The sequence below is a fragment of the Gambusia affinis genome, linkage group LG22, assembly GCF_019740435.1.
Source record: "Gambusia affinis linkage group LG22, SWU_Gaff_1.0, whole genome shotgun sequence".
Taxonomy (NCBI): Eukaryota; Metazoa; Chordata; class Actinopteri; order Cyprinodontiformes; family Poeciliidae; genus Gambusia; species Gambusia affinis.
In genome coordinates, this window is record NC_057889.1 from 3596614 (window position 1) to 3720550 (window position 123937).

General features: G+C 36.7%; 6 protein-coding genes across 9 annotated transcripts; 5 read left to right on the forward strand and 1 right to left on the reverse strand.

Annotated features, from left to right (window-relative positions):
* Positions 1-10414: 10414 nt before the first annotated feature.
* On the reverse strand, positions 10415-71535 carry tbc1d32 (TBC1 domain family, member 32). Of its 3 annotated transcripts, none has more exons than XM_044106126.1 (34): positions 71449-71535; positions 68941-69103; positions 68138-68299; positions 67555-67732; positions 66321-66392; positions 65937-66056; positions 65209-65287; positions 64974-65077; positions 64841-64902; positions 64615-64759; positions 64040-64099; positions 63316-63415; positions 62091-62228; positions 60330-60419; positions 58987-59129; positions 57505-57632; positions 56352-56553; positions 55162-55241; positions 54333-54471; positions 50847-50934; positions 50523-50641; positions 47125-47244; positions 46893-46981; positions 42299-42421; positions 39781-39889; positions 37214-37304; positions 36973-37098; positions 32741-32824; positions 28025-28094; positions 27037-27152; positions 22805-22959; positions 21290-21430; positions 16316-16504; positions 10415-10878 (listed from the first exon to the last, which is right to left on the reverse strand). In XM_044106126.1, the coding sequence occupies exons 2-34, from the start codon at positions 69093-69095 to the stop codon at positions 10759-10761; spliced, it is 3897 nt and encodes a 1298-aa protein (XP_043962061.1). In that variant the 5' UTR covers positions 69096-69103; positions 71449-71535; the 3' UTR covers positions 10415-10758. The 3 variants fall into 3 exon arrangements, with proteins under 3 accessions (XP_043962061.1, XP_043962063.1, XP_043962060.1); XM_044106128.1 differs by lacking the exon at positions 71449-71535 and adding an exon at positions 70836-71068 and having other exon boundaries at positions 28025-28091; XM_044106125.1 differs by lacking the exon at positions 71449-71535 and adding an exon at positions 70836-71068.
* hsdl1 (hydroxysteroid dehydrogenase like 1) lies at positions 71143-74447 on the forward strand. The gene is made up of 5 exons (XM_044106129.1): positions 71143-71605; positions 72168-72613; positions 72728-72811; positions 73061-73183; positions 73289-74447. The coding sequence occupies exons 1-5, from the start codon at positions 71383-71385 to the stop codon at positions 73352-73354; spliced, it is 942 nt and encodes a 313-aa protein (XP_043962064.1). The 5' UTR covers positions 71143-71382; the 3' UTR covers positions 73355-74447.
* A 1866-nt stretch (positions 74448-76313) lies between these two features.
* gja11 (gap junction protein, alpha 11) lies at positions 76314-80349 on the forward strand. Its single transcript, XM_044106130.1, has 4 exons — positions 76314-76450; positions 77676-77828; positions 77984-78169; positions 79014-80349. The coding sequence occupies exons 2-4, from the start codon at positions 77700-77702 to the stop codon at positions 79599-79601; spliced, it is 903 nt and encodes a 300-aa protein (XP_043962065.1). The 5' UTR covers positions 76314-76450; positions 77676-77699; the 3' UTR covers positions 79602-80349.
* Positions 80350-84040: 3691 nt separating this feature from the next.
* On the forward strand, positions 84041-86660 carry gja13.2 (gap junction protein alpha 13.2). Of its 2 annotated transcripts, none has more exons than XM_044106131.1 (2): positions 84041-84189; positions 85128-86660. In XM_044106131.1, the coding sequence occupies exon 2, from the start codon at positions 85155-85157 to the stop codon at positions 86004-86006; it is 852 nt and encodes a 283-aa protein (XP_043962066.1). In that variant the 5' UTR covers positions 84041-84189; positions 85128-85154; the 3' UTR covers positions 86007-86660. The 2 variants fall into 2 exon arrangements, with proteins under 2 accessions (XP_043962066.1, XP_043962067.1); XM_044106132.1 differs by having other exon boundaries at positions 84044-84181.
* A 1599-nt stretch (positions 86661-88259) lies between these two features.
* LOC122825066 (gap junction Cx32.2 protein-like) lies at positions 88260-92752 on the forward strand. The gene is made up of 3 exons (XM_044106133.1): positions 88260-88346; positions 88919-89052; positions 90498-92752. Exons 2-3 carry the CDS (start codon positions 88924-88926, stop codon positions 91149-91151), a joined length of 783 nt encoding a protein of 260 aa, XP_043962068.1. The 5' UTR covers positions 88260-88346; positions 88919-88923; the 3' UTR covers positions 91152-92752.
* A 2546-nt stretch (positions 92753-95298) lies between these two features.
* LOC122825067 (uncharacterized protein C1orf198 homolog) lies at positions 95299-100174 on the forward strand. Its single transcript, XM_044106134.1, has 5 exons — positions 95299-95633; positions 97450-97500; positions 97592-97717; positions 98743-98910; positions 99698-100174. The coding sequence occupies exons 1-5, from the start codon at positions 95328-95330 to the stop codon at positions 100157-100159; spliced, it is 1113 nt and encodes a 370-aa protein (XP_043962069.1). The 5' UTR covers positions 95299-95327; the 3' UTR covers positions 100160-100174.
* Positions 100175-123937: the final 23763 nt, after the last annotated feature.

The following is a 123937-nucleotide window of genomic DNA, read 5'->3' on the forward strand; positions in this document are numbered from 1 at the left end:
ATGTGGAGGAAACCCGACTGGCTGTTATGGAGCCATTTTGCATAAAGATTATTAGCAGATTTTGTTAGATTGTGGAGGCTGTAAGATTGTAGTAATGTTTTGTACCAAGCCTCCCTTTTCATTCCTTTTTTAAATTTTTTTGCACCACCTTGCAATAAATTAGCACATACACCATGGTCCACTTTGTTTACAAACACAGTGCACTGCAAAAACACAAAATATTTCCAAGTATTTTTGGTCCAGTTTCTAGTGCAAATCAATGAAATAAGACAAAGTAACTTAAAACTTTTCAACAAGACATAGGATCTTCTGTTTAAGGAAAACTAATTCCTTATTACTGAAAATGTTCTAGCTCCATTGGTAAATAATTTCACTGGAAAAATGTTGTAAGTGAAATAATCTGCCAATGGAAAAAGTTCTTTTTTTTCCAATTATTGACTAAAAAAAGCTCCTATATGTAGTTTCTACTGCAAAGATCGAAACTAGACCAAAAATACTTGGTTATATTTTGATTTTGCCGTGTGCATTCTTCTTGTTTGTGCAGGAGGCTCCACTTCTGCTTGTCAAAAATGTACAGGTGTATAACTGCGCATTTGTTTGCAGATATTTTCCAGTGTGAATGTAAATGTTGAGTTGGGGATGGTGGCTGCCAGCAGCTTAGATGTTTGCACTAGAAAACAAACCAAAATGACTTGGTAAGATTTTGTGTTTTTGTAGTGTTGTGTGGGAATCCTATACTTTTGTGATGCAACACTAAAGAAAAAACTCCCCCATGTCCCTTAGGGGCCTCTGTAGTTGTTCAGCAGCTAAAATGTTTGAAGATAGCAGGTGGAAGTGAAGGTACAGAAGGTTTGTTGGTTCATGGTTTGTTCTCAGGACACACATCACTGTTTGGATGAATTATGAAATCATGACAAGAAGAAACAATCTAATACCCAAGACTTGCTCAGGCTTCAGACAAAACCTCACTTCTTTCAGACTTTCTAACATTTTTCAACTGATCAATACTTCTCCAGGATTTCTGAGGGTCTTTAAACTTTCAGCAGCTGCTCTTGCCCTCATTTTTCTGTCGGTTTTTCTACCCGACTCTGACAGGATGTTGTGCAGCTTCATCTCTCACATTCGCCAGCTTCCAGCTAATTTCTCTTTGGGAATCACCTTGTTGGAGACAGAAATCATAACTGGTTTCCTTTGTGATTTGTCATAAATTCAGCGTAACAAATTCTGACTTCATGTGTGTTTTTGGCTTATCCTTTGAGTTTAGGAGCTTTTTAATTGAATGGATGTTGTTGGATTAAGAAGAACAGAGGATTTTAAAAAGTCAAGTTAAATAGAAATATTTCTGCATTCTCTCAAAGATCAGAGACAATTAAAGATCTCAACACAGGAGAGTGGATACAATAATTTTGTTGACATTTAACAAGCTCTATTTTTTCAGCTTTATTCTTGGGTTGTGTTTTTAAATCTCGCCTTTTTCTCTGCTGGATATTGTTTCCTGCGTCCTTTTGTATTTTATTGTAATGGGATTTTTGATGTAAGATCTGTTTTTGAGAGTGAAGCGGTTCAGCAGCAGTGTCACTAATGGATGGCATTTAATTTATTCCTGCTGTCATTTAGAAGAAAAGAAAAATAGTTTAAAACCTTCCTGATGAAAGTTTCGCTCGGCGTTTTTAGCTTTTATTAAACCTGGAGGATTCTCAGTCTGGTGTGAAAAATCTTACATTTATTTGATTTTAATAACGGCTGTTTTATTATCATTATTTTATTTTATTGTTGAATGTTTGACCACTTCACTCATCAGTCAGGCTGCAAAGCCGATCCAAAACACATCAGTGTTAAATAAATTAAGTGCATTTCGACTGTGACTGTTAAACACCTTCATGTTCTGCAGTTTTACTCAGAACTCCTCCTGTTGGTTTTATTCATGTTTCCAGACTGATGTGAACTAATAACTAGTGACGTTTCACTGAATCGCACACAGATGTGTTCAGTGGTGGCACATAAAGCAAATTACTGTGAAACACAGAGGTCCTGGGTTCAAATCCCAACCAGTTCATACTGGTCTAAAACCATGACTGTAAGGATAATTAATCTCTCTAAATTACCCTACTGTGTGTGCGTGTGTGTGTGTGTGTGTGTGTGTGTGTGTGTGTGTGTGTGTGTGTGTGTGTGTGTGTGTGTGTGTGTGTGTGTGTGTGCGTGTGTATGTGTGTGCGTGTGTGTGTGTGTGCGTGTGTGTGTGTGCCCTAATAACTGTTTTAAATCCAAAATGCACCAACGTTTCTCACCTTCTAAGATTGTTTTTCTTTATTATTCTGTTTTTTTAGTGCTCATTTCTGCATAAATCAACTGATTTCAACAATTCAAATATGAAAACATTCAGATTGTGTTGACTATATATTTTGGTAACTTCAGCTTTTATCATTTTTTTTTAGAATATTTTAACTTTTACTCAAATTTCAGGTTCAGGTGTTTTTTAATATCTCATCTCTCCTCTTTACTTTTAAACAACTCATGAAGCATTAAGCAATCTGAAAATGATTCGGCTTTTTCCATGATATGTTATATTTTTTCCTAAAATGATGATTTAGGTTTTTCTATGTAATCCTTTAACTGCCAGAATGCTGCTGTCTGGACATTTTTCCCTCTAGAGAAATAATTTATGCATCAAAACGTAGCCGCAGGCGTCCGGTTTGGGTGAATATAAACATTGTTTTACGGTTTTCTTTAAAACACTCCTGGTTTGCTAGATTTCCATGGTTACGGCTCGTCCTTAAGGAACAGCAAATTAAACGATTTCTCTGTAGTTTTATCTTCCAGACTCATTGGCAAACTCTATTTTTGAGATTATTTTCTTGGCAACCGTTATTCAGCCTCGGCATAATTCTCTGTTGTTGCCAGGAGGAAACTCTAGACTCTGGATAACGTCTGATTTTATGAGATTTAGGAAGCCGGCTACGTAATTTTGCTCCACAAATCTGAAGCGCTGCTGCATTTGGTGGGGAGTTTGTGCGAGCGGCGTGAGCGGGGAATTGTGATTCTCGCCGCCTCTCCCAGACAGCCTGACAGGCAGCAGAGTTGATGGCGGCGGCGTTGAGGCCGACCGGCTCGGGGAAAGCCTGCAGCATGCATCCCAAACAAGAGCGGCGCCGCGTTTTAAATTAAAGACGGACCCGGCAGAGCCCAGCGAGAGCCAGAAGAAAACAAAGAGGTGGAGAGCTCGTCTGGGATCAATAAATGATTCTCAGTTTGCACACGTAAAAAAAAAAAAAAAAAAAGAATGGCTGTAAAATGAAATCCAGCTCTAATGACATCTGTATTAGAGATGCTGTGACCTTTTTCTGCATAAAGTACTCATCAATATGCCTCGTACAGCCCTCCGTATTTCCAAGTACCAGATCCCTGAAGTCATTTACTTCACATGCACACAAAGAACATTCACTCCATTGTGGAGAATATTGACTATAACAAATAGAAATGCTAATGCAAGCCTCCCTTAAGCACAGAGCTGTTAAGAGCATAAACAATGATCAAACTGTGACATCTCTGGCTGCAGAGAATCTGCAACACAAGGCTGGAAACGATGAGAAGACAAAACAGAACCAGAACCTGGAACAACACAAAGATTAGAGGCTGATAACAGAGAGAGAAGCTAAAGATTAGAATCAAGAAAACGGTTCTGGAGTCGGTGACACAAATGGGTTCATCTGGAACTTGTGAGAGATAAAAAGCAGCTAAAGATAGCGGCTCAGACCAGAGGAAGTTCCTCGCCTGATCGACCTAATTACCGCCAGTTATCTGCCTCAAATGACTTGTTGTCGCCTAAAAGTCCGTAATCAGGATCAGCAGCATGTGGTTCGTTATTCTGCAGGAGTTACTGTTAGTCATCGTCCATAACCAGATTGAAAATAATCTCACTGATCAGACAAAAACAACAGGAACAGTTTGGATCAAAGTATCGTCTCCTGACAGCTTCGAGGTTCAGGGTTCTTCCATGTGGAGACGAAACTTTTCACTCTGCCTGCTCGTCTGTGCTGCCGTTATCTTCTGTTTGACTCCGTCTGGTTCGTTTCTATTTTATGACCCGATTATTGTCCAGCGTGAACGCGGCTCGACGTCCAATGAGCTGCAGACGTCAGGAATGTCCCTCCAGTCAGGATTTGGATCGGAGATTTAAAGAAAAGAAAAAAAAAACAGATTAAAAAACTGCAGGAGGTTCACAGCTTCATCTGAATCAGATAAACAAAGCTACAGATGGCTCTGGTTTCTCTCTACAAGCATAGTTTAAGAAAACACAATCGTCTCCCAGTAGTTTTCCTTCTTAAAGGTGACCTCAGATAGTTCCTTCTACAGGTTATAAGATGATTATGGTCTATACAAAACATGTTCATTACATTTCTTTTTGCAGTAAATCATTACAAAAAATGGCTGCATTGTGGCTGCACAACTATGCAATCTCACATCTTTGAAAAGCAGAAGGGGAGCCTCCTGCACAACCAACAAGAAAGCAGCAAGTGGTTTCTGGATGGTAAGTCAACAACAAAACTCTTTTCCAGCATTGGTAAAACCGGCTGACCAATTGTGTTGCAGCTCCTCTGGGGTTGCTAGGTAACAAGCTAGGAGGGTTGCTAGGTAACAGGGTTGCTATTTAATGGCACAGTGACACTCTAATGTGACTTGACAATCCAGAGGTTTTTGATACTGCTTGTTTTCCAGACACCAGAAACTTTAATTTATTGTCAAATAACAGTTGTGTGTTTTTTTTAAGCAGTTGAGACTCAAATGGAAGAATAAAAATGTGAATTTTCCACACATTAAAGGTCTCCTTTAAGGTGACATCACCACCTTTAAGATGTAAATCTGAGTATATTTTTAAAAATTCAAATTTTTAATTCATGTTTTGTGAAAACAAAAAGTGGCAAATGCATGCATGTTGGATAATTAGCATAATATGGTTTTATTTAGTGTAAACTAATGTAGTTTTTAGGTTTCAGATTCAACCTGCACTTTTCAGATTTAAATAACTTTGAAACTGAAAACACAAATCTCTCTTTTCTGACTGGATTCCAGTTAAACTCTCTAAAATAATCAATCAGTGTTTGCAGCTTCCTTAGTTAAAACCTGACTGTTTATGAGTTTATATTTTTCCACAAACTTAAAATATTTCTCAAAGCGTTCACTTAAAAAACTAATTTTGAAAAGGAAAGTGCAGCCTTGTGCTTTTTTAAAATTTTTTTAGCATATCTGCTCTGATAGTTTGTGCACGCAGCTTTAACTTGGTTTTTCTCTCACAAACGAGACGTTTCACTTTGTGTGCATGCAGCTTATCTGCATCTCTATCTCAGCTTGGGCTTAGCCAAAGGTTTATCACACATCACAGAGGCGGACCAAGTCCTCTGAACAGCTGCTGATTACCTTAAGAAGTATGGAGCGAAGTGTCAGCAGCAGTCAGACTGAAGCCGCGTTGGAAGATCGGAGCTCCAATCGATCAGTCAGCAGCTGCTCTGCTGTCTCTCCTCCATCAAAACCTGCTTATCAGATGGAGTCCTGGGGCCCAAAATAAACTAACACAGCTGCAAAATGAAACCGTCCAAACAAAATTCACATTCTGCACGTTTTTATACTTGCATTTGGGTTTCTGCCGCTTGTAGAAACATTCAAAGTGCTTTAAAAAGATAAAAACGTTTAGAAAATGAGCCGTTTCAAAAACCTTCCAAATGTAACGTCACAAATCAGCAGGCGTTTCCCGTTCCCTAGCAACCCCAGCCGAGGACTGTCCGTTACCTAGCAACCGAAGTGGAGTTCCAGCACGTTCAGTCAGCTGTACAATGGGTGCTGGAGAACAAGCGTTTTGTTGTTGACTTACCATTAAGAAGCTGCTTGCTGCACTGCAAAAACGCAAAATCAGAGGATTTCTTACAGTTTCAATGGCAAATTATTTCACTCATAACAAAACATTGTGCCATTGAAACCTTTCTAGTACTTTTTCATGAATATTAAGGAATTGTTGGTTCTGAGCAAGCTCCTGTATCTTGCTGTAAAGTTACTTCTAAGTTAGTTTTGTCTTATTTCAAGTCTATTCAGATATTTACAGTAGAAATCAGACAAAAAAAATACTTTATACTAAATACTTACCATTTGTGCAGAAGGATCTACTTCTGCTTTTCAAAGATGTACACTTGTATAATTGAGCATCTGTTTGCAGTCAATTTCATGTGTGAGTGTAAACATTTGGATTTAAAGTGACAGTCCCTAAAATAGCTCAAAACTAAAACCTCATTATCTAAAATTGATTTTGTGCAAAAACTGTATTGAAAATGTTTGAAATGTATCGTAAACTTATGTTGAAGGAAGCACCTGTCAGACTGCTGTGACGCCTGATAAAAAGTTCTTTTATTTTATTTTTTTTCATGATCAAGATGTGTCTGCTTGATGAAATCTCCTTCTCTTTGTCTTCTGGTAAAATAAAAGGTTAGTCGTCCCCTGAGCTCGTGTTGCTGCTTCACTGCCAGGCGTGTCCAAATGTTACAGAAATGAGGTCAGACGTCCCCTAACTCCACAAAAGTTTCCACGATTTGTTTGATGAGCTGCAAAGTGAGCCAGAAGTGCCATTCATCCAGCAGCTACTAAACATCAATTTCTATTAGCAAAGTCAAGCCTTTATATTCTCCTAAAGGAGGGAAAACCTTCAGACTCTGACGGGCTGCAGCGCCGCAGCTCTTTCTACTCTCCATGCAACAAAACGGCGTCCGCATGGATTCAGCTGATGAAAACGCTGACAGACACGCCTAATACGGGCTGCATCACAGTCCCTTCAGCTCTGACACAGATGTTCATTCTCTCTTCTTGTATCTTCATGCTGTAGCTCTGAAAACTGGAACCAATTGCAGCAGCAGATGGCTGAAATAAAGGCTTGTGCAAAGCCAAACAATCATCAGACAAAACCTAAATGAGCTGGAAGTCGGCTGTTCTGTCAAAACCCATCGAGGCTGAGGAGATTTTACATAATTTAGCAACTGTCTCATTTAATACCCGCAAAATAAAACTCAGAAAAGCCCAATTTGATTTGTTTTCTTAGCTTGTAATGCTAAATGTTTTACTGTGTGAAGAGCTTTGAGACGGTTTCATGTAAACACAAACGCATCAGATTCGACCTTCTGCAAACAAAAACCGGTTTCCTAACAGTCTCTTTAAAATGTGTCAAACTGGAGGCCCGGGGGCCAAATCTGGCCCGCGATAGCTCCTGATGTGGCCCTCTAGGATCCAGAGGAAGAAACTTCAAGATAAGAGGAGCATAAATATTATTTTATCAATGAAATCAAAGCAGTTTCTGTCTGCATTCGGCTAAATTACATCAGTTTGTGGCAAATGTTCCTCAAAAATGTTCAGTTTTGGGTTTAAGAGATGCTAACTCCCACCTGCAGGGGGCAGTGATGCTCAGTTCTACTAGAGTCGTACCTCATTCTTACTTGATGTCAAATTATAGTCTTCGATTGATGTGGCGAGTAACAAAAATATGAAAAACACGATGAACATGACTTCTTAACTATAATGTGTGATCTAATAATTAGAGAACTTTGTGTTTAAATTATGGATCTGGAGTTTAATGAGGTTTAAAAAGGAGATTTAAAAGTTTTTAAAGGTTTTTGTGAGTACTGAAAGTTCAACACAAACATATTAATCACTAAACTTTTAGCCTGTAGAGAGCAGTTTGTAGTTTGTAGAGCAATCAGCCTTTCTTTGTTTTCCATCGTTTTAATTAGTGGAATTATTACAGAATAGGTCTGGGATTGATTAATAATAAAATTACTTCTTGATTATATTAATTATCATCTCTGTAATTTTACCCATAGTCCTGTATTGAAGTATAATTATTTTTGATTGCTGCCGCATAAATAAATGCACAGAAATCTCATTGCTTTTTAAATAGGGACGGATTTTATTCAGTGGGGAACGAAGAGCTTAGTCTGACTTTATCATACTGATTTATTTATGTTCAACAGTTTATCAATGCAAGATCTAAACTAGAATAATTTGCACAAATTTTGAAATTTGATTGAATTTCAAATCAGTTTGAAATTAAGATGTCAAACTGATTTGGGATTTAATGTAGTTAAAACTACATTAAAGTATTTTAATGTTCATAAACTGATCCGTCTCTTTATATCAGTTTAGAGATAATTTTACTTTCCAGTCTGTTCCGTTCATCACTAAAATAAAGTTTCTCCAGATTCTGAATTCAGCAGAAATTTGATCAATTTGAAGACAAATAAAACGTGACACATAAAATCAAGATTTAAATTTATTCCCTGGAACTTGGAGGGTATTTTTCAGAGACTTGGAAGAGACTTTTTGAAATGTTGGAAGCAAATTTTGTGGGACTTGTAGGCTACTTTTCCTCGGACTCGAGGACTATGTCTCAGAGTCTTGGAGGATACCTCTTAGGTACTTTACATGTTACTTTTCTAGGACTTGGAGGCTATTTTTCTGAGATTTGGCAGATATTTTTGTTGGACTTGGAGGCTAAATTTTTAGGGACTTGTCGTCTTCTTTTCCCAGAATATGGAGTTTCATTTTCTGGGACTTGCAGGTTACCTTTATGGAACTCATAAAGTCTTTTTATGAGACTTTAAGGATCCTGTTGTGGAAGTTGGAAGACATTTTTGTCAGACTTCTCCGGAGGTTAGCGGCTACGTTTTCGGGACTTGGATGTTAATTTTGTCGGACTTGGAAGCATTTTTAACTTGCATATAACAGGAGTTTTATCAAGCTGTTTAGACTATAAAAATGCATCAAATTAAAGTCTGAGTAACATTTCTCTCTCAAAAACTGCAGCAATTTTTTCAGCTTATAAAAGTGTAAAATGAGCATTTAGCAGGTCTGCAAGCCGCCTCCCTACCAGCAGGTCATTGGTGCCAAATTAACAGCAGATTGTCTGCTCTGCCTCCAGAAGACTGAAATGTCAGAAGTGGTTTGTGGTGTTTAACATGCCAGTACTTCCTGTCCTCAAACAGCCGGCTGATTGATTAGAGAAGCATCAAAGTTCAGCCCAAATGTTAACCGCCTTCAGAGGTAAAGGCGTTTTTTATGAGGTAAACATTTGATGGGTTCCTGTCGCAGAGAGACGGATGGATGTGATGAATTTGTTTATTATTCAGGCGTCAGAAGGACAGCAGGACTGCAGCAGAGATGAGCCTCTGGTTGCTAATGAGGCCCAATAACGCAACTCATGCATCTTTCATGCAACGACCAGAAACAGGAAGGGCCGAGTGCTGCAACCTGCCGCTAACGATGTGTAAAACAACCAACGCTGGCGTCCAGAAATATAAATCAGAAATACGCTATCTGGCATAATTCAACAGAAATAAAGTAGAAAAAGTCAAATTTTAACTATTAAAAGTGCAAAAGGTTGTTCCTGTCAGTCGATAAAAGTTTGTGTTCAGATTTATACGCTATAAAACAAAATGGATGCCTTGTAAAGAGTTATAGACTCATCTTGGTGTTTATAACAGTTTAACAGGAGAAAAATGTTTACAATGGAGAAACAAAATCTAACCAGGTATCTTTTGGTTTCTCTTGCAAAAATCTTACAAGTAACTTTTCAGTAAGAAGTCAATAATTCCTTATATTGATAAAAAAAAGTCTCGTATTTCACTCATAATATTAAAATATTGTTATAAGTGGAAACAAATCTGCCAATGAAGCTAGAACTTCATGAATATTAAGAAACAATTTACTGATTTTCTGATATTAGGAGGGAAATAATGAGACTTTCATCAACATTAAATAATTATTGATTCCTCCATTTCTTGCTGAAAAGTTCCTTGTAAGTTAGTTTTGTGTTATTTCAACAGCACTAATATAATAGCAAGAGAAACTGTTTTCAGTGTAATCTGAGTCTTTATTTTTACACGGCAAAAAGACAAAATCCTGCCATGTGTCTTTGGGGAAATTTCTAATGGAAACATATTAGTACAAATAAAATGACAAAAACTAACTTACAAATAACTTAAACAAGGCACAGGAAGTTGTTTTAAGTCAATAATTTATAGATCCATTATTGACTTAAAATCATTTCTATACGTTGCTTAAAAAGTTGCTTGTAAATTAGTTTTTCTTATTCAGTGTACTAATATATTTACACTAGAAACTAGACCAACTATACCTGCTAAGACGTTGTTTTTACAGTGTAAACAGTATTTATACCTGATTTCCTGCTGTGTGTGTTGAATGTTGAAGTCGGTTAAATCCACGTTCACAAGTCAAATAAATCATGAAATATTTTCCCACTGTAAGATCAAAGCTTGTTGTGTTTTTTAAAACCAGAGAAACCGTTTTCTCTTCTGTTTGGTGAAAATGTTTGTGTGTTGACTTTAAACTATAAAGCAGGAGATAAAAAGAAAAAGCCCCAACATGAATTGAAAACCTTATTTTAATACTTCAGAACGAGAACATCTTCATACAAAAACTCAGGAATTAATATTTACACAATAGGAATAAATAAACACCAAGTTTTGTGTACAATACTCCCAAAATAAACACATTTTTACAGATATGATCTGGTGGAGATTTTCATGGTGAGGATGGAAGCTGAATGTTGGGATCCAATATAATCTCACTGCAGTTATTCTGTTTATTCACCAGGCAGAAAACACAGTTACACATAAATATTTCAGACATCTAGGCTTAAATTACTCCATTATGCTCAGATATTGTTCGAATATCTCCAACTTAGCGACCAGAATGTGAGTGAAGGTTTTACTCTGGAGGGTTTCTGATGCTTTCCATGTCGGTCAGAACGATTTCCCGGTAGCTGCGCTGAAGTCCCATCATGAACTCCAGGTAGCCGCTGAACTCAAACCCTTTAATCGGCTCCTCCTACAGATGGAAAATAAAATTTCTTTTGTTAAGATGTTTAAAATTAAAGAGGAAGTAGATGGAGATAAGGGTCATTTGTTGTAACGTGTCATAAATTATAATCAGTGTGTTTTAGCTTTCAAGTGCCTGAGCTATAAATGTGAAATATATGCTCTATATACTTTATAGATCAACTTAAGAGCTCATTACAGATTAAACTGAGCTTTTAACCGTTTCATTTGGAGTCGTTTCCTTGAGAACGAAGGGGAAATCTTTCACTTCTTGACACCAAATCAAAGGAACAACTAGGGCTGGACAACAAATCAATAATATGTAATACGTCTGATAGAATATTTATTATAGAGAATAATCACTGAACTCCGATCCAGAACCCCACAGCATTCTGGGGAATGTAGGCAGAGGAATGTAGGCTGCTCAACCTCTCAACCTCTCTTAAGCAACGTGATTGGAATCAACTAACTCACTCGTTCCTTGGTTACCTAGCAACAACTAACTCACTCGTTCCTTGGTTACCTAGCAACAACTAACTCACTCGTTCCTTGGTTACCTAGCAACAACTAACTCACTCGTTCCTTGGTTACCTAGCAACAACTAACTCACTCGTTCCTTGGTTACCTAGCAACAACTAACTCACTCGTTCCTTGGTTACCTAGCAACAACTAACTCACTCCTTCCTTGGTTACCTAGCAACAACTAACTCACTCCTTCCTTGGTTACCTAGCAACAACTAACTCACTCCTTCCTTGGTTACCTAGCAACAACTAACTCACTCCTTCCTTGGTTACCTAGCAACAACTAACTCACTCCTTCCTTGGTTACCTAGCAACAACTAACTCACTCCTTCCTTGGTTACCTAGCAACAACTAACTCACTCCTTCCTTGGTTACCTAGCAACAACTAACTCACTCCTTCCTTGGTTACCTAGCAACAACTAACTCACTCCTTCCTTGGTTACCTAGCAACAACTAACTCACTCCTTCCTTGGTTACCTAGCAACAACTAACTCACTCCTTCCTTGGTTACCTAGCAACAACTAACTCACTCCTTCCTTGGTTACCTAGCAACAACTAACTCACTCCTTCCTTGGTTACCTAGCAACAACTAACTCACTCCTTCCTTGGTTACCTAGCAACAGCCTGTTGAGTAACTTGCCCAGCAGCAGTTTAAAGTTTTGCCTCTGTGCTTCATAACTGCTTAAAAAAACTCAGTGTGGAATAAAAATTGGCTAAAACAGGAAACGTCGAACCATCAGTTTGGCAATACTTCAAACAACTAATCAATAACCATTGATATCGACTGATATGAAATGCTTATATCTTGATATTTTTTCAGTCATATTGTCCAGGCAACAGTTGTTTGGAAAAAGGTTGGAAGATGAAGGAATTGTTGACCTAAATCAAGTCTTATAATTGGCTGAAAAATTACTTCTAAGTTAGTTTGGTCTTGTTTCAAGTGTGCAAAGACGTTTATAACAGAAACCAGGAGAAAAATACTGAGGATTCAATATTTTTGCAGCGTGGTCACTACAGCCAGAAATCTTAGGAAAAGCTTTAAAGAAAAAATTTTATTAAAACACTTAACATATGAAAATAGAAAAGACACCTGTTGAAAACCTTAAGATGTAGAAACGTCTCGGCTAAACAAAAGCGCTGCAGGGTTTTATTTCAGCTGCCACGGTTGTTGCTCGGGTCTAAGTTTGCGTCTGTCATGGCAACCCTCGGCCTTGTGGGTAATGCAGACACTCAAGCAGAGCAGATGAGAGTCACCGCCAAGCTGCAGAGGTTTCTGTGAGTGGCTCCGTCAATTATCAGCCAGACCCTGAGGACAGTTAGCAGTCCGAAGGCGGCGCCCAGCGTGACTCTGCCCTCACTCGTTATCCGTCCCTCGGCCTTCAGCGGACTCAGCCAGTAATGACGTTAGAAAGGGAGGCTCAGTTTATTTTCCACTTTGATGGAGGATTTTCAACACCAGAGCTTCTGAGAAGCTCAGCTTATGATAAAACAAACAAATATTTATTTCACACAACGTCACCAAAGATGACAATATGAACAACAAGCCTTAATCTATTGAATTTATTAACAACCTGAGAGTCGTACACTGCAAAAACACTAAATCTTACCAAGTAATTTTGATCTAGTTTCTAGTGCTGCCATTATTGAAATAAAACAAAAACTTTTCAGTAAGAAATGGGATTATTTGAAATCAGTGATTCCTGAATATCCATGAAAAATCACTAGTTCCAATGTCTTTTCATTTTAGCTGCCGGTGGAAAAAGTTTTGTCTTTATGAACATTAAGAAATTATTTAATTAAAACAAACTCCTATGTCTTCCTGAAAAATTACTTGTAAGTTAGTTTTATCTTATTTTAAGTTAATTTGCGCTTGAAACTAGACCAAAAATACTTTGTAAGATTTAGTTTACAGTGTATAAAACAGTGTTGCTGTGTCTCACATTTCAGTTGAAAACATTTGGACATTTTATATTAGCGTCTCATTGACACCAATTTAATCTCACAAAACAGAAATTAGCTGCTGGGTTTGATATTTCAGTGAGGAAACTTGGTAATTTTTTAAAATGTTTACTGTTGTAAAGCTACATTCATGCAGGTTTCTTTGTTTTCAATAATGAATCCATCATTTAAATCTTTTTATCATCTTTGATGTTTAAATTGGTTTTTGTTCTGAAACACCAAACTGTGACAAATGGAAAAGGAATAACGTTTTTTCCCAGCATTATAAATGTTTTTGTCCTGAAAGGTGACAGGAGCTGCTTAACGTCCCGAAGATCTTCACAATATGTCAAACATTAGCATTTAGGAGATCATTAGGCAGCTTAATTAACCTGCTAATTACTGGAGATTTCTACGATGTTTTAAAGTTGACAGCACATGATGAACGAGTTATGCTAAAACTGAAGAAATTAATTAAAAATATTAACATTGACAGAAGTTTACCAGTTTAATTATTGAAAGAAATAACTTATTAAAACCAGAAAGGTAAAATAAATGAAATAGACAAAAACAACTAAAGGATTGTAAATTATTTTTATCTCGTTGATAAACAGCATCTTCACAATAAATAAAATTGAACCGAATCTATTCAAATAAACACAAAACGAAACTTTTAACGACTAAAGTCTTTATTATTGAACCGTTTCTTGACAAACATCTTAGATTAAATGGAGCTGCTTTTTTCACTGGTTGCAAATTAATATTTTCAGATTAAATAATTTTGAGACTGAAAGGATTTAAACTTTTGTTGTACGATTAATTTTGCCATTATGATAAATATATAGTGTGGGTCGAACAAAACTCCTAAAACTTTTGCTTAAGATAAATAAAACAAAAAAATTTTTTATACATTATTTAGAAAATAATTTGGAATTTTAGGGGAGGAACTGCAGCCTCAGGAGAAACGTCAACACAGAGTAAATGTATTTCTGTTCCATCGTCTGTTTAAAAGTTTCATTTATGAAGCTTTTTGCATGAAATATACTGGAAAAATAAATTACAATTCATACATTAGCTTAGTGATGATTTTTGCACCATTAAAAATTTTATTTCTGAAAATCTTACTAATACGAAGTAAATTTCTGTCAAAACTTTTTATATTAATTTCAGACGTTTTCTGGGAATTATCTCAAAATGTAAGATTTGTTTAGTAGAAATGGCCCAAACACGCCGTCGCACATTAATATATAAAAATCAGGGTTTTGTTTTACAAAGTTGAGTAAAATGAACCTTCAAATATAACAAAACCAACTTACAAGTAACTTTTCAGCTACATGTAAGAGCTTGTTGTAAGTTAATAATTCCTTAATATTTACTGGCAGATTATTTCAGTTATCACACGGAAAAATGTTTTGTAAGTGAAATAATCTGAGTAGAACCAGATTATTGTGTGAAATCAGAGTTTTCACAGATCTGACATTAATTAACTTAGATGTTAAATGTTTTCACTCCTTTTGCAGCCATTTTGTAAACACTATCCATGTCCTGTTGTAAATAAAATATCATCTAAAAACTAATTTTATTGAGCTTTTAGATGAATAAAAGATGGCGGCTCCATGTAGCCTGTGGGTCGGTGGGAAACAGAACCAACTCTTTCAGCTTTGCTGAAGTTAAACCCCAACTGGACTCGACTGGAACGAGACTTTTCCCTTTTCAAATTTTAATTTAGATGAAATATAGATATATAGCCCCAGTGAGACAGGAAGAGAGAACACCTTAATGTCCTAAAACCACATCTGTCTGGGTAAAATACTCTCTTCACATTATTCCCACAGAGACGGACGGCAGGAAGATTGGATGCAAAGAGGCATGACAAAAACTTTCTCAGTTCAACTCAGGACAGAGGGTGTGGAAGTTTCTCTTTCTGTTTCTGCAGCTCATTAGATGAACTTCCTCAGATAAAGTCTGATGTTTTATTCACAGAAATGGTCCATGGCAGCTTGTCTGATGGCTACTGAGGGTTTCATACCTTAATCAGAACAAGTTTAGATAAAACCGTTGAGTCCATTCATCAGTTGGAGATGCTGCAATAGCTGATTATCTTCATTCATAATTCATGTGAATCAGTGAGGAAAGCTAAAACTGAAGACGCAGCAGCAGCAGCGACAAATCATTGGTAGCAGAAAACTTTGAAAAACCAAGATCAATGCTACACACAGAAACATGTAACAAAGTTACAATTAATATAATTGAATAGATTTGTATGGCAGTTAAAACTAAGCAGTTTCTATTGGCTTAAAAGATAATTAAGTTGTACTTAGAAATTAAAGCTGATTGATTTTATAAAATTGTACTGTTTAAATACTGACTATTTTTTGAGTATAAAGTTGGGTGGGAAAATATTATGTATTTTATAACTGTTACCTTTATGAACACTGACTTCGTTTGGGGGCGTCTGACTGAAGAAATGTTGTTGGATCATCTTTGCACAAAAACATTTGTATCAAAAAACGTCAGTTCTTATTCCATAATTTGCGTGTTTCTGCTCAGCAAATTAATTTCCGTAATTCCAATACGTCCTATTTTCAGACGTCCGGATTTATAAGGCATTTCTCACATCAGTGAGAGAAGTTGGATGAAACATGACGCTGACTGCAGTGAAAAAGAGGGATATAATGTAGCCAGTGGAGTGAGAGTCTCCAGACCTGAACCCAACGGAAAATCTTTGGAAAAAGAGTTACATTTCTGTAAACTAGCAGCAGCCCTGAAACCTGCAAGACCTGTAAGGAGGAATGGGCCAAAATCCATCCAGCGCTTATTCCATGCATTAAAATGGAAATTACTGAAGAACCATACATTGATTGCCAGACTGTCTTTCAGCTGAGGTAAACCTAGGATGAAAATCGCAGGCCTCCATGTTGTCTCTAAGGGTGGAAATCAAATACTTCTGAACTCCAGATGCATGTTAGCATCAGACTGTGGTTTACCTTCAGGAAGATCTGCAGCTCTTGGGACTGCGTGCGCTCCAGGATCTCAGGCTCCAGGTGTTTGAAAACAGCCACGCACAGGTAGACTTGGTAATCTGGACCCATCAGCACACAGGTGCAGATGTACTGGCAGATCTCGGTCCAGTCCAGATAATTCCAAAAACACTGAGTGAGCCAGTGGAGGCACACCTGCCGATCAATAAAATCACAAGATAATTTAGCATCACTCTTTCCACATTGTTCCAGGAAATAAATATGCCTTTACTTTAAAAATTAAGGCTATGGAAGATACACCATTGGTTTTTGTCTTAACTGCTTTTCAAAACAAGAAATAAATCGCTAAAAATGTTCGCACATTTTTGTTCTGTTTGCGTTTACGGCTGAATTGATTAACTAGAGTATACAGACTCAAAAAATGCTAAAGAAACAACATATTCAGTGCAGTAATTAAGCTAAAACTGCATATATTTTACATTTAATATAAAAAAAAAACAGATCAATTCTGCACTGCACTTAGAAATATGTTTTTAGCTACAGATAGTGTTACTGGATTTTAGGCAATAAAATGCTCATTTAAAAAAGGAACAAAATAATTTTTTTATGCATCTTTAACATATTTCTGTTATTGTGTAAAATGGCTTAACAGACTGAATGAAACATTTACAGAATGCCAGTTTTTTAATTGATTAATCGTTAGATGCAGACTGGCTGCTCTTGTGTTTTCATATCCGTTTACCTTTTTTTAACGTTTTAGTTTAGTTTACTTGCTGCTGTTTCATCAATTGGTATTTTTTTAGCCTGTATATTCCAGTTAACGATTAATCAGTTCATCATAATTAATCGTTTCATCCATAAAAGCAAATATATTGAGTAAGCAAAACACAAACGTGCTAACATTTTTATGATTTGTTTTGTTTCAGCTGTAAAGACAAAAATAACGGTGTAGCCTCTGTTGGGATGAAGGCATATAAAGATAAACTCTAGTGATTAATCACGATTAATCATTTCATCCCCAATTACAGAAAAATCGTTTGATATGATTTAGCAGCAAAATGGGGCAGATCACTTGAAACTCAACCCAATTCAGTCTCAATTTGCTTAGAGACTTTTGGCATGAGAATAAATCCCAGACTGCACTTCTGACAAATGTTTGGTTTTAGACTTGCAAATTGAAGGAGCCTCTAGAGGGCTCTCTGAGCAACTTGATTTCATTTTCAGACCTCTAGGTGGTTAACACCATAAACTGGCCACAGAATAATTTTTTGTTCCTTCCCAGAAAAAGAGAGAAAATGTGTGAAGTGTACCACACAGTTTATCTGTTGAAACCTGTAATAAGAACCACAGGAGCCTTTAACAACCCAGGAGTTCAATCCAAGCAGAACTAAACAGAACCAACAATGTTTCTGCACCGCAGGGTTCAGTTACCCACTGGGAGGAGGTTCTGTAGCCGAACGTTAAACTCACAGCAGGAAGGGAGAGACGGCCTGTGCTAGTCAGCTCTACCGCTACACTAATATCCACGTTTACAACAGAAGACACAAAACGATTAATCACGATTAATCAATTATTTGTATAATCAATTCATTGTTAACTGAAGAGTACAAAGTAAAAAGGCCATTTGCTGAAAGAGCAGCATACTCAGAGCAGTAATAAAGTCCAAACTGTACAAAAGTTAAAAATAAGCTTTTAAGATCAATCTTTTCTCTGTAGATGTTTTACTCCAACATGGTTGAAATTCTGTAAATCAAAATTAATAAATATACTTTTTACTACACAGTTAATTGATAAAATAATCAGCAGATCAGTCCTATTGAGGTGTATATTTACGCTACAGATGCATTCTTTGCTATGAGCAGCGTTCACTAAAGGAATGTATTGCATTTTAGGCAATAAAATGTTTATTTTCTTATTTAAAAAAGAAATTTAACTATTCATTTGCATTTTTGATGTAATTCTAACATTGTATAAAAAAGGTAAATGAAAAATATGCAAAATGCGCCTTTTTTTAACCGATTAATCGTTGTGATAATCGATTAATCAATTACTAACATAATGTTTAGTTGCGGCACTTTTTTCAAAATAAAGAATAATGTGTTACATAAAAAGGTGCCTGAATTCTGCCTGCCTCTCTTCAAACAAATGGTTCTCAATATGATGAAATGAACTAAACTTATATTGGCATGTAAAATGTACTTATAATGTAATAGTTTTTACACCCTGAGCACTAACGTGTTTATCAAAAAAGAAAAAGAGAATAAAGCTTCAAAGATCCGGTGTGACTGAAAACCTGCCTCCATGCACACAACCTCCTGAACAAATATCAGAGCATTAAGATGCATTATTTCTGAGCTACAACTTCCAATAAAAGACCGAATAAGTCTGCCCATTATCGTCTAAACAGAGATGAGAACATGTGGAGGTTAACATATTCGTCAGCCCAGAGATGGGGAGTTCAGATCTTTGAAGCGAATGTGAAGAATCTTATTGACGGCCCTCCTGCTGATCATGAGACGAACCGAGACGGCCGGCCACCGAGATGCCAAAAACAGGATCAAAAACAGAAAAACGATCAAGCTGAAAAAAGCTTTTTCTGCAACGTTATCATGAAACTCAGGCAAAGATGAAAAGGGGTCCGACTTTTTAAGCTATTTTACTATTTCAAAAAGCAAAAAGATTCAATGTCAAAGCTTTCAAAATGTAATGAAGTCAGAAAACAGAGATTGAGCTCAGAAGACGACAAATAGAAGCTCCTTCTCCTCCTGCTGAAGACTTTCCCCTCTACCGTAAAGCCCTTCATGAATCCTACATTAATTCAACAGGATAAAATGCTAAAATTAGTAAGGATCAACGTTTTGAGTTGTTAAGACGGGCAGAACCAAATTTTAATTTAACAAATGAAGATGTTAAATTAACGTGTTACAATCAAGTTGTAATATTTTTCAGATCAATACATAAATTCTGTGGCGTATTAAGATAAACTAGAGAAAAAAGGATGAATTTTTTTAGTCATTTACTAATTTCGAGAAAAAGTCAAATTAAGAGAAAAAAGGCAACACATTATTTGACGGGTTGTGAATAAGACTGACATGACATCATCATAAACATGACAACAAAAAACTTTAAAAATTATGTAGCTTTATGTTATTAATCTTAAGGTTTAATCAGTAATACTTTTATAACAAATTTATGTCAGATCATGATTTCTTAGTTAATGTCAAAGTGACATGACAAAGACATTTTGAATAATGTCAACTTTGTATTAAAAGTGTCATGATTTACCGAATGACACTTTATGACAACAGTCATAAATATTCATGAAGACTTACTGACGTTTATGACGGTGTCACTTCACGTTTATGACGGTGTTATGTCACGTTTATGACGGTGTCACTTCACGTTTATGACGGTGTTATGTCACGTTCATGACGGTGTTACGTCACGTTTATGACGGTGTTACGTCACGTTTATGACGGTGTTATGTCACGTTTATGACGGTGTTGTCACGTTTATGACGGTGTTATGTCACGTTTATGACGGTGTTATGTCACGTTTATGACGGTGTCACGTCACGTTTATGACGGTGTCACGTGACGTTTATGACGGTGTTACGTCACGTTTATGACGGTGTCACGTGACGTTTATGACGGTGTTACGTCACGTTTATGACGGTGTCACGTGACGTTTATGACGGTGTCACGTGACGTTTATGACGGTGTTACGTCACGTTTATGACGGTGTCACGTGACGTTTATGACGGTGTTACGTCACGTTTATGACGGTGTTATGTCACGTTTATGACGGTGTCACGTGACGTTTATGACGGTGTTACGTCACGTTTATGACGGTGTTATGTCACGTTTATGACGGTGTCACGTGACGTTTATGACGGTGTTACGTCACGTTTATGACGGTGTTATGTCACGTTTATGACGGTGTTATGTCACGTTTATGACGGTGTTATGTCACGTTTATGACGGTGTCACGTGACGTTTATGACGGTGTTATGTCACGTTTATGACGGTGTCACGTGACGTTTGACGGTGTTACGTCACGTTTATGACGGTGTCACGTGACGTTTATGACGGTGTTACGTCACGTTTATGACGGTGTTATGTCACGTTTATGACGGTGTTATGTCACGTTTATGACGGTGTCACGTCACGTTTATGACGGTGTTATGTCACGTTTATGACGGTGTCACGTGACGTTTATGACGGTGTTACGTCATGTTTATGACGGTGTCACGTGACGTTTATGACGGTGTTACGTCACGTTTATGACGGTGTTATGTCACGTTTATGACGGTGTCACGTGACGTTTATGACGGTGTTACGTCACGTTTATGACGGTGTTATGTCACGTTTATGACGGTGTCACGTGACGTTTATGACGGTGTTATGTCACGTTTATGACGGTGTTATGTCACGTTTATGACGGTGTCACGTGAAGTTTATGACGGTGTCACGTCACGTTTATGACGGTGTCACGTGACGTTTATGACGGTGTGACGTCACGTTTATGACGGTGTTATGTCACGTTTATGACGGTGTCACGTGACGTTTATGACGGTGTTACGTCACGTTTATGACGGTGTTATGTCACGTTTATGACGGTGTCACGTGACGTTTATGACGGGGTTATGTCACGTTCATGACGGTGTTACGTCACGTTTATGACGGTGTTATGTCACGTTTATGACGGTGTCACGTGACGTTTATGACGATGTTATGTCACGTTTATGACGGTGTCACGTGACGTTTATGACGGTGTTATGACAGTCTTATTCACAACCCGTCAAAGTGTTACCGAAAAAGATTAAAGTTGAAATGTCAATAAAACCTGTCAAACGGACTTTGAAATAATTGGATCAATACTAAAGAAACGTTCCTTTATAATCTCTATACAAACCAACCAACTGTTCATTTAAGAACCGAAGCAAACGAATCTTCACGTCAAATCATCTGCAGATTTTACCTGTGAAGGAGTGAAGCCAGACATCCTGAAGGCAGAATGGACCAGAGGGACCTCAGCTTTCAGCAGCATCTCCACATAATGAGCCGTGCACCAGTAGACTGGAGAGATTCCCGATTCGGCTACTTCCTGAGGGACGTGAACCTGCCGCGGTAAAATCAAATGAAGCTCATCAACTGACGTTTTACTTCAGCACCGATACAAACATGTGGAGGGAAAGATGTAGAGACAGCGCTGAAGATTGAGTGCTTTCATGTTTTCTGATACAATTTCTTCTTCATTTGTCAAGTTTAACCTGTTAATGACAGAAAGAGTCCAACATTCTGTAAAAACTGAGAAAATAGACTATTGTGTTTCCAAAGTGGCAATGGAGCATCACAGTGGTGGACAGGATGAAGAGTTGGAATGATATAAGCAAATTTTCCACCATTATTTAAAACTGTATAATTATTCCTCTGAGGGAATATTTTCCTTTTAATATTCGATTTGTTTTGTCATTTTTCCATTCACAACTTTCAGGCACTTTTCTCTGTTTGGCATTTTCTGCTATAAACATGTTAAAAAATCAAAAGGGAAATTCTTTTCTGTAGCAACTTATTGGTTTAAAAACTATATTACAAAGTACGTAATGCACCAGATATTACTGTAAGGATCTTTCAAGTGTGAAAACGAGCACAAAAAAAATTGCAACCCACTTGAATTTCAGGATGGTGGCCATTTTTCAAGATGGCTGCCGTTTTTGAGCCTTTTAAAGCAATTATTGCCATGGGATTCATTTGTCACATCATACATTTTTGACTTTGGTCACCTTATTTATACAATTTTAAGGCAATAAAATGTACAAAGATTATCAAAATGGAAACTTCCAGTTTGAGTCTCACATCATTAGCCCTAATGGTTAGCATTAGCTTCTGCTAATTTCTTTATGAGTTTAGTGGTTTAGTGTTAGCGTAACTAAGATTCTTGTTTAATGAATTATTGGTTAGTGAACCAAACCTTTTGGTTAGCTTTGCTCACCACTGGCAATAACTACTGCCGATTTTAGTGCAAACATATATTCTCTATTTCAACCATGGCAGCCATTTTGAAAAAAAAAAAAAGTTCAACAAAATATATCAAATGATATGTAGGTTATGATCTGACACCAAATACAATCACCTAATTGGTCACTTTAGTGCAAAAATGATTTTTCTATTACAACTATGGTGGCCATCTTGAAAAATGGCCACCATCTTGCATTTTTCTTTTTTTATAAGTTATCTGTTTTTTAGGGATTAAACGTCATAACTGGTGTTTAAATACATATTTATTATAATTACTGAGTTTAAGTGTTATGTTTCATTAAATTCAGATTAAAGGTGGGATTAAATAAGTGTTCTTATTTTTTTAAACAGAAAGGTAGTGCCATTTGTTCCTGGTTATGTATGGAGATGTTTTCTCTTGTCCTGCTGGTTACTTGTTTTTAAAGTCTGTTTGAAATAAGTAATTTAGATTAAAAGCATCATTCTTTCTCCGTACAGATGCGTGAATCCTTGCAGGCCAGATGAACGCAGAGGAAAGCTGGCAGGAGAGGTTGAGCAGCAGATGCAAAGATCGCTCCACGTTTCCTGCCATGATGAGGAAAACTGTGGAGGCCAGCCAGTCGTGGCCCGGATACCCGTCCTGCAGACTCTCTGCAGAACCAAGTCAAGGCTGGAAAACCAACAAAATGATCCAGACTGCATCTTTAAAACAGCAGGAAAATACAAACAGGTAGCTTACAAATAAACCCGCTCCATAAATCCATGCTTATGTTACAGCAAAGTATTAATTAATTGTGTTAAAAATACCTTTTTTGCCGTCACTTTATGGGTTCTAAACACACTTTCCAGAAAAATGATCTTTAGTTTTTGATTCTTAATAACCAGACAAAATAACAAAATGTAATGTTTAGTTTAAATTAATTCATTAATGTATGATGTTTTTATGCTGCAAACACTTTCAACTGCTGAAATGGGCTGAAAAATAATCTTTACTTGAATATTACCATGTATACTGAGAGAAAAGACTTTTAAAAAATATTACTCTTATTAGGAATTTGAATTCAGAAAAGTCCTTCAATAATTTCTACACTGCAAAAACATAAAACCTTACCAAGTAATTTTGTCTAGTTTCTAATGCAAATATCCTTAAAACAAGTGACTTTTCAGCAAGATGTAAAGGTTTGTTTTAAACAAATATTTCCTTAATATTAATGAAAACAGACTAATCCCACTGGCAGATTATTTCACTTATTATGAAACATTTTTCCCAGGTTATAAGTGAAATAATCTGCCAACTGAACCAGTAATTTTTGAACCAATATTAAGAAATTATTTATTTAAAACAAGCTCTGATATCTTGCTGAAAAGTCACTTGTAAGTTGGTTTGTCTCATTACAACTGAACTGAGATAATTACACTAGACACTGGACCAAAAATATTTGGTAAGGAATTGTTTTGGGGTTTTTTTTTTTAGCAAAATAAAGAGAAAAATTGCCAAAAATATCTATTTTTTTACATTTAAAAACAACAATACGAGTACTTTCAACCTGCCGATTCTAAATGTTTGGACGCTAGTTTAGAAAAATCAAAATAAAGGGTAAAAAATGTCAAACCCGTAAACTAATACACTGAATTTTAATCATATTTATGATAATTACATTCCTAGAACAAAAACTCAAGGCGGTTTTATACAACAACAATCCGATTGTCTCATATTTACTGAGGAAATTCCTTAAAATTCATTTTTCCAGCTGCACATTTACATGAATGCGAGCGCCTGCTGAGAGCGCCATCTGTTCTGATGGCTGGTTAAAATGTCAGATACATGGGAGGATAGATTTTGGTTGCTTAAATGTGAAGAGTCGCCATGACTCAGAGCTATGCCTCATGTTTTATGCATCTGGCATTTATTAACATGCAGGTTTTGTTTTTTTAAGATGACAGAAAATCACCGTGGCATTGTTTTAAATGAATAGGATGGAATATATTTCATTTAAAGCCTGGTTCATCATGCAATGCGGTTTGACATCTAGTTGAAGAGAAAACTTTAACAACTTGTGCAGAAATGCATCTTCCTTCTCTTGTTAATTAAAATCTCTCTGGTGAAACGATTCTTTTCTTTGATGAACTAAGAGAAAGATTTGTTTTCTATAAAAACAAATCTGGTGTTAAGAGATAATACCTGAATTTAAACAGAAATGAGCCGTTTGTTGGTCCAGTCCTGCAACAAATGAATGCTCTTTGAATCTCATTGACAGACAACCGTTATAAATTTGTAATGAACTCTGTCAAGACATCATTTTTAAATAAGGAATCATAAATAAAGCATCGTCCCAGAGGGGAGAAAACCCATTTTGATCCACTGTCAGGCAGCAACAGAGAAAATTCATTAAGCTACTTTTTTACTGCTAATTTACAGAGTTACTTTTTATTTCCTCATTTCAAACTCCTGCTGAAGTCATTTGAGTTTGTGGAGATTTTAAAAATGTTGCTTCGTTTCAATTCATAAAACACATAACATTCTAAAACCATATTTTATTTTTCATTTATTTTTTAAACTTTTTTCTTTTTTTTTCCCATCAGGGGGTCTTTTTGTGGCTCTAGTGTCCCTTATATGACAGCAGGCTGACAGGAAAGGGGGAAGACATGCAACAAATGTCACCGGGTCCAGGAATCGAACCCATGACGGCCACGTCGAGGACTGAAGGCCTCCAAAAGTGGGTCACACTATCCCCTACGCCACCACAGCACGCCCACACATATTTAAAGTAAATTAAAAATGTATTTTAGGGGTTTTTAAATGAGTAAAAGCTCAAATTTCAGCCTGGTTTTTCAGTACTTCTCCCTTTATAGTCGGTTTTAGTTCCCAAAAATTGTCCTCAAAAGTACAAAGTCCAAGAAATAATAGTAAGAAAGTTACACAAGTACCGAGTAACTGATCAATTAATGTTTAAAAATATTTTAAAAATGCATCATCAAACAGAGCAAAATATCACGTTCTGTGGAAATGTTTGTATTTTAAAAATAATTCATGTAAATAACTAAATAATTACAAAAGAAACCTTTTTGATTTTTTTTTCTACAAAAAATTTAAACATTAATTAAAAACTGCAGGTGTGTGTTTGTGTCTGGTGAATTTCTGTTTTTCACTCAGTGGGAAAATCCAAAAATCTTTCCCACTGAAAAATTGGAAAATTTTCTCTGTTTTTTTGGGAAAAATTCAATCAGTCTAATGGTGTGGGGGGTTTTTGTGTCTATAAATCTATTTAATAGCCTTCTGAACTGATTTTTTCCCCTAAAACAAGCTGTTTGTCAACTGTCAGCAAATTACGACAGTCAGTTGTTCATTTTTACAGAATCTTCTGTTGAGTATTTATTACCTAATCAATGTAAACAAAATCACAATACTTTAACCTAAAAATTAACCAAAGTATGAAAAAACTAAACAATATTAAACCAATAACTAATAAAAACTAAGAAACACACTGTAAAAACTAATTAAAACTAAGAAACACACTGTAAAAACTAATTAAAACTAACTGAATTAGACAAACAAAACGTCACAACAAAATAAAAATAAAACTAATATAAACTCTGGTTTCTAGTCAGGATTCTTTATCTCCTTTTTGTAAAGGAGACTAGAGGAGAGATGTGGCTACCGGATGTCATTTGGGACAAAAAGGAGGCTGAGCTCCTGGAGACACAGATGGAAGATCAAGTGTATTGTGTTGATCAGACAGAAGCTGATTTAATCTCTGTCAACAGGGACGTCGGTGGCTTATCAGCACCACAGGAACATCACTCTCTGGTTTTCAGTATGAGATGTTTAATGTGGAGATTTCAAGGTTAACGCGGTTAATGGACGGTCTAGTTCAAGGGTGTTCATATTCTATAGCTCTAATGGCAACAAAAGACTAAACAGGGACGGTTTGTTTGGACGGGTTGAAGGTGAAAAACTCTTTTTCTCGAATAAAGGAGCACAGATAATGTTCATAAAGATACATCTAAATGAACCTGAAGACTTTTGGACTTCTTTAATCAGATGAGTAGAGATATTTCAGCAACCATCCAGCACAGTGGTGGAGGTGTGGTGATGTGGGCAAAATTTATTGACTCAACCATGAGCTTGATTTTTCAGGAGTCCCAAACCATCAGAATGGCTAAAAAATAGAAGAAAGAAACTATTTAAGGGGATCTAAAATGGAAGACTCAGTTTTTTCATTTCTTTGTACGTCAATTTGGGTCTCAACTGTTTCCAAAAACAGTCCAACCGCTAAAAAAACCCACCAAGCTGTTTTTTTCGGTAATAAGTTAAAGTTTAATGAGCCGTTTAAAAAAATCTCCTGATTGTTAAGTCACATTCCAAGGTAGAGCCTTGGAACAAAAATGTTGGTTGTGCAGGACGCTCCACTTCTGCTTTTCAAAGACATACGATTGTGTACTTGCGCACCTGTTTGCAGCCATTTTCATGTGTGAGTTGAGTTGGGGGCGTGACCAGCAGCAGCTTATTTGGATTTAAAGTGACAAGACGCCCTAAAACAGCTCAAATCTTATTATCCAATAATGATTTTGTGTTAAAAAAAAATTAACAATCATGCTTTGTTTAGACCACAGATCTATGCTAACCTGTTCAAAGAAGCGGTTAAACAAACTGGCAACAGAGACATTTTTCTTTCCAGAAAAGCCTAGAACATTAATAATTTGTACACAGGCAGTTTTAAAGGATACCAAGAGCCGATGAGGTCGTCACTCTCTGTGTCGACAGGAAGTTCTTCATGTGTTTCATCAACAGCTCCAAGCCGCTCTCTGCGTCTTCCTGTAGTACTTGGAGGTAGCAGCCATACCTGGCAACAAAAACATCATGGTAGTGAAATCCTCTGGTGAATTTTTGCTACTCCGCTTCTCCAGCTTTTCATCAGAATCGCATTTTTATTTCCCCACTTTATTTCCCCGTAAGAATAAAGATCAAACTGAATTACTGTGAAAGTCTCAACAGTTCTCAGAGCTTTTATTTTATTTCAGCCTCCATAATCCCTGGTGCCAGGTAGTATAAAAGTCACCTGGCAGAGAAAAACATTTTCTAACAGCTACACCCAGAAAGACTCCTTAAAACCACTCCACAGTTTAATTAATGATGGTAAATTTAGAGTACAATAAATCCTGCTTTGTTCTGAAAAATAAAGACATTTTGTTGAATTTTTTTTCTTTAGTTAAATCATTTGAACCTCCAACCGGTGTGACTAAATCAACAGTAATTTCTCTTCAAACTAGGAAAAACATTCAATAATATGAGATGAGGTGTGTGTCAGGAAACGGCTACAAAAAAAGAAAAACAAAGCTGCTCCCTGATATTCAAATCTACAGTTTAAGAACAACAAATGTGACAAAAACTGGAAGAGGATGAAACGTCTTCAGTAAAATATTTAGCAAAATGCAGTAAAGTCTTTTTAACAGCTGTTAAATAATTCATAAATATTTCTTGTAAATTTGCTGAATATTGTTTACAGATGATGAAAATTGGTGTTCGAGAAAACTAGAATATTGTGAAAAAAATCAACCATGAAGCGACATTTTGATTAATTTATTAGTCCCGATTAATCGCTTCAGCCCAACTCAAAACTCAGTAAAATCCATCAGTTTCGTTAGAATAATTAAACCATTATTTATTTATTATAATTATTGGTTTCATAATTAAACCAATAATTATTCCACGTACCTGAAGCATGTTTGGATTCCCAGCTGCTCCACAGACGATAAGGCAACATTTTTTACGTTTTTCTCCTCTGCTGCAACAAGAAAACAATTCAAATACAAATCAAAGTCAAACCCAGTACAACAGGAACATTCAGAAGAAAACTTTTCCTCCTAGCAGGGAGCATTTTGACTGTGATGAACGACAGAGTTGGCTATGCAGATGATGCCCAGCTCTACATTATGATGTCACCAGGTGACCCTGAATCATCCAATCACTGAACAGATAAATGTGTGGATGTGATAAAACTTTCTCCTGCTGAACAGAAACAAAGCTGAAGTTATTATTGTTGTCCTAAAGAAGAGCGATGTAGAGTCAGCGCTGGGCTTCAGCCAGTACAGCTGGAGAACAGAGACCAGACCTGAACCTTCAGAGTCACATAAAGACGGTTACAAAGTTCATCGGTAACCTTCTGTCAGCTGACCAACATTTCCAGGATTACAGGACTAATGTCTGTAGAGAAACTCAGCCATGCGTTTATCTTTAGTCGCATTGATTACTGCAACAGTGTCCTCACAAAAAATAAAAAATGAAAATCAACTGTCCAGCTGCAGCTGATCCAGAACGCTGCTGCTCGGGTTCTGACTAAAACCAGGCTGATAGAGCACCTCACCCCGTTCTAAAGCCCCTACACTGACAGAGAGTAGACTTTAAGACACTGTTGTTAGTTTATAAATTACTGAACAGCTTAAAGATCTGCTGCTGTTGTATCAACCTTCCAGAACCTCTCAGGTCTGCTGGTTCTGGTTCTGCTCTGCATCCCCAGAACCGGACCAAACGAGGAGAAGCTGCATTCAGCATCTATGGACCATAAATCTGGAACAAACTTCCAGAAAACTACAAAACACCAAAACACTGAGTTCCTTAAATCCAGATTTTAAACCAGTTTAGAGTTGATTTTGTACCATAATCAATCAATATGTTTGATGTGTATTGATTATCTTGGTGGTGACATTCATCATCTGTTTAATTCTTGACTGTTTGGTGTTATTTTATAGGTTTGTAGTTTCCTGTTTTTAGAAGATGAAGCACCTGGAACCATCTTAGCTGTGATGTTAGCGACGTAGCTTAGCATCGGGTAATTTCACAGCAGCACTCTGGGGTTTCTGTGTAGCGTTGAGTTCAGAGACGAGGAGAAAAAATGTAATTACTAATTCCTCCTCCACATGAATCGTTTTTATCACAAGATTCCTTTTTTCCAGGTGTAATAGTTTCTAACAGAGCAACACAACAAGCACTAAAGTCTCCTGCAGAGTCTGAATGTAAAAACAAAACTGTTCTTATTAAGAGGTATAATCATTGGAGCAAATTAGATTTTGGAAATTCAGGTTTAATGTTCTGACAACTTCAATAATCAGGCAATAAACGGGGAAAAAAGTTACAACCACATCCTGGCTTTTGGGAAATTTGATGATATGAGCGCAAATGAATCATCTGCAGACAGTTTATAGTCGGATGATGAGGAGATTTTTAGCAATTAATATGGAAAACAATCATCCAGACGACGGCAACAGCAGCGCAAGCCTCAAATCCAATTTTTCAGAGGAAAAACAGCAATAAAAAGAAAAAATGTTGGCTGGAATTTACATCTCAAAGCGATCATTCAACGCCGTTTCCATCAGGAAGCAGAGCATTAATCACACGCTATCAAATCTGGTATTAATTTGGAGAATTTTTTGTTTTATTTCTCACATATTAACATCTCTGAGAACCTCACACTGATAGCAATTACCATCTAATGGAGATAAATCTTCTCGTCGTTTCCATTCCCGCTCAGCGCTTTGCCCCCAGAGTCTACTTTACCATTTGTAATAACCCAAATAACAGATATTAAACTTTTGTTTAAAGGCGCCACCATAAAAGGTGTTGCAGGGAATTCATCTCTTATATTAGTTGTGACAAACATTTCTAGTTGTTCACTGCAGAACTCATGAAGAGAAATATCAGCAGCCTGCAGCTTCAGGACGTCCCCAGACTTTATCTGTGTTCTTCAGATAAATTAAGAAAGTAATATTGAAAATAATGAATCCTGCAGAATTTAAGGGCTCGGAGGAAAATGTATTCATGCATTATGCACAACAATAAACTCCCTTAAAATTCATTTGAAGACGACCGAGCTGGAGGAAACTGCAAGGATTTTCCCCCTGCAATCGGACCAAGAAAACCCAAAGTGCAGCGAAGAATTAATAATTTTAAATAATTAAAATACGGGATTAGTTCAGATTTGTAGGTTTTGTTCATGATTTTTTTTTTAAGTTGAGGCTTTTCTTTTTGAACAGTTATTCCCTCTGGTCTATTACTTTCAGACAGTTACCGTGGCAACAATGTGGTTTATTTAAGGTTGTTTTTTTTGGTTTTTTACAACTATTAGCTGCTGATTAGCATCTCAAAAACTCAAATAGTATTTTACCAAGAGCTGGTTGTATCGCATAACTATATTTATTCTAATTAGGAACAACACCCGTTTAAACAGTTGTACCATCATTAATTCACTAAAGTTACAATCTTTTTCTGCCACACTTTTTCCTTCCATTTAACTTTCTATGCTAATGCCTTTACTTTTTCACAGTCTGCTAATTTCCAGACACATACATTTTGGATTTTCAAAATACAGGCTTAGAATATTTCACTCTTTAACAAATCTATATAATAAAATTCCCTTTCTGTTATAAGAAAATATAAAAACTTCACATTTCTTTTTTTTTGCCATACAGCTCGATTATATTTAGTCTTATTAGGAATATATTTGCATAATCGTTCATTTATTCACACTCGTGTTTCCAACCACACTTTTTCCTTCCACTTAACCTTCTATGAATGTGCTTTAATACAGAACTCTGCGACATTCAGCTTCTTTAGCAATGACGTTTTGTGTTTTAAATTTATAAGTTGATTAAAGTGCAACACCAGGAGGTTTTTTTTTTTTTTTTGCAATATTGTATTTTCTGAGAGACAAAATCAAGAAATAAAGGCTTGAAATATTTCCTTTCGTATGTAATGGGTTTAGAAAATAAACAAGTCTAATTTTTGAAATGAGTGAAATAATATTAAACATTATAATTGTTTATAATGTACCTGTAAACAACATGTATGTAACTTACGGTAAATATTTAGCTTAAAACTGTGACATTTATAAATGAATGAATAACATGATGAAAATATGACTTTGGGATTTAATTTTTGACTGTGTGGTTTTACAAAATTACTTTATTTCATTTTTCATTTATTTCAAACAAGTTTTTAAAAATAAGAAAACAATCAATAGGTCGAGAGAAAACATGCACACATAACCAAGAACAAAATAATTAGCGCTTCTAGACATTTACCTCAGTTTAATTAAATATATTAATTACTAACTCAGTAATTATCAAATAAAAATTTGTAATTAAAACCATATTATGATAGTCATATGCAACACTTTTGCAAAATTTACCAATTCTTAGAGTTTTACGTAAAACTTGAAAAGCTTCATTACCAACTTGACACAGTTTTTAATATTATTTAGAATATTTGTGACACATAATGTTGTTCCAGAAAAGTGACACATAATGTTTCCAAGTTGAAGCTGACAGGATACTGTTACTACATGTAGTTAAAAACATTTTAATTAGGACGAATACGTAAGCAATTAGCGCTTTACCTTCAGGAAAAAATACAGTCTCCAACATTTTCTGGGTATTCACTAATTAGCTTCGTATCTTTCTGTCTAGCATCAGTCGGAGGAGCTTGTTTAGCCCTCTGGCTACCAAACACGCCAACCTGCTGACACAGTTCGCTTGTTAGACTTGTGAAACCGAACATATTTTGACCTGCGGAAGGAAAACGCTCTCAAAGTGTGAAGGATTTTTTTCTCCATGTCTGTGAATCCACAGGGACAGCTCACATCATTCAGATGACACTGAAAAACATATCATTTCCCAGCTTTTAGGTTATTTCACTGTTACTGCAGGGACGTTTTTTTACAGCAGAGGAAAAACTACTAATATAACAAAACTATTTGTGGACATAAAAAGGAACAAGAATCAATTAGAGCCAGAAAAGAGCTTCAGTTATCGCAGCTTGAAACCAGCGATCAGGTCTGAAGTCTGGATGTAGTGATGAACTTTGACCTGAACTTTCAGAGCAACATAAAGACAGTTACCAAGTCGGCCTTTCATCACCTGAAGAACATTTCCAGACTTACAGAAAAAATTGTCCCAACAAGATCTACAGAAACTCATAAATGCATTTACCTTTAGTTGAATTGATTACTGCAACAGTGTCAATTATTTCAATAATCGATTAATCACGATTAATTCGATTAATCGTTCAGCCCTGTGTGCCGCATTTTTCAGACTTGAATGTGTAAAAAAAAAAAAATGCTTAAAAACCAATTACCATTTTCCACCCACTTCACAGTTATTCACCACTTGTGTTGATGGAGGTTTGCAACATACTAAAAGTTTTGCCAGGCTACATTTTATTACGTTACTGCTCCAAACACTCCAAACACTGCATAATACGAACAAACATAAATAATATGCATAGTTGGTGTCAGGTTATGTATATTTTCAAGTTTTTCAATCTTTGAGATCGCAAGACAAATTACTTTACTGGTTTACGTAACAGTTTGCACCAAAAGACCTTCACTGATTTTCATTTGACAACAAGAAGAAGAAAATGAGTCTGTTCCTCTCTGACCTTTGTACTGAGCTGCAGAGAAGAAGCTTCCGGAGGCAGAGCTGGATAAATGGACCACAACTTTCTCCAGAAGGTCAGCCAGCACTGTAGAGAAAAATTAGATTCATAAATAATTGTTCAAGCAAAGATAAATTTATTACATATCAGATTAGAAGTAAAACGTATAATTCAGACTAAAATATCCCTGTTTTATTTTCATAAAAGCCAACTCCTGAGTAGGAGACTGAATTGAATTAGGACTGAAATGATTAATCAGATTCATCGTGATGAATAGTCAACTAATTTAGTAATCAATACATTTCTTCCGCTTATTAATAATCGATTACTAAAATTATTGTTAGTCACAGCACAGGCTGTAAATATCTTTTTACCCAAATAATCAATCATCAGAGTAATTGATTGAAAAATCACTTACTAAAATAATCACTGGTTCTACCACAGAATGTATAAATAATAATCAATAGAATAGTGAATTACTAAAATAATTGTTAATTATACCACAAAATGTGTCACATTTTAGGTGATTAATCATGAGAATAATCAATTACTAAAATAATGTTAGTTGCATCACAAAATTATAAATTTCTTAGCTGATTAATCAACAAATTAATCAATTCCTAAAACAATCGCTAGTTGTTCCCCAGAATCTGTTAACGTTTTCAGCCGATTCAACGATTAATTGTCAGAATAATTGATTACTAAAACAATGTCATCTGCAGCCCAGAATGTCTTTTTTCTTTTAATCGATCATTCAATTAATCAACAGAATAATCAATCACTAAAATAATTCTCAGTTGCAGCTCCAGTCTGAGTAAAATATTGGCTTTTGGACAACACAAACAAAACATTTTGTGAATGTTCAGCTTACAAATGAATCTGGAAATTAGGGCTCATCTGCAAAAACCAATTTTTCGCAACGTGCTCAGTCGGCTTTGCAGTCGGCCACTCACATCAATTTACGGCTCTGATGCCCCCAACTGTCCCTGACTAAACCCCGTCGACTTCACAGTCGGAGATCCCAGAGCTGCGTGACAAAGACACCCGCAGTTACTGAGGATCTGACAAGGAAAATGAAATGGGGAGACGTACTTATGGCAAAAACAAAGAAAAGTACAACAAGCCGGTGCCAAAAATGCATTTATACAATTATTACCCCGACTACATGAGGGCACATTAAGATGAGAAGCTGTTTTTACAGACAGTTCCTCATAAATATCAATTTTTGTAGCATCTTCTGGTGCATATATCTTAGTTCATGTAAACTAAGATGAATCTAACTTACAAGGAACTTTTCTGCAAGAAATAGCAGCTTGGTTTAAGTAAATAAATTCTAGTTCCACTGGCAGATTATTTAACTTATAATAAGATATTTTTGTGAGAATTATATTATGAATATTAAGCAACTATTTACTCAAAACAAGCTCTTACTTCTTGCTGAAAAGTAACTTTTTTGTCTTAGCTCAAGTGTACTAAGATATTTCCAATAGAAATAGAGAAAAATATCTGGTAAGATTTTGTGTTTTTGCAGTGCATCTGCCTTGCTTATAAAGCATGTTTTCTTCTATTTCCTATTTTGAAGAGTGGCAAAAAGAAGTGAACCTCTGTGTCTTTATTTTACTTTTATAATATTACAATCTTTATGGTTCTAATGCAGGGAAATCGGTCATTTATGCTGCGACGATAAAACGATTTTAAGGCTTTTATCAAATACAACCAAATACAATATTAGTATCTTTGTATATAAAAGTCAAAATAACAGCTTTGGTCAAAGAAAAAGACAAAAACCTCAGAAACTTCTGGGTTGAAGTTCAGATATTCCATGATGTCAAAAAGTTCTGCTTTTTTCAAGAATAAGGACATTAAAAAGTTTGAAATTTCTAATAAAAACAACAGGTTTCCTAAAATATTACGTAATACTTTTGTAATATTTGAAATCTCAGTTTTTCAACTTCTTTTATTTTCAGACATTACAATATTAGAGAATTATGTTTTTTATTGCAGATTTATGCCTTTCATCACGAAAAGTTTATGTTTTTGTCTTGTGATTTTTCAACAAAAAAACAGTATAACATTTTTTTACAATACAAAACAATCAATCCAAAATATTTAGAAACTGTGGGCCTAAAATAATTTACCGATCCAGACTATAATTTTATGAAATTCTTTTTTGTTTATTAGTGAGCAGATAAAATAAAACAGTTCAAAATGTTTGCTTTAAAAAACTAATTTTGGCCAAATGTTTGCACATCATGTTTTGCTTAGTTTGCTACATTATTAATAATCAAGTTATTGATTAAAAACCAATCAGTCACCACGAAGTAGAAAACAAAAGTAGAATAGTTTCATTCCTTCAGCAGGTAGCAGGTGGACCTTTATTCCTGCGCTGCTAAATAAACATGTAGAGAATCGCAGGATATTTTGTAAACACAGAAGAGTGTAATTACGATTATTTCCCAGCTGTCAGCTGAGGAGACAGCGGTTGATGATCATAACCGCCAGCAGAGTTCAGTCAGCGAATCCAGGCATGACTGAATGCTTCTTATTGAGACGCTGTTGCAGGAGACCAATTAAGAAATCAATAAGCTGACAAGAGAGAAAGCTGCTGAGCATGAAATGGATAAAGCAGTTTTGATGAAAGCTGCTTTAGTGAGTCATTTTTGTCTCCCAAAAGAAAAAAAAAAGACAGGAAGAAATTCTATTTTTAAAAGTATATTCTTTAAGATATCTAGCTGAAACGCTAAATGTAACAATTTCCCTTTCTTGGGCTTTTCTTGAAAAGAAAGTATCAGTTTTTGTGTGGTTATTGACAAGTCAAAAAACCTCCTCTCTGCAGCTGAGGGAAGCTTAAAAGATAATAAATCATCATCATAATTTATTTTTTTCCTCTGAAAAGCCGCAAATGAGCCCCACAGCGGATGATTTTGTAGGCAATTTCCACCGTGTTCTGATGAAAGGGAGTAATCAGGTTCCCCTGATGCTTCATCTGAATATATTTTTGTCTTTCGTCAATCACAGCTATTTACTCCTATATGAGGAAAGTAAGCGTAGGTGCAATTTAAAAAGCGTCAGTCAATGACAGCGATGATGAGTTATTAAAGACAAAAGCGGCGCTTCAGATTTCTGTAATATTTGAGAAGAGAGAAAGACGCAAACGCTTTAAAATGAAAACCACCAGCAGGTCACGTATAACAGGCATTATGATTCAGCACGTTTAGGATGAAAAATAAACATTTATTTAACTTATCTGACTGGATTCTTTTAAAAGTGACCTATTATGCTTCCTTAAACTGGCTAGCATAGATCTATGGGCAGTGCAGGATATATTTATTACATTTTACATAAAATAATCTTTAGAGAATAAAACTGTTGTCACTTAAATCCAAATAAGCTGCTGCTGGTCACACCCCCAACTCAACATTTACACTCTCACATGAAAATGCCAAAACAAATGCGCAATAATACAACTGTACATCTTTGAAAAGCATTAGTAGAGCCGCCTGCACAACCAACAATAACGCAGCAAGTGGTTCCTGGATGGCAAGTTAACTAGAAAACACTTTGTACAGTACAGTACAGGGGTAAAACCAGCTGACCAAATGTGCTGGAGCTCAGCTTGAGTTGCTAGGTAACAGGGCTGCACTTCCCTGGGGTTGCTAGGTAACAGTGCAGCCTTTGGTAGGTGACTTAAGAATCAGGACATTTTTGAAATGGCTCATAAAACATTAACTTTAGGGTTGTTGCAAACAAATATTTTAGTAATTCAGTATTCTATCGATTATTCTGACAATTAATCAAGTAATCGAATAATACATTTATAAAATGATGTATTGGCAAAATCTACCATAACAGCAGTGTCATTGTTGGATATCATCTCAAATTTTCATATTTTTACATCCCAACAATTTAATTTTTGTACTTTAGAAAACTAATAATAGTCTCTAGACAACCAACGAGAATGCAGCACTTATCATTTATGGATGATAAGTCAACAACAAAACACTTGTCTTTTCCAGCAGCCATTGTACAGCTGGATCTCAGCTTGGGTTGCTAGGTAACAAGGCAGTGTGACTTAATCCTATATCTTGTTGGAAAGTTACTTGTACGCTAGTTTTGTCTTATTTCAAGTGAATTAATTTATTTGCACCAGAAACTAGACAATTTTCCCTAAAACTAAACGCCATGATAGAAACTACTGAACAGACAACAAACACCAAATTGATCCAGTAACTCACCTTTCCCAGTTAAAGTGTTGGGTTTTGATTTTATGGCTTTGCAGAAATGTCTTTGGCAGATCTCCAACCAACTCTCCTCATCTCTTGGTTCTTTGGATGAAGCCAGAAATGTACTAATCTCACATTCTGAGGACAAATACAAGTACGCAGAAAATATGATTAAATGCAAGAAAAACAGAAGTAAAATCCTTAAAGTAATTTAAAAACTTTTAATTGCAGAAACTGATGATGTTTCTCTTACCTTGTGTGTCGTTTTTGACCTGTAACGTTGGAACATAGCAGGATGGAGGAGGATAGCTTAGAAACATCGGCCAAGAGTAAGGAAGTTCTCCCTGGACCAAAGAAAGAGAAAAATACACATTTCTAATGTCACAAAGATATTAAAATGATTTAAATATTTCACCTATTTTCACCTTTTGCCCACCAGGACATAATGTCTTTCTTTATTCTGATTTAAAAAAAAGTTTTTCTGGACAAAGCCTGTTTAATATCAGAGCTTAGAGACAATAGGTTTTAAATTTCTTTTTGCTGAGGCTTTTCGCTAGTGCTGACATCTGGTAAAAGTGCAAAAAATTGTTTATTTATTTTTCAATACTTTTAATCATTTCTGATTCAGTGCAGAAGTTATATTTAGTTTTTGACTGAGCTCAGTGGGTGACTTACCAACACAATATGCTCCTGATGTTAATGAGGTTCAGAAAGTCAATTCATTCATTTTCCTGTCAGATGACGCAATCTTTTGAGAAAGTTTGGAAACGATGTTTTTCAGGAAGGTGCTGATGATTGCAGACATTCAATATGTTGCTTTTGGACTAGTAATGATCTGAATTGGAGACTTGGTGAAGTTTTGTGTCTGAAGTGACTCGTGTTTCAAGCTTCTGTTTACGTCTAAACAAATGTGGACAACATTATCGTTTTTCTGTTAATAAAAGCCCATAATTGTCACTGAAATAATTTGAAGCGGACAACAAATATCTTATCCAGTAAAAATCAGACATTGCTTTTGAATTGTGGTTCAACGTGTTGCAAAAAACACAAAATCTTACTAAGTATTTCTGTCTAGTTTTCCATTTTTTACACTTGAAATAATAAAAAACTTAGAAAAAACTTTTTATCAAGAAATAGTTGCTTGTTTTATGTCAATAATTCTCGAATATTAATAAAAATGTTCTAGTTCCACTGATACACTTTGTCAACAACAAAGGCTGAAAGAATTAATCAAATTAATCGTGATTAATCAATTACTGAAATAATGCCAAATCGTTAACTGGAGTACAGAAGCTAGATAAAAAGATCATTTGCTGAAAGAACAAAACAGTTGGAAAGAAATATTTTCAAAACTATACAAAAAATATACAAATTTAGCCTTTCAAACCCTTATTATTTTGGAAATCTCCTCTAGGGACGTTTTTAGCTTCACCTGATTCAAATTCGATACAAAAATATACATTAAGCACTTTGTCCAATAATTAATCCAAAAAATAAACAGATTAGTGGGCAGTACTTTTTTTAGCTAGCGTTGCATCCTTTGCATCCGTCCACCAAAGTAATATTGTGTTATTACATTTCAGGCAATCGTCTTTTTATTTCTGTATTAACAAAAAATAATTGAATTGTTTTTCCATTAACATTTTTTTTTTAATTCTAGTAAAGTAAAAAATGCTCAACTTGTTAAATAAATAATCTGCAGAATAAGCCAATTTTTTATCTGATTAATCAATTAATCGTTGAGACAAATTAAGACCTCAATTAATCATTAGTTGCACATAGATGTGTATAGTTTTTGTTTTCTTGTTCACTCATGGATGGATTTTTCTCATTTGCTTTGGAGGTTTTAAGCAGACAAACATAACAGTCTCTAAACTAATTTCCACTCTCTCCTTTGGAAATAATTTTTTTTATATATATAATTTCCTTGACCTCAGCATAAATGAGTTCCTGTTTGGGCTCAGCATAAACAACACCTGAATAATTGATATCAATCCCGGAGCATGCTGAATAAATAAGGCTGCATGCTTCAAAGGACGACGGCGGTCGCCTGGTTATCAGTTCGCTCTTTTCATTTGTAGCAGCAGCAGCACATGGGCAGAATGGAAATACAGAGGAAGGTTAAGAATCAAAAATTAAATACTTTTGTTGATCATTATTAATGAAAGTATAATTAATAATGTTCACAGAAACGTTTTTACAGTTTATGTACCATCAGCCTTCAGAAACTTCTCTCAATGTTTTTAGAGACTCTTAAAAACTTTATGGAATAGAGTAGAACAAAACTATGAGGAAGTAAAATGATTCTTGCTTTTTAATCAGTTTTTTACAAGCAGGGTTGAAAAATTGAGCTTTTTATTCTGATATCCCTAAATAAAATCCAGTGTTGCTAATTATCTAATCAATAGAGTTTTTCTGTTTGTAATTTAGTAAAAGAATAAATCCAGCTGTTCAGTGAAGCTGCCAGAGGTTCGTTAAAGTCATTACAAAGAATTTTAAGGCCAATATTAGGATATAAAATTAGGGGAGAAACGATTAATCGTGATGAACTGATTATTCAAATAATTGTCAACTAATTTAGTCACAGATTAATCGCTAACCTGAGTATACAGACCCAAAAAAAGTTGATTTTTTTCCCCCAATATTAGGGAATTAGACTTTAAAGCAAGCTCCTATATCTTGCTTCTAAGTTGCTTCTAAGTTGGTTTACTAAGATATTTTCACATATTAATGCTTATCAGCCAAACAGTAAAATCAAACGTTGGAAATCAGGCCAAACTTTTCATGTTGGTGTGAAAAAAGATAATGTAGGAAGCTGACCTCTTCCAGGGCTCGAGAGGGGAGCCGCCTCTCAGATGGACCTCCGACCACATGAACACGAACCAAGACGTGATTCCTCTCCACCGACAGGCTGTCGATGATGATCGCCCTGAGAGGCAGAGAGAGAGAGAAGCAGGAATCACAAATTTAATGTTTTAGAATACTTAACGAGTAACATTCACTGAACAAAAAAAGTCTCCAGAAACCAACTTTTTTAATATAGTAGGTAGTTACTTTTTTAATAACTTTATAATATAGTTAAATCCAAATACGCTGTTGCTGGCCATGCCCCACAACTCAATGTTTACATTCAGACATGAAAATGGCTGCAAACAGACATGCAATTATTCAACCGTACATCTTTGAAAAGCCAAAGTACCGCCTCCTGCACAAGCAACAAGAATGCAGAAAGTGGTTTCTGAACAGTAAGTCACCAATAAAACACTTGTCTTTTCCAGCAGCCATTGTACAGCGGTAAAACCAGCTGTCCAAACGTGCTGGAGCTCGGGTTAGGTTGCTAGGTAACAAGGGGAGTTCCAGTGTGGTTGCTAGGTAACGGTGAGGGGCATTGCCTACTGATTTGTGTTGTGACATTCGGAAGGTTTCTGAAACAGATCATAAAATTATTGTGTTTTTGAAGCGCTTGGTGTGTTTTTAGAACCAATGAGGATCAAAATGGAAGAACAAACTGTGGAAAATATGAATTTTTCATAATAGATCCCCTTTAAAAAACACAGCAGTATTTATAGAGGACAAAATCAACATGATGAAAACTTTACAATCATTCCTATCCTCCATTTTATTGGCAATGAGTGGTATGAAAGCCTTTCTGTAACATCTGAAGCCATAAATTATTGCAACCATATCATTTTGAAAATAAAAGGGTAGGTTGTTTAAATCTCAGCGAAGGTCAGAACATTTCCAATTATCTGTGGACGGTTCTTATAGTTGAAGCAATTTGGAATCCAGAAACCAATCAAAAAGACTATTTTGTTTTACGGTTCTCTTTCCAAAGGCCAGATTGCTCCAAAATGTTGCATGCTTATGCTTTATTGGTAAAAAATATGTCTTAGATGTGAGTTCTGGTGTCATCGATGTTAAAAAGGTCAGAGACAAAACGAGGGGATGTGGAGGGAAACGGGTTAACTCAAAGGTTAAACACCAAAACACAAAGTCAGGATGACACCGAGCTGAAAACACAAAGAGAGCTGAAAAGAATAAACAGGAAAGTTGATGCCAACCATTACAGAAATGTACAAAATAGATTAAAAAAAGAGGAAGAAATGAGCGGGCCATCATTCTGTGAAGCTGAGCGAGTTTTCAAACCTGGCATGTGAGCGTCTCTTCAGGGCCTTTTCCATTTGTAACCAGCAGCAATAGCAGCGTCTCCACTGGAAGGACTCTCAAAGAAACACTTTGGGAAATGGTCTTTGTATTTATCCTTCCTTCCATCTTATTTATTTATTATTCTGACACATCTAAAGCTTACATTTTTTTATTAGATCTGAAAGTTTTCTGTCAAATCAAGATGATGCACAAAGAGAATAAAAATGGGGCTAATTTACTGAAGTTTCTGATTGTTGGCTTTTAGAAAAGCTGAAACAGTCAGTTTGATGTTTTCAATGCAACAAATGCGAGTCCAGATTTCAACATGCAGCTAAAGCAAGAAAAGTCTAAAGTAAAACATTTAGAAATTAAATCTTTTATCTTGTCATCATTGTTTTAAAGGGTAGCACCAACATTTTATTAACGTTGGTGCTTAATTACGTAATTTAAGTTGGTTTGTGCATGAAGAAAGAAAAAAAAGATTGTAAGTAGATTTTGAATTCTTAGCAATATTTTTGGTCTGAAAAGCCTCTAGATATTTTTTTTTACTTGTTTATTTACCACAGTAGAGGCTGTTAATCCTGGGGTCCACACCACAAACATTATAAAATATAGCAGCAAACTCAGCCTGGCTCCTTCAGACTAGCCAGGAGCAATTAGCAACACCTGGTGAAACTGCAGATCAACTGCGCTCATTATAGGAGACACTTCTCAGTGAAACGCTGGTAAAAATGTTGATAAAGAGTTAATAGAGAAGCCATGTTGTAATGACTTACTGAAGGTGGAGTTTCAGAAAGAGCAGAAGTTTCTTAAAGAGACAGAGGCCCAATTTCAAGGCATTAAATTACAAAGTCTAATTTCTTTTGAGTCATATTTGATATGCAGCATGTTGTGCTATATAATTATTCTATGTGCCTGAAAAATACATAATATGTAAAATAGGTAAAACTGCGTCTTTATTCTGCTAATATTATGATTTTATTATTGTAATAAAACTTCTTGTAGCATTATTTCAATGACGATTATTCTTGAAAACATTTAATCATTTGTAATTGTCTGAGCTGTTTTGTAAAATATGATTTTATTTACAAGCCTCATTTTTAATTAAAACAGAATTTAAGCTGCCAACATGAACGGACCCGGCTCTGTGTGAACCGAGTTTTCCTCTGACTCTGCCTTTCTGGCTTCGTACCCGTCTGTGGCGTCTTGGTCAGCGACGTTTTCCCTCTGACTCTGCAGCAGCGTGCAGCAGATGTTGTACTGGCTCTCCAGCAGCAGGAAGGAGTCCAAGCAGCAGCAGAGCACACTGAGCAGTCTGCAGCGAGGCACACGAACCCAAAACAAAGACACGAAATTACAGACATGCCTGGCAGACCGAGATACTGCAACAGAACGGCACTACAGAGAATTACAAACTTTAATTTAGTACATACTGCACTGCAGGGCAGAAACACATGGGCAAAGACTCAGTTTGGACTTTTTCTTTTTGTCCCCTGGCCTTTTGTCTGCTTGTATTAGGTCAGCCAGCACAGCTTGTTAAAGCCAATTGAGAGCTTTGTCAAGTGGGAGCCTTCGGGAAAACATTCACGGTTCATTTTCAGCTGCTGGTAATGACAGCAGGCTCAGACAGGCTGATAAGGTCCAGCAACATTTTGAGATATTGAGAGAGCTGGAAAACAAAGCAAGTGCTCGGATTTAAACCAACGTGTCTGTCCCGGTGAGAGAAAAAATATTACAAAATATTCAGAAAATCGGCTCCGTTTTATTCATCTGACTGATTTCAGCCCAAACCTGTCACGATAGGACGATAAAATGTCCCAGAAGTTATTGGGACATTTTGTTATTGTTATTGTTTTGAGACCATTATCAACAGTAACATAGTGGTAATAATGCAGGAACACATTCGTAAAAATCAATACACTTTAAATCCTAGCAAAAATGTGACACAAAAACCGGAAGAAATTTTAAATATCAAAAATAAATAAATAAAACAACAAATAAAATAAATAAATTATGAAGTCAATGAAATTGTCCTTCAAAAGAAAAACATCTGAGACTAAAACACCAGATTGAAGACTTTTACCATCCAGTTTCTGGTAGAAAAAGAGAAAAGACAAAAACAATAAATTACACAAATGGACATTATTGAGCTCGTTTTAATTTATCTTATAGCGACCGGCCTTTAATTTCCGTCTCATCCTCTGCAGGTTTGTGGTAATGTAGCCATAAGCTGATAGTTTAGCATGTTGTGTGATGAGAGTCGGAGTGTTTGTGGATCTTTGGACGGTTTCTTTGTGACTGTCGGCTCGGCTCACTCTTTCTGACAGCTGAACATCAGGAAGCGAAAAGCTTGTCAGGAACTTCTCACCTTCAGTTTGAAACAATGAGGCAAACCTGCAGCTCTCCGTTGGAGGCGGATGCTTTAAACCCCCCAGGACTGTGAGTTTAACAGAGGAAAAGCCTGATTAACATCTGTTTCTTTTCTTTACAGCTGACCTTTTAGGATTCCTTTAACATTTTAAGACGGGTGAAACAAAAGATCACACTTTTTTGCAGAAAATCATTCTTAGATAATGAGATTTTAGTTTTGTTTTAGGGTGTCTTGTCACCTTAAATCCAAATAATTCAACATTTACACTCACACGTGAAAATGGCTGCATACAGAGGTGCAATTATACAATCTTACATCTTTGGAAAGCAGAAGTGGTGCCTCCTGCACAACCATCAAGAATGCACCAAGAAATTTCTTTATGGAAAGTAAAGACTTTGTACAGTGCAAACTACGGTTTTTTAAGCCTTTTTCTGAGTTTGTATGCTGCAGTTAACCATTAATCGATAATTTCATGATTAATCGTTTCAGGTCTGCAGGGTGCGATAGATGATAAAGTAGTACTGAAACCTTTTAATTTACATTCAGGTATATTCTGAATGTAAATAAAACCGTTTTTAGAGCAAATCTTAAGTATTAGCAGCGTTTAGCTTTTCTGTCGACTCGAATCTCCACAAATAAAAAATTGTGAACAGTTCATTTTATAATCATGTTTCCATGGCATCAATAATGAGATTAATTCAATAATTCACTTTTGTGAGGTTGAAATATTGTCACTCAAGGTGAACTGGACAAATTATTTTATTAAACATTGAAAGATGTGCATGAAACAACAAACCATTTATTAATTTATTAAAGAAACAAACTAAATGACAGGACCTTAAGCCATCAGACAGCGAAAAGTAAAGCAAAGATTTTCACATTCACAGATGTTCACTTATCTGTTCATTGACGTTAAAAATCATCATTAACTTTGTTTCCAGTCCAGCTTTTTGAAAAATCTTTCCTCATCTGTTTATATTAATAACGTAGCAAATTATAATGAAATCGAGCTGAACAGAGTTTAGTTCTCCAACCGCATCAACTAGATTAGTTTAGAGCGGAATAAAATCATCAAAACAACTTAAGCTGAGGCTGAGATCTGGTTGCTATGACAACAAAGAGGCTTCCAGTACAAAGGAAGCTCAAGGATTTTAGTCCTCATTAGTTTTTATGAACATCAAGAGATTTTGAGGTTTTGTTTTGTTTCCAGCACTTGAGCAAAGATACAATTACATGAAAGTGACTGTTGGTTATTAAACCTGGAATGAGCACAATAAATGTAAGATTATGATTTGAGGATTAATAAAACTGAATAACCAAAGTTTTAACAGATGGAGTTAGATGGAGACGGGACGGGACTTAGGAAAAGAATGTGGAAATTAACTTCTACATGTTTGATTGGCTAGAAAACTGATCAGAACCTGATACAGAATCTATAAGGTCAAGATTAAGATGAGTACAAGATGAGGAATAAACAAAGAAATTTATGAGTTTGAAAACTTGAAAATTTGCTAGAAAAAAACTTCAAAATTTTGAGATTAATCTAAAAGATTTTCAACGAAAAAAATGGAAATTTCTCAATCTAAAAGTAAAAAAATCTTCAACTTCTGAAACTCAAACATTTCCAAGATTTTTCTCAAAACTTTTAGAAGTCGTCATTGATATGAGACGGAAGAGCCACTAACTGAGTTTGAAAAGATTAAAATTTTAAACTTTTCACACTCAGAAATTCCCAAGTTTTTTTAAGAAAAATTCTACGATAAATCTCAAAACTTTGGATGTCGTTGAAGATCCAAAACTCAAAAACTGAGTTCCAAAAGACAAAGATTTCACTGAAATTTTCACTTTTTTGTCTGAAAAATGATTAAAATTAATGTCAAAATTTCTGAGTTTTTCCAACAAATTTTTTCATTTTCAAACTCAAAAATCTCCAAGTTGTTTCTAGAAAATTTCTAAGAATCTTAAATCTTCTTTTCTTGCATTTTCATCTCAGAAATTTCCTTGTTGAATCAAATAAATCTTGATTTATGTTTGTACGTGGAAAACAAATTTTTAATAAAGTGTGTATTTGTAAAGAAATTACTTATGAGCACAGATGTGCCACCAAAATTAATCTAAAAAACTTTACAGAAAAAAACTTTTAAAAGTTGAAAATTTTTGACTTTTCAAACTCAAAAATGTCCTTGTTTACTTTTTTTTTTATCTCAAAATTTCTGAGTTTTTTTCAACAAATTTTTGACTTTTCAAAGTCAGAAATTTTCAATTCTTTCTAGAAAATTCCCAAGATTAATCTTTTTTTTTTTTTCCATTAGATCCAGATCAAGAATCCAAGGACAAGAACAAAAATCTATTATCTGCAGAAAACCTCTTTCACAAATTGCTAAATTCTGTATTTGAATTATTTCAAATAATCAACTGGGGAAAAGGGAAGTGTACAGATAAATTTAGAAAAGAAGCAATCTAAGAAATAAATTCCCCCAAGTTCCTCTAAAGGAAGCCGACAGAATAAAATAGAATAAAACTTATTACTACAACTAAACAACCTGAAGCTGTAATCTATTATTCATTACCTGACATACATGATACATGATCAGCTGAGCGCATTACGAGGCCGGGTCTCACATTCCCGTCTACGGTGGGCAGATAATCACAAAAGGTGATCATCTATCCGAGTTGGATCTCAAAGTCATTTAAACGGCTGCACAGACCAGAACCATTAGTGGAAGACATGAAGGATTTCACCTGAAGCCCAAAGAGAGCGCTCAGGAATAAAACCAGCAGGTCAGGAAAACGGTGGTTTTCTGCATTCATTACTGTTACTGCATTTTCTGCTGCTTTCACTGCAGTTTGGGTTGGAAAATAAAGTTGGAAAAATCTGAGAAAAAATTCAGAGATTTTGAAATTAGTCTCAGAAATTTTCTTGAAAAAAAAAAAATAAATAAGAAATTTCCACAAAGTGGAAACTTTTTTACTTTTGGAAGTTTTTTCTAGAAGTTAAAATTTTTGAGGTTTTTTTCTGTACAGTAGCTCTAATGCGCTGTGATACAAATCAGAGTTAAAACGTTTTTTTAAAAAAAATCACAATATATTTGGTGATTTTATTAAAAATGACATTTTTTTGGACACCCCTGATGAAAAATGCAAGAAATTATTTATTTATTCATTCATTTTAAGTGTATTTTCTTTCATTGTAACCAGCGCTCTCACTGAAGGAGCGAGTTACTCATAAATACCCACAGAGCCGGGCTTATTTCGATCTTATCCAGAAAAATCCTTTCATCACCCTCCCAAAGCCGGTAATCAAAGTGGAAGGCTGCTAATGCCACAGACTGAGGGGAGTGAGTGTGTGCTAATCCCATATCATGCGCTTCCCCCCTCCGATGTCAAGCTATATGGGAAAAAACACTCATCTCACCTCAGGCCGAAGGTGTGCGACTGCTCGTACTGGAACAGCGAGTGGATCTTCACATCCGAATCCACGGCAACCAGCCTGTCAATCAAATCCTGAAACGAGAAGCGAAACAAAAACAGAGCAGAGGAAGGTTTAATGGAAGGCCTTTGTGCTTTCCACTCATGTGTGGGTGTGGGTGGAAGGATGAATCGAAGCTCAAAGACGCCCTCTGTTGGTTGGGAAGGGAACTGCTCACAGGTATGGAGGATGGGATTTCTCTCAGGCTGTATTCGCTCTTGTTCGCCAACGGCTGTCGGCACAGAAGCTCCCAAACGGAGGAGGAGGAGGACAGGAGGTTGACCAGGGACAGGAAGGACTGGGGACACAGAAACAACAAGCTGATGAAAAATACAAATAAAGTAATAGAAATTAGGAATGCACCGATCCACTTTTTTCACTTCCGATACAGATATCCGAGGTTCCTTCATGAATTTAAGCAAAAATACTTCAGCTAATTCTGGATGTCACTTACAAGAACAATTAGAAGTTATTTAAAAATTTCAAACTGATAAATTTTCTTAAGAACGATGTCAATTTTAAAAGACTTCACGGTGGAACAATTTGAATTAGGGATGCACCGATCCACTTTTTCACTTCTTATACCGATATCTGAGGCTTAGCATCAGCCGATACAGAAAAACAATGACGAATTGACTTAAAACTTAATTTCTTTCTAAAACAGACATTTATATGGTAACTTTGCACCAGTACAGCACATTTAAATAGCGTCACAATCTTGGTCAAACAGGTAAAAACAACTTTAATTTGTTCAGTCAGTGCAATTATAGTTATAACAGCCAATTTAAAGTAAATAATGAAGAAACATGTAAACAAACATATAAAAAAAAAAACCTTTAAAATGATGAGAAAGTGCAAGGAATTCTAAATATAATGTAAAATAAACAATAAAACATGATTTAGCTCAAAGTATAGAGTTAGACTGAATAGATCGGCCCTTATTGATCAGTGGCATCGTCACTGATATCCGATCACATGCAACTGCAGTGATTTTAATTTAAAATAAATAAAAATCAAGGCGCAAATTTGAATTTATCGTGGATTTGCTTCAATTTTTCTATTTTTCATTCTTGCTTGCAAAGGATTGACAGGAAGTTTTATGTAAAGAATTTGTTTTATTTAATGTTAATATTATTATCAAAGTATATCAGGCTTTCATAAATAAAAAAATTATAATTAAAATTCAAAAAAAGAAAATATACAGAATGAATCGTAAGTTAAACATGTTTTATTACGATAAATTAACAGATTAAGTAGATATTTCAGATAATATTCTTAAAGTAAAGATGCTGTGAAACCAGAACTTGTTTTATTTGGTGTTTCCTGTGGATCCTGGTGAAAATCAGAAACTTTGCAACATGGTCTGTTGTGCTTTGAGGATTTCCTGAATACAACCTGGCAGCTGACACGCTGACAAGGCCGGCTTTAACGCCGCCAGTGGCAGGGTTGGGGGTCAAAGTTCACAGTTCACTGACGGTCTGGATTCAGTCGGCCAGTTTCACAACTCGGCCGCACGCAACCTGATGCTTCAAGTTGAATTTGTTTAGACTCTTCTAGGCGAGAAAAGAGAGAAACATTCAAACTAAAACGTTTCCACCCACATTTCCAAATTTGCAGAAATTAATTTCTACATTTTTTTCTTATAGCTGAGGACATTTCAGTCCAAAAAAGTTAGTGGTTGGGTTGTTATCTGTACATTTAAACATCAGGAATAAAACTGCAGTAAAAGGGTTTGTTACACTGAAAAAACAAAATATTACCAAGTACTTTTAATCTAATTTCTACTGCATTTCAAGTGTACTAATTTACAAGAGGTAGGAGATTGTTTGAAGTCATTAATCTTTAATATTGATGAAAAACTACCAGTTTAACTGGCAGATTGTTTCACTTGTAACATATTGAGATAAGTGGAATAATCCTCCAGTTGAACTAATGCTACTTTTAATCAACATTAAGGAATAATTTACTTAAAACAAGTTTAAATAACCAGTTGAAAAGCTTCCTGCAAGTTTTGTTTTATTTCAAGTGAACTGATATATTTACAGAAGAATATGTCATTTACTGAGTAACTGATCAAAACATTAATAATCTATTATTTAAAAAAAGAAGCTATGTGGCAATGTTGTTGTTTTAGATTAATGAAAATTTTTATTAATTAATAAAAATAGCGTAAGTACATGATACAATAAGGCAAAATAAATTTTCAGAATCAGTTTCTTTCAGTTTAAAACTTTGACAAAAACTGCAAGTTTGTTTTACTTTAAAAAAAATTTTATCTTATTGAAGTTACTCTCAGTGGAGAAAGTATCCATAAATTTACTCAAGAGTCGCAATACTTAATAGTAAAGTTACTGAATTAAAAGTAACAAATACAATTTAATAAAGTAATTTTTTTTCCAAAAGAAGTAAATGTAACTGTTTGCTGTCCAACTCTAGTCACAACGCTAAAAAAAACTTTTATATTTAAATTTATCTTTGGGATTATTAAAGTATTTATGAATTAATTTATGGAGGAAACAACAAGTAACGCAATGTAATTTGATTTATTCCACATTTCTCCACCATGGTTTGTAAAACATTCTTGAAACAGCAAAAAAAATCAGTTGTTTGCAGTTCATAAATTTGCCACTAGATGTCACCGTGTCATATAGAATATTAGGTGAATTCTCCAACAAATATCACAAAAATTAAGTGATTATTTTGTTGTGGTTTTTAATAAATAAATACACTGAACTATTAATGTGTTACTAAGCAGTTGTAATAATTTTAAGAATTGATGCACCGATACAAACATTTTGGCCAATATTGGTATTTGACAATAACGTTGCTGAAACTTTTTTTTTATTTCAGATTTGAAGTCCAACTAAAAAAAAAAAAAGAACAAACAACCAAACCAATATTTAGATTTTTCACTTATGGGATCGATACCAATATTTCAAACATTGACACCGGCCGACGCCGATGTTGATGCAGAAGTCATTCATCCCTAGTTTAACTTAATTTATTTCTGAGCTAAATTACAGAGAAACCATATGCTGCCATATGTAGCTTTACACAAACTTTCATGTAGGGAAGTCGATCAAATGAACAAAATATGAGCTTTAATACTTAAAAAACAAATTAGAATGTAGAAACTTCTGGAAATATAGACAGTTTGAAAGACAATATGACCTTCAAATGTGGCTTAAATTTCTCCTGTTATGCAGGGCCGGCCAAAGCCATTTTGGCTCCCTAACCTGATTTTAATCCCCCCCCAGCTCATCCCAACATGTCAACAGATGTTTCACCATTGTGTGTAACGTACCTATTATTTTTAAGTAGCTTAAAAATGCTCCAATTATTTAGCATTTTGAAAAACAGAATGATGTTAAAGTGTAGCAATTTAATTATTTGACAGTAATAATGAATTTAAATTTATGTAAAATGTGTCTATTACTACTAAATAAACAAAATGAGATTCACATAATCTTCTTATATAAAAATAAACATTCGTAATAAAAAGTACAGCTATTGAAGCGACTATAAGCAGCCGCTCAACATGCATATGCTTTGGGCCGGCTCTGTCCATGCGCTTACCTTGAGGCAGCTTCTGTCTATGGAGTCCATGGGGGTCGGTTTGGGTCGGACGACTCTGGCATCATCACTTCCACATTCGAGAGCCGACCACAGATCCACAATCAGCAATCTGACAAAACCTAGAGATAAAAAAAATATAAACAAATTCAATAAATTCACAATATTTCCTCTTTTTATACCAAAATGTGCCCAAATTTGACAGTGAACAACTCCTGAGATGGACAACAACAGAATTCTTCACAGTAGCTGCACAGAAATTTCCAATTCAAGCCTCAAGCATCCCAGCTGACAAGTGTTTGTTTATACAAATGAGCACTTTGTTACCTGAGCTGTGCAGAGCTGCAACCCCTGGAGCGGTCGCCGCTACCTGTGTCACCATCACTCCGTATCCAAACTTCTCACAGCGACTCACCTTCAGCAAAAACACGAGCAAGAAGACGCAGAACTGTTCAACTTTACAGCTGTGTGCATTAGAAACAAGCAATTAAAGGAGCAGAAATAAAACACATTCAAGGAATTTCATTAATTTCAACATAATTTTAAAAAAATAGCCAAAATAAAACAAAATCACGTGCTGTAATTAAAGTGCAATGCCCAACAGAAACAGTAATTACAAAACCGTGCAGAGAATGTCAGTAAATTGGGTCCAAAGGGAGTTGGCTGAGATTTGCATGTAAGACTGGGCATATGCGTGTCTACAATATAAATCTTACAAATCCTGCTTCAGTATCCGAGCAGCAGCTGAATACTAAACAGATAAACAGACTTTAGTAAACAACACTGCGTCCTTCAGGAGGAGGAGGTTCAACAAAACAAATTCATTCTTCAGGAAAAACAAATATGTGAGAAACAGTTCAGGAGCAAATGTTTTAAAGATGAAGCAGAAGAAAGAGCAGGTTCTGCATGTTTGTACTGCTTAACTACTAAAAGATACAATTCAAATGTGTTTTTTCTTCTTTGGTTAAGACAAAACCTTTGATTTACAGGGATTTGTAAAAGTTTGAAGTATTTAATTTAGGAGATTTTCAATGGATTTTACAACTACACATCTGAAAAGTGCGGCATGCATTTAACCACAATGGACTCTCCTGTTTTAAAGGTCTTCACCATTAGTTGTACCAATAAACTTTGTCTGAGAAACATTTATTTGAAATTTAAAAACACTGCAGCAGGCTGTTTGGTTTTCATAAATTTAAATAAATATGCTACAGCGCTAACTAGCTAGCTAGCTCCGTGCAGCCAGAACAGTGATTTTTATGCAATAAGTAACATTCAGCTGTTTAAATTTGAACCAAAGCACATTGCGAAAAAAAGCCAATGCAGAAATGACAACAGGAAAATGAAGATGAGGAGATAGTCTGCCAAAGAAATCATCTGTTTATGTTGCTGCAGCTTGGAAATGCTGCTAAAAAGAAGAATACATGCTGCAGGTAGCTCCAGTTTCAGACTCAAACTGTTGATGTTGAGCATTAAATTTCCTCAAATATATTAGAAAGGTGCATTACTAAGACTTAAAGGTGCTTCATTCACTCGTTAAACATACATTATCTTCCGATTTATTTTGATTTTGTGCCAGCTACTGATAATGATGTAAAACATAATGAAGTAATTACATGTCACAAAGAACAACTTTTATGTTAATTTTAAAACATAAAATTTTAATGTTAATGGAACATTTTAACATATTTAGGCCAACATGTTGAACTAGTCCCTTTAAAACTCTGAAGAAAGTATTTTTAGGAGTATACAGCATACACCAGTCTAAAAACTAAAAATATATCCTGATTAATTCATTCAGATTCTCAGATAAAAGTTTGGATTTGACATTTACGGTCACAGTTAAAGGAGAAAATCCCTCCTAGCATGATTTATTTTGTCGTTCCTAAGAAGTTCTCTAATACTCAAAACATATATCCCATAAACTTTGACCTGTAATTAATTCCCACCACTACTTTTTGTATTTCTATTTATAAAAACTACATACAGTACATAGTTCTACGTAGCATGTGTGCAACTCTGTGTGGCTTTATCACATAAAATCCAAATTAAACTTCCTTAAGTTTGTGGTTGAAGTATTGGACAAAATGTATGTGAATACTTTTGCTAAACTCTGTAACAGTTTTAGTTATCCATTTATCCATTGAAAGTTAATAATTTCAAGAACAGAGACATAATTTCTGCATATCGATGCCAATTCTTATCACTAAAAACTCGATGGTTGTTCCAGGGAAGGCAGGATAATATACCTGGCTTACATATTAAGGGAGGTACTGAATAAAACTTTTATTCCAGGTCAATAATGTGTCTGAATTATCATTGGATGAGTCAAACATTCAAAAATAGCTGTTCACTCCCATGCCACGTTTAATTTCTTACATGGAAGTCAAAATTACAAGACTGCGTCTGTAAAAATCAAACAACACAAACAGATGTTGGGAAGGAAGGTCAAAGGTCCTGAGTCACGTCTACTACTAAACTTTATCTGCAGTTTTGATGGATTTCTTCACCATTTAACCAATTCATCATAACTTATAGAAATCACATTATGAGTAAAATTATCAAAGAGTCATGAAAACAGAGGAGAATTTAGCTAACGTTAGCCTCCTATTTCAGTCTTTTGGAGCAGAGGTCATGAGCAGAAATGGACATTTAATGCAGATTTTGTACAGTCGTTTTGGAAAAAATATGAAAGACTGATCTGCCCATCTAATCTAAAACACTTTTTAAAACAAGGTTTGCAACAACATGCTTTTTGTAATCTGATAGAGCAAAAAGACAAATAAAAATCTGCATTTCGGTCTTATTTTCATTGATGTTTAAAAAGCTAAAGGCCATCTAAGCTTTTAATTCGTCAAGACATTTATTTAAACCTTGGATATAGTTGTCATTTTTCCGTTTTAGGGAAACATAAATCTGAGTATCATCTGCATAACAATAAAAAGCAATATTTTACTTTCTGAAAATGGAGCCAAATGGCAGGAAATACAGATAAAATAGCAGAGGACTAAGAATAGAGCCCTGTGGGACCCCTGTTAATCACAGTTAAACTGAAAAGGTTCTCCAAGAAAAGTACGGTTTGAAACACAAGAATGTATCAGAATGGATTAATAAACATTTTTTAAAAATCACAGATTTTTCATTTAACACATAAGTACTTCTTAAATTAAGAAAATAATTTTTTTTATTGCCTACAATGCAACAACAAAGCACTTCTTTAGTAAACACTAAAGTTCTTTGTTTCTCTAGCATCAAAGTTTGAAAGGCTCAGATCTTTCTGTTCGACTAATCAATACAGTGTTGGACTGATCCGTTGATTGAGTCATAATTGATAGAAAACGGCACTTAGTGGGAGATTCTTATTTATAAAATTTGAACCAAGTGAATCTAAAACTTTACCACTTTAGGAATTTTAGGTATTTTTTTATCTTAAATGCAAATTTATATATGTAATGCACAGTTTTGGCTTAATTACTGCTTTGAATAACTTGGTTTTTCAAGAAGATGACATTTTTTCAGTGTATACTCCACTTAACAATTAATCGACTACTATTTTAAATCAATTAATCATTTCAGCTCTATAGTCTAGTGTCTAATACAGATATTAAATATATAAAAAATATAATCGCTTTGATTCGGGGAATGTTTTTAAGAGGTTTTTTTTTTATGTAAAGCCCTTTGATGCTGAAATATGCATTACAATTAAACTTGAATAAACCCAACAAGTAAACAGATGAGGCATAGGAGTGAGGATTACATCAGGTTTGGGAGAAATGTTAAAAAAGGTTCAGATTTTATTAATTCACCGTTTACCTGCAGCTTTTTGGTGAAGCGAGAGAACATGTGGGAGACGCATTCGTTGATGGCACCTGTCTGCTGTAGCAGCAAAAGGCCTCTAGGGGTCGCAGCAAAGTTCAGCAGACTGCCCAACAAAGTTTCCTCCCAGACAAGCCTGCTCCAAATCCACAAAGAGAAACAAAAAAACTTTTGTACTGAGAAATGTCCACATTTAGGCTGTTCAAGACAATTTATGACCCATCTTAAAAACTTGTTTATTACATATTTATTAGTCTTATAAAGGGATTCTTATAATAAAGGCAAAAACATTTTATCTTTTGACACTTTAAGCAGTTCAGAACAAAATAAAACAAACAATCACCAATTAATTATTATAAACAATTATCCAAAATAACATCACATTTTTTGATGGAAAAAATATCGGATGGCTCTAAAAGAAATATTTTAAAACATTGTGTTATTTAGTTCAATACGAATAAGAATAAACTGTAGGAGATTATCTGAGATCAACTGATAAATTAAGTTTGTTTTTATGATCTTTTGTCAATTGTTAATACTTCTGGGCCACACATCACATCAACAGTTTTCCACAGTAATGGATCCAAAGGTCTGTTATCAGCCGCCGTTATTTTTGGGGTTTTGAGTCCAGCAGTTCTGAGCTTTTACTGTTATTAATAACAGAAGCTACATGACTTTTTTATTTTATTTTTTTGACATGAGAACAATTGTTAAAGGCAGTAAAGGTTAAATTCTTTGCTGTGATTGGTCAAGTGAATATTAAATAATGAGTAAAGCATTGTTTAATTGTAATTTTGTGATTGAAATCATGTGTGTGTGATCTCACATGTTTGCCGTTTCCTGGGTAGATGGTCCAGTGCAGGATCCAGAAACTGGAGTTGGGATCCTTTCTGATAAAGAACTCGTCTTTAAAACAAAAACAAGTGAAAAGTTCAGACCAGAAGAAATCACTTAAGTCATCATATCAAAATAATAATAAAATTACTTTGAGTGTTTTTCCGTAACTAAATATCGGCAGAGAATCACGGCGATATCATCACAGTTTTGCAGTAATTTGGATGGATGTTTTATAAACGCTTTTAGTTTGCGTCACATTTTATAAACTTCAGTCCTTCAGCCTTGATGTTCTGCAACATCCAGCGCTCTATTTTAAAGTTTTTTTAACTATGAGAGTCGATATTATCGTCACAAAGTCATAGCAAGACGAAGGAAGCAAATAAAAAGAAATGATCGACTAACTTTTTGGCTTTTTGTGGAGCATTGATTAAAACATCTGCAGAGGAATCTGCTTGCATGTTCAGTCACAGCTGAGTGGTGGGATTGTGACGAGATGCATCAATAAATTAATATCTGTATCAGTCTTTATATGGAATAAAGTTCTTGACGACAATGTTCCTAATCCATCTACTCAGTCTAATTCTATGCTTTATTATTTATCTTACATTATATTTAGAATCTAATCTCACTTTCTAACCCATTTGAAAGAACAGCTGCAGTTTATTTTTTACATGTTTGACAAGAAAGTCAACCTATTGTTTTTGTAAGTTCTTTATCATTTCTTTTAAATTGAGCTGATGGAACAAATTAAATTTGTTTTTGTGTGTTTGACCAAGCCTGTAAAGCTACTTCTATATTTAAATGTGCTGCATTTGTGCAGAGTTATCAAATAAATTAGTAATTCAGTATATTTATGTCTTTTCAAAGATGTACAGTTATATAATTGTGCATCTACTTGAAGCCATTTTCACATGTGAGTGTAAAATTGAGTTAGGGGACGTGGAAGAAGCAGCTTATTTGGATTTAAAGTGACAGAGAACCTAAAACAGCTCATTCTGAAATTTTTTGATTTTGTGCAAAAAATGTCACAAACATGTTTTGTATCACCTATGAACCAATCCTAACCCGTTCAAGGAAGCATAATATGTCACCCTTAAATAAATATTTTTTACAAAAACACCAATTTAGTTGTCTGTAGGACTGAGATGGAGCATGAACCATGGGATGCTGCAGTTGTACCTTCTTCCAGGCAGCAGCGATGGCTTTGTGCAGGCCATATGTTTGCAGGACCTGCAGACCCTCACAGGTGTTGTACATCTGTCTACAAACAAAGATGAAAGCTCCGCATAACGTCTGAGATGTGTCTGATTCACTTAGAGACGGCAGGGCTTTATTCAGCAGCCTCAAGGTGAACTGGACGACGATGTGAGCAGCGAAGGTTCTGCACAGGAAACAGGAAACACCCAGTAAGAGATAAAGACCAATATCTGTGTGGGTGGGTGGATGGATGGATGGATGACTTTCTGTTTATAGGTAACAAAAAGACATTTAAGTTGCTTCATTAAAATGTTCTGTTGCTAAAATACAGCAAACAGCTGTATGTTTTCTTTTTTTTTTCTACTCAATAAAATAAGCACAAAATATTTTAGTCCAACAAATAAAATAGTCAGATTTGTTGAAGGAAAGGAATATCTAATCATTATAGACCCAAAACATCAACAGGGTTTTGCAAATTTTCCTTATTGATAGTACAGCAACCACTTTAATAATTTATTTTAAATCGAAGAAAACTGAAAAAGATGTAATCTAATGAACATGATTTAGGTCAGCCTTTATTTGAAAGAGGTGTAATAGTGTAAATAAAAGCAGATTTGGGATCAGAAATGTTTGCTTTAGTGTACAAAGCAGTGGATTATGACGACATATTAAAGGCATTACAGACAGACAAAAAGATTAAAGTGAATTTCTGCCAAGAAACTCAGAAATTTTTCTGAGTTTGAAAAGTAAAAAATTTTCAACTTCTGAAAATCAAAGTTTTATTTTTTTTTCCTCAAAAAACAGATTAATCTCCAGATTTACTCCTTTTTTTCTCTCTACAACATCCCCAATACTTGGTGGTGGGTAGATGTGGTCTTTATTGATCATGAAATCAAAGAGAAAGCAGAAAGCTTGGTTATAAAAGATCAACACGTTGTATTGCATCCGACAGTTTTGTGAGTTTTTAATTAGTGGGTTATAGTTTTGTCTTAATAAATTTTTTTAAAGCCTCCATCTGCATCAATCACCAACGCTGGTGGGACAAATTTGCAGATTCATAAAGCACCTTTAAGGGTCAAATAATAATAAACATAAAGTAGATTTTTTTAATCCTGATATGTAAGGAGTGTCTCACTTTTCACTGTGGGCAACGACAAGGTTCTTCTCGTACAGGAAAAGCGCTAATCCTCTGTCGGTGTTCGCGATGCGAGCCAAAACGTCGGCGATGAGAATCAGAGTGGCTGCAGGATTCTTCAAGTTAGTCTGGAAATAAACAGATATGAACACAAATGATAAAATTTATCTAAGAGCTTTCAGAAACACAGCGGTACTAGTGAAACAAAGGTTTGTCTATCATTGTTTTACAAAAATTATTTTTCCAGATTTCTTAAATGCAGCAGTTTAAGTGAGAAATATTAAATTTAAAGTTTTACATATGTAATACTAGAGGTGTGCAGTACAACATAGTTTGGTTCCGACCCGATACCAAGTTAATACAGGGTCAGTATCGTAGATACCGATGCTTTTTATTACTTAAGTTTGATATCATTAAACTTTAGACCGTATGCGTTTTAAACACAATACTTTATCATATTGTTTTGTTATGAGACAAAAAATATACATTTAAAATAAACAAAGCAAATCTGTGTGCAAAACAACAACAAAAAATTTATATGATCGATATTTAGGATCGCCTCCAAAAATGTATACATTTTACATAAAAGATAAAAACATGTAAAAATGTTTCAGCAAACGCAAAAATAATGGTTCTGTATTGTATTTTTCTTATTTCAAAAAGAACTGAGTAATTTGTTTATTTGCATTTTCAATGTATTTCTAATGTATAAAAACTGGCTTACGTGGTTTAATAAAAAATCTTCATTTGTTTGCATTTTTTATTCGATTAATCGATTACTGAAATAATTGTTAGTTACAGTCCTACTTCAAATTAGTCCACTCAACACAATAATGTAATAAAATCTACTAACGGGGAAGCAACAGGGCTGAAAAAGAGAATTATCTAACTTTAAAGATGCAGTTTGGACTGTAGATCAATAAATACCAGCAGCTCTAAATGGACTGAACCAACATTATAAATTGAAGTGGGTTGAAGTTTCTCTGCAATAATCTGAGACACTGCATGAATTTAAGATATTGATGCAAAATGTGGTTTAATCTGCTGTTACATTATACGGTACACCTGATTTCCCCTACAGCGTTGATGCTTTTCCATTAGGTTTTCATCAAATACCCAACGTCCCATGCAGCTCTTTTGGTGAAATAGTAAAAAGAAAAGGGATGATTTCTTTCGTCTCGACACAGCAGCATTAAACCGTGACTTTGACTTTATGAGCTATAATTTTGTTTTATGACAGCGCTGCTCAAGTCTAGTCCTGGAGAGCTACTATAGTTTGAGATTAATCTCTTCTCCAACACACCTGAATCAAATTAATGGATCTTTACTGGGTTTCTGCAGAACTGAAGGACTGAATGTGGATGAGGGAACTGAGGAGTTCTGTTGCAGGAATGTAAGTAAAAGTTGCAGGACTGGACTTGGGCCCCCAGTTTGGTTTCTATCAGCTCATAAAGTGTGTTAGGGTGTGTTGGAGAGACGGACCTGTTGTGCATTGAGGAGAGCAACAACAGGTGTGAGCAGAGTCTCAATAACAGGAGTCTGGAGAAGACAATCAGCAGCACATTCTGTTCGTTCACATAACATCCACAGCACCTCCATCACCAGACAGCTGGGCGACAGCGAGCCTGAAGGCATGAAGCAAAACACAAACTGGTTAAATACGTTACATAATGTCCACATGGTCTGCTGTGAAACAGCAGCTGCGTTTCTGTTAACCATAGATCTGCGCTAATTGAAATTATGTCAATAAATTCAAAATATGTTTTCCGATTAAATGTTTTTGGTGGTTTTTACGACGGCGTATTTCGTCTTTGGTACATTTCCACCAAAGGAAAAAAAAAACAACTTATATCTGGAGAATAATTTCAAAAACAAGAAAATTTCTCAGTTTGAAAAGTTGAGATTTTCCAAAAAATAAAAAAATAAAAAAATAAGAATTTTTTGAGCATCTCAGAAATTTTCTACAAAAAGAATCCAGCAGTTTCAAAAGTCATACATTTTCAAGACAAAAATGGAGATTTTGAGATTAATCTCTGAAATTTCAGGAAATTTTTGAGTTTGAAAAGTTGAGACTTTCCCAAATAAAAGAAATTCCCTACAAAAAAGTTGGAAAAACTTTGAGAAATGTTCTAAAAAACAAACAAAAAAACAAAACAAAGACATTTGAAGAGTTTCAAAAATTTAAAATTTGGAAGAAAAAAACTGGAAATTTTGAGATTAATCTGAAATTCTCTAGAAAGACAGATGGAAACTTCTGACTTTCAAAAGTGGAAAATTTTTGACGTTCGGAAATTTTGAGTTTGAAAACTCAAAAGTTTTCACTTATAACATGGAAAAATGTCTTTTTGTAATTGAAATAATCTACCAGTAGAACTAATACTTTTTTACCAAAATTAAGGAATTGTTGACTTAAAACAAGTTCATATTCCTTTCTGAAGTTATTTTAAGGCCACCAAGATGTTTGCACTAGAAACTTGACCAAAATGACTTAATGAGAGTTTGTGTTTTTGCAGTGTACTCGTTATCTTTCGATACCACAGATGAAGCAAAAGACTTGCTCAGCATGACTATCTGCAGCAGCCAAAGGGAATGATAATCAACAGGGAGAACATTATCGATTATACTCAGCAAAACTGCAGTTGTGAAATTCCTGAGTCTACAACATTACAGACCATAAAAACCCCAGAGAACTATTACAGAAGTAACTGAGTCAGTACAAGGTTAGCTGATAAAATCTTTGTTCTGAGGAGTGTTTTTCTGTCTCATCAGGGAGGATCGGAGACTCATGGACAAACCTTCTGCGTCTGGGAACGCATGTGACACACCTGTCAGTGACGAGTCGCCGTTCGAAGGTCGGGGGTGTCGATACATGATGTTAATCAGGATGACAAGCAGGTCTGTCAGACTAACCGGGTCTGAAACACAAACAGCAGCAATCAGCCAGGCTTCTTCTGTGTCTACACTGTAAAATAAAAAGGTTGCTCACTCAAATTTGCCCAACGTTTATTGAGCAGAACGAGATTCAAAGATATTAGATTTGGAAATTGTCCAAATAAGACAGAACCAATTGTCAAATATGGTGTTTTCTCCCTTCTGAAATACTTTAGCTAACTTCAGGAATTGGAGATACAATATTTAGATTTTTCTTAAATAGTCGCATTTCTCCATAATTATATGAGAGAAAATGAGAAAATGTTTTGCATTAGTGAAATTAATTCAGGTTTTTTCTGTTGAGTCTTTTGTCCTACTCTGCTTCAAACATTGCTCCTGCACTGCAAAAAATACAAAATCTTACCAAGTGTTTCTGGTCTAGTTTCCAGTGCAAACATCTTAGTGCACTTGAACTTTGACAAGGCAACTTTTCAGTGAGATTTAGGAACTTGTTTTAGGTCAATAATTCATTAATATTGATCAAATAAAATTATGGTTTCATTGGCAGATTGTTTCACAAATAAGACATTTTTCACATGTTATTTACAGAGAAATAATCTGTCAGTAAAATTCAAACTGGGTTGCTAGGTGACAGGCTGGGCTTGCCTGGCGTTGCTAGGTGACGGGCTGGGCTTGCCTGGCGTTGCTAGGTGACGGCGCCAGTGGGACTAGAACTTTTTTTTGGAATTACTGACTTAAAACAAACTCAAATATCTTGTTTACTTGTAGGTTTTATGTTATTTCAAGTGCACTATTTGTACTAGAAGCTACACCAAAAATATTTTTGTAAGATTCTGTGTTTTTGCAGTGTAATACTGTGTATTTTGAAAAGGGAGTGGGTGCTACAAAAAAGAGGAAGCAGATACTCTCAAACATCGATTAGTTGGGATAAACAAGATTTAAATTAAGGCCTGAAGGCAAGGATGAAATGTGCAAACCAGATAATGCATAATTAATTCACTTTTTATTGGAAAATGTTGGTTTCCACTATCTCCTGTGGTATTATTTTTGTTTTTTTGGTCTAGTTTCTAGAGCAAATATCTTAATATAAAAACTAACTTACAAGTAACTTTCCACAAAGAAACAGGAGCTTGTTCTAAATTAGTAATTGCTTAATATTGATAAAATAAAGTACTAGTTCCAGATTATTCAGTATTATTAACATAAATCAGGCTCATACATCTGTTAAACGTAAGTTAGTCTACTCCTATTTTCACTGTAATAAGATTTGCACAAGAAACTAGACAAAAAAAAAGATTTTGTAATTTTGCAATCTACATAATTTCTCAACTCCTTTAATTCATTAACTTGATTACATAACAACAACTTGGGAACAGAGTGAACAGCAGTTAAGTCTCAGACCGTTAAAGTTTAAGATGCGTCTGTCGCATTTCCTTCCATTAACAGGATTATGTAACTTTATTTGTGATAAAGGTGGGATGGAGAGGAATAAAGTTCCTGCATCAGAGGAGTGAAGGGAGTGGCTCATATCAGTGCTGACTACAAGCATTCCTGAGTCACAATCTGATTGCAATAATCGCCCCTAGAACAATAGAAAACTAAAGAGCTAGAGCCCTCAACTCCAACTTTACCACTTATTTGTACCTTAACTACACAATCGATGTTTTAAATATGTAGAAAGCCAAAAGTCACACCTTTGTGTTTCCTAATTTTGATAGGAAAGAGTTTTCGTCCGTTGGTGTAGATGATGAGTTTACCCAGGATGCATAAAGAGTGAACAAAGAACGAATACTCAAGATCCCTCCTGGTAAAAACGCCTCTCTGTAGCAAACCTGAAAGCAAAATGAGAACAATATGAATAATTAATGAATTTATATCTTTGTACTCAGACCAAAACATTGCAGTTCCACTTTACATGGACCAAACTGAAGGATATAAATGTGGGAAGGAAGCGTGCGTCCACTTTAACTTGCATATGAAGCAAAACAGAAGAACATTTTATTAATAAAATTAACAAATGCAGCAGATTAGGAGATAAAGAAACTGATTTCTTTCCCATCTATAATCAATGACTCAAAAACAATTGAGCTTAAAAATCAGTGGCATGTCCAAAATTATTAAGTTGAGAAAACTTGAGGGCCACGTTGTTTTAAAATCAAAACTGAAAAGTTTTATTTCTGAAGACATTCGTTGTTTTTATCTCTTCGATATCATACTAAATATACAATATTATAATAAATATTTTACTTTAGCAAGATATTTTGAAGTTTAATATCTTTGATTTTTCTCTTTGTTTTGGCATCAAAGGTTGGGCAGCACTTGCTGCACGAAAAAAACTCAAGAAATTACAGAACTAACAGCAAATCTATGATAGAATACAAGAAATTCACCAGAAAACTGTTTTTGAATGAACTACCCAGTATGATTCTGTATTAGTTAAATAGTAAGTTTCCACCAGAAAACACAAACATTTTTAGATTACACTGACATTTTCTAGAAAAAAAACAAGGAAACATCTGAGCTCCAAAAGTCCAAACTTTGGTAGTAAAAATTTAAATTCTTAGATTAATCTAAAAACTGTTAAAGTAAAGAAGTTTAACTTTTGGAAATTTGGAAAAAAACTTGGAAATTCTGAAATTTCCAAGTTTTTTTCTAAATATTTTTTGGAGATTTATCAAGAGGTCTTTTTTTGTTTTCCATTTACAATTTTCCAAACTCAGAAATTTCAGTTTTCTGGTAAATTTTTTACTCTTGGAGGCCAGAAATGTTCTTGTTTTTTTTTAAATACAGTGGCCCTAATAGGCTGTTGTAGTTTGATGGTTTGTTTGTGCATTGTGGACCTGCACAAGTTAAGGTTTGATCACATGAACACTTGCGTTAATTTGAAGAAATTCTCGGTTTACACTCTGTTTTTCTCACCAGGGTCACTGGAGTCCTCCGCATGAGAATCAGCAGCCTCACCTGAACTACGTTCAAAGGACTCACTGAAATGTAAACACTGCTGAAGAGCCGATACAATCTGGAAAAAAAGTTTAAAAAAAATTATTTTTTAAATATAAAGGCCATAGACAAGATGCAGTCCACTTTCAGCAATAGAAGCTGGTAAGGATTATTACGCAACGATACATCTTTGAAAAGCTAAAGTAGAGCCTCCTGCACAGCAAACAAAAACGCAGAAAGTTTTTCCTGACAGTAAGTCAACAGCTAATGGCTCCTGTCTTTTCCAGCAGCCATTGTACAGCGCATACAGCAGTAAAACCAGCTGACCGAATGTGATGGAACTCAGCTTGGGTTGCTAGGCAACGTGCGGAATTCCCGCTGTGGTTGCTAGGTAACGGGACAGTGTGACTGAACATTATGAAGGTTTTTGAAACGGCTCACTTTTCAGACAGTGAAAACGTTAACTTGTCACCAAAAAAAACAGGCAGGTGGTTTTATTAAGCATTGGCAGAAGCAGTAGAGACCCAAATGTAAGAATAAAAATGTGTAAAATAACAAGTCCCTTTCATGTTTTTCACATTAAATACATTTCCATGGATGATGCCTGTTGCTAAAGTGCAGCAAACACAAACAAAGTCATTAATTTATTCCACCATAGTGTGATTGTGAAACAGCTTGAGATGTGAATGACTGAATCACTCACCAGAGTCTTATATTTTCTCTCAAGGAGCCTGAGAACCACCGTCCTGCTGTAGTAACCATGCTGAGAGAAGGAAGAAGAATACGAGGTAAAAATATGCAGAAGTGGGTAGAGAAGTCAGAAAATGTGCTAAAGTAAGCACATTTTTACTTGAGTAAAAGCAAAAAGTACAAGAAATCACTCAAGTAGGAATAAATATGTATTTGGTCAAATGCTGAGTAACTGAAAAAAACAATCATTTATTATTTACAAATTACATCAGACAGATCAAAGTGTAAATTCATGTGGACATTTTCATATTTTAAGGACGAAAATTAAAATATTTGATATAAACAACAAAATTAGGCAAAATGATTGTTTCTTTCCTTTACAAGTCTAGGAACGTTTTGGTAAAAACGAGGTTGTTCAACGTAAAATTACTCAGATAAAAGTAAAAGTACAGCACAGTTAACGTACTCCTTCAAGTAAAATTTTTCCAAAAAGTTACTCAAGTAAATGTAATTAGTTACTAGCTAGCAGTGAATCTATGTGCAGAAAAAACCATTTATCAGATTGGACAGAAGGTATTTCCTACACACCATCCACTTATTAAACCAGGTGGCTTTAATGTCCAGTAAGGACAGCAAATGGATCGGTTCCAATGTTTTCTCTGTTCCAGCTGAGCCATGGTCATGATGGAAGGACAAAAGACAGAAAGTGCTCTCTATAATCTCCTCCATGTATCTGAAGGAAGATAGAAAAAACATTTAAAAACTTCACAGTTTGAGTATTTAAAGAGAAAATTAACCCTGAAAGAAACCTCACTTCTCCGGGTGACGGATCCAGAAGGTCGTCACCTCCTTCTGGAAATCATTCATCAGTCGAATCTGAGATGGGAAGTTAAACATGAAACAAATGTTCCTTCAAGTTAGGAGGTCGCTAAAGATGTTGGCAGCACCTGTTTGAGAAGACGACTGATGTGAGGACTGTTGATGTCGACAGCAGCTGATCTGGTTGGGAAGCTTAACCTCTGAGACAGAAAAGCCGATTCCACACTCTTTGCTGCTCACACAAAGATAAAAAAAGTGATAACATTAACCTGCGAGTCTAAGAACAGTCATTTTACTAACACCTCATAGTATTTGAGTTTAATTTAAAACATTTCTATTTAAGGTGAGAGAAAAGAGGCCGACCCAAGCAGGTGTAAATCTCTCTGGTCACATTTAGCGGCGATGAAGAAAAGCTTTTAGCGAAAAACTGCAGGACTTTCTCCTGATGGAGTGGAAACAACAGAAAAGTGTCAGAAACATAAATAAAAAAAATAATCCTTGCAAAAGTTGTAACATTTTATCACTTTACAACCACAAACCTCAATGTGTATATTTATATAAAGTTTTTTTCCAACATGATATGATTTTAAAATGGGAATCAAGAGATATCTGATTTTTATTTATTTACTTTAATAAAGCTCAATTTGCTAGAAAAAACTTTGAAATTTCTGAGATTAACCTCAAAATTTGAAAAAAATTTTTTTTTTTTACAAATTCTCAACTTTTCAAACTTGGAAATTTTCTAGAAAAAACATTGAAATTCTGAGATTAATCTCAGAGATTTCCAAGTTATTTTTGACTTTTCAAACTCAAATTTTAAAGTTTTTTCTAGAACACTTCAGAGATTAATCTCAAAATGTTTGAGTTTTTTTTTCTATTTATGCTGGCCCGAATGCACCATTGTGCTTTGATGACTTCTTTGCACTTGAGGATCTGAAGAATTTCAGGTAAAAAAAGGTGCAGAATGTGTTTTCTATTTAACATACAGTAGTACTGCCCCTTTAATATCGGATCAGTGCATCTCTAATTGAGCCTACCAGACACTCAGGTGTAAAAAGTTGCATGAACATTTTGCCTCGTCTGGGACTCACGCTGAGGTCGGGTTCGGTGAGAGCAGAGCAGAGGTTCGTGCGTAGCGTGCTCCAGCTCTCGCAGCTCAGCACGTCGGACGGAGTAGCGCAGCAGAGAGCCTGCAGAGCCTCACGTCGCACCTGAACAGATTCACATCACTCAGCCAAAACAACACAAACTGTTCGTCACGCCGACACCGGACGCTGTAAACGATGGCCCCATCGATCCAGCTAAACACAAGCAATTCACTCTGGAGAGCTGAGACATAAACCAAACTCAATTAGGTGTGTAAATTTTGTTGGAGTATATTTCTTAGTGATCTCATTGAACTTTAGATTTACGGAGCAAACGATCTGTTTGGTTTACGAGTCAAACTGTGGAGCTTTCTAGAGCATTTTCTCTACCTCTTTGGGCTTGCTGGAGTCAAGTTTTTCAGCCAGAAGCTGCAGCTGCTCCTGTCTGATGAAGGCGTAGCTCTGGAAACATAAAACAATAATCATTCAAACACATTCAGTTATGGATTACAGGAAAAAGCAGCATGAGATAGTGAGAACTTTCACTCCTGTTGATATTGGAGTGTAAATGTTTTCAAAAACTTAATTCAGGGGTGTCCCCAAGTGATAGAAATTTGTCTCACTAGCGTGGGTAGTGGGTGCAGATGGGCCTGATGATATCATACATTTTTCTTTACGATAAATTGTCCCAAAAGTTATTTCTATAAACTATGAAATTGCTGTTCTTTCCAAGTAACATAATGGTGTAATAATCCAAGAGCACATTGTCAAAGATCAATAAACGTTAAATTCTAACAAACATTTAACACTGGGACTGGAAGACAGTTTAAATATTCAAAATAAATAAACAAAACAACAAATAAAATTAATTATGAAGTCTGTAAACAAAACTGAGATTTTTTAAAAAGGCCAGTTGAGACCAAAGTGCCAGACAGAAGACTTTTATCATCTCGTTTCTGTAGAAAGAGAGAAAATAGAAAAACAATAAATCATGCAAATGGAAATTATTGATTTTATTTCAATTTATTATGTGATTAATTGATTTACTGCGACAGGCCTAGAAGCACATGGAGACTTTTTTCTTTTTAAAGCAGGACAAAATGAAAATCTTCTCACAAAAATGTCAGAAACAACACAAATCGTTTATCTTTTAATAAGACACTTTCTGCTTTCTATTTAATTTAATTTAATAGTAAATAAGACCACATTTGTTTATTAACTTATACACTGAAGTAGACTTTTAAAGCACCTAAATCTGCTGTTGTTTTTACATTATTTTTAAAAAAGCATGTTTTTGCTGTTAAGAAAAGACTAAGTATTTAAGGTTTTTTTTCAGTTGAGTCCAAAATAAATGAGTAAAGTGGTTTCCGCATTGCAATAAAGAAAACATGCAAAAAAAAAAGGATCTATAATGATTTACATTTTCATTTCCTGCAAAAAAAATCTGACTATTTTGTTTCTTTGATAAAATAATTTCATGCTTATTTTTAAAATTCAATAAAACATTTTGTGGTTTTAGTTTTTTACATGAAGTTTGGACACCCATGACTTAGTGAATCATAACAATAAAGGAAAAACACAAACCAAGATCACTAACTTAGAATTTTTTTTTCTTGCGTCTGACCTGGTTGAAGGAGGAGTCGCTGTCTGAGCAGTTATCAGCGAACTGACTGTTGGACTGGCAGCGTTCAATCTCTCGGTGCATCTCCTCTTTTCTCAGCTGGTCCTCGTCAAATTTGTTGATCAGAGACTCTACGACCACCATCATGGTGGCTTTTAACGTCTGCAGCATCTGATGGTACCTGACGCAGAAAGTGGAAGCCTTTCGATAAATAACTCAATATTAATCAACTCCAAACATTCAAAATAATGTTTAAATTCAGGAGATTAAATTAAACTGTGTTCCAACATAATTACATTTTATGTTTTGGTTTATAACAAAATAATGCAAATAAAGTTTAGAGCAAAATTAAGTTTACCGGCTGGTGTGCAAAGATTTGTTTTTACTATACTATATATATTTTTTTTACATCTATGACAACAATGGAGTGTTAGGATCAAAATAAAAATAATTTATTTAAAGTCATAAAAACATGTAAAACAATAAAGTTGCAAAAACACCAAATAAAGTTATATTACAAGAAGCAAGGAGATCGTTCATCGTTTAACTCTTGAACAGTAAACAGAATATTGTGATTTGTACTCACTGAGCCGAGTATCTAGTTCTCCGAGTCACGGCGTGAATTGAGGTGTCCTGTCCGGGTTCGACTACATGTTGTCCTCCTCTGGTCAGGTTCTGTAACTCATCCTCCACCACCGGACCCAGAGAGCTCTCCACATGCTGGCGGAGGTATCTGACGAACTCATAGCTGAAAAACAAACAAATAAAAAAAAAATTTAAAAATCACCCCTTATATATTAATTTAAATCCAAAAACAGCAACCAGCGCAGCAAATGTGCGCAAATCTTTGTCTATATTCTGCAAATGCTAAAATTTTATAACTGCGGTGTTTGAAATGAAATCAAAACCAAGCGTGAATAAGATTGTTCACACGGTAAATCATTAAGATTATATTCATAATTCAGCCATGGCGCTAGCGATAGTCGTCTATCAACCATCAGAGGCTAGTCGCTCTGTAGGCGGCGGCTTGGGGAAAATGTGGTCGGCCATTTTACAGAACAGCTATGGATTCAACACGTTATAATGACGTGTTGAATCCGTCATTTTTTATGAATTAAAAAAAAAAGCAAAACAAAAACAAACCACCAACCTCCTACTATTTACTTCTTGTAGTAGGCTACTCCTACGTCTTCTTCGTTGTTTTCGCCAGTTGTAACGTCCGGCTGTTGATCACGTGACGCGAACACAAATATTGCCATATGTCCGAAAACCCACCGTATCGAACAACACGAGTTTGTTTTTTTTCTTTCCGAAATTAGCGTGTTTCCATTAAACAAACTTATTTCTGTTATTACAGTTTGCGTAGTTCAATGGTTATTGAGAACTTACTTGTGGAAATTCTTATCGGTCTCCTCCAGGTGAAGGAGAATCTCCTCGGCACATTCAGTGGACGGCGCTCCAGAGATCTTGTCGCTGATGCTTCTCAGCAGCTGCTTGAGGAGAGACTGTAGTTGCACCTCATCGCCAGCAGAAAGCTGTGACATTGTTGGAGCTGATGGATGAAAAAAATATTTAAGAAAGACTCGTTTTGAGATCCCATCTCTATGACGTTTGTCTGTAGGACAAAACTGTGGGAAACCTACAGACTTAAAAGTCTTCCATAAAATATTCTGTATTTTCCAGGCACATATCATTTTATAGCACAATCAAATAAATTGTATTATTTATTATATCCATTTTGGTTTTTTAAAATAAAAAAATGTCCACATAATCTTATGCTCTGGTCCATCTAATGATGTAATGTTTAAATATTAAATGATATTTTGATTGACATTTTTACCAAATGCTTTTTTAACTCTTGAGTACGTAATTTCTTGGATGGCTACTTTTTACTTTTACTTGAGAAAAAGTATGTTGAAGTAGTACTACCCTTACTTGAGTATAATTTCTGAACTCTACCCATCTATGAGCATAATATAACAAACAATAAAATAATTCAGATTAGAAAAAAAATCTCTAAACATAAAGTAAACAAAGTGTGAATTCTGATCCACTGGAACAGGGATTCAGGAAAACATTATTTTAACCACAGATTTGTCTGAAGTTGTATTTAATTACAGATTGTTGAAAAATAATAATTACTGAATGGAGATTTCCAGGTTCTTCAAAAGATATACTGTTAGAACATTACAAAACTGGCAGTGTATCAGACCATCATTTTGACGGGAGAATACGATTCAGATATATTTGGATATTGCAAAATCTGCTAATGAAAGAGTCTTTTTCTATTTCTTATTTTAGCATTTTGTCTTAAACAAGCAGGGAAACACAGCGTTGTTACCAGCAGCACAAATCAGATAGAGTATAAATTTACTTATCAATTTCTTTACTCTCCCACAAAATAAAGTAATTTTACTTTATTCAAAGGTGGTGCAGCTGGCAGCCCTGTTACATTGTTACAGGTCCTGGGTTTGAATCCTGGCCTGGATCAGACCAAAGTTCATCAATTCAATGAACAAATAAAGCATTAAATAAAAACATGTGATAACTTCAATATTTTCTTCTTGTAATAAATACATGTTTAAACTTCTGAATGATGCAATTGATAATTTAATCATTACATTGCAAAACAAAAAAGTGTATTCATATTTTGAAAATAAATGTGATGTATTCAAATACAAAATGCAAGAATAAGAATGTATAACTAAAAAGTATAAACAATATCAAAATATCTTAATGATGAAGACATTGTTAAGCTGATGTTTGTCTAACATCAACTAATATTATATCTGTACTCGTACAGAAATATTGTGCTACACCTCTTCTTTGTTGTGATTACTGGGACATTAATTGCTTAATTGAGTCACTAATTTATTTCTGTGTTCATATAATTTTGGATGTTCTGGACGTCACATTAGCGCATCTGTTTCCTACCGCTGCCAAACAGACTAATTAGTTCATCTTCAACAGGTGTGGGACCTGCTTCCTTTTACAGCACGAAACGGATTTTAAATGATATCCAAGCTCATGTATCACCGAGAAGACTAATAAATGTTTCAAGGCCCGATATGTTTGCTTATATTATTAATAAACTATGAAGCTAAAGCTACAAAATTTGACATTTCTTCATCAACTAAATGATGCTAATTGCTACAATGCGGCTAACCGAGGACGAAATTGGCTATATTTTGCTAAATTAACAGTTAAACACTGTAAACCTTAAGGCAGCGTTGCACTACAGAACGAAATATATCACTGACCTGTGAAACATAAGGTGCATTTACCTTTTAAAGAGCCAGAAATCGCCTTCTAGCATCGCTTGCCATAGACAGCCATGTCTCTATGGAAACGGCTACTCCCGTTTGGAAGGAGCGTTGAGTTTTGTTTAGAAACCGCCGGAAAACACAAATATTTGCCAATGAAATATGACTGGAATGATTCATTAAGTACTCTAATGTAGTTGAGACTCAAACGTAAAAATAAAATCGTCTCCATTTTAATTGCTGTTAAAAAACGTGTACTTTTATTTTACTAAAGTAACTCGCTCACCATTTGGGTATAATCTGGCGGATTTTCTGAGGGCTTTGAAAGCAGCACGGCTGATGTATGTTGACACGTGACCCAATGTTTTGTTTCTGTTCCGGTTGGCTTACATGAGATTTTTCTACTTGTTACAGCGTGTGTAAAAACACTACTTTGGTGTAAAATTGACTCGATACGAATTTATGTTTTATTCTTCTTTCTCGTGTACCTCTTAGCTTTACATCCAACCGTCTCCTCGTTGAGTTTTAACTCACTACAAGGTGTAAATAATAATATAGCGTGTGTAGCATGGCGGCGGGTGTGGACAGCTTTCACCTTTTGTACAGAGAAATTTCTCGGTCTTGCAGCTCTTACTTCGAAGCTCTGGCCCTGATCGGAGCTCTGTACGCGGCCAGCAGAGGAGTTGTCCTGTTGAGGGACTGCTGCATGGTGGCTAGGGTCCATTTCCTGCCGCGGATGATGCCCAGCGGGAGGCTGACCCAGAGATACGGGGACTGGGCTGTTATTTATGGTGAGAGAAGATAACAGCAGGTTGGCAATGCAAATATACCAAAAGATATTTCAGCATGAAGAAAAATTTAAGCTGTTAAAAAAAATGTGTAATAATTATAGAAAAGTATCAAAACTGCAGTATGTAACTTTTATAAAGAATATGTATTTATTTATTTACATATTTGTTAAAACTGTCGTAACAGTTTATGAGACTGAAAATCTGTGAAAGGATCCTTCCTCCCTGTCTGAAGAAATCCACCAATCTGACCAAAAACAACCAATCAGAGCCAGTGCTGTCAATCATCCTCATGTACTCATTGCTAAATGTACTAAGGGAAATTTAATGTTGTTAATTCATAATTCATCAAACAATATCTCCTGTAGCAGAACTTGTCAAAGAACTAAAAATATGATCTCTTGCTGTGAAATCAGTTTTTTTCCAAATCCAAAGCAGGAATATAAACGTTTTCCATTAATAAGTAATATTATGGCCTGACTTTGATTTTATTTTATCGCTAAAGTATATCTGCTGGTTTTATTTAGGAAGGTAAACAAGGTTTTTATTTTTTCTCTGCTGATAGGTGCAGCTGAGCCTGTAGCCGGTGCTTATGCAGAGGAGCTGGCTCGAAGCGGCATCAGCATCATCTTCATCACTCAGGACGGCTCCTCAGTAAGAAACACCGCTTCTTTCCTCTCCCAAACCTACGGGGTGGAGACCACCATCGTCACCGCCGACTTCTCTCTGGGCCAAGCGGCGGCCAAACTTGTCACAGAGGCCTTGAGGGGTAAAGACATCGGCTTCCTGGTGAACTGTATGGACGAAATGTCAGCTTCGCCCCGGAGCCTGATTAAAATTCCCGAGCAGGGCGTGTTGGATCGGGTGAACAGGAACGTCGGCGCCGCCACTCTGATGGTGCGACTGGTGCTGCCGGGGATGGTGGAGCGCAGCAGGGGGGCGGTGGTCAACATATCCTCAGGCGCCTGCTGCAGACCCCGCCGTGGAAGAGTGACGCTCTCTGCCTTCACTGTAAGATAAACACCTGTGAGATGCATCGATTTGACAACAAACAACTAATCCAACCATTAACTTTATCTTCACTTTCACATATTTGCACCACTGTCACCTTTGCCTCCCTTCCAGGGTTACCTGGATAATTTCTCAAGAGCTCTTCACTTTGAGTACAGCAACAAAGGGATCTTCATTCAAAGTCTGATTCCTTTCCAGGTAATCCACTGATAGGCAGTAATTTCTTTTTAATTTAATTTATTTTTAACATGTTCTGTATTTAACTACCTTTAATATATATATAATATGCTTTTTTTTCCTTTATATGGCTTTGTGTCAGTTATACTTATCCACTTTTTCTATGTTTGCTCCACTTCTGTGTATTATTTCAATGTAAAAAAGCTTTTTAAACAGAAATAAAACCTATTTATTAATGTCTAAAGTTTTATTTTGCTGTTTGTGTTTCAGATATCTTCTTCATCCTCAGGACAGGGATGGTTTGCTCCGAGCCCGGCGGTTTACGCTCGGCATGCCGTTTCCACGCTGGGCGTCTCCAACAGAACCACGGGTTACTGGCCTCATACACTCCAGGTTTGCCTTTCACATCTTTGTTATTCTGTTATTATTTGAGTCATGACTCAACAATAACTAAATCTAAAGAGTAAAGCGGGTCTTTTGTTTTCTGTTTTTTTACAGTACGGACTCATGAAGTGCATTCCTGAGTGGATCTGGGTCCTCGGGTTCTGGGTTTTACTCGGCTAAGCTAAGAGCTGAAAAGCCTCTTACTGGATCATCTTACACAAGAATTTAGTTTCAGTTTCTTCTGACGTTATTTATTGATATTGTCCTGAAATAAACAAATAAAACTTAGTCATTTAAAGCAATAAGTAGGGATAATAGATGAAAATTATTCTATTTAAAATTATAAGTTAATGTAAAATTCTGAGTTCATAAGAATTCAAAATAGTTTAAAGACGGAGCCAACAGCACTACGGCAGCCCTGTGTGGCCAAAACATGCCGGTACTGAGTTTATGAGGCGAACAAGTGTTTACTTTTTGATTTGCTTTCTGCGTTATTTCAACAGATTAAATAGATTTTGAAGTGTTGCAGAGCGACGCTTCCATTGATTCAGATTAAACCAGGATTTGGTTCATGAGAAAAAGATGCGAAAATCCAGGATTGAACCAGCAGAGATCAGAAAAACGGGCGTCCATTTTAAATAAAAAAGAAATACAGCCTGGATTAGAGTAAATATTACTGCAGGGTGGCGTAAAGCTATAGATCAATCTGGACTGATGGATGTTTACAGTATTTATACAATAGAACATGGTTTAAAGTCTGTAAACATAAATATTTTCATATTTTGTTTTATCTATCCAGACATTAAATTCCTCATTTTTCCCGTCTGCTTTGTTATTCTGTCAAATTCATCCTGAAGAAACAGATAGAGACAATATTAAAATTATAAAACGAAGCTGCAAACACAAAGCAATAATAATAATAATTATTTGTTATATATCACTGGGTAAAGCCACTTACTGTTGCTCCTTTATGAAAACATTTCTTCCTAATTAAAGCTGATCCTCCTGCAGAATGCTGTGTCAGTAATAGAAACGCCCCACGCTCTGTTATTGTGTCTTTAGCTTATCTGCCCAGTGAGAAGAGAGGCCAGAGAGAGAGAGCTGCTTTTTTATCAGTTCTGCAGTGAGCTTCAACTAACTCCTGAAGGAACAGAAAAATGAGTTTCTACATTTAACATAAAAATAAGTTTCTACATTTAATATTTGTAGGTTTTGATTTTCAGCCGGTGTGATTGAATTTGACCAATAAATCTTTTTCCAGTCAAACATCAAAGTCAGAGTCATTGCTGTGTTTCATCTTACTGCTGCCAACTCCAGTTTTATTTTTAGCATCTACAGATTTAAACCAATCAATATATTGTTGGCCAGAATGACATTTTTCTGTGTTTAAAGCGGCAGGTTCGTGTCAATGATTCACATTGAGGAAGCAGAGTTCAGGTTTCTCTGACCCGAGACCAGCCAGAGCGGTTCCTAACCCTTGTAAACAAACCTGAGCTGCACATAAACATGCAGCTGCAGGACCGACCTCAGAGATCTGTGATGTCACAATCTGCGTCAGAATCCTTCAGTTTAATCTGTCAAACATTAAAGAATTAGTCTGGATATCAATAGAACTGCTGTCTGCATTTTAAACTTGATCAAATCTAATAAATGTTTCAATAAACTTCCAGATTTCAGTTTAAATGCAAAAACAGTTGAAACCAGAAGTTTACATAGAGTGAATAAATCTCATACATATTTTCTTCTCACTCTGTAATGTTAAAACAGACCAAACTTTTCTTGTTTTAGGTCAGATATAATCACCAAAATTATTTCTTTTTGATTATTTCTAGAAAAATTAGGGTTAGGGTTAGAGTTTTTCTTTTAATTCATACAGTTAAAAAACAATTATGCATGTAAACGTCTGACTTCTGAGCCCAGACACCTTAAGGACAAAACCCATTTTGGCCGCTTGTGTCCGTGATCTCGTTCTTTTGGTCATGACCCAAAGCTCATGACCATAGATGAGGGTGGGAACTATTCCTCTCAGAACTATTTCTGAGGTTCCAGTCTCGCCAGACCTCGACCCGTGGCTCTGGTTCTGGAACCAGTCTTCTTGAGAGGGGCTGGACATGCTATCAGTCTGGAGCTGCAAACAGAAATAACTTTGTTAATTCTAATTAAGCTCAAACAAGAAATGTTTGGCCTGATTTAACATCAGACAGTAAGAAAGAAAAATATTATTTTTATTCACTGTAAATATCTGGTTTCATCCATACAAGGTAAGAACTAATCATTGAATATGATCATTTTAATAGAAGAGCAACTGTAGATAAAAAGCTTCAGAATAAATATTAGTATAAATAATCAGTTTTATTGGGGAAAATAAATTATTTTTATGTGTGAATCTTTTCGTTTCATTACCCGTTCCAATAGATTCATAGATTTGGTTTTGTTCTTACATTATAAATATTCTTCCTATTCAGTTTTATTTTGCATATCTGCCAGTTTCATCTACATATCAAGACTTTACACAAGTTAAACAAAAAACATTGTGGTGGTGGCAGCATCATGCTGTGGGGATGAAAACTGGCTGATTTAAACTGCTTGTAGGCCACAAAATTCTTTAAATTAAAAATTCAAAAAAAATTATTGTGATTTTTTTTTTTTACTTTTGCAACATTTATGAAATTTGTGAATCATTAAAGATCCAAAATATAAAAACAGTTTCAAACTGTTGCCTTATTCAAAGAAAAACACAATTTCCACATTCATGGGGTCATCCATTGTTTTCTATTTTGTTTGCCAAATTTTTACCATCCTTGACTTGTGGTCATTTCACACTTTGGACACCCAAGGAATTTTTTAGATCAAAGTGACTCACAGGTCATCCAATATGATTGAGATATTTTTGCAATATTTCAGCCTCCAGATATTAAAACCTGTTAGAAGATCATTCTATAAAATTTTTAGACAGAATACAAATGCAAACAGCACTTTTTAGTTCATTTTTAAATTGAAGAACATGTATAGTATCACAATTATACTACAGTTTGTGACAAAAATAATAAAAAAGGTGGTACGAGTAGTTTTACAAGGAAAAGTTGAATAAGTGAGAAAAGCTTCATGTTTCTGTTGCTCCAGTGTTTCCAGTGTTGTGGTTTGGACGACGTCCTTCCAGATAAGCCAGTAAATTAACAGCGACGCAGTTTCTTCTTCACTCTCTCTTCTCATCCTTTACTGCAGCATTCGCTCTTTTCTTCCACATTTCCTCCATTTTTACAGTTTCTTCACCAGGTGAGTTGCTTTTCCCTCTTTACAAAAAAATTTATTAAGTTCTTAATAATCTCTATCTGGATTTTCTATGATATGTTAAGGCTTTAAATTCATTTTTATGTGCACACTTCATTCTACACATCCAAAATAAAACAATAAAATCTAATTAAATGAAAACCGACTTTATAAAAGGAAAAGTATTATATGAAACTATATGCATGGTATTTTAAGTTTCTGCAATTTAAGGTTTGCTTCAGGTTTGAGAGTTCAGCAGATTAGTGTGTTTATATCTGAAGCCTGCAGCTGTGGATTTATCTGCAGCGAGAAATGATAGAAGCTTGACCTTCTGAGAGATTCACTTTTTACCTCCTTACAGAAACCACAGCAAGGCTAAAAAACAAATATAACTTAACAAGCATGTCCTGAAATTAAATCTTTTCCACAATTTGTGGGGTTTATTTTGTAATACTGTAAAATAATAGTTGTATAAAATTTATTCCAGAGGTCTGCAACTTTTACGCTCCACATTTGCCTTTGAGTAAAACTGTTACAAAACCTTTTAAAATCACACAAAGCTTGACATTTTTTGATATTTCTGGAAATTTGTTTTTTTTTTTTTATTTTGAAATAAAGTAAAACACACAACGTTGCAGAAAAGAAGAGGGGCATGTTTCTGTGAAGCGAAATTGGGGCCATAAAATTTGTTTGTAAAAAATCTGAAACTGGAAAAGTTTTGAAAATGAAAAAAACATTGGATCAGAAAAGTAGTTTAAAATATTTTTTCTAAACTACAAAGATTTTAGTTTCGAATCTTTATTTTCAACTTTACATTTTCTTGGCTTTTGAACAAACTTCACGACCCTAATTTAGCTCCATACATTTTTTCTGTGGGATGTTAAAATTTAGGGAATATTAAAAGACATAAAAAAAACATAATTTCTAACTTAAAGACAGAAAAAATAGATCAAATTTTTTCTGCGGTGAAGAAAATGCATCTAAAAACCTGCATTTTTAGATGGTTTTGTTATGGACAATCAATTTATAACATAAAATTACCTTAAACCAGCATTTGTTAGTAAGTTTATATAAAATATATTTATATTACTTAACTAAATCACAGTTATTAAGAGCCACTGCAGAACATCCAAAGAGCCACTTGTGGCTCCGGAGCCACAGGTTGAACACCCTTGGTACAGAAGATGAATGGATTAGTGAGTGAAAGGTGTTTCTTGTGTCTCTGATACAGAAGGCGGTTTAGCTGCCAGCTGAAATGGGAGAATGGGACCTACTGGGCCGGCTGCTGGAGAAGGTGCAGAGCCACTCCACCGTGATCGGGAAAGTCTGGCTCATCGTTCTGTTTATTTTCCGGATCATGGTCCTGCAAACCGCCGCTGAAAAGGTCTGGTCAGACACAGAACATGAAAATTAAAAAAAAGTACATACTTTCCAACTCAATAAATCAATTTATTACATGAAAAGACAGCTTGAAAGAGTCTATCAGTTCCAGAATAATTAAAAACACGATGACTTGGTTCTTCCTCTGATCCTACTCAGGTTTGGGGCGACGAACAGTCCGACTTCATCTGTAACACTCAGCAGCCGGGATGCGAGAACGTCTGCTACGATGTCGCCTTTCCCATCTCACACGTCCGCTTCTGGGTCCTTCAGATCATCGCCTTGGCAACCCCAAAGCTGCTGTACCTCGGCCATGTCCTCCACGTGATTCACATTGAAAAGAAGGTGAGCTTCTGCTAAACCGGCTAGCGCTAATTGGGGGGAACAATAGTGGGCAATGCTAACTAAAGCATTGATGATAAATATTAGTTCCGCTAACGCTAAACCCACATGGTGTTTAGTAGAGGCTAATGTTAAAGTACTAAATTAAACAATGTTGATACTCACAATATAGATATATTCACAACATCTTCGCCCTCAACAGGCTCAGATTCGTCACTACCTGCCTGTACGTTACAGGAAGTAATTCTTTGGAATAAACCTGGTTTCAGTTTTATAATTGTTGAGTATTGCTAACTTTGTTGTTAATTTGTTTATTGCGATACATTCTGGGTACAGAATAAATGTCTTTTGCTGGGTGGAGAAAATAAGGAAAGAAAACGAAACTGCTCAGTAAACAGTCTTTACCCCTTCAAAATAAGAGCATGAATAGTTATGGCTAATTACTTGAATATAATAATAATAATAACCAAATTATTGGTTTTGGTTTTGATATCCAAAACTTTCCCGCAGAAGTCAAACTGTATACACCTGAAGTTTTACTAAACAGTCAATAGTATTGGCGTTTTGAATTTATGTGTAAAAAAATTTATTTAGGGGGGAAGCTAAGTACGTAAACTTTTTTAAGATTAGCAAGTCGTAAAACAAAAAATTAGTTCCACTGCTTTCCTTTTGGCTCCCCTACTCCTAGGTTCCACTTGTTGTTCCAGCAACAAGGGGAGGCTCAACTTATCCTAATATCTCCCAATTCTTGAAAGAACCTAATTTGATCAGATGTTAATAATAAACTATTTCTGGAGGCTTTTGCCTCCAGAATATGTCTGACTTTGACTCATTCTTCTAACATTAGATGAAGGAAAGGATGGAGAACCAGGCAGAGCTGAACGACAAAGTGAGTCTCTTCCTCAGGAGGAGCTTCAAGGTTCCCAAGTACACAAAAAGCAGTGGGAAGATCAGCATCCGTGGTCGCCTCCTCCGCAGTTATGTCCTGCATCTCATTGCCAAGATTGTTCTGGAAGCCCTGTTCATTGTGGGTCAGTACTTTCTGTATGGTTTCACCCTTGAGCCGCGGTACGTGTGCTCCCGCTCCCCATGCCCTCACAAGGTGGACTGCTTCCTGTCCCGACCGACGGAGAAATCCGTCATCATCTGGTTCATGCTGGTGGCGGCCGTCGTCTCGCTCGCCCTCAGCGTCGCCGAGCTGCTCTACCTGCTCGTGAAGGCGGTGAAGGAATGCGCGGCCAGGCGGCAGGACTACACCGTCACCCCGGTGACGCCCCCGAGGTCGAAGAAGAAGGCTTTTCAGAAGCACGGCGAGGTGATCCAGAATTGTGTCAACCTGGATTTGGAGCTGCAGGGGAGGAAGTCAGGGATGAACGGGACAGTAGGCGCCATAGACGTGGCGACGGAGAGCAGCATTGGGGAGGTCCACATCTGAGTCGTGAATCTGCGTTTTGTTTGCATCGGCAGAAAGGGAAGTCTTGGTGAAGTAAATAAAGTGGGGATGGAGATCACCATCTTCCGTTCACAGAACAAAGTTACACAGAATAACTTAAATGAGTAAAAATGAAACTAAAAGCTTCATTATTTTAAAGGGGACCTATTATGCTTCCTTGAACAAGTTGGAATGGGTCTCTGGGTTGTAACAAACATGTTTGTTTTCAAACACAAATTCTTAGATAATAATATTTTAGCTTGGTCACTTCTGCCTATTTTTAGCTCCTTTCAGAATGAGCTGGTTTAGGGTTCTGTCTCTTTAAATCCAGACAATCTGCTGCTGGCCACGCCCCCATCTCAACTTTGACACTCACATGTGAAAATGGCTGCAAATAGAGGCGCAACTATACATCTTCAATCTTGAGTCCAAACTAAACACTTGTCTTTTCCAAACATGCTGGAGTTCTACTTGGTTGCTAGGTAACGGGGCTGGGCTCAGCTGGGGTTGCTAGGTAACGGCAAAATGACTCAAGGTTGTGACTTAATAATTGTAGAGCTTTTGAAATGGCTCATTTTCCATACATCAAAAAACGTATTGCCAGAAAATGGCTGTGATTTTAAATAATTTTGTTTTTAGAAGCAGTGGAGACCCAAACGGAAGTGAATTTTTCATAATAGGTCCCTTGTAATACAAAGATTGTTTTTGTATATATTAATAATTTTTATATTAGAAGTCTACAATTTTACAATACATAGGGTTTTAAAAAGATTTTTAGTTATATATATATATATATATATATATATATATATATATATATATATATAATAAGATATATATATATATATATAAATATATATATATATAAAATGATATATATATATATATATATATATATATATATATATATATATATATATATATATATATATAACATATTACATTATATATATATATATATATATACACACACACATATATATATATATAACATATTACATTTGAGATAAAAACACCTTTCTCTGTCAAAATGTTTTATCCAAAACTCTTCACATGGCCTAGTTTTAGCTTCACCTGTTCAAATTCATTAAAGAAAAGCTAGATTGTTGCATTTTAGGCAATAAAGTGTTTATTGTATTCTTTTAAAAGAGAAGTGAACTATTGTTGGATATTTTAGATGTTTGCCTTTCAATAAGTTTGTCTCTTTCTTAAAACATTTTCTGTGATGATTTAAAGTTGCCTGGGTTTGTCATACTTCCAAGAAAATTTTCCAGTTTTGAATAAAAACAGTTTTTCTTAGTCTGTATCTTGTTTCTGTTCTGTTTCCCCAGTAATGTGTGCCTGTACATTTCATCACCGCACATTAGTCATTCCTCGCCCTGCAGTCATGCGGTTCCTCTCTTCATCCTGGGTCAGCGGTTTTTCTTTGCCAGTCAGTTTGGGTGCACAGTTAGTTCTGGATTCTGTTGTATTTATGGTTGTTTCATAAAGACTTTTACTTCTCTAATCCTCTTGCCTCCAATAATATAGTTTTTATTGCTTCTTACTACTAGAAGAAGTTATTTTTTCTGGACAGGAGGGCATAGAAACCACACCCTCGTATATTTAAAATTTTCTTCCACATAACAAATATTACAACCTGTGATTAGTAGATAATCACAGTGTTGCCACTCAGTAACTCGTAGCAACGTAGAAACTCATACTTGTTGTTTTCTGTTTGACTTTAACATGAATTTTGGTCCAGTTTTCTGCACAGGGCTGCTTTCATGGCCCGTTTCGGCCGGGTTTTGGCCTTTGTCTTAGTTTAGAGACAAGTTTATGGACAACATAGGCCGTCCAAATCACCACCCCTCCACCACCGTGCTTCATGCTGTGAGTCATTTGTCGTCATTTTGTGCCCTATCTTGTCCAGAAACAGCACTTTTCCTCTGGTTTAAAACTCACTCCGTCCACATTGGCCCAGAAGTTTTGGAGATGATTCTGGAGTGTTTTTCATGGCTACTCATTTTTTAAATTTATTTATTTGTTGTTGTTTTTTTAAGTTTTGAGATTGGCAGCTGGTTGAAAATCAATATTTTTGTGGAAATATGTTTAGACATAACTTTATTTCTTGAACAATAGTATTTGATTCTCTGAGCTCATTGCTGATGCCGTTCCACCTCGGCGGTGTAAAAACTGGTCAAACTGTTGAAGGGTTTTGAATTATGGGGTCTGCTTAGTTTTGTTTTTTCCCCATATAGATTTTATAGGTTAATTTTTTTTATTGTTTAAATCAAGGGTTTCCAAACTGTGTCAAATGGGCCAAAATTGTCAAATCAAAACTACATTTATTGTTAAAAGTGGATGTTATTCATATTACATCAAACACTTATGCATCCAGTTTTCAAATTCTTTTGGGCTCAGTTGAACAAATGTATTTTCAGTTATTAATAATAAGATTTGAGTTAAAACACTTGCTATATGTAGCTGAGTTTAATAAATAAAATAAAGTTTTACTTTTAGTAAAAGTCTATGAATATTATAAACGTTTGGTTGTAAAAAGACAAATACTTTGTTTTATATTTACCATTTTCAACTATCAGTAATAATTTTATTAATAAACTAATTGCAGTGTGGGGCCACAGAAAATCAGTCCACAACTTGGCCCCGCGCCACACTTTGGACACCCAGGGTTTAAACCATTTATTTTGGCTTAAACCAGAATAAATAAATAAATGTTTTTGATAAATTTAGAAGATTTGTAAGCCTTGCAAAGACCAGATTGACCACAATAAGTTAAAATGCATAAATTTGCACAAATCAATGAGGGTCTTTTTACTGTTTTACCAACAGTAAGAACAGTAAGACGTTAAGAGACTATATTATTGTCTCTTAAAAAGGACACAAATACTAATTCCACCTGCTTAACTCATCTACTTGAGTCCTGATCTGAAACAGAGAGATTACATAGCAACGATTATTAGACCTAAAAATGATTTCTTTTTTTTACTCGTAAATTTGTTTTAAAATTGATGACTGGACCGATGACTGTATGGTCGTAAATGTATAAGTGTCCAAATCTTACAGATTATGAAAGCAAGACTCCAGAAGGGGAGGAGGAAGAATGTGACTGTAAGCAACACGAGTCACTGTAAGGAGTGAATAACCAAAATGATGAATTTTGTTCAAAGTTTATCTATTTCCAATCTTAAAAAAGAACATTTTCGAGTACAATCTGATCTAAACATTTTAACTTTAAAAACACGATGTGTCTTTAAGGTTTCTTGTGTTTTTTGTTTTTCATCACAAATGCTTCAGACCATCAATGTGGAAAAGTAATTTCATCCTAATGATCAATAAATGTAAAATCAACCTGTTACATCTCTGTGGGAAAATGCTGACCCTATCTTCTTACTGCCTATGAGTCCAGACTTTGACTAGGCCACTCCAAACCATTTTTTTGTTTTGCTTTCAAGGCATTAAAAGGCATACCTGCTGGCGCAGAGCAGCTCCTGAGGGGTGGGGATGAGGGGGCCAGGGCCCTGTCTTCAAAAACACTATCCACCCCATCAGCCCTCCAAAACAATTGTCTTCAATGAAGACATAAATATAAACCCCAATAAATTCATACACACACACACACACACACACACACACACACACACACACACACACACATATATATATATATATATATATGAAGTTGTTTTCTTTGCATTATTTGAGGTCTGAAAGCACAGCATCTTTTTCCTTATTTTGACTATTTCTTATTTTCTGTGATTAAGTACTAAATTTTTGCTTGGAATTTCAGAGACATGTTGTCAGAAGCTGATAGAATAATTATTTTTATTTTTTATCCTTGTTGAATTATTGTACTGTCCTTAAGTGGAGTAAATGATCCCTGCTTTAGATGTTGTTCTGGGCTATTTTGTGACGTCCTGGAGACGTCTTAAATGGGATTTGTTTGTTTTTCATCTTTTCATTATATGTATATATATTTTAGATTCTGGCATTATGTGTTGTTTTTTGAGATCTTTTAGCCTACTTCATGTTGTCAGACAGATGACACTTAAGTGATTTTTTGATTCCAACCAGGCTTTGGGTGTAACATGTGAAATTGACCCAAAAATGGGATTAGTCATAGTTATTCATAATTTAACACAACTGAACTTTTGCATTGGGTCGGGCTGAGCTTTTTGCCCTACAGTAAATTTAATAAAAACAGCTTTTGGTATTAATGAAGTGAAGCAAATCCAGAGGAAATAAAAATAGTTAATTAAATAATTATTCTGGAATTTTAAAATAAAAGCATTTTCTTACATCATAATAGTTTAAAAGATTACCACAGCAAACCTCCAGTCTTTCCAGCAAACGTAAATTTGGGCTTCAGTTGTCAATCATTAGTCGCTCCTACACCCGGTTTAGTCTCACTTCATTTTTTTTTTTTTCTATCTTTGCCCGCTGACGTTACGTGACATAAAGGCCAGATGTATGTTGCGTAAGTTGATTCCTCATGAGTGCTGCTGTCCTCACGCAGCACAAAACTCCAAGGTCCAAACATAGTTAGTGATTCTTGTCCGGCAGAGACAGTCCTTCCTGACCAGGTCAGCAGGTAAGATGGTTGTTTTCACCTTTCTGCTGCAGATCTCTGATCACTTTAGAAAGCAACGGTGCTTATTTCTGCTGAGATCTTTCAAATTTAAGGTGTTTTAATTTTTTAAGCGTGATTGATGAAAGGTTTTTTTGCAATAGCTTATTTAACCATATCTCAGATTGCCTCTAGTTGTTTGACTAGATTAGATTTAAGGTGTTTTTTGTAATATAATTTAGCCTTTTTTCTCTTTGACTCAGTTTTAGTTTCCATAAGGAGTGACAGTTTGGTGAAATATTGATCGAAAAGCTCAAGGTTCAGCTGGCACGTGTGTTTTTCTTCTTATGCTTAAATCCAAATCTGTTCAATCCAGTTTATTCTTAGAGTCTAATTTCCTAAAACATATTTCAATTCAGTCCTAGACAGATTAAAACAACAATCTTTCTTTTAGGAAGATAATAAAATATAATATACTATCAAGTGGATTGATTCGGTAGATTGCTGTATCATTGCACATATAATATAATTTCTTTTTTCGTCGTTTGTTTGGGTTTTTCTAATATACATTGCCTGTTTTGTGTTTAATATATCCTATATTGCCACCTACCTAAAAGTCTTTTTTTTACCAAAAGTATTTTTTTTTATTTTCCCTAAATCATGACTGGGGTCATTATTTAGGACAGTAACGATACAGTATAGCAAAATGACTTTTTCTCCTTTTCATTCAAAACTTTTGTTCATATCAACATGTTGAATTTTAAACTGTAAATGAATGAAATAAATAATCATTCGTCTATTAAACAGTAAGTAGTTTTCTTTCCGCACGAGTGCATTGATTAGATAAAATGTTGGGGTTAATAATTCAGCAGCAAGGTGTGGTTCAGGGTCGCTGAGACCAAGAAGAGGAGTTTGTTCAATCGATTAAGTCCTGACGCGTTTCTTCCTTTGCTTTGCTACAGATTAGAGCCTGAACAGCCTCAGTAAAGATGGGAGACTGGGGGATTTTGTCCACCTTGCTGGAGCAAGTCCAGTCCCACTCCACTGTGATCGGGAAGATCTGGATGAGCGTCCTCTTCCTGTTCCGGATCATGGTGCTGGGAGCGGGCGCCGAGAGCGTCTGGGGCGACGAGCAGTCAGACTTCGTCTGCAACACCCTGCAGCCCGGTTGTGAGAACGTCTGCTACGACTGGACCTTCCCCATTTCGCACATCCGATTCTGGGTCCTGCAGATCCTCTTCGTGTCCACGCCGACGCTCATCTACCTGGGCCACGCCATGCACGTCATCCAGCAGGAGAAGAAGCTGAGGGAGGCGCTGGCGAGTCCGGACGGGCCGCGGAAACTCAAGCAGCCCAAATACAGCGACGAGAAGGGACACGTAAAGATCAAGGGGAACCTGCTGGGCAGCTACCTGACCCAACTCATCTTCAAGATCATCATCGAGGCCGGCTTCATTGTGGGACAGTACTACCTGTACGGCTTCTACATGGTCCCCATGTTCCCCTGCCAGAAGAAGCCGTGTCCCTTCACCGTGGAGTGTTACATGTCCCGGCCCACCGAGAAGACCATCTTCATCCTCTTCATGCTGGTGGTGGCCTGCGTCTCCCTCCTCCTAAACGTCATCGAGTTGTTCTACCTGATGGTCACCAGGTGTGGGTCCAAGCGCCGCACCCAAAGGGTCACGTCGGCAGAGAACCCCGCCAGCCTGTCGGGCCCCAGGTGGCCGACGACGGAGGACACGTTGAGGCAGAACAAGGGGAACATGGAGCTGGAGAACCACAGCGTGGGAGGCAGCCTGGACGGAGCCAAAGAGGAGAAACGGCTCCTGAGCGGACATTAGCTTGTTTTCCATACCTTCAAGAGACTCGAACCAGAGTGTTCGTTCAAAGAAAGTCATTGTGTGATCGTGCATATTGTATACTAACAAAAATCACCATAAATATCCAACGAGAAGAGTCACACTAGCTGTATTTCCATTACAAGTGAGCGCAAAACTTTGTTGATATTCCGCTTGATTTTGCAATTAAAATCACACAAATAAGTCATTAAAAAACATGCTGCTCCATTATCCACCTGCCACTTCCTGTTGTCTTCTTCATTGTTTCTGGCAGTAGTAACATTTAGTTTATGATCACATGATTTCTGTGATGCAAAACAAATGTTTCCGATACAGTTTTGCTAAACACAATATTTTTTAAATTGACAAATTTATTTTAGTAATTCCAATTCACTCTGTCATATGGTCAATGGAAATGCAGCTATTGATGAATTTTTCTTCTTGTTTTAACTTGAAATCTACGAATAGAAGTGTGCAATACTGATTTTATTTATACTAGTGACTGAAAGCGTGAGAAGTTTGTTTAGTGTGTTCTTTGTGTGTTTGTGACACAGATCTTTTCCATTAAAAGATGCTTCCTGTACTATGATTACGATGATTGTAGCAGAGATATTTTTGTATGGCTTTATCTCTTTCTAATAAATGATTGAAACTGAACAAACTTGTTTTTTTTTAACTACAGAAAATGAAGTAAGAAATAAAATTCTGAAGAATCTGAATAATAGTTGATCTATAAAATACTTCACTTACATATTAGTGTGAGTTATTTATTAATACTACACCAACATATTAGCATTTTCTCGTTCTCTGACTATAAATAATACTAAATATTTCCTGATTTAGCATGTTTTTAGCAGTTGGTATGGCTTGGGTCAAATGTTTTAGATCTTTTTGAGATCAGAGTTTTGACCTCATAAACATCAACTTTGTTGTCTTTAATGCCTTTTTAAATAATTCTGCAGTTTGCTAAGAGAATGATCGATTGGCTTTCTGTCTTTAGATTTAGTTATCCCACATAATGCTTTATCATTGTGACGTCATCCATTACATCATGTGGACCAATCCCTCCTACAACAAGACACCCACGCACCATGATGCTGCCACCCCCATACTTTCTAATTGTGGCTTTTCTGTAAAATGTAACGATGGTCAGTATGGCAAAATTAAATCATATATCCTTAAAAATTAAGGTCTTCAAACTGTATTCTGGCTTTTTTGTTGCTTTTTGAGTAATGGCCTCTGCCTTCCTGAGCAGCCTTTCAGCCTATGTGAGCAGAAAACTTATTTCTCTATGAAAATTAAAACTTTTAACAAAGTATTTTCAGATCTGAGATTTGCTTCTGGAGTGTCTCTCATTGACTAAAATCTTGTGAATTCTGGTTGTTATAGAAAAACATTGTATCTTTAGTCAGAGGCTTCTTCAAATTTGATGTAATACTGACTTAAATTTATATATTTATATATATATATATATATATATATATATATATATATATATATATATATATATATATATATATATATATATATATATATATATATATATATATATATATATATATATATATATATATATATATATATATATATATATATATATATATATATATATATATATATATATATATATATATATATATATATATATATATATATATATATATATATATATATATATATATATATAAATATAATTATAGTTTTTACTACAATAGAACCACCCATGACAGTTTGATTTATTTGGAATAAAATTATTGCAGTCACTGACATTTGCAAGTCAAAGGCTATAATTTTTATGCTATAATTCGGCAGATGAAGAACGAATAAAAGTGTAAAATGTCACTCTGACTGCGAATGAGACGGGGTTGATTATGTTAGCGAGACAAAGCACCTCAATAACCGCTGAATATTCTCTAAAAACGTCCATCTGTACTTAGTTTTTCATGTTAAATATGTTATAATGGACCATTTTTGTGAGAATAATGTGGTTTTTGGCTTTTACATCCTAACTCTGTTATCAATTTACAAAAAAACTCCTAATTTTTTAGATCTTATCTCACATATTTGTCCTTAAACAGAACTATTCAGACAGTTGAAGCAGAAACATGTTTTTTTTTTAACTGCTGCCAATCATTAACTTTCACAATCTTGTCAGAGCTCAGCCCAAATGTATCATTTCCAGATGTCACGACAACGTGACGGCTCAAGCTGTTGTGCAACAGCATCTAATCTAAAGTTCAAGGTATCGTCCACGAGTTGGACTCGGAGCAGTGGACGCTGTCATTCAGCTTCAGCGCCGGTGGACAGTCAGTTTGTCTCATAGAAGACCGTTTTAAATCTGAGGTAAGGGAGAAACAGATTTTTATATTATATTTAACATTTCCATACAAGGAAATAGGATAAAATGTAAAACATGTTTATTTTTGGAAGGATGTAGAAATATGTATCTAAGCTAAGCAGATGTCATAACCTCATGTTAATATTTATTTATATAAATAAAGTGCTTTAAGCATGTCTGTGTGCATGTTTGTTAAAAGTAGGACTAACTAAGCGAAATATAAAATCTGTGAGTTTTGCAGTTTTTAACACAGCAAACATTAAATAACTTTCTTATGATTTAATACAGCAGTAAATGACAACATTAAACACTAAAAAAATGCTTTTTGATGCCAAACGTGATCAAATATTTCTTCACAATCAGGTCAGTGAGATCATATTAGAGATAAAACTGGTACAATTTTGTATAATTTTATCAAATAAATACTTGATAGGTAACAAATAATGCATTATTCTTCACTATAAAACTTAATAAACTGTTTTTCCTCTGTTTGTTTGCTTAATTGTCGACTGAAATAAAAAATAAATGAGACTTGATTATGTCTGATTTTCCACACTGCTGTGTGAATTGTGTGCAGAAGCCATGGGAGAGTGGGGATTCCTGTCCAATCTGCTTCATAAGGTGCAGAGCCACTCCACTGTGGTGGGAAAAGTCTGGCTTAGCGTGCTCTTCATCTTCAGGATCATGGTGCTGGGAGCGGGAGCCGAGAAGGTCAGACTATGATATTTAAGCTTAGAATTTTTTAAATATCAAATTTTTCCCCCCCATCTTTTGTGTGTAAAGTATAATGTATCTATGACAGTAACTTGTACATCATTTAAGTACGTAAATAGCTCTCTCTGGTGGCTAACTGTATTCTGAAACTAACTCACAGCAGACGTGTGAACAATAGTGTAAAAGCTGCAAATTAATCATTAAATAGAAGCTTATTGTAACTGTAATAATCTTTTCTTATGAGCTTAAGAGCTTAAAATTAACCAGTTTTACTCATTAATGATTTATTTTATTCTAAAACCAATTATTCAAACATCTTTCATAGTTTTGTCACATTACGAAACAAATTTAAAAGCAATAATTTGAATTTGAAGTTACAGAACAACATAATTATTAAAGTGGAAATAAAATCCTGTTTTTCCCCAAATACAGATGTAAAAAACTCTGAAGTTTGGCTCCCTTTCAAACATAGTAGTGGCAGAATCATGCTGAGGGGATTCTTTTGTTCAGCAACAGCAAAGATAACTGTGACAAATAAAAAGTAAAAATCTGAAATTGTACATTTTACGTATCCTTACTTTATTTCTCGATACTTTGAAGGTAATTGGGTGCAATCGATTTTCTTTATTGGTATCAAATGAAAAGGGACTTAATACATATGGATGTCACATTTTTTATGTTTTTATGTGCAAAATTATAAAAAAAACACATTTTTATTAATTTTTTTTGTATTGCTCTACTCAGTCGTAAATAAAATCCAACTTAAATAAATCAAAGTTTATGGTTGTCAAAGTGACAAAATGTGGAATTTCAAGGTTTGTGATTGATTGTTGGCGACTTTTTGTTAATGTGATTCTGATTCATGCATCATAATAACAGAGTTGTGTAGTAACCAGTTACATTTACTCGATTACATTTACCTGAGAAACTTTTAGGGAAAAAAAAATACTTTCAGGAGTAAGTTTATTATGCTGTACTTTTTACTTTTACTTGAATAATTTTGTTATGTCTCTACTCCTACTTGAGTGAAATTTCTGAGACCCACTGAAAGAAAAACAAACATGTTTTACGCAAAAATTCACCAGAAACAGACACACACCTTCAGTTTTTGTTAAAGTTTCACCTGTTTTTTACTGAAAGAAACTGATTTGGAAACGTTTTCTTTTGACTGATTTTGTTATTTTTTGTTACCAATAAGAATTATTGTCAATTTGGTCTATAAAATACCAAAGTTTCCACTTAAATGTATATTTTGATCCATCTGATGATGTAATTTTTAAATATTAAATGATTGATAATTTGATCAGTTACTCAGTACTTTTTACCAAATACATTTTTACTTTAACTTGAGTAATTGATGCATTGCGACTCTTACTTGAGTATAATTTTAGTTACTCTGCCACCTCTGATAACAATAATAAAACCCAGTTTTAACGTTGCAGGTTTGGGGGGATGAACAGTCTAAAATGGTTTGCAACACCAAGCAACCCGGTTGTAAGAACGTCTGCTATGACCACGCCTTCCCCATCTCGCACATTCGGTTCTGGGTTCTCCAGATCATCTTCGTCTCCACGCCAACCCTGGTCTACCTCGGCCACGTCATCCATATCAACCACAAAGAGAAAAAGCTGAGAGAATACATGGAAGCCCACCCCAGCCGGGGGATTGTGAAGGGACCAAAGTACTCTGACGAAAAGGGGAAAGTCCAGCTGAAGGGCAACCTGCTGGGAAACTACATGACCTCCATCTTCTTCAGAATCCTGCTGGAGATAGGCTTCATAGTGGGGCAGTACTACCTGTACGGGTTCGTCATGGAGCCGCAGATCGTCTGCTCCCGGGTGCCGTGTCCCTTCACCGTCGAGTGCTTCATGTCCAGGCCCACGGAGAAAACCATCTTCATCATCTTCATGCTGGTCATGTCCTGCGTGTCGGTGGTGCTCAACGTGGTGGAGATCTTCTACCTGGCGTGCAGCAGGTCATCCAGGCGGAAGTCCAAATCGGTGCCGACAACAGCCATCGCCATCCACCCGCGTTTCACCACCGACAGCATGATGAAGAACGAGAAGCACGGCCTCCATGACTCCAGCACGGCTTGAGGGACGACGTTCGGTAGATCCACTGTTGGCAGCAAGGCGGGAGAAACGGTGACTGCGCTGCAAAAACACAAAGTATTACCCAGCGTTTTTGTTTGTTTTTTAGTGCAAATATCTTAGAGCACTTGAAATAAGAAAAACTAACAAGTAGGTTTTCAGCAAGATATAAGAGCTTGTTTTATGTTGCTGTATGACTTTTGATTTTTGTGTTTTTATAATGTAAAGCACTTTGAAATGCTTTGTTGCAGAAATGTGCAATAGAAATAAACTTTATTAATTGATTATTTTAAGTAAATTATTCCTTAAAGCTGCAGTGTGTAACCTTTATAAAAAATATTATTTTTACTTATTTGTTGAAACTGTCAAATCAAGCTCGTTGGCCTTCTCCCAGTTCTAACTAGGAACAACCAATCAGAGCCAGGAGGCGGGTTTTAGCGCTGTCAATCACCTTCCTTGCTCTGTGCTTGTGCTGCAGCTAGCAGAGCTTGTTGTGAATGCTAAGGCTAGTTAGCAGGGCTACCAATGATGGCGGATAAACTGTTTTTTCATTAACAGAAAGCTGTTTTTCTGCTATTACCACATGAGCACCAAGTACACATGGTTGATTGACAGCACTAAGACGCCCCTGCTCTCTCTGGTTGTTTTTGGTCGGTGCATTTCTTCAGACATTTTAATAAAAGTTACATACTGCAGGTTTGGTATTGATGAAACGTTCTGGTTCCACTGGCAGATTTTTTCACTTATTTCAAAATTTTTCCGATGCTACAGGTGAAATAATCTGCCATTGTGACTATTACGGTTTCATCAATTTTAATTAATAATTAACTTAAAATAAGATCTTATATCTTGCTGAAAAGTTACTAAGATATTTCCATTAGAGCCTAAATAAAAACAGTTGGTCAGATTTTGTGTTTTTGAAGTGTACGAAGGTTAAATTTGTGAGAAGAAATGGCCCGTTTGTACGACTACAGTTACAGAATACAGTGCTGTTATTTATGCTGATATTAAATTACTGCAAATTTGGAGTTCTGCCTTGTTCCTGTTTAATTAGTGACAAACTTGAATCTCTTGTAGCATTGATGTCAATGAGATTGTGAAGAAAAATTTGTTTTATTAGATGTTTGCTTTGTGTTTTGTACATATTTGTATCACAGCTCTTCTACAGGAAGCTGCACCTGTTTGTTTTTTAAATCTATTTGTTTGCTCTTCAAGGCCTGATTATAATTTCTTAGTAGATCATCTTGGTTGGCTTTTTTTTTATCAACAAGTTTTTTTTCCTTTTAACATAATTAAATTCATGCAATACAAAATGTATAATTTTATGTCCCATTTTGTAAAATAAAATTATATTTTCTGAAAGGTTAATTGACCTCATTAATTTGACATGTGAATATGATGGGATGCATCTGCAAAATGAAACTTTATTCTGAATTTACAGCACATACAGCGGATATAAAGACACAGCACACCATGCCAGAGAGGCAGCGAGTAATAAATGAAACTGAGATCAATTATTTTCAAACTTTGTTTGTCTTGGGCTTTCCAGAACATTTTAATTGTCCAGTGATTCTGTTGTTAATTTGGATGTATGTTGGGCCTCATTGTGATGCTGAAAAATAAAAATCTCCCTAACTTTTAGCTTTCCATAAACCTGGACGTTTTGGGTCAAAGTTATCATTTACAACTATTAATAATAGTCCACTGACCTTTTGGTTTTTAAGACTTTTTCTCCACAATTTCTTTGGACAAACTCAAGAGGTTTAACAAAAATATATAAACAAAACACTAAAGAAATTACAGGACAGTGGTGGTCACCGCTAGCTAAAAAGTTACCTAACCTTGCTGCATTAATTATAAAACTTAATTCCGCTAATACTGAAGCACTGAAAGAAGGCGGTATTTAGTGGAAGCTAATGCTAAAGCGCTAATCTCAACCATACTGATACAAAATGACAAAAAGTCTTAGCCTGAATTAAAATTAGCCTACTATATTTAATATTAGCATATTGACAGATTAGCGGCCACTGCTGGTACAGAACATGAGATGATTACAAAAGCAAGTAGGGCCCAAATAAAACCTTAACAAACTGTTACATGTGAGTTTTTTCTGCTCAAACTCTGCAGCTAACACTTCCCTAGCTAGCCTGATTGAACACACTAAATCCCAATCACCTTCACCTCTTTTTGTGTTTTTGTTCACTGTGTTCACTTCTCTCCATACCAGTTTGTTTATGTCTGCCATTTTTCAAATCTTTTCCCTCTCGTATTTTTGTTCCCCTCGTATTTTTTGACTCTTTCTGCCTCTCTTGTAGTGACCGTGGCTTTTCTTTGAGCTCTGCATTTAACTCCAGCCTGCTTAGTGCTTTATTTAAAAAATAATCTGATTCTTTGGAAGAAACACATTAAGAAATGAATGATGATTCAAGACATTTCTGCAGTTCTTGAAATCCCCTCTATTTGCCAGAACATGAATCACTTAACAATAATTTCACTCCTTAAATGTTGCATTGGTCAAGAGTTTGCTGACATCTCAAACACCAAACTGAAAAGTTATGTGCAGTGTGTTACACTTTTACAGAACATCTTTGTCTTTAGCTGAGTTGTCAGTATGCTGTAAATGTGTTTATTTTATTAATTCACACTGACTGCACTGTGGAAAGGTTTGGACTCTTACCTTATTTTGGCATTTTTGTTTGACATTTAGACATTTTAGACATTTTATTACATTGACCCTTACATTGACAAATATAACTCATCCCCATATTTCAGTTAAATCTGTAAATAATAGAATAGAGACCACATTTTTACTAACAGAAAATATGATTTTGGGACCAACAAGGTTGTGACTACGGAGCAATTGGCCTAGAAATTTAGCATATGGTAGACAATAAACAATTATAAAGGATGATGCCTTCTTCAGCTGTCTTCCTGTACACTTTCCAAACTGTTATGTTTTAATTTCCTCTGGAAGTTAGAACATGAAGGAACCACGGAACGAACTGCTAACCTGGTTTTGCATAGCTGGTCATCCAATATCAGAAAATTTGAAATATAAAAAACTAGAAATTTGTGGTGTTTAGACAATGCTCTAGTAAACGTAGAGTGTCAGGGGGGCGGAGGGTTCCTACAAGGCAGTCATTGCCTTTATGAGTCCAATTCAGCAAAACAAGTGCGCCTTTACAAACGTGCACAAAATCATGCACTGATTGGGAGTCAAAATCAAGATGTGGGAGGGAGAAACTTCCCTTTTCCAAAACAATCACTTGTTCCATTGAGTCACAGTCAACTGACGCAACCATAGATAGAGCAAATAAAAAAGGAAGAAGTTATTAATCCCTATTTATTTACCAGTTTCATAGAACCTGGTGAATCATGAATCAATTGAACAAGTGGATAGTTTCATTTACTGTTTCTCATTGGAGCCCCTGCTGGCATTCAGTGTGTCCTTTTGTTGCCAAGCAGGTTCAACCGAAGTCACGTCAGCATAGAAAATCTTTCAGTCAGAGGGGTGGAGCACCAACAGGTGCCATTGGTGACATTTTAGACTTTTGGAAATGTTTTGAGTTTTCTGTGTTTTATTTCTAGAAAGTTTCTTTGTTTTTTCTAGCACATTTTTGACTTTTCAAACTCATAAACTTCCTTGTTTTTCTATCAATTTTCTGAGATCCATCTCAAAATTTCCTTTTTTCTTGCTAAAGTTTTGACCTTCAAAACTCAGAAACTTCATTTTTGTTGTTGTTCTTTTCTATATATAAAATTTATGCAACTAATCTCAAAATTTCATATTGTTTAGTGAAATTTTTGACTTTTCAAATGGAGAAATTCCCGTGCTTTTTCTAGAAAAATTTAGACTTTTCAAAGTCAAACTCTTGTTTTTCCTAGAAATCTTCTGAGAATTTTTTTAGGAAATGTAATCCTTTTCGTTCTATCTACAATGGCCCTACTACGGCCTCGTAGGTACAGATGCAGTCTAAGTGTGAATAGCATTTACACTCCGCCCATGTTTTAGCAATAAAATATGTCAAAGCAAATGGAATGCTACTTTTTTATTTATTTTGTTCCAGTACATCCAAAACACCAGTAGATGGCGTCAATAACACGCACAACGGGCTTGTCCCACCTCTTCTTCCCAGCTTCCGTTTCCTCTCAAAATACAACAACAGCTGTTAGAAGTTAAAGATGGCCGCCGCTACCATGGCGGGGCTCGACGCCCATAGGATGGAGAAGAAGACGTTTGAGTACTTTTCCTCCATCAACTCTATGGCCAAGAAGATCATGCAGGAACGGGAGAAAATCAAATCCGATTACGGCTCGTCCTGGGAGAAAATGACCCCGGAGGAGCAAGACAACGCCATTGATAACAGCTTGATGGACCCTCATATCAGAGCCAGATATGCTATGCATAAAGTGGACCGAGAGGAGGTGGTCTGTTACCCCAGACTGCTCCTCCAGACGGGTCAGAAGACAGTCCACTTCGGTGATGAGGTATTTAACAACATTTCAGTTTGTATTTGAAGGTTTTTGTGGTTTCGTTGGTGTGGCTGCTAACAATAGCCACGTAGACGTAAAGCACGTCTTTGACGTCACAACAGATGATTTCTCGTAACACCTCAAAGAGTGAATAATGGCATAAATATTTTGTGCTTTGATTAGTATGTTTTCCAATTATTTCTTCTTTTTGTAAGAAATAAATCATTACTATATCGTTAAATTTGTGAAATAGTTTGTTTCGATTTAAAACTGGTAGATGAAACTTATAAACAGGGCCGGATTTACAATGATGTGGGCCCTGGGCTGTAAACCATTTGGTGCCTGATCCACAAAAAAATAATTATTTTGCAAATAGAAATTACAGTGCATTAATAGATAATTCTATACATAATTAGGTATCAGATAATGGTGGTAGGCGTAATAGATCCCTTGGCCAGTAACTACCCCCCAAAATTACTATAAATATATAATTTTCAAATACATGAGTATTGTTTATATTAATAAAACTCCTAAAATATTACCACAACTAACTGGATATGGGCATATGACTCTTATATAAAGTACAATTACTGCAAACATTCATTCATAAAAAATTAAATAAAATGTGGAGCCTACATGAAAATCGGGGCCCTGGGCAACTGCCATCAGCCCTTTCTAAAGCATGGCTCAGTGTAAAACTATAAAAAAATAAATAAATGAAAACACCATAATATCAGTATCTGGACTTCCCTACACTGAATGTAATGTGTTGAGTAAAAGCTTTGTAAATGGCTTATAAAAGTAAAGTAAAATGGCTGAAATATTACTTGAACTATGACCCCAAATCCCAGAGGAGTTGGGAGGAAGATATGAGTTGCAACATCAAATTTTTCTGCGATAAAGAATATGTGAATTTTGTGTTGACTCAACAAAATATTAACATGGGAGACATGTTTGCAGCAGGTTTCTGCTAACAAAGCATCTAAACGTATAATTATGACCAAAGTTGTTTTGGTAGACGCAGCCCTGATTCATCTGCTGTGTCAGTGATTTTGTTCTTTTTCTTAAGTTTGAGTCATTCATATGTCTATGTAACAGTTGGAAGTAAAAATACCTATTTAAAAACTAAAGTTTCGACTCACAACAAGTAATTCAGCTAAATAAGTTTTACCAATGTAAGTATATTTAGCTCCAATTCATTCCAATTGTATATTATATTAATTAGAGCTATGTAGTTCTAATTATACAACCCAATAGTCAAATTCAGTTAATCTTGTATTGCCTAGGGCTGCAACTTACTACTATATTAGTTATTGGTTATTCTGGCAATTTTGGTTAATCAGATTTTAAAAATTGGCACATTCTGCAGATTTTTCATTTAACCACTTGAACCTTTTATATACAGTATTAGAAATAGATTAAAATATGCAAATAAACAACTAAATTTCATTTTAAAGGAGAAAACAAACATGTTATTGCCTAAAATGCAAAAAGATAGCATTACGTTACTGAGTTTGAACTGGGTGAAGTTAAAACTATCCCCCTTGAGGAATCTTGGGTGAAACATATTTACAGACAAACTTGTTTTTATCTTAAATGCAAAATCTATTTATATATTTTTTTATACTCTCTTGGCTCAACTGTTGCTCTGTTTGTGTTGTTTGTTCAGCAAATGTCCTTTTATGAGTCTGTTTACTCCAGTTAACAATTTACCTATTACTAAATTAGTTGACAATTATTTGAATAATCGATAAAACATGATGAATCTGATTAATCGTTTCAGCCCTAACATTGCCGGTTGGTAAAAACCTTTGTTTTCTATTCTTTATAGGACATTACATGGCAGGATGAGCACTCTGCCCCTTTCTCATGGGAGACAAAGGTAAAACCTGATTAGCCGGAAGCAGCCATCTTCATTGTGCAGACATGTTTGTGTATGTACCAGAGTGTTTAAAATCTGATGTGCGTTTCAGAGTCAGATGGAGTTCAGTTTGACGTCAGGTTCTGCAGATCAGGTGACCTCTGCTTCTCAAGGCGACTCCAAAAGTGCAAAAGCTCCTCATTCCAACCAGCTTGGGAAGAGTACAGCAGGAGGCAAGGTATGGATCACACTGCAAAAACTCAAAATCCTACCAAGTATTTCTGTTTAGTATTGAGTGCAGGTATCTTGCTACGCTTGAAATGGGGAAAACTAACTCACAAGTAACTTTTCAGTAAGATTTAGGAGCTTGCTTTAAGTCAGTAATTCTTGAATATTGATTTCAATAACGTACTTGTTCCTCTAGTTTTACTTATAACATGGGAAAATGTCTATAAGTGAAATAATCTGCCAGTGTATCTTGTACTTTTTCATTAATTAAAACAAGCTGGTATATCTTGTGAGTTAGTATGAGTTAGTACTAATATGTTTGCACCTAGAAAGTAGACATTGCAGTTCATTTCACTGTTGACAAAACTGAAGCTGCCTAATAATACCTGAGCCAAAGTGAGGGGCCATATGTGGCCCCTGGCCCCCAACTGCAATTCAAAAATTACACAAGCTTGGCCTGGTTGATGCAGGTGGAGAGTTTTTGTTTTTAATTAGGGTAATATTATTACACACAAATTAAATTATTGTTACAGTGGAAAATGCAGTAGAAAGTATAAATTTTTTTATAGCCACACTTTTTGTATTTTCTTTCTTTATAGTAAACAGGAACACGTATATTTAGTGACTTTCACTCAAAAGCACCAAAATATGCTTTTAATTAATTTATTAAACATGGCTAAATACACCAAAATTTGATCCAGAATGTGACAAAAATCCTGCTTTTATAGCTGAGACAAAAAAAATATCATTTTCTTTTTCTACCCAAAAACGCCCCCAAAAATTTACAAATTTTAAAGAGGCAAATGTGAGAAACGCTTTTTTATTTTGGGGATATAATGATTTATACACCTATTCTTACAAAATGTCTGACTAATTTGTTTATGTTATTTACTGCATGCTTAGTTTATTGTTCAGTTGGTAAAATTATATTTTTCTTGGCTATGACTTTACAACTTTTGCCCATGAGACTCAAAAGTTTGGACACCCCTGGCCTCAGCATCGTGGGCATTTCAAGACTTTGTGTGACCCGTGTAGGTTTCTGTCAGTGAGGGCCGGAGGCCGGAGGAGGAGTCGTCCTTCTGGAAGATCAGCGCTGAGAGGTCACGGCTGGAAGGGGAGAAGGCTGATTTCCAGTCCCTGACCCCGAGTCAGATCAAATCCCTGGAGAAAGGAGAGAAGCCCCTCCCCTCCTACCTCAGACAGGTAAACTCTAATTCTACTGACCGAAGAGTTACGCAAATTGAAATGTAAAAAAAGAAAATAAACTTGCTTAATAAAAACACGGCAACTTTGAATGAACACGTTTTTCTATTAAATGTTTTTGCGCTGAGATGTGGTGGCTTTTTGTCTGAATCAAAATAGATGTATTTCGCAAAACTGCCATGGAAATATTTTTTTCATATCATACAATTTGTGATGAACCAGCTGAATTACGAATGCAATCACACGTAGCTGTTTACATGCATCGTCGCCATGATTTTTAATGATTGGTGTGAAAGAACTTATTCACGCGATTTTAACTGTTTCTTATCTAATGGAAACACCACAATTGTGAATTTTTTATTTTTATTTTTAACAGTAGCAGAATAGAAAAAATGATTTGTGCAAATTTGTAAAGGAAACAAAGATATAGAGAATTATGCCTGTGGCCAATTTATCGGCACTGATTTCCTTAGTTTTGGGAAATGATTGGTGATCGACCAAAACTTAAAAGTGAAGCTGATCTTATCTGCTTTAGTAAAAATTAGTCGCTGTCCTCTTCGCCTCTGCAGTGAGAGAAGTTTGACTGACAGACCGGCCCACCAGTTCATGTCTGCTGTTAACAATAGTCGCCCCACTGTTTCCAACTCAGCAACATTATTGCTACATTTAGCAACATTGACAAAAACAATTTTGATATCAGCCAAAGTCTGAGTCAGCAATGGAATATAGATGGATAGATACATCCATCTATATTCCATATTTAATGCTAAACTAAATCTTTCTTCAGGAGAGTTCTGTCATCTCCAAGGAGCCTGAAGCTGCAGAGTCTCACCCTCCGGCTCCTACCAAGTCCATAAAGCCCAGAGCCCCCAAGCCTCCAGCCCCGCAGCTCCCAGCCCCCGTGGCTGTCAGTGCAACGCCTGCGTCCATCTCCATCACGCCCACACCGGCGCCGCCCATCGCCGCCTCATCTTCGGTCGGAGGCTGGGAGAGATCTCAGAGCACCCTGCCGTCTGTCAGCAACACCCTGGATGAAATGTTTCCATCCAATCTGATATCGAAACCTTCGAAGCCCATCAGCGCCGCAGAGAAGGAGAAAGCGGAGGAAGGTTCACCCCCCTTGGACGTGAGCCCCACCTTTTCCCAGGTGAGTTCTGAAACCGATCCGCGTTTCTGCGCAGGTTTTGGTAAGTTTTATATTTTTAACATCAAAGAGACATTATGTCTTAAACTCGGTAGCAGTTTTTGATATGTGCTGCCACACTAATAAACAGTTGTAGCCTATTTCTTTATTTGTATAGCAATTATTTAACGAAGGGTAGGACTTTATACCGCAGTTGGAGTCGTGTAAGCTAATTTGCTTTTCTTGAAGTGTAAAAGTGTAAACTGGTTTTATTTTAAAGAAAGTTTAAACATTTCTTGTCAGTTGAAATTTTTGTATTGGTCAAAATGCAAATAAACATTTTAGGTCATAAAAATATTATATTTTGCAGGAAAAAATTCACCTGCAGCAAAAAGAAAAAAAATCCGACTTAACATCAAATTTTAGGGCTGATTTGCTTATTAGGCCCGAGCAGCAAAGCGCTGCGAAGGCCTATTGTATCTGTACTGTTTCTTATTAGGCCCGAGCAGCAAAGCGCTGCGAAGGCCTATTGTTTTTGTACTGTTTATTATTATTATTATTTTCCCTCCAAATGAATTGCCTTTTTGGAGGCTTTATCATATTCAAAAACTCACCAAATTTGGCAGACACATAGAGACTGTTTAAAATTTACGTATTTTAAGGTCGACGCAAAAATCTAAAAAAAAATGGCTCAACAGCGCCAACTAGCAATTTTCAAAGGACCCTTTGCTATTCACTTACTTTGTCGTAGAGACTTGAAATTTGGTACAGTTGTAGAGCTCCCCAAGATGCTCAGAATTTACAATTAATGTCATACTGCAAGTATCACAGGAAGTCGGCCATTTTTGATTGAAGGTCACGTTTTGACCCCATTTTGGCCATTTACAGCATTGGTATTTGATCGAACTCCTCCTAGGGATTTTGATTGATCGGCTTCAAACTTGGTGAGTCTGATCAGAAGGCATGGGCGATTCAAAGTTATCAAAATGGTGAGTTTTTGAGCATGCTGAAGGGGGGATAGCAGGGGTCAAAGTTCACCGACTCGCCACGAAACTCAAAACAGTTATAACTCCTACACTAAAACTCTCAGAGGAACCAAACTTTCAGTGATTGATCATCGTGGGTTGACCTAAAAGACCCTGTGGTGAAATGATGACATTACTAAGGCCACGCCCCCTGAGAACAGGAAGTGTCATGTTTTACTCTGAGCGGTCGCTATCTTACACCTTTGAACTAATCAACTGGAAACTTTTTCCAGAGAAAGAAGACATGTGGGTGTATTTTGGATTCCAGCCCCGACCGGCTTCGATGGCGCAGGTGGGCGTGGCAGCGTGGCGAAGTGACCTCTAATGCGTTTGGCTCTGAATTCCACAGTTTTGGGCCAAACTTCTCCAAACTCACTAGGATGGATCTTTATCCACCCCCCGACAGGAATCCATAATAAAATTTGATGGGCGTGGCTTAATTTCTCTATGGCGCCCCCTAGAAAATTTTAAATGACCAGCCCCAAGCCATGCTATAACCTATAATTACGAAACTTCTTACACATCTGTATATTCTCCTGATGTACAAAAAAGTCTCTTGGAGCCATGGTCTCAACCCAACAGGAAGTCGGCCATTTTGGAATGAAGTTCCAAAATTGACCCCATTTTGATGTTTACAGCCTTGTATTTGGTCGAACTCCTCCTACAGTTTTTCAGATACAGACTTCAAAATCACTCAGCACACACTTGAGGCATCAAAGGTGAAAAGTTATCAAAGGAATTTTCGTACTTCAAAGTATGTGGGCGTGGCTATGTGTCAAACTTTGACTATTCGCCATGAAACATAAAACTCTTATAACTCCTACACTAAAACTCTCAGAGGAACCAAACTTTCAGTGATTGATCATCATAGTTTGACATAAAAGACCCTGTGGTCAAATGATGACATCACTCAGGCCACGCCCCCTGAGAACAGGAAGTGTCATGTTTTACTGGGAACGGTCGCTATCTTACACCTTTGACCTAATCAACTTGAAAGTTTTTCCAGAAACAGAAGACATGCTGGTGTATTTTGGATTCCAGCCCCGACCGGCTTTGATGGAGCAGGTGGGCGTGGCGTGTCAAGTGACCTCTAACGCCGCTGTCATTCGTTTGGCTCTGAATTCCACAGTTTTGGGCAAAGCTGTTCCAAACTCACTAGGATGGATCCTTATCCACTCCCCGAAAGAAATCCATAATAAAATTTGGTGGGCGTGGCCTAATGTATTTATGGCGCCGGCTAGAAAATTTTAAATGATCAGCCCAGAGCCATGCTTTAACCTAGAATTACCAAACTTGGTACATATGTGTATCTTTTCAGGACGAACAAAAATGTCTCTTGGAGCCATATTCTAAATTCAACGGATTTTCTGTAATTTTAGATTTTTTAGAAAAAAAAAAAATTTATTCCCATTAAGTCCTCTTGGTGTCACTGTTACTCCACACATGAATAAGGCGAGAATTACACAGTATGAGAGAGGTGCTGTAATGGCGATATTAACCACTTGGTGTCACTATCACGCCATACATGACTATGTGTACATTTTTACCACTGCAATTCCCAAAGATGCATCTGTGTATTTTGTAGTTCCACAGTTACTTTGTTTTCGATACTTCTGCTGGCTCGTTGGGATAAAAATAGCCTCCACGGATAACATTAACGATCAATCCTTCCTTAATCCCGTCTGCATGTGCGTTTTTATTATGTAAGTATACATTTCCATCTCTTATATTTGCGTTTATATCACTTATTAGCACTAGAGAACAGAATATGAATATGACGGTTCACAGTCAAGCTAACGCAGCTAAGCTATCTACGTGCACAGAAGCATGCAAGATTTTATCGGAGAGAGCAGCGCCTGCAGCTGCACTCTGCTTATTAATTTTCCCTGAAGTAAGAAAAGAAGAATTTCTGATATTTTTATTATTAATCATCTTTATAATTAACAAAATTGTGGAGAAAAAAAAAGATTCTCTGTCAAAACATCTTGTACGTAGCGCACGCCAAAGCTTAAATCTTATTTCTCAATTCGCTTTTTTTATTTGAACCTCCGGTACTTCTAAGAGCGGTTTGCATCCCAGCGAAAACATCTTGTACGTAGCGCACGCCAAAGCTTAAATCTTATTTCTCAGTTCGGTTTTGTTTATTTGGTGCTTTTTCTGTAAGCTAAAAATGAATAAGCAGAATTTGAACCTCCGGTAGTTCTAAGAGCGGTTTGGATCCCAGCAGAGATTTTTTACTGTGCGGTTCTGGCTCGATCTTTAGCACTACACGCGACGCACGCACGCCTCCATCCCCCCACCCTCGAAGGCTTGAATATGACGGTTGACAGTCAAGCTAACGCAGCTCCCTTGTTTTGACTTATGATGTTTTTTTCAAAAATTGCATAGAAACGAATGAAGAATTGCCTTAATTTTCATGCTAATAATGTTGTAAAACTGTTGTTTGCAATATTTTTACATCAGTTTAAAAAATTTACAGTATATATTGTAATTCTAAATTATAAAAAATATTTTTGTAAATATTTGACATTTTCACAGTGAATTTTTAATTTATTTTTTCAAATCGGATTTTGTTTGAAATCAAAACAAAATTTGTTTTGATTTTGATCAAATCAAATAAAAATCAATGATTTGATTGAACTTTAAACTCATTCTTAGAGTTTAAATTAGAGTTTAAATTAATTTTAATTTTAATGCCATGGCTCTTCAGCATTTATGTGAGCTTTAAGGGATTAATTTTTGCTTTGAGATCTGTTTACTTTCTTCCTAGTTAAAGAAAGCACATTTCAGCAGCAAGGCATTTAAAAGTGCTTTACACCAAATCAAAGACAAAAACACAATGCAACATAGAATCAACAATCAAAACAAAACATCAAGTCAGGTTTTGTCAATACATTTGCAATTTATTACATTTCAAATACAACTCTAAACAAGTGGGTTTTAATTTAGATTTAAAGGAAGTCAGTGTTTCAGCTCTTTTACAATTTTCTTGAAGTTTGTTCCAGATTTGTGGTGCATAGATGCTAAATGCTGCTTCTCCTCATTTGGTTCTGGGGATGCAGAGCAGACCAGAACCAGAAGACCTGAGAGGTCTGGAAGGTTGATACAACAGCAGCAAATCTTTAATGTATTGTGGTGCTAAACCATTCAGTGATTTATAAACTAACAACAGTATTTTAAAGTCTATTGTTTGAGCTACAGGAGCCAGTGGAGGGACTTTAAAACTGGTGTTATGTGCTCTATCTTCCTGGTTTTAGTGAGAACACGAGCAGCAGCATTATGGATCAGCTGCAGCTGTTTGATTGGTTGGACAGACCTGTGAAGACGCAGTTGTAATAATCAATGTGGCTGAAGATAAACGCATGGATGAGTTTCTCTAGATCTGGCTGAGACATTAGTCCTTTAATCCTGGAAATGTTCTTCAGGTTATAGTAGGCCATCTTTGTGACTGTCTTTATGTGGCTGTGAAGGTTCAGGTCAGTGTCCATCACTACTCCCAGGATTCGGGCCTGATTGCTGAGTTTTAGTTGTAATAACTGAAGCTTTGCACTGACTCTAGATTGTTCCTCTTTAGGTCCAAAGATAATAACTTCAGTTTTGTTTCTGTTCAGCTGGAGAAAGTTTGGCACATTATCTGTTCTAAGCATCTGTTCTGTGTTTGGATGGGTTCTGAGTAACCTGGTGACTTTAGATGTGCCGCTGCTGCACCACCTGGATAGAATGATTAGTTCATTAGCCCCACCCACTACCCACAGAAAGTCACCATTTTTTCCTGCAGTATGTCTAACTTTTCTCTGTTTTTTATATGGATTTAATCCAGTGCAAACCCACTTAAAATGATAAGGTGATGACATCTGTCAATGCTGGCTGAACAGTGTGGGCGTGGCCAGATGGCGAATGTCAGACCCTCGCCATATTCATACGATTGTCTTTAAATCACACATGGATGATCCGATTGGAACCAAACTTGAAATGTAAGACCTGTGGTAACCTTTAAAGAGCTCAAATGTTTTGAAATGTAATTTGACTCCACTGCGCCCCTAGGTCAATCCATCCGCTATATCTCCGCCGTAAATGGACCGATCTCGCCAGATTTTTTGTGAGTCGTGGAAGCTGCCGAACGCATTCGCGCGTGTGTCGGTGGTGGCGATCGGGCGGGAAAGGTTCTGACGGCTCCGCTGCGGCGGGCGCCGGCTCTGGAACGGCGCGAGCTTCCGGCTGCTGTAACTCGGTGGTGGCAGCGAGCAGCGCTGCTAGGGGGCATTTAGGCTGCTTGCAGCTTTAATTATTATTATTCTTTATTATTCTTCCACCCAAATGAATTGCCTTTTTGGAGGCTTTAACATATTCAAAAACTCACCAAATTTGGACGACAGATAGAGACTGTTTAAAATTTACGATTTTAAGGTCGTTAAAAATCGAACAAAAAATGGCTCAACAGCGCCACCTAGAAATTTTCAAAAGACCCTTTTCTATTCACTTACTTTGTCGAGAGACTTGAAATTTGGTACAGTTGTAGAGCTCCCCAAGACGCTCAGAATTTACAATTATTGTCATAGTCCAAGTATCACAGGAAGTCGGCCATTTTGGATCGAAGGTCACATTTTGACCCGATTTTTGCGCTTACCCTTCGATTTGATCGAACTCCTCCTAGGGATTTCGATTGATCGCTTCAAACTCGGTCAGTCTGATCATAAGGCATGGCCGATTAAAAGTTATCAAACGGTGACTTTTTGAGTATGCTGAAGGGGGGCTAGCGGGGTCAAAGTTCACCAACTCGCCACGAAACTCTAAACAGTTATAACTCCTACACTAAAACTCTCAGAGGAACAAAACTTTCAGTGATTGAGCATCATGGGTTGACCTAAAATACCCTGGGGTCAAATGATGACATCACTAAGGCCACGCCCTGAGAACAGGAAGTGTCATGTTTTACTGGGAACGGTCCCTATATTACACCTTTGAACTAATCAACATGAAACTGTGTTAACAGACAGGAAACATGTGGCTCTATAAGGGATTCCAGCCCGACCGGCTTTGATGGAGCAGGTGGGCGTGGCGGCGTGTAAGTGACCTCTAACGCCGCTGTCATACGCTTGGCTCTGAATTCCACAGTTTTGGGCCAAACTTCTCCAAACTCACTAGGATGGATCTTTATCCACCCCAAGACAGGAATCCATAATTAAATTTGGTGGGCGTGGCCTAATTTCTCTATAGCGCCCTAGAAAATTTAAAATGATCAGCCCGAGCTATGGTTTAACCTAGAATTATGAAACTTCTTGCACATTTGTATCTTGTCAGGACGTAAAAAGTCTCTGGAGCCATGGTCTCAACCCAACAGGAAGTCGGCCATTTTGGAATAAAGTTCCAAAATTGACCCCATTTTGATGTTTACAGCCTTTGTATTTGATCGAACTCCTCCTACAGTTTTTCAGATACAGACTTCAAAATCGCTCAGCACACACTTGAGGCATGAAAGGTGAAAGCGTTATCAAAGGAATTGTCGTACTTCAAAGTATGTGGGCGTGGCTATGTGTCAAACTTTGACTATTCGCCATGAAACATAAAACTCTTATAACTCCTACAGTAAAACTCTCAGAGGAACCAAACTTTCAGTGATTGATCATCATGGGTTGACCCAAAAGAACCTGTGGTCAAATGGTGACATCACTCAGGCCACGCCCTGAGAACAGGAAGTGTCATGTTTTACTGGGAACAGTCGCTATCTTTCACCTTTGACCTAATCAACTTGAAAGTTTTTCCAGACACAGAAGACTTTCTGGTGTATTTTGATTCCAGCCCGACCGGCTTTGATGGAGCAGGTGGGCGTGGCGGCATGCCGAAGTGACCTCTAACGCCGCTCGGGTCTGATAAAATACAATATCAGACCCGAGCATATGGATTTAATCCAGTGCAAACTCACTTAAAATGATAAGGTGATGACATCTGTCAATGCTGGTTGAACAGTGTTGGCGTGGCCAAATGGCGAATATCAGACCCTCGCCATATTCATACGATTGTCTTTAAATCACACATGGATGAGCCGATTGGAACCAAACTTGAAATGTAAGACCTGTGGTAACCTTTAAAGAGCTCAAAAGTTTTGAAATGTAATTTGACTCCACTGCGCCCCCTAGGTTAATCCATCAGCTATATCTCCGCCGTAAATGGACCGATCTGCGCCAGATTTTTTGTGAGTTGTCGGGGAGCGCTGCCGAACGCTTTCATGTGTGTCGCCCTGGGCGATCGGGCGGGAAGGTTCGTGACAGCTCCTGCTGGCGCAAGCGGGCGCCGAGAGAGCTTTCGCGGCTGGAACTCCGCGGTGGCCAGTGAGCCGGAGCGGCGCTTGCTGCGAGGGCCGCACGACGCTGCTCCGCAGCTTTAATTAGGCCCGAGCAGCAAAGCGCTGCGAAGGCCTATTGTATCTGTACTGTTTCTTATTAGGCCCGAGCAGCAAAGCGCTGCGAAGGCCTATTGTATCTGTACTGTTTCTTATTAGGCCCGAGCAGCAAAGCGCTGCGAAGGCCTATTGTTTTTGTACTGTTTATTATTATTATTTTCCCTCCAAATGAATTGCCTTTTTGGAGGCTTTATCATACTCAAAAACTCACCAAATTTGGCAGACACATAGAGAATGTTTAAAATTTACGTATTTTAAGGTCGTTAAAAAATCTAAAAAAATGGCTCAACAGCGCCAACTAGCAATTTTCAAAGGACCCTTTGCTATTCACTTACTTTGTCGTAGAGACTTCAAATTTGGTACAGTTGTAGAGCTCCCCAAGATGCTCAGAATTTACAATTAATGTCATACTGCAAGTATCACAGGAAGTCGGCCATTTTTGATTGAAGGTCACGTTTTGACCCCATTTTGGCCATTTACAGCATTGGTATTTGATCGAACTCCTCCTAGGGATTTTGATTGATCGGCTTCAAACTTGGTGAGTCTGATCAGAAGGCATGGGCGATTCAAAGTTATCAAAATGGTGAGTTTTTGAGCATGCTGAAGGGGGGATAGCAGGGTCAAAGTTCACCGACTCGCCACGAAACTCAAAACAGTTATAACTCCTACACTAAAACTATCAGAGGAACCAAACTTTCAGTGATTGATCATCGTGGGTTGACCTAAAAGACCCTGTGGTGAAATGATGACATTACTAAGGCCACGCCCCCTGAGAACAGGAAGTGTCATGTTTTACTCTGAGCGGTCGCTATCTTACACCTTTGAACTAATCAACTTGAAACTGTGTTAACAGACAGTAAACATGTGGCTGTATTTTGGATTCCAGCCACGACCGGCTTCGATGGCGCAGGTGGGCGTGGCGGCGTGGCGAAGTGACCTCTAATGCGTTTGGCTCTGAATTCCACAGTTTTGGGCCAAACCTCTCCAAACTCACTAGGATGGATCTTTATCCACCCCCTGACAGGAATCCATAATAAAATTTGATGGGCGTGGCTTAATTTCTCTATGGCGCCCCCTAGAAAATTTTAAATGACCAGCCCCAAGCCATGCTATAACCTATAATTACGAAACTTCTTACACATCTGTATATTGTCCTGATGTACAAAAAAGTCTCTTGGAGCCATGGTGTCAACCCAACAGGAAGTCGGCCATTTTGGAATGAAGTTCCAAAATTGACCCCATTTTTGATGTTTACAGCCTTCGTATTTGATCGAACTCCTCCTACAGTTTTTCAGATACAGACTTCAAAATCACTCAGCACACACTTGAGGCATCAAAGGTGAAAAGTTATCAAAGGAATTTTCGTACTTCAAAGTATGTGGGCGTGGCTATGTGTCAAACTTTGACTATTCGCCATGAAACATAAAACTCTTATAACTCCTACACTAAAACTCTCAGAGGAACCAAACTTTCAGTGATTGATCATCATAGTTTGACATAAAAGACCCTGTGGTCAAATGATGACATCACTCAGGCCACGCCCCCTGAGAACAGGAAGTGTCATGTTTTACTGGGAACGGTCGCTATCTTACACCTTTGACCTAATCAACTTGAAAGTTTTTCCAGAAACAGAAGACATGCTGGTGTATTTTGGATTCCAGCCCCGACCGGCTTTGATGGAGCAGGTGGGCGTGGCGTCAAGTGACCTCTAACGCCGCTGTCATTCGTTTGGCTCTGAATTCCACAGTTTTGGGCAAAGCTGTTCCAAACTCACTAGGATGGATCCTTATCCACTCCCCGAAAGAAATCCATAATAAAATTTGGTGGGCGTGGCCTAATGTATTTATGGCGCCGGCTAGAAAATTTTAAATGATCAGCCCAGAGCCATGCTTTAACCTAGAATTACCAAACTTGGTACATATGTGTATCTTTTCAGGACGAACAAAAATGTCTCTTGGAGCCATATTCTAAATTCAACGGATTTTCTGTAATTTTAGATTTTTTAGAAAAAAAAATATGTTATTCCCATTAAGTCCTCTTGGTGTCACTGTTACTCCACACATGAATAAGGCGAGAATTACACAGTATGAGAGAGGTGCTGTAATGGCGATATTAACCACTTGGTGTCACTATCACGCCATACATGACTATGTGTACATTTTTACCACTGCAATTCCCAAAGATGCATCTGTGTATTTTGTAGTTCCACAGTTACGTTGTTTTCGATACTTCTGCTGGCTCGTTGGGATAAAAATAGCCTCCACGGATAACATTAACGATCAATCCTTCCTTAATCCCGTCTGCATGTTTTTATTATGTAAGTATACATTTCCATCTCCTATATTTGCGTTTATATCACTTATTAGCACTAGAGAACAGAATATGAATATGACGGTTCACAGTCAAGCTAACGCAGCTAAGCTATCTACGTGCACAGAAGCATGCAGGATTTTATCGGAGAGCAGCGCCTGCAGCTGCACTCTGCTTATTAATTTTCCCTGAAGTAAGAAAAGAAGAATTTCTGATATTTTTATTATTGAATCATCTTTATAATTAACAAAATTGTGGAGAAAAAAAAAAGATTCTCTGTCAAAACATCTTGTACGTAGCGCACGCCAAAGCTTAAATCTTATTTCTCAGTTCGCTTTTTTATTTGAACCTCCGGTACTTCTAAGAGCGGTTTGCATCCCAGCGAAAACATCTTGTAATGAAGCACGCCAAAGCTTAAATCTTATTTCTCAGTTCGGTTTTGTTTATTTGGTGCTTTTTCTGTAAGCTAAAAATGAATAAGCAGAATTTGAACCTCCGGTAGTTCTAAGAGCGGTTTGGATCCCAGCAGAGATTTTTACTGTGTGCGGTTCTGGCTCGATCTTTAGCACACACGCACGCACGCACGCACGCACGCCTCCATCCCCCCACCCTCGAAGGGTTGAATATGACGGTTGACAGTCAAGCTAACGCAGCTCCCTTGTTTTGACTTATGATGTTTTTTCAAAATTGCATAGAAACGAATGAAGAATTGCCTTAATTTTCATGCTAATAATGTTGTAAAACTGTTGTTTGCAATATTTTTACATCAGTTTAAGAAATTTACAGTATATATTGTAATTCTAAATTATAAAAATATTTTTGTAAATATTTGACATTTTCACAGTGAATTTTTATTTATTTTTTCAAATCGGATTTTGTTTGAAATCAAAACAAAATTTGTTTTGATTTTGATCAAATCAAATAAAAATCAATGATTTGAATGAACTTTAAACTCATTCTTAGAGTAAATTATTTTAATTAATTTTAATATTTGATTGTTTGAGATTAATTTGTTTGAGATCTGTTTATTTTAGAAGAAAAAATTTCAGCATATTTGATTTTACACCAAATCAAATAAAAATCAATGATTTGAATCAACAATCAAAACAAACATCAAGTCAGGTTTAAATTAATTTAATTTTAAATACATTAAGTGGGTTTTAGTTGAGATTTTAAAGAGTCCATGTTTCAGCTTTTTACAATTTTCTGAAGTTTGTTTAGATTTTAATAGATTAAATGCTTTCTCCCAAGTTAATGCAGAGCAACACAAGAACTGACAAAATCAAAATTGATACAACAGCAGCAAATCAATGTATTGCAATGCAAACCATTCAGTGATTTCAAAATAACAACAGTATTTTAACAAGTCTATTCTTTGAGATTACAGGGAGCCAGTATTTAAAACTTTTACAATTGCTCTATCTTCCTGGTTTGTTAGATTTACAGCAGCATTCTTCAGCTGCAGCTGTTTGATTGATTTGTTGGACAGAGTGACGCTGTTCCAGATTTGTGGTGAAGATAAGCAGCAGAGTTTCTTAATCTGGCTGAGACATTAGTCCTTAATCCTGGAAATGTTCTTCAGGTGATGGAACTATACAGGTTTTTTAAAGCTGCTTTTTTGGTTGTAATAACTGAAGCTGTGCACTGACTCTGGATCTTCCTCTTTAGGTCCAAAATAATAACTTCAGTTCTGTTTCTGTTCAGCTAGAAAGTGGCACATCCACACATTTATCTTTTCTAAGCATCTGTTCAGTGATTATGGGTTCTAGACCTGGTTTTGTGAGAATCAATGTTGAGCAGCATTATGATCAGCTGCATGTTTGATGGTCGCTAATGTAATTAGTTGTACTTAACATATTTCAGGCTGAAGTGAACATGTGATGTGATTCTGTCTCTATGTAATTGAACATCAGCTAACATGTGATGATCATGTTAATCCTATAAAAATTTTTCTTATATACAGTATATTTTTAAATATGATTGCTTTAATGTGATGTTGATGACTGTGCTTCATCTATACTCTCTAGTCCAAAGATAATTTCACTGATTTTGAGTTTCTTTAAGCTGGAGAAATCATCTTATTTAATATTATTATGTTATCCAACCATTTTCTTTGGGTGTCAAACTCCAGTCCTCAAGCTGAGTAACCTGGTGACTTTAGATGTGCCGCTGCTGCACCACCTGGATAGAATGATTAGTTCATTAGCCCCACCCACTACCCACAGAAAGTCACCATTTTTTCCTGCAGTATGTCTAACTTTTCTCTGTTTTTTATATGGATTTAATCCAGTGCAAACCCACTTAAAATGATAAGGTGATGACATCTGTCAATGCTGGCTGAACAGTGTGGGCGTGGCCAGATGGCGAATGTCAGACCCTCGCCATATTCATACGATTGTCTTTAAATCACACATGGATGATCCGATTGGAACCAAACTTGAAATGTAAGACCTGTGGTAACCTTTAAAGAGCTCAAATGTTTTGAAATGTAATTTGACTCCACTGCGCCCCCTAGGTCAATCCATCCGCTATATCTCCGCCGTAAATGGACCGATCTGCGCCAGATTTTTTGTGAGTCGTCGGGAAGCGCTGCCGAACGCATTCGCGTGTGGCGGGCGATCGGGCGGGAAAGGTTCGCGACGGCTCCCGCTGCGGCGAGCCGGCTCTGGAAACGGTGCGAGAGCTTCCGCGGCTGCTGTAACTCATGGTGGCGGCGAACGAGCAGCGCTTGCTGCGAGGGCCGCACGAGGCTGCTTGCAGCTTTAATTAGGCCCGAGCAGCAAAGCGCTGCGAAGGCCTATTGTATCTGTACTGTTTATTAGGCCCGAGCAGCAAAGCGCCAAGGCGCTATTGTTTATTATTATTATTATTACTGTTTATTATTATTATTCTTCCTCCAAATGAATTGCCTTTTTGGAGGCTTTATCATATTCAAAAACTCACCAAATTTGGCGGACGCATAGAGACTGTTTAAAATTTACGTATTTTAAGGTCGACGCAAAAATCTAAAAAAAAATGGCTCAACAGCGCCAACTAGCAATTTTCAAAAGACCCTTTGCTATTCACTTACTTCGTCGTAGAGACTTGAAATTTGGTACAGTTGTAGAGCTCCCCAAGATGCTCAGAATTTATAATTAATGTCATACTGCAAGTATCACAGGAAGTCGGCCATTTCTGATTGAAGGTCACGTTTTGACCCCATTTTGGCCGTTTACAGCATTGGTATTTGATCGAACTCCTCCTAGGGATTTTGATTGATCGGCTTCAAACTTGGTGAGTCTGATCAGAAGGCATGGCCAATTAAAAGTTATCAAAACGGTGAGTTTTTGAGCATGCTGAAGGGGGGATAGCAGGGGTCAAAGTTCACCAACTCGCCACGAAACTCAAAACAGTTATAACTCCTTCACTAAAACTCTCAGAGGAACCAAACTTTCAGTGATTGATCATCGTGGGTTGACCTAAAAGACCCTGTGGTGAAATGATGACATCACTAAGGCCACGCCCCTGAGAACAGGAAGTGTCATGTTTTAGTCTGAGCTGTAGCTATATTACACCTTTGAACTAATCAACATGAAACTGTGTTAACAGACAGGAAACATGTGGGTGTATTTTGGATTCCAGCCCGACCGGCTTTGATGGAGGTGGGCGTGGCGGCGTGGCGAAGTGACCTCTAATGCGTTTGGCTCTGAATTCCACAGTTTTGGGCCAAACTTCTCCAAACTCACTAGGATGGATCTTTATCCACCCCAAGACAGGAATCCATAATAAAATTTGATGGGCGTGGCCTAATTTCTCTATGGCGCCCCCTAGAAAATTTTAAATGACCAGCCCCAAGCCATGCTATAACCTATAATTACGAAACTTCTTACACATCTGTATATTCTCCTGATGTACAAAAAAGTCTCTTGGAGCCATGGTCTCAACCCAACAGGAAGTCGGCCATTTTGGAATGAAGTTCCAAAATTGACCCCATTTTTGATGTTTACAGCCTTCGTATTTGATCGAACTCCTCCTACAGTTTTTCAGATACAGACTTCAAAATCACTCAGCACACACTTGAGGCATCAAAGGTGAAAAGTTATCAAAGGAATTCTCGTACTTCAAAGTATGTGGGCGTGGCTATGTGTCAAACTTTGACTATTCGCGGTGAAACTCAAAACAGTTATAACTCCTACACTAAAACTGTCAGAGGAAGCAAACTTTCAGTGATTGATCATCATGGGTTCACCTAAAATACCCTGTGGTCAAATGATGACATTACTAAGGCCACGCCCCCTGAGAACAGGAAGTGTCATGTTTTACTGGGAACGGTCGCTATCTTACACCTTTGAACTAATCAACTTGAAACTTTTTCCATAGACAGAAAACATGTTGCTGTATTGAAGATTCCAGCCCCGACCGGCTTGGATGGAACAGGTGGGCGTGGCGGCGTGCCGAAGTGACCTCTAACGCCGCTGTCATTCGTTTGGCTCTGATTTCCACAGTTTTGGGCCGAGCTGTTCCAAACTCACTAGGATGGATCTTTATCCACCCCCTGAAAGAAATCCATAATAAAATTTGGTGGGCGTGGCCTACTGTATTTATGGCGCCCCATAGAAAATTTTAAATGATCAGCCCCAAGCCATGCTTTAACCTAGAATTACAAACTTGGTACATATGTGTAACTTTTCAGGACGAACAAAAAAGTCTCTTGGAGCCATGTTCTAAATTCAACAGGTTTTCTGTAATTTTGGATTTAAGTTCACTGTTCAGAAATAAATATGTGTAATTCCCTTTAAGGCCTCTTGGTGTCACTGTTACTCCACACATGAATGTGGTAACCTTTAAAGGGCTCAAATGTTTTAAAATGTAATTTGACTCCACTGCGCCCCCTAGGTTAATCCATCAGCTATATCTCTGCCGTAAATGGACCGATCTGCACCAGATTTTTTGTGAGTCGTCGGGGAGCGCTGCCGAACGCATCCACGTGTGTCGTCTGCCGGGCAATCGGGCGGGGAAGGTTCGCGACGGCTCCCGCTGTGGCGCGGTTGCCGGCTCTGGAAGCGTGCGAGAGCTTCCGCGGTGGCTGGAACTCCGGTGGCGGTGAGCCGAACAGCGCTTGCTGCGAGGAGCCGCTGAGCTTGCAGCTTTAATTATTATTATTATTCTTCCACCCAAATGAATTGCCTTTTTGGAGGCTTTATCATATTCAAAAACTCACCAAATTTGGCGGGCGCATAGAGACTGTTTAAAATTTACGTATTTTAAAGTCGACGCAAAAATCTAAAAAAAAATGGCTCAACAGCGCCAACTAGCAATTTTCAAAGGACCCTTTGCTATTCACTTACTTTGTCGTAGAGACTTGAAATTTGGTACAGTTGTAGAGCTCCCCAAGATGCTCAGAATTTACAATTATTGTTATAGTCCAACTATCACAGGAAGTCGGCCATTTTGGATGGAAGGTCACATTTTGACCCCATTTTGGCCGTTTACAGCATTGGTATTTGATCGAACTCCTCCTAGGGATTTGATTGATCGCTTCAAACTTGGTGAGTCTGATCAGAGGCATGGGCGATTAAAAGTTATCAAAATGGTGACTTTTGAGCATGTTGAAGGGGGTTAGCAGGGGTCAAAGTTCACCGACTCGCCACAAAACTCTAAACAGTTATAACTCCTACACTAAAACTCTCAGAGGAACCAAACTTTCAGTGATTGAGCATCATGGGTTGACCTAAAATACCCTGTGGTCAAATGATGACATCACTAAGGCCACGCCCCCTGAGAACAGGAAGTGTCATATTTTACTGGGAACGGTCCCTATATTACACCTTTGACCTAATCAACATGAAACTGTGTTAACAGACAGGAAACATGTGGCTCTATAAGGGATTCCAGCCCCGACCGGCTTTGATGGAGCAGGTGGGCGTGGCGGCGTGGCGAAGTGACCTCTAACGCCGCTGTCATACGTTTGGCTCTGAATTCCACAGTTTTGGGCCAAACTTCTCCAAACTCACTAGGATGGATCTTTATCCACCCCAACACAGGAATCCATAATAAAATTTGGTGGGCGTGGCCTAAGTTCTTTATGGCGCCCCCTAGAATATTTAAAATGATCAGCCCTGAGCCATGCTATAACCTATAATTACGAAACTTCTTATACATCTGTATATTGTCCTGATGTACAAAAAAGTCTCTTGGAGCCATGGTCTCAACCCAACAGGAAGTCGGCCATTTTGGAATGAAGTTCCAAAATTGACCCCATTTTTGATGTTTACAGCCTTATTTGATCGAACTCCTCCTACAGTTTTTCAGATACAGACTTCAAAATCGCTCAGCACACACTTGAGGCATCAAAGGTCAAAAGTTATCAAAGGAATTCTCGTACTTCAAAGTATGTGGGCGTGGCTATGTGTCAAACTTTGACTATTCGCCGTGAAACTCAAAACAGTTATAACTCCTACAGTAAAACTCTCAGAGGAACCAAACATTCAGTGATTGATCATCATAGGTTGACATAAAAGACCCTGTGGTCAAATGATGACATCACTCAAGCCACGCCCCTGAGAACAGGAAGTGTCATGTTTTACTGGGAAGCAGTCGCTATCTTACACCTTTGACCTAATCAACTTGAAAGTTTTTCCAGACACAGAAGACATGCTGGTGTATTTTGGATTCCAGCCCCGACCGGCTTTGATGGAGCAGGTGGGCGTGGCGGCGTGCCGAAGTGACCTCTAACGCCGCTGTCATACGTTTGGCTCTGATTTGCACAGTTTTGGGCCAAGCTTCTCCAAACTCACTAGGATGGATCCATATCCAACTCCTGAAAGAAATCCATAATAAAATTTGGTGGGCGTGGCCTAATGTATTTATGGCGCCCCCTAGAAAATTTTAAATGATCAGCCCCAAGCCATGCTTTATTTAATCCAGTGCAAACTGACTTAAAATTAGAACTTGATGACATCTGTCAATGCTGGCTGAACAGTGTGGGGTTGGCAAAATGGCGAATATCAGACCCACGCCATATTCATACGATTGTCTTTAAATCACACATGGATGATCCGATTGGCACCAAACTTGAAATGTAAGACCTTTGGTAACCTCTAAAGAGCTCAAATGTTTTAAAATGTAATTTGACTCCACTGCGCCCCCTAGGTTAATCCATCAGCTATATCTCCGCCGTAAATGGACCGATCTGCGCCAGATTTTTTGTGAGTCGTCGGGGAGCGCTGCCGAACGCATCCACGTGTGTCGTCTGCCGGGCGATCGGCGGGAAGGTTCGCGACGGCTCCAGCTGCGGCGAGCGTGCGCCGGCTCTGGAAACGGTGCGAGAGCTTCCGCGGCGGCTGGAACTCCGCGGTGGCCGGTGAGCCGGAGCAGCGCTTGCTGCGAGGGCCGCACGAGGCTGCTTGCAGCTTTAATTATTATTATTATTATTCTTCCACCCAAATGAATTGCCTTTTTGGAGGCTTTATCATATTCAAAAACTCACCAAATTTGGCGGGCCCATAGAGACTGTTTAAAATTTACGTATTTTAAAGTCGACGCAAAAATCTAAAAAAAAATGGCTCAACAGCGCCAACTAGCAATTTTCAAAGGACCCTTTGCTATTCACTTACTTCGTCGTAGAGACTTGAAATTTGGTACAGTTGTAGAGCTCCCCAAGATGCTCAGAATTTACAATTATTGTTATAGTCCAACTATCACAGGAAGTCGGCCATTTTGGATGGAAGGTCACATTTTGACCCCATTTTGGCCGTTTACAGCATTGGTATTTGATCGAACTCCTCCTAGGGATTTTGAGTGATTGGCTTCAAACTTGGTGAGTCTGATCAGAAGGCATGGGCGATTCAAAGTTATCAAAATGGTGAGTTTTTGAGCATGTTGAAGGGGGGATAGCAGGGGTCAAAGTTCACCGACTCGCCACGAAACTCAAAACAGTTATAACTCCTACACTAAAACTGTCAGAGGAAGCAAACTTTCAGTGATTGAGCATCATGGGTTCACCTAAAATACCCTGTGGTCAAATGATGACATTACTAAGGCCACGCCCCCTGAGAACAGGAAGTGTCATGTTTTACTGGGAACGGTCCCTATATTACACCTTTGAACTAATCAACATGAAACTATGTTAACAGACAGGAAACATGTGGCTCTATAAGGGATTCCAGCCCCGACAGGCTTTGATGGAGCAGGTGGGCGTGGCGAAGTGACCTCTAACGCCGCTGTCATACGTTTGGCTCTGAATTCCACAGTTTTGGGCCAAACTTCTCCAAACTCACTAGGATGGATCTTTATCCACCCCAAGACAGGAATACATGATAAAATTTGGTAGGCGTGGCCGAATTTCTCTATGGCGCCCCCTAGAAAATTTTAAATGATCAGCCCCAAGCCATGCTATAACCTATAATTACGAAACTTCTTACACATCTGTATATTGTCCTGATGTACAAAAAAGTCTCTTGGAGCCATGGTCTCAGCCCAACAGGAAGTCGGCCATTTTGGAATGAAGTTCCAAAATTGACCCCATTTTTGATGTTTACAGCCTTCGTATTTGATCGAACTCCTCCTACAGGTTTTCAGATACAGACTTCAAAATCGCTCAGCACACACTTGAGGCATCAAAGGTGAAAAGTTATCAAAGGAATTCTCGTACTTCAAAGTATGTGGGCGTGGCTATGTGTCAAACTTTGACTATTTTCCGTGAAACATAAAACTCTTATAACTCCTACACTAAAACTGTCAGAGGAAGCAAACTTTCAGTGATTGATCATCATGGGTTGACCTAAAAGACCCTGTGGTCAAATGATGACATCACTAAGGCCACGCCCCCTCAGAACAGGAAGTGTCATGTTTTACTGGGAACGGTCACTATCTTACACCTTTGAACTAATCAACTTGAAACTTTTTCCATAGACAGAAAACATGTTGCTGTATTGAAGATTCCAGCCCCGACCGGCTTGGATGGAGCAGGTGGGCGTGGCGGCGTGCCAAAGTGACCTCTAACGCCGCTGTCATTCGTTTGGCTCTGATTTCCACAGTTTTGGGCCGAGCTGTTCCAAACTCACTAGGATGGATCCTTATTCAACCCCTGAAAGAAATCCATAATAAACTTTGGTGGGCGTGGCCTAATGTATTTATGGCGCCCCCTAGAAAATTTTAAATGATCAGCCCCAAGCCATGCTTTAACCTAGAATTACTAAACTTGGTACATATGTGTATTCTTTCAGGACGAACAAAAAAGTCTCTTGGAGCCATGTTCTAAATTCAACAGGTTTTCTGTTAATTTTGATTCAAGTTCACTGTTTAGAAAAAAATATGTGTAATTCCCTTTAAGGCCTCTTGGTGTCACTGTTACTCCACACATGAATGTGGTAACCTTTAAAGAGCTCAAATGTTTTAAAATGTAATTTGACTCCACTGCGCCCCCTAAGTGAATCCATCAGCTATATCTCCGCCGTAAATGGACCGATCTGCACCAGATTTTTTGTGAGTCGTCGGGGAGCGCTGCTGAACGCATTCACGTGTGTTTTCTGGCGGGCGATCGGGCGGGGAAGGTTCGCGACGGCTCCCGCAGTGAGCGGGCGCCGGCTCTGGAAACGGTGCGAGAGCTTCCGCGGCGGCTGGAACTCCGCGGTGGCCAGTGAGCCGGAGCAGCGCTTGCTGCGAGGGCCGCACGAGGCTGCTTGCAGCTTTAATTATTATTATTATTATTTTCCCTCCAAATGAATTGCCTTTTTGGAGGCTTTATCATATTCAAAAACTCACCAAATTTGGCAGACACATAGAGACTGTTTAAAATTTACGTATTTTAAGGTCGACGCAAAAATCTAAAAAAAAATGGCTCAACAGCGCCAACTAGCAATTTTCAAAGGACCCTTTGCTATTCACTTACTTTGTCGTAGAGACTTGAAATTTGGTACAGTTGTAGAGCTCCCCAAGATGCTCAGAATTTACAATTAATGTCATACTGCAAGTATCACAGGAAGTCGGCCATTTTGGATGGAAGGTCACATTTTGACCCCATTTTGGCCATTTACAGCATTGGTATTTGATCGAACTCCTCCTAGGGATTTTGATTGATCGGCTTCAAACTTGGTGAGTCTGATCAGAAGGCATGGGCGATTCAAAGTTATCAAAATGGTGAGTTTTTGAGCATGCTGAAGGGGGGATAGCAGGGGTCAAAGTTCACCGACTCGCCACGAAACTCTAAACAGTTATAACTCCTACACTAAAACTCTCAGAGGAACCAAACTTTCAGTGATTGATCATCGTGGGTTGACCTAAAAGACCCTGTGGTGAAATAATGACATTACTAAGGCCACGCCCCCTGAGAACAGGAAGTGTCATGTTTTACTCTGAGCGGTCGCTATCTTACACCTTTGAACTAATCAACTGGAAACTTTTTCCAGAGAAAGAAGACATGTGGGTGTATTTTGGATTCCAGCCCCGACCGGCTTCGATGGCGCAGGTGGGCGTGGCAGCGTGGCGAAGTGACCTCTAATGCGTTTGGCTCTGAATTCCACAGTTTTGGGCCAAACTTCTCCAAACTCACTAGGATGGATCTTTATCCACCCCCCGACAGGAATCCATAATAAAATTTGATGGGCGTGGCTTAATTTCTCTATGGCGCCCCCTAGAAAATTTTAAATGACCAGCCCCAATCCATGCTATAACCTATAATTACGAAACTTCTTACACATCTGTATATTGTCCTGATGTACAAAAAAGTCTCTTGGAGCCATGGTGTCAACCCAACAGGAAGTCGGCCATTTTGGAATGAAGTTCCAAAATTGACCCCATTTTTGATGTTTACAGCCTTCGTATTTGATCGAACTCCTCCTACAGTTTTTCAGATACAGACTTCAAAATCACTCAGCACACACTTGAGGCATCAAAGGTGAAAAGTTATCAAAGGAATTTTCGTACTTCAAAGTATGTGGGCGTGGCTATGTGTCAAACTTTGACTATTCGCCATGAAACATAAAACTCTTATAACTCCTACACTAAAACTCTCAGAGGAACCAAACTTTCAGTGATTGATCATCATAGTTTGACATAAAAGACCCTGTGGTCAAATGATGACATCACTCAGGCCACGCCCCCTGAGAACAGGAAGTGTCATGTTTTACTGGGAAGCAGTGGCTATCTTACACCTTTGACCTAATCAACTTGAAAGTTTTTCCAGAAACAGAAGACATGCTGGTGTATTTTGGATTCCAGCCCGACCGGCTTTGATGGAGCAGGTGGGCGTGGCGGCGTCAAGTGACCTCTAACGCGCTGTCATTCGTTTGGCTCTGAATTCCACAGTTTTGGGCAAAGCTGTTCCAAACTCACTAGGATGGATCCTTATCCACTCCCGAAAGAAATCCATAATAAAATTTTGTGGGCGTGGCCTAATGTATTTATGGCGCCGGCTAGAAAATTTTAAATGATCAGCCCAGAGCCATGCTTTAACCTAGAATTACCAAACTTGGTACATATGTGTATCTTTTCAGGACGAACAAAAATGTCTCTTGGAGCCATATTCTAAATTCAACGGATTTTCTGTAATTTTAGATTTTTTAGAAAAAAAATTTTTTTATTCCCATTAAGTCCTCTTGGTGTCACTGTTACTCCACACATGAATAAGGCGAGAATTACACAGTATGAGAGAGGTGCTGTAATGGCGATATTAACCACTTGGTGTCACTATCACGCCATACATGACTATGTGTACATTTTTACCACTGCAATTCCCAAAGATGCATCTGTGTATTTTGTAGTTCCACAGTTACTTTGTTTTCGATACTTCTGCTGGCTCGTTGGGATAAAAATAGCCTCCACGGATAACATTAACGATCAATCCTTCCTTAATCCCGTCTGCATGTGCGTTTTTATTATGTAAGTATACATTTCCATCTCTTATATTTTGCGTTTATATCACTTATTAGCACTAGAGAACAGAATATGAATATGACGGTTCACAGTCAAGCTAACGCAGCTAAGCTATCTCGTGCACAGAAGCATGCAAGATTTTATCGGAGAGCAGCGCCGCAGCTGCACTCTGCTTATTAATTTTCCTGAAGTAAGAAAAGAAGAATTTCTGATATTTTTATTATTGAATCATCTTTATAATTAACAAAATTGTGGAGAAAAAAAAGATTCTCTGTCAAAACATCTTGTACGTGGCATGCGCCAAAGCTTAAATCTTATTTCTCAGTTCGCTTTTTTATTTGAACCTCCGGTACTTCTAAGAGCGGTTTGCATCCCAGCGAAAACATCTTGTCGTGGCGCACGCCAAAGCTTAAATCTTATTTCTCAGTTCGGTTTTGTTTATTTGGTGCTTTTTCTGTAAGCTAAAATGAATAAGCAGAATTTGAACCTCCGTAGTTCTAAGAGCGGTTTGGATCCCAGCAGAGATTTTTACTGTGTGCGGTTCTGGCTCGATCTTTAGCACCTGCGCACGCATACGCCTTACGCCACGCCTCCATCCCCCCACCCTCGAAGGGTTGAATATGACGGTTGACAGTCAAGCTAACGCAGCTCCTTGTTTTGACTTATGATGTTTTTCAAAATTGCATAGAAAGCGAATGAAGAATTGCCTTAATTTTCATGCTAATAATGTTGTAAAACTGTTGTTTGCAATATTTTTACATCAGTTTAAGAAATTTACAGTATATATTGTAATTCTAAATTATAAAAAATATTTTTGTAAATATTTGACATTTTCACAGTGAATTTTTTATTTATTTTTTCAAATCGGATTTTGTTTGAAATCAAAACAAAATTTGTTTTGATTTTGATCAAATCAAATAAAAATCAATGATTTGAATGAACTTTAAACTCATTCTTAGAGTTTAAATTAGAGTTTAAATTAATTTTAATTTTAATGCCATGGCTCTTCAGCATTTATGTGAGCTTTAAGGGATTAATTTTTGCTTTGAGATCTGTTTACTTTCTTCCTAGTTAAAGAAAGCACATTTCAGCAGCAAGGCATTTAAAAGTGCTTTACACCAAATCAAAGACAAAAACACAATGCAACATAGAATCAACAATCGAAACAAAACTGCAAATGTATTGACAAAACCTGACTTGATGTTTATTACATTTCAAATACAACTCTAAACAAGTGGGTTTTTAATTTAGATTTAAAGGAAGTCAGTGTTTCAGCTCTTTTACAATTTTCTTGAAGTTTGTTCCAGATTTGTGGTGCATAGATGCTAAATGCTGCTTCTCCTCATTTGGTTCTGGGGATGCAGAGCAGACCAGAACCAGAAGACCTGAGAGGTCTGGAAGGTTGATACAACAGCAGCAAATCTTTAATGTATTGTGGTGCTAAACCATTCAGTGATTTATAAACTAACAACAGTATTTTAAAGTCTATTGTTTGAGCTACAGGGAGCCAGTGGAGGGACTTTAAAACTGGTGTTATGTGCTCTATCTTCCTGGTTTTAGTGAGAACACGAGCAGCAGCATTATGGATCAGCTGCAGCTGTTTGATTGGTTGGACAGACCTGTGAAGACGCAGTTGTAATAATCAATGTGGCTGAAGATAAAGCATGGATGAGTTTCTCTAGATCTGGCTGAGACATTAGTCCTTTAATCCTGGAAATGTTCTTCAGGTTATAGTAGGCCATCTTTGTGACTGTCTTTATGTGGCTGTGAAGGTTCAGGTCAGTGTCCATCACTACTCCCAGGATTCGGGCCTGATTGCTGATTTTTAGTTGTAATAACTGAAGCTTTGCACTGACTCTAGATTGTTCCTCTTTAGGTCCAAAGATAATAACTTCAGTTTTGTTTCTGTTCAGCTGGAGAAAGTTTGGCACATTATCTGTTCTAAGCATCTGTTCTGTGTTTGGATGGGTTCTGAGTAACCAGGTGACTTTAGATGTGCCGCTGCTGCCTGGATAGAATGATTAGTTCATTAGCCCCACCACTACCCACAGAAAGTCACCATTTTTCCTGCAGTATGTCTAACTTTTCTCTGTTTTTTATATGGATTTAATCCAGTGCAAACCCACTTAAAATGATAAGGTGATGACATCTGTCAATGCTGGCTGAACAGTGTGGGCGTGGCCAGATGGCGAATGTCAGACCCTCGCCATATTCATACGATTGTCTTTAAATCACACATGGATGATCCGATTGGAACCAAACTTGAAATGTAAGACCTGTGGTAACCTTTAAAGAGCTCAAATGTTTTGAAATGTA

Coding starts and splice junctions, on each gene's coding strand:
- LOC122825067 (XM_044106134.1), top strand. CDS start 95,328: ATGGCCGCCGCTACCATGGCGGGGCTCGACGCCCATAGGATGGAGAAG. Junction 97,501..97,591: donor CTTTCTCATGGGAGACAAAG/GTAAAACCTGAT, acceptor TGTGCGTTTCAG/AGTCAGATGGAGTTCAGTTT. Junction 98,911..99,697: donor TCCCCTCCTACCTCAGACAG/GTAAACTCTAAT, acceptor ATCTTTCTTCAG/GAGAGTTCTGTCATCTCCAA.
- LOC122825066 (XM_044106133.1), top strand. CDS start 88,924: ATGGGAGAGTGGGGATTCCTGTCCAATCTGCTTCATAAGGTGCAGAGC. Junction 89,053..90,497: donor TGGGAGCGGGAGCCGAGAAG/GTCAGACTATGA, acceptor TTAACGTTGCAG/GTTTGGGGGGATGAACAGTC.
- hsdl1 (XM_044106129.1), top strand. CDS start 71,383: ATGGCGGCGGGTGTGGACAGCTTTCACCTTTTGTACAGAGAAATTTCT. Junction 72,614..72,727: donor TGACGCTCTCTGCCTTCACT/GTAAGATAAACA, acceptor CCTCCCTTCCAG/GGTTACCTGGATAATTTCTC. Junction 72,812..73,060: donor AAAGTCTGATTCCTTTCCAG/GTAATCCACTGA, acceptor TTTGTGTTTCAG/ATATCTTCTTCATCCTCAGG.
- gja11 (XM_044106130.1), top strand. CDS start 77,700: ATGGGAGAATGGGACCTACTGGGCCGGCTGCTGGAGAAGGTGCAGAGC. Junction 77,829..77,983: donor TGCAAACCGCCGCTGAAAAG/GTCTGGTCAGAC, acceptor GATCCTACTCAG/GTTTGGGGCGACGAACAGTC. Junction 78,170..79,013: donor TGATTCACATTGAAAAGAAG/GTGAGCTTCTGC, acceptor TTCTAACATTAG/ATGAAGGAAAGGATGGAGAA.
- tbc1d32 (XM_044106126.1), bottom strand. CDS start 69,095: ATGTCACAGCTTTCTGCTGGCGATGAGGTGCAACTACAGTCTCTCCTC. Junction 28,095..32,740: donor CTCTGCAGCTCAGTACAAAG/GTCAGAGAGGAA, acceptor TTCTTGTTGCAG/CAGAGGAGAAAAACGTAAAA. Junction 21,431..22,804: donor CTGCAAGGATTCACGCATCT/GTACGGAGAAAG, acceptor TTACCGCGGCAG/GTTCACGTCCCTCAGGAAGT.
- gja13.2 (XM_044106131.1), top strand. CDS start 85,155: ATGGGAGACTGGGGGATTTTGTCCACCTTGCTGGAGCAAGTCCAGTCC.